At 41.1% G+C, this 144179-nt stretch overlaps 4 protein-coding genes and 1 long non-coding RNA gene across 5 annotated transcripts; 3 read left to right on the forward strand and 2 right to left on the reverse strand.

The window, feature by feature from the left end:
- Positions 1 to 16916: 16916 nt before the first annotated feature.
- On the reverse strand, positions 16917 to 30372 carry SRD5A1 (steroid 5 alpha-reductase 1). Its single transcript, XM_014872357.2, has 5 exons — positions 29997 to 30372; positions 27848 to 28014; positions 23895 to 23996; positions 21658 to 21808; positions 16917 to 19501 (listed from the first exon to the last, which is right to left on the reverse strand). The coding sequence occupies exons 1-5, from the start codon at positions 30320 to 30322 to the stop codon at positions 19435 to 19437; spliced, it is 813 nt and encodes a 270-aa protein (XP_014727843.1). The 5' UTR covers positions 30323 to 30372; the 3' UTR covers positions 16917 to 19434.
- A 77-nt stretch (positions 30373 to 30449) lies between these two features.
- NSUN2 (NOP2/Sun RNA methyltransferase 2) lies at positions 30450 to 50556 on the forward strand. Its single transcript, XM_014872308.2, has 19 exons — positions 30450 to 30698; positions 30780 to 30937; positions 31128 to 31232; positions 31343 to 31448; positions 32067 to 32138; positions 34686 to 34770; positions 35535 to 35727; positions 36115 to 36189; positions 37278 to 37408; positions 40418 to 40491; positions 43508 to 43638; positions 44208 to 44304; positions 45414 to 45589; positions 46112 to 46204; positions 46588 to 46723; positions 47937 to 48017; positions 48245 to 48383; positions 49314 to 49353; positions 49999 to 50556. The coding sequence occupies exons 1-19, from the start codon at positions 30603 to 30605 to the stop codon at positions 50402 to 50404; spliced, it is 2394 nt and encodes a 797-aa protein (XP_014727794.1). The 5' UTR covers positions 30450 to 30602; the 3' UTR covers positions 50405 to 50556.
- A 25002-nt stretch (positions 50557 to 75558) lies between these two features.
- On the reverse strand, positions 75559 to 93039 carry UBE2QL1 (ubiquitin conjugating enzyme E2 QL1). Its single transcript, XM_014872306.2, has 2 exons — positions 91913 to 93039; positions 75559 to 76886 (listed from the first exon to the last, which is right to left on the reverse strand). Exons 1-2 carry the CDS (start codon positions 92702 to 92704, stop codon positions 76755 to 76757), a joined length of 924 nt encoding a protein of 307 aa, XP_014727792.1. The 5' UTR covers positions 92705 to 93039; the 3' UTR covers positions 75559 to 76754.
- A 16639-nt stretch (positions 93040 to 109678) lies between these two features.
- MED10 (mediator complex subunit 10) lies at positions 109679 to 113558 on the forward strand. The gene is made up of 4 exons (XM_014872305.2): positions 109679 to 109839; positions 110022 to 110105; positions 111465 to 111567; positions 112632 to 113558. Exons 1-4 carry the CDS (start codon positions 109718 to 109720, stop codon positions 112725 to 112727), a joined length of 405 nt encoding a protein of 134 aa, XP_014727791.1. The 5' UTR covers positions 109679 to 109717; the 3' UTR covers positions 112728 to 113558.
- A 12684-nt stretch (positions 113559 to 126242) lies between these two features.
- On the forward strand, positions 126243 to 134960 carry LOC148225341 (uncharacterized). The gene is made up of 3 exons (XR_015805941.1): positions 126243 to 126405; positions 126552 to 127224; positions 133723 to 134960. It is a non-coding gene; the product is annotated as an uncharacterized LOC148225341 (long non-coding RNA).
- Positions 134961 to 144179: the final 9219 nt, after the last annotated feature.

Here is a 144179-nt window from a genome sequence, read left to right on the forward strand (position 1 = left end):
CCGCCCTGGCAACCGCACATGCGCGGGAAGCGGGAGGGAGACGGGAGCTGGGAATGCTCGCCCCCCCGGCGCTCCCTCGGCCGCCCGCGCCGGCGCGGAGCGGGGCGGCCGGGCCTCGGCCCCGGTGGCGGGCGGGGCGAGCGGGCAGCCGCGCCGGCAGCGCTCTGACTCCCAGAGACACGGAGTGGGTCAGGCTGGAAGGGACCACAGCGGTCCAGCCTCCCTGCTCAAGCAGACGCGTCCCAGAGCCCGTGGCACCGATTGCACCCAGACCATTGAATACCTCCAATGAGAGTACTCCACAACCTCTCTGGGCAGCCTGTTCCAGTGTGTAGTCACTCACACAGGAAGGAGGTTCTTCCTCATGTTTAGGTAGAACTTCTTTGCTTCAGTTGCTGCCCTTTGCTTCTTGTCCTATTGCTTGGCACCGCCAGGAAGAGCCTGGCTCCATCCTCTTGAGACCTTTCCTTCATATACTTACAGACATTCATGAGGTTCCCTCTCACTTGTCTTCCCTTCATCTCCATGAGAGGCTGGCACAGCCGCAAACCTGCCTCTGTGTTGGTTTCTCACAAATACTGCCTTGTCTGACCCCTCCATGCCACAGCTCATCCCTCTGGAGAAATGTAGCCCAGTTTCCACAAAAATAAAAGGGTGGATTTTGAGGACTAATTCAGAGCAGAAGCAAGTGCAGGCAAATCTGCTTTAGGGAGGCTGAGCAGCAGAGAGTGTAGGGCTAAGCAGGGCCACTCCACTCCCTGGGGGAAAGGGAGGCATGGGTGGTGTGTCCAGGCAGCATCATGCAGTTCATAACCAAAGGAAGGTTTTCCTTGGATTGCTAGTACCAAGACAGCACCACAAAGCACCACATTTCCACTGGGTACTTCAGCTTTTGTTGGACTTGAGTCCACGACTGTGGACAGGACAGGGAGACAGTGCCTATTCCAAGGGGTGTTTCTAATAGACGGGTTTCGTGTCCAGTGATCCCTCAGTAAAATGCATACTGCTGTTGGAATGGGATCAGACACAGATGCACCATGATCTGAAGATGGCTTAAACAGCCAGCCTCCCAGAATGATGTCCATAATGGTTCTCTTTCTAATCCAGTGATTTGCCAATTTCTTGAGCAACCTCAGCATGCATATGGATAAAGTGTTCTCTCCTGAGGTACCCCCAGAAACTCCAGTGATCTAGGACTCCCCAGACTGTTCAGTAGAGCCTTAACCTGACTGCAGAGCAGCACAGAGAAGAGTTGTACATGCATAAATCCAAATACTATCAGGGAATCCTAGCTGAAGCAGCCCTTCGCTGCAGTTGCATGGTACTTCTTGAATGAACTAGCTGCCGCAGAAGGAGAGGTCTCGCACTCCATAATCCTGCTAATTCCATTCTGCTTTGCACAATCCCTGATATTGATCAGTGAGCCAATTTAAGTTGTTAACTCAGAGAAGACCGCACTTGGAAGAAAAGTAATAGTTCTCAGCAGTTCATTTTGAATTAGCTTACTTTGTGATCAGAGCTGGCACTAAGGAGCAGTGGAGAGAGGATGAGAGAACAAGACTCATTTGTTAGGAAACGATAGCTGTGCTTGATCTAGTTGTATTCTCGAACTATACCCTTAGACTTCAGAGCAAGAGAAACTGATATGAGAGTGACAGCCTAATGTTTATTACCGGAAGTAATTTAGAAAAAGCGGGTCATTAACTTGTTACTGTTAAGAAATAGGCCAGTTTTCAGGACTAACAGCCAAAGTACACATAAAAGTACACAATAAACTAACCAAGCCCAAACCACATGAAAGAGCTATTAATTATGTCTCATGTATGTTCACCACAATTTCTTGCACAGTCAATGAAGTGTTCAGATCTTCAGCAGAGATTCCAGCTTGAGTTACTAATATCTGTCCTTGGTTTTATGGTTCATTTTCCAAAGGATTTTGGATTGTTTTGGTTTGGTTTTAATTGAACATGAAGGAAGATAAATAAGCAGGCCCCTCGACTCTATTCTTTCTCTACAACTGCTGTAAGAAATAAAGCAGAGAATTACACTGTCTCTTCTTTTAGCCCTGAGTATTCTGCATTGTTGCCTCTACGATGACCTGGCAAGGAGAGATGAGGATCCACAGTATTTCTGCAAGTGTAGCTGCTGTGGTATGCTAGTGTTTGGAAGAGTTACTTTGTAGATCGACTGTGAAATATTGAGAAGGCTAAGGCAGCTACAGAGCCCACATCTCAGCCTTTTTGTTTCCATGTTTTGACTTTTCATACATCCAGTAAAGAGCACATCTTCAACCTGCTGAGTTAAAACTCTTAACGGAATACTGATCAGTGTTGTCATAGGATCATAGAATCACAGAGTGGTTAGTATTGGAAGGAACCTTAAAGATCATCTAGTTCCAACCCTCTCGCCATAGGAAGGGACACCTTCCACTAGACCAGGTTGCTTGAAGACGTGGAGGGGGAAACCAAAAAGACACAATGACCAATCTTATGGAGACCTTTCCAAGCTCAGCAATTTCATGACCTATTTTATTTGTTTCCTTCCCTGCTCTGCTGCCATCTTTTTAAAGTCAGCACTTTCAAGAGGGCCTGCTTTCCCTCTCTGCTAAAATTATCTCCAACTTCATTTTCAGGTCTAAGTGGTAGAGACCACTGCTCTGTTAGAGGCAGTAACTCAGAAACAGCTTTTGAATGAGGAGAGATTCTCATGTATCCCAATACTGTCTTGGAAGAAGCTAGGCTGTTTCCTTAAGTAGCCGCAGAGAGAGTTGTCTCTCACTGGCTTAGGCTGTGTTAGACAGAATTTCTGAAGCTGCAATAGTGCCTTGTCAGTTCTTTGTATGGGTTCAAGGCAGCAGATACCATGTAAATGTAATAGAGAACATGGAATTGATGGGTAGGCACAATATGCTTGAAGGTCCACATTTTAAGTACTTGGAGAAGAAGGAAATCTCTGAAAAATCTATAAGCAATGGTTTGATAATACACCAATTCATTTATCTATCTCATGATGATTTGTCAGACTTGTGGCACATCACTGAAATACCTCTGCTAAAAAAAGGAGATATTACACGTTTCCTACAAAAATGTGTACAATATGGATAAATAATACCCGGTGGTCTGTTGTGGCACGACAAGAAAAATTATCATCTTCTAACATCAGCTTTTTCTATCCTCTGTTTCTAGCCTCTCCAGTGAGAAATCTAAATAAAGCATGTTTCTAATCTTGTCTCTTTAAAGTGAGAATTTCCCTCTAAAAGTAGCAAGTAAGAATTTCCTTTGCAACGATTAATTTCTTTAAAAGTCTGGATGATTTTAATTCAGCTGTCCTTTACTGAGTGAAACTTCACACTGAAGGTAAGATTCTCAGAATGTTTGAAAGTCAATTACAGTTTGGATCATAAGAAAAATATAATTTCTTTTCAATAAAGCTTCCTTCCCACTGTTGAATTCGTGAGGATGCAGGTAATGAAAAGTTTCCCTCTATACTTGGCACTGGTGAGGCTGCACCTTGAATCCCATGTCCAGCCCTGAGCCCCTCAATTCAGGAAGGACATTGAATACTGGAGTGAGTCCAGAAAAGGCCAGCAAAACTGGTGAAGAATCTAGAGCATTAATTCCATAAGGAAAGGCTGAAGGAGCACTTTTTGTTTAGCCTGGAGAAAAAGAGGTTCAGGGGTGACTTTATCACTTTCCTGCCTGAAAGGAGGGTGTAGCCAGGTAGGAGTTGGTGTCTTCTCCCAGCCAACCTGTGACAGAATAAGAGGACATAGCCTCAAGCTGTGCCAGAGGAGGTTTAGGTTGGATATTAGGAGGAATTACTTCACAGAAGGGGTGGTTAGACATTGGAATGGGCTGCCCAGGGAGGTGGTGGAGTTGCCATCCCTAGAGGCGTATAAAGAAAGACTGGACATGAAATTTGGATTTTGGCCACCCACAATCATATTGCAAGCCTCTAATGCATCACCTACTTCATGCTCACCAGCTCTGATCTACTTTGTAGCTTTTGTAGCCCACAGCCATTCACTTAAGAGCTGGACTCAATGATCCTTGAGGGTCCCTTCCAACTCAGAATATTCTGTGGTTCTGTGGTGGGATGGATGGAGAAGGCACAGAGACTAAGGTTCAGCAGTATATCTGACCACACTCGTACCTGATGAAGGTGGGAAGAGGAAAGAACTGAACAAATCAAGGTCTCAGGCTAGATGGGGATGTGGGAGAAAGGCTGTCTCGCCAAAGGAGGTGCATCTCTAACAAATGACCTTCAGAGTGTGCTAGTCACCAGGAGATAGTGTTGGGGAGGAGGTAACAGGGAGGCAGTTTCCTTAGCCACACTATCATCCCGCTTTTTTTCCTCGGTAAATACATTCCTGAATGGGAGAGTGGAGATACAATTTTCATGTCTCAAATGTAGCTGATCACAATAGGGAGACAAGTAGAAATCCAGAACACCAGCACTTACGAGGTATGATTTGGGGCATTATTTTAATCTGTTGTCTGGAAATTCGGGCTTTTACCTTCTTCGAAATGGCTTGTGTCGCCCATTAAAGAAGGCCAGGCATAAGTAACCTTGAACAAGGTTAAATCATGTTATATTTTCTCCCTTAAATCTTCTACTTGGCTCAGCTCTTTCTCCAAGTCTCTATGTCCTCTTCTGATGAATAGTAAGCATCAGCCAAATTTAGGTTGTTGAAGCATACTCGGAGCCTATGGAAGTACAGAGCCTGGAACAGCTGTCATCCACCAGCCATCTCCTCTTCCCACCCTGTCTTCCTTGCTCTTACAAGGGTTGCCAGCCCTGTGTTAGACAAGCTGAACACATGATAAATCAGCAGCTGAACAGCTGCAGCTTCCAGCCAGGCATGTTCATGCACATGAAAATCCTTTTCTAGCTGCCTACATAAAATAGCTGTGTGGTAAATGGAGAATGCGTGGGAGGAGGTTCACAAGCCGTTCCATTCCCTTTGCGTTCAGGGTGGCATCATAGTGGGAGAGGGTGCACGGACAGTGGGGTGTGATTCTTGCCTCACGCTGCTGGATCTGTGTCAATGCTTCTGGCATGAGCTCTGTCATGGAGACCTTTCATCACTCTGTGCATGTTATGGATGTGCAATACTACTACAGGAGCAAGGTAAAGGTGCCGCCTTGACATTCCCACAGTCTATTTCCATTCCTATATTTGGGACTCTGATAGAGATTACTTTCAAAAGTCTGCTTTATTATGAATGTTTATCTTAGCTTGTTACATAGTAATTAAATACTTAACACGGCATATTTTTACAGTATTCAATGGCATATTTAATTCTTCTGTATCAAGGATGTTCTATGAAAGTTTTAAAGTTGTTCTTGTGTTCTGTTTTGTTTCTTTTAATCATTTAGAGAAGGTTTGGGAGCATACAGGTTTTGGAAGGTTTGTTTTTTAACTCAGGGATTAGGAATTCTGCCTTTGAGACTTGTCACTTTTCATAAGAGAGGATGTTCTGCCAGCAGTAACACTTAATTGAAGACAAATCTCACAGACTTTCTTTCTTCAAAGCTTTATTTAGACATGAAATTAAATTGTGATAACAAGCACAAAGAGGGTTTTAAGAATAATTTAACTGTAGAAAATACTCTATGAGAGAGATCATAAACAAATGAAGTTTATGCTAAGTATTTTTAAAGCTTTTGAAAGTACTATTCCAAGTGGGATCTGAAGAGATGTATGAAATCAGATGCTCTGTCTTCCTGTCCTGGTTAACATAGAGCCCTGCAGAGATGATTTTGTCAGATGGGTTGCTTGCCTTTGAATGACATGTTGAGAGAATATATTAAGGAGACTCTCATGAAAACTCATAGTAATAAACTGGTCAGGATTCCTCCCTTACTTGTGTTTGCAACCTAAGTGATCCCAGGATCATCTTTAAGTTGTCACTCACCAGGCTGCTGTGGAGGACAGGTGAGGACATGCAGAACGTGTTGTGTGAATCCTGGCAGAGGGGAGGGATCCCAGCACACAATGTGGTTGTACATGCACTAATATGGAAGGAAAAAGTAGATCTGACTGGACTGTCTTTTAGGAGAAGGATCCATAAGTAACACATTATTCCTCCTAGGAACAATATTAGAAGAAAAATCCTTTCTTCATATCTGCTGGATGTAAGTTTTCTGCTGGGGAGAGCACGAGGGGGCAAGCTGTGAGAAAGCTGATGTAAAAGTCACTTAATGAGGATGTGCCCTGGAACCCTGATTGGCCATAATAACATGGCAGTCAGACAGGGCACCAGCTGCTTCTGTGCTAAACCTGAAAGGATCATTTATGCATAGCAGAACAACTGTGGTTAGAATTAAGGTTACATCAGGTGTCAGCAAAAACTATAATTGTGAAAGATGTAGCCCACTTTTATTAGATCAAAGCCATATTTGATCTTGTACAGATTTTGAGAAGATAACTTCTCTTGTGTGGTCAACTGCCTAAGTATTTATCATTGGTTCATCCTACCCATGGTTCCTCATCTACAGGCAGCACAGGCACATACCTACATGCATTTGCTCTTTAAATAGAAAGTGCTCTATTGCAATACACCTCCCTCTCCTTAAATACATCTATGTCCTGCATCTCCACCTTCAAAGCTATTATTTTTAACTGTTCTTGGGCCACAACTAAATCACTTGGACGTCTCAGGAAGGAGATTTCCAGAAGAGAAACAGATTTTGCCAATATAAAAGTGCTGACCTGAGCTGTATTTGCATTAGGGCATGGATAAGTTAGCAGAGAAATACAGAAGATCAAAGGAAAGCAAGATTTTTTGGCAGAGTTTTTAGCTGAAGTTGATGTGCAGCAGCTGTAGGATAGATAAGATAGGGACTGATAAGAAAGCATAATATGTTGTAGCTGGTCCTTTAGAATGGGGATAGGAACAAAGAGAGGAAAAGCACGTATTGGTAAGAGAATGTGGCTGGCAATTTTATTTGATGTAGAGAAATATATGGACTAGAAATAAGGGGAGCAAAAGAGGCGGAGTGTACAGATGCAGGTGTTGGCCAGGGGGCCAGGAAAACTATCAGAGTGAAGGATCATCAGTCAGCATACACGTGTCCATTTGCTCTTTGAAAGACCTAAAATCAAGGCCAGGAAGCAGAAGAGGATTCAGGCATCTCTCCCCTAGGCTTTCTACCTGCACTCCAGCTTTCTTGCACCAAATCCTCCTATGGGTGCTGTCCTGTAGCTCAATAGTGGAATCGTATAGCACTTTACAACTTTCTCTGCCTTCCCTGGGAAATAAAAATCAGCCTCACCATCAGTTCTTTCCACCTCATGGACAGACTGTGGACAGACATCAGCTGGAACTTCTCCTGGACTTCTTCAGTTTGTCAGCACCATTTCACCTTGGGACTTTACACACATGCAGTCCAACAGATATGCCTTTTGGATCCTGAAGGCTGTAGATGAACAGAACATGCCTGGGTATTTCAAACCCCCCCTTGTGATGGTAGTGCAGTATCTTCTCTCTGTGGGTATCAGCAATGAATCACAGAATTGTTTAGATTGGAGAAGTCCTGGTAGAACATTGAGTCCGACCTTTAACCCAGCACTGCCAGGTCCACCACTAAACTATGAACCTAAGTGTCACATCTATACATCTTTTAAATACTTACAGGATTCCTTCAGGGATTGAGCCCTTGGTGACTCTACCAGTTTCCCAGGCAGTCTGTGCCAATGCTTGACAACCCTTTCAGTGAAGAAATTTTTCCTAATAGCCAATCTAAACCTCCCCTGGTGCAGATCGAGGTCTCGATGTCCTGTAATTTATTACCTGGGAGGAGAGACCAACTCCCCACCTAGCTACACCCTCCTTTCAGGCAGTTGTAGAGAGTGATAAGGTTATCCCTGAGCCTCCTTTTCTCCAGGCTAAATAATTCCAGCTCCCTCAGATGCTTCTCATCAAAAGCGTGCTCCAAACCCTTCCGCAGTCCACTGCTCTTCTCTGGACTTGCTCCAGCATCTCAATGTCCTTCTTGTGGTGAGGGGCCCAGAACTGAACACCGATTTGAGTGCTCACCAGTGCCGAGCAGAGAGGAGGATCACTGCCCTAATGCTGCTGGCCACACTATGGCTGATACAGGCCAGGATGCCATTGGCCTTCTCGGCCACCTGGACACACTTTGGCTCCTGTTCAGCTGGTTGTTAACCAGCACCCCCAGGGCCTTTTCCAATGGACAGCTTTCCAACCACTCTTCCCCCAGCCTCTGTTGCTGCAGGGGATTGTTATGATCCAAGGGCAGAACCCAGCATAGAGAACAAGATAGTTACCTGCAATGGCAGTTTCCATTTCATAGCCATGCAAACTGAGTTAAGGAGTCTGTTCATTATATTGGTCTCTAATCTTAGCAAACATGGGCTTCACAGTAAGTCTGTGCCTCTGAGCTCCTGGGCTCATGAGCTCTATGGGCATGCATTAACACTGAAGAAACAACATTCATTTATTGCAGTGAGAACAGAAAAAGCATGAGGAAGGAAGAGGGAAATGTCAGCATTGAAACAGATTAGTATTTCTGATTGCCCGAGGTTACTGTGCTTAGTTTAAGATAGCAGAATATCTGTTGCTCCCTCCAGGCCGGAGCAAGGAGAGGCTGCCATTCCTGCTGCCAAGTGCCAAGCTGAAGCTCCCATGTAGCTTTGTGATGGGGCAGCTTTACTTTAACCCATGGCTCAAATTCACCACTGGCTCAAAGCATCCAGAAGCCTGGAAACTGCTCCAGATTCCTGCAGTGAGGCTTCACAGGCGGGTGATACACTGCTCTGAGTCCTGGTGTCCAGGCAGTTCATTGATGATTCTAGTAATTCTCAGCTGAGTGAGAGGTCTGACAGCCCTGCAGCCAGGAGTCTGCCTTGGAGAAGTATGACCTCCATCCAGTACTACTGCTCAAACTGAAGATCTTCGCCATAGTTGCTGACAGATGACACTTGCAATAGGATAGGCTTTACTTGCAGAGTCTCCTGCAGAGCTCGTGATGTGGTATTGACTGATGTATTCATTCTGCTCACAGAAACATAACAGTTCAGCTTTTTTCTTTCAATATAGTAGCAAGGATGCATGGACCTCCTTCTCATGAGAAACAAGTTAATTTGGACACAAGTGAGATGTACTGTGGTTCCACACCTGCCTGGTGGGACCTGGAAGGGCTCTTTTCATCACCAGGCTGTAGCTGTTTTCTCATTCAGGGCTGCCTGGTGATAGCTGTGAAGTTTATCCCAGCTGGTTCCTCATGAGACAGTGACAGACATGGTTCATGAGACTTATTTTTCTTGGATGGAAATAATCTCTTGATCATGTACTCAGAAGGTGACAGTAATTAACACAATGTAAACACCAGTCTTTTTAGAATTATCTCAGAATCTGGTGAAAGCACGTGGCTACCAGTGCAGGAACTTAAGATCAGTACTGCCAACAAGTCTTCCATGGTAGGAGAAACAAAATGCATTGAATGAATCTCTTTTGCAATTTCTGCATTTATTTTGCTCAGTTCACATACCATTAGTTAATCAGACTAGCCATATAGACAACTCCACAGCAGTGATTCTGAGCATAAAACCATGCTACTGCCCTTTCCAATGGCACGCTATATCACTTAGTTGTTGAAAAGTGCTTCTCTGACAGCTTTGTTGCCATTCTATTTTAAAGTCTTCTGTTGATTCCTTCCCTTGTTGATAGCGTAGCTCATACTGTGCAGAGGTGATCCTTTCTGAGAGTAGTGTTCTCATAGGGTGCTGTATCAGGGACTCAGCCAATTCTTACATGATACAGTCATCCTCCTTCAGCTTCTTCTTTGTGCAGACTGATCAGTCCCTCTGCCATCTAGTGGGGACCCTCTCTTGGTCCTTGTCTTCCATAACTTACCTTTTGGGGCCATACACAGTATCAGTCTGTACCTCACACGACCCAGTGAGATGCTTCAGGAGTTCCATCACATAAATCTGGCTGACTCTTGGCTGTGAAGTGCAGACTCCTTCAGAGTCTTCCCTTGGGCTGGATCTGTTATGAGTGGACAGGGGAACATATAAGGATCTGTCCTGAAGATGTGGAAGCTGCTTTTTTCACCTTTTGCCCTGTATTTTTTCCTGCTGTTTTCTACTTTCAATATCCTTGTGACAAGTGAAATCCTTTCCCTGCCCTGATTGTGGTATGTTTCTAGTTGAAGACATGTTATGGTTAACCACACACTACTTGGCTTTGCCAATAAGATTCTATTGCCTGGTGCTGGCCTGGAAAACATGTGTTACTACTAGCAATGGCTCTGGCATAGGGCTAGGAGACAGGGTGGGAGTGGTTTGACCTTGATTATACCATTTATAGGATAGACAGCTCTGCCTCAGCTTTCTGCATAGCTGCAAAGAACGTTTTCTTGACATTTTTACTGCATGGCATAATTCTTTGCTGGGCCTGATTCAAACTCTCTCATTTAGTTTGAACCCTCTCATTTGGGCCACATGGAAGCTAGCAAGAATTACAGACTCAAAATGTTTTGAACTCACAGGAATTACATCTGCAGTTACCCACAAGGAAGAAGAAATGGTCTGTGATGTCTCAGGGCAGATCTCATCTATCATCCGGGAAAGTTTCAAATTGGATCTGCTAGCACAAAATATTTACAGTATACATTAGGAAAGATAAAACCTTTTCTAGATCAAGTAGAGCTCTGGCTGAATGCCCAGCCTTGCTGCCAAACAGCTGGCCTTACTGTTGGACAAAGAGTAGGAAAAGGCAGTATGTTTCTCTGGAAGAATCTGTACAGAGGCTAACAAAAATAAGGGGCCTTGTCCCTGGAAAAAAAGATTACCTGTAGTCTTCATGAGTACCCATTCCAAATCCTTACTGGAGAGCCTTTCAGAAAACAGATTTGCTTAAAATGAAAGTCCATTCAAAGGCAGTTGTTTAAAATGCCTTTGGAGATGTATGTTCCTAGGCTGAAAAATACGGTGTTATGGAAGGCAATCTCTATAAACAATAGGGCTCTGCTTTATATTTTGTATTTTCCCCTACATTTTATGCTACAGTCATCTACTTTAGAATATATTTAAGTTGCAAATAACTAATAAATATAGAACCCAACTTTTCTGCTCAGTACCAGCATTTCCCTTCTGCTCCTCCTATAAACAGTGCTTTGCAAAAATTCACTAGCACAAACACAAACAATTCTATGATAAAGAGCTTCAATATTATTAAAAGAAAAACCAAAAAAACCAAACCAAAACCCAACCAACCAACCAAAAAAAAAAATCACAAAAACCCAACTCAAAAAACAAAAAACCCAAAACACAAATAAACCCACCCCAAAGTAAAATTTGCTCTGGGTAAGCAATCTTTTCTCCACAGGAAACTCTCCAAAGCCCCTCTTATTATCAGTTCATGAGAAAGCCCATAAATTCACTGTGTGTAAAACAATGTTACATCAATAAAACATTGAATGGATTATTTTTTTCCTGGGTGTTTTTTTTGTTTGTTTGTTTTAACTGAAGGTGTTTAGTAAAAATCTGAGACAAGAACAGACTAAATATACCAGCAGCCGGGATGGAGCTGCAGGCCTCTCAGAATTTTGCCTTTCCAAATGCTGTCTGCTGTGGAGGTTGAAGACCCAGGACCTCTTGCTGGATGCCTTCCATGTCTGAGCACAGATAATGGTGGGTTCAAACTGTGTCTCCATGCATGCATGGGCTGATGCATCCAAGTGCCAGTGACTGGGGGGACAGACCCAGGGGCAGCTACTGGGAAGACTGGATGCCTGAGCCCAGCTGCTGGCAGCATCCACTTTGTACATTTGTATTGACATACTTCCCAGAAATGGGAAAAAAAAAATTTCCAAGCCCAAACCAAAGCTGTAAGCCTCTGAAAGGCTGAACTTTGAAACTCTCTCTGTGGGTTTCTGTCTTTCCTGGCCTTTTTGTCTGGGTGCTGTGACACCAAATGAGGGTCTACGTGCTAGGTGCTGGCAAGGAACTGGTCTAGCTATCAATGACTTTGTAGAGGATGGTGCATCTTTCTGAGGGCTATGGTGTTGGGGGCTGGAGGAGAGAGAGGATCATGAGCAGGAAGGTTAGCACTCCTTGTTGTTCTTCATGCTGTGCAACACAGACACAGATGGCTGGTGCAGATGCAGACCTCTGCTGGTAATTTATTCATGCTTGTTTGGGGGTGCATTCTAGTCTGCTTCCAGGATCCCTGAGCTAGAGGAGAGGACTGTCTTTGAATTTGCTGCTGTGAATAACAATTTCTGCTCTAGGCAGTGCTTAGAGGGGACTGGAAACTATGATGCAATAGGTACCCAGTAAGCCCACATCTGTGCAGTGCCACAATAAGACAATTGAGAACAGTGTTAGACTGGATTTTATATGTAAGAAAATGTTAGATAATCACTTCATGTTTCTAATTAGCCAAGTGTTAATGAAGACACAAAGTGGCAGAAGATGACACTATTACTTGATGAAAAAATAAGGCATGGTTTGTCATCTGCAGTGTTACTTGCAATTTATCTTTTTTTGATCTGATAGAGAAGCAAGAATATTCAAGAAGATCTCTGAGGTTTAGCCACAGTAGCAGATGGGGTTGCATCTGCAAAGGAGATTGTTTTGTCTGCTTTAAATTTAAATTAAAAGCTGTTGCAATGACAATTCCTTTAGTGTGAAGAATTAGGAAACAAAGTGCAATTACTTTAGGGTTTTTTACTTTTAATAGTAGCCATTTAAAGAGTAGTAATTATAGCAGATTATTCATTGAAGCCTGGAATGTCTACATTGCATGGTAATTTCAGTTTAGGAAAACTACATAGAGCAGTTGAAAAAAGACATTTCCTACAAGTGCCTTGTTAGTGTTTTATTTTGAACTTTTATAAATTCAATCATTTTATTTGGCTTGTATGGCAAGGTTTTGTTAATAGGGGGCCTACAGGGGTGGATTTTGTCAGAAGCTGCCAGAAGCTTCTCCCAGGTCCAACAGAACCAATGCCAGCCAGCTCCAATACAGACCTACAGCTGGCCAAGGCTGAGCCCAGCAGTGATGGTGGTGGCATTGCTGGGATAACAGTTAAAAAGGGGCAGAAAATCCTGCAACTGCAAGTGGAGAGAGGAGTGAGAATATGTGAGAGGAGCAGCTGTGCAGACACCAAGTTGCACGAGGAAGGAGGGGTGAGGAGGTGTGCCAGGTGCCAGAGCTGAGATTCCCTTGCAGTCTGTGACAAAGGCCATGGTGAGGCATCTGTGCCTCTGCACCCCATGGAAGTCCTAATGGAGCAGAGATCCACCTGCAGCCCAAGGAGGACTCCACACTAGAGTAGTGTTCTCTTTTTGCTTATGAAAATAGCTCATTTTTCCTTGGTCATTTAGCTTTCTATTTATAAGACTATACTGCTTTATGCTGTCTGCATAGCTACTCATATTTTCTAAGCTACTCTTCCTAGTATTACTTTATTCTATCATTAATTATCATATACTGTACTGTTTCAGACTAAATATTATGCTTAATCTAATACTCTCTATTTCTGAGGCTTAGTAAAATCTGCAAGGATTATTTGAAGTGCAAAAAGGACTGTTTTCATCTTTGGTTACTGATTTCAGTATATCTCGATGACTCTCCTTTAACACTTGAACAGTTTCACAGTACTATGTGGGATTTTCCAGCCAGTTCTCCTGTTTCGATACCATCACCATTTTTCAAAGAGACAGGCAGAGAATGAAAGAGGGAACATACTTGCCTTTGCAAAACATTAAAATCCTACAAATCTACACTAGTGAACTGGGCTGCTTTGTCATAGGGCTTCCTTGCACATTAGCAGGACCCTGGCTCTTCACAGTGTGTGTCTCTTGGTCTTCTGCAGCAAAAACAACAAGTGGAGTGGGGGCACAACTGGAAGCCTCTTGGACTTTTCACCAACACACTGATATGGATTAAAAAGATTACATTCCAACCCCATGAAGGACAGCCAGCAGGACACAAAGATAGCAGGTACCTGAAGAAGGTTTTGCTTGCCTACATTGGACTGGCCTTTAGTCTGGGCAGTGCTGCTCAATGCCTGAGCCCCCATTCACAGGTCACACAGCTTTTTCTTTTCTAGAAGACGTTTATAACTAAGTTTGTGGTGGTTTTCCCTTTCAATAGCCCAAGAGAAATGGAGTGCCCCCTCCCAGAGCTGCTGGAACATGTGGCTTTGCTAGTGCTATCTCTTTGGATCCAGCCACCTATGTCCTCTCAGAACAGATATTTCCAAAACAAGAGGGAGCAGGAACAAACAACACCACTGAGACCCTCCTGCTAGCACATTGGTAAGGCAACATCTCCAGGGAAGCATCACACCAAAGGTTGTACCAAGTGTTAGGTTTTATTTAATCTCTGTCAGCACATAACCTATTACCTTCCACTATCCACTTGTACAAAACAATGCATCATGTATTGGCTTTGATTTTTAAGCAGACATGGTAAATCAAACAAGGGATGTAAAAAACGTGATTTTAAGAAGTTCAAGAGCAAGCTTCAATTGTGCAACTCTTTCAGATGCAAACCTTGGTTAAGGCTTTGCCCTTCAGTTGTCCTGCAATAGAAATTTAATTGCTTGCATACACGTTTTTGTGTAGGCACATGAGCACATAGATGGTGATAGATATGTTGCATCAGTGCAAAAAGTGGTGCAATTTTACCCTGAGGTCTGTATTCCTCACGAAATGGATGTGTGTATGAAAGGCTGCCCTGACAAATGCAACTGTTATTGGTAAAACTGAGGAGCATAGAACAGACTGGGACAGTCTCATACTAAAGTTATTAATATATTTCAGTCTCAAACAGGATATAAAAACTGTGGTAGGCACTCCAGATTTCCTGCCTGCTGGAAGAATTCAAGTTTATACAAGTCATTTGTACAGTATCTTCACTCCCCCAAAAGATAGTATAGTGCTGAAGCTCAATTAAAATTGTTGAAACAGTAGGTGCTACAGTTTTTTCAAGTGAAAAGTGACCTCGCAGCAGGAGAGGAACCCAACGAGCAGCCTCTGCTTCCATTAATCTTTGCTCTATCTGCAAGAGTAGAACATCTTAGCTACGTACTTTGTTTTACGTAACTAAGAATGTATTGCTAGACAAATTTACCTTGTGACTCTTAATAACTGCTTTGAATGCATCTCATCAAGTTCACACATGCATCTAGGTCATTCTAATACAATCTTGTTTTGATCCCCAAGATCTCAGCAGGGATAATGAAATTGACTGTACAAAAGCCTTGGTCAATCTCCACAAGTTAGAGCAGGGATTATTGACAGAAAAGAAAAAAGGTATTCAAGCAAACTACCACAAATAATGTTTTATTAGTAAGGGATTTGGGGGAAAGATGTATCAATCTGACTAGAAGCATCTCCATTAAAAATAGCTACAGACATTATACCAAATAGCAAGTATGCATGTTTTGTCCCTCTGGAATGGGCAGAACAGGATTCATCTTCACATTACATATTCTCAAGAAAAATGTTTCAGTATTAGACATTTTCCAACAGAAAAATCTGTCAGAGCTGCTGAAAAGGGAAGGGATCAGAAGTGAAGTATGACAAATCAGTGGGATACTGTTAAAACAAAAGACAATTCTAGCATTTGACCAAATTGATCATATGCTTTCACCAATGTACCTGGGTCTTGAAATGTAGGAATCATAGAGTCATTTAGGTTGGAAAAGACCTCTAAGTTCATTGAGTCCAACCTTTTATCCAGCACTACCAAGTCCACCACTATTTCCCTCCATGCTACGACTAGATGTCATTTAAATACCTCCAAGGATGGTGACTCCATCACTTCCCCAGGCAGCCTGTTCCAGGGCTTGACAACCCTTTCAGTGAATAAATTTTTCATAATAGCCAATCTGAACCTCCCCTAGCACAGCATAAGGCCATTTCCTCTCATTCTATCACTTGTTACCTAGGAGAAGAGATGAACTCCCACCCAGCTACAGATTCCTTTCAAGCAGTTGTAGAGAATAGTAAGATTCCCCCTGGAGTATTTTCTTCTCTAGGCTAAACAGTCCCAGCTCTTTCAGTTGCTCTTCATAAGACCTGTGTTCTAAGAACTGCCTCAAATAAAATCTGTGTCTTACTTAGGGAAGACTCTAGAAGTATAATGAGAATATAAAATATAATCACACAAAGAACAAAACCTTCTGGCTTGAGTTTGTTTTGGTTTTTTTATTAACACAATTAAATAAAATTTCTAAACATTTCATAGCCCATAGACCTTAGCTTTTCCTTTTATGTAACAAGAGAGAGAACAGGGATAAGCTGCCAGACCATCACACTTCAGATCCCATCCCACTGTAGGTTAACCATAAATTAACATTATGTGGGCAAAACAACGGAACTTTTAGGCAAGATAAATATTTATTAGCATAGTAGCAGAGAAAAACCGAGGTATCTGTTCAAATTTTCTGGAAACTATGATAAAAGACTACTGATTAGAGAGCTACAGCTCTTGAATATAGAGATGTAATAAACACTGATCTTTCTTTCACTGTTTAGTATGAAAAGAACATTTGCTTTTTCAAAAAAGGCAAAAAAGAAAAAAAGAAAAAAGTCTTAGATTAGAGTCTAAAGTGCTACAGAAAGATGATTTTTACTGGTAGGTTGTCCCATTAGTGATTTTTAAATTAATACCCCTGAAGATATAAAATATTTTGCTAGGTTGACCCTGACTGAATGCCAGGTGTCCACCAAAGCAACTCTATCACTCCCCTCCCCAACTGGACAGGAGGAAGAAAACAAAGCCTTAGTTTCATGGGTTGAGATAAGTAATTTGCAAGTAATTTGCAAGACTGTTTCTCCCACTCAAATGCACCTTGCAGACGATTGTCTTTCCCTCTTGATTTGATGAGAGATCACTCATCAGATATGACCACAGAAAAACCAGACTCAGATTGGGGATATTAACTGAATTTATTACTAATAAAATCAGAGCAGGATAATGAAAAGTAAAATACATGTTATAATCATCTCCTGTCCAACCTTTCTCTTCTTCCCAAGCTCTACCTGCTCCCCAGGGAGGTGCAGAGAGACAGAGAATGGGGGCTATGGTCAGTTCATTACCAGTGGTTTCTCCTGCTGTTCAATGAGAGGAGGCCTTCCCTTGCTCCAACATGGGGTGCCTCCCATGGGAGACAGCTCCCCATGAACTGCTCCAATCTGAATCCATCCCATGGGCAACAGTTCTCCATGAACTGCTCCAGTGTGGATTGCTCTTACACAGGGTGCAGCCATTCAGGCACAGCCTGCTCCAGTATAGGTCTGCCACAGGGTCACAAGTCCCACCACGAAACCTGCCCTAGCATGGGCTCCTCTCTCCAAATGTCTTTCTCACAACCCTGCTCCAGCACAGGCTTCCCATGGTTTCACAGCCTCATCTCAGGCAGCCACCTGCTTCAGCACGGGGATCCTCCACAGGCTGCAGGTTGATCTCTGCATCCTCATGGTCCTCCATGGGCTGGAGTGGCACAGCTCCACCAGGGGAATCTCAGCTCCAGCATCTGAAGCACCTCCTCCCACTCCTCCACTTGGTGTCTGCATCGATGTTACTCTGCCCAAGATCATATTTTTTCTTTTTTAAATACATTATTACAAAGACATAAGTGTCTTTTGTGATGGGTCAGGAGCAGGTTGGCCCTGCAACGAGCTGGCATTGGCTCTGCCAGACATGGGGGAAGCTTCTAGCAGCTCCTTACAGAAGCCACGCCTGGAGCCCCCACCACCAAAATCTGCCCACACAAACATAATAAAGATATTAATTCACTAAAAACTATGGAAGTGTTTAAACACCTTGGGGAGATGATTGTTTTTGAATCCTATATTTTTTTCCACTAAAAGTGATTTTGATAGGTGGATGATTTAGACAAGAAGACTGAAAAAAATGCTGCAGAGATGACAGGATTTAGAAAGATCCTGATATTTAAGACAGATTCTAAAATTAACTTCAGAATCCGCTTTAAGTGATCCTATTGAACTTTTATTATCCAATAACTCTATTTTAGAAAACTCTTCACCATCCTCTCTCTCCAGCAAGCATCATGACTGTTCATCAAAATGAATCTTACTGCAATACTCTACTGGAAAACTTAGCATCTGGCAAAACTGTGTTACTAATTTGTTTTGAAGAACATAACCCAACACAAAAGTACAAACAGCGCAGATGACACTCAGCAAAAGTTGAAATTCCATTTATTTTCAAATTATAGTAGCAGCAGAGTTTTGTGGAAAGTTTTTTTAATTACTGTTCATTCGGGTTTTAAAAAAATTTTTAAATTATTAGTATTTGGTTGTTCACTTGGGGGTTTTGTTGGATTTTTTTGGGATTGTTTTTATATTTCCCTTGAGTTATTTGGGGTTTTTTTTTTTTGGTATCAGCAATTCTAAAAGATTCTTTATTATTGCAATCATGCAGAAGACACAGATAACTTGAAAATCTGTATGCTTGGGATCCCATCATGTTCTTGAAACCATTCTGGAGTCCTTTGTGAGCAAAAGGTTGGGGTATGAGAACTGACACAAGGTTCCAGAATTTTAGAATATAAAATCATCTACAAGGTTAGCAACAGAAGGAAGACACTTGATTTTTTTAAAACAGCATAGTAAGAAATTTTTTTTTAAATCTAAAGGTTTTTTTATAAATTAAGTTAGAAAACATTACACAATTGTTAACAATGCTAGATTAGCCTAAGTATCCTAAGTAGGCTTCCAAAACCAGTTTAGAGTGAGAAGACACATATTGCATATTGAGACAGCTATCAATTTTAAGAGGTAGATGACAATATTAATCTATTAGCAGTACAACTTTTATGTAAATATCATTAAATATTGTCTATACAGTTTCCCTATTTTTGTAAGGGTACAAAGAGAAGGAAAAACACTGCCTCTCATCTAAAAGCAACCGTATTCATCTAATTCTTTGGTCTACATCACCACCTCTTCTGGAGATGCAGGTGGGGGAATTGAAAGGATTAGCAAGGCAAGGAAAAAAAAAATAAAATCAACCCTATTTGTGTATGTAAGCAGAACACACCATCCAGACTGCAGTGAGGATGGCTGAGCTCACAGCACAATCCTCAGGACAACTTGGCTACCTTGAGTGGAAACAGCAGAAGCTCTCACAGGCAGAAAAAGAAGCATCAGAAGTCGTGCACAGTACTTCCCACGATGCCAATTCAGACTCATTGCTTAATGTATTTATGAAGGTGCTTCATGGCTGGAAAAGCATGTCTGTTCCTATGCACCCTGTCCATCAGATTTCTGGGTTACCATTAAGAGGAAAAAGCAGTAAGTAATAGCAGCACTGATGGAAAGGCTTTGTCACAGTGATAATCCGAGTGTGTTGCTAACCTGCCAGCATCTGTAAAATGTTGGCTGTTACTAAAAGCATCCATCTCAAAGTGTTAAAAGCACAGCTCAGTACAAAAATGGGATGACAATTTTTCTGTCCTTTGGATAGTCTTCAAATTTCTCAAGGTACCATCTGAAAAACAAAGAAAAATCTGATGAGTGTTGAGTCTTCAAAGCACTGTTGAGGAAGTGAAATAATTGTACAATGTGTTTAATTTAATCCATACACATTTTTGTCTACAAAAATAAGCCTTTAGAACCTACTTAAGATAGAAAAGTGGCATTTACTGCGATCACCCTAATGACATCTAATCACCAAATATAACAAAACTAAGTTACAGCTGCCAGCAATGGGAAATCAAACCAACAGATGTGGTGAGATATGTCAGGGAAGGAATAACCCATTCTCTCAAAATGTATATTGTTACACATTCTGAGTATTTACACATTTTAGAATTAAAAAGAGAAAAAATTAAATCAAAAACATGTCATTGCATAATGACTTCACATGAAGGCAAGGGATACTTCACACACTGGAATGAGAGTCCCATTCTGCATAGAAACAACTGCAGTTACAGTTTGGGTCATCAAACTGAACATGACAAACATTGCACTTGCCTTATTGCTAGCATCCCTCAAAGACCAGCATTATTTTAAAATCCAGACAATAAAAAAAAAGGCAGACCACTATCAGATATTATTTTGTTTTCACCTTCCATAACAACCATGTTTACTCCCATTTTTGAATATTTATTCTTCTGCTTCTCTGAAATAAAAGAACTAAGTTCACCTGGACTCCTTGAAGGTGCAGATATTCATAATATCAGTAGCTAACTGCAAGATCAAGTAGCTATTATAAGCTGGAATAAATAGAACAAAACATGCAAAGCATGATAACCTGCATCCAGGGAATACAATTATTACTCTATTTACCCATTTCAGTCATTTATTCTAGGTTTCTTAAAAAAACTACACTAACCTATTTCTTCACTTACATGGATGTTCTATTTTTAGTTGCTTTGAGTTTCTTTCCTGTACCCCTCTTCCATTTTCATGCATTTTTCCTTTAGTGTGAAAAACTTCTTTTAACAACATTTTGCTTTTCTTGATGTTCTGAAAGAGTGCCATCAAGGCTTAAGATTGATGGAAACAAACCACGGAATTTGAGCCTGGAGAATGTAATATACAAGGAGAGCCAGGAGAACCTGTCCTTGCTTCATCTGGTAAGGAGGGGACAGAACTCAATTGGATGAGCCCTGGGTAACTGAGCACAGCCTTGTGGTTTGCCCTGGCCAGAGCAGCCACACCAGTCGACTGGACAACCTTCAAATGCTCCTCCCAACGCAAGATACTCTGCAACCCTGCTCACTAATAGCAGCTGATAGAACAGGAAGAGATGGTCATAGGCAACAGGTTTGGAAGGCTCAGGTTGGAGAGTGGAATAAATTTGTTCACTGGCAGGGTAACACAGACCAGGAACATCCTATAAACAAGGGGCAGGAAAACCTCTATTTCTGGAGGTTTTCAGGACTCCAATAGGCATAGACATGGCTGCCCTCACAGATGGTCAGCATTTTTTTTCAACCCATTTCCTCCTTAAATTCATGTTTATTTCCTCTTATGCCACTAAGTTTCAACATGAGAAGCAAAGCAGGAAGCTGAAAATAGCCAAAATAAAATCAACATGCTCAAATGCTTTTAAACATGCTATTCCTTAATGAGAATCCTTTCAGGAAACAAGTGTCTCAAAACTATGGTCCTTCTTGTTAGTAGGAAAGTCACATTATAAATACAGTACATGAGCAGTCAGAATGTTTAGATCAGAGACTTCATTAAACATCATCTACCAGAACTGTTTTCACAATGTCCTTGCAATTGATTATAAACAATATGATACAGACATGACTATAATGTGTCTCTTAAAGACAGCTTGAATGATTTTCAAAATTTTAATATTACAGAAACAAGTTTGAGAGGGCAAAGTAGAGTATTTGATTAATTAAGACAATATTGCTAAACCTGTCTATAATCTTTACAGATCCAGGATGAACTATCTTCATTTAAACATTTGGACCACCTTGTTGTACTGTGTTTATGCTCTGTACTATTCTGCTGAAATCCTCCAGTACTTAATCTTCTCAGAGTATTCTCTATCATATTCTGCCCTACAGCAGCAGTCTCTTTCACAAGACTTGCTCTGCAACATCCCTGTAGGATGAGGCATAATCTGTGAAATGGAAATGCAGTGTGGCATAGAGACAACAGAAATTACAAGGCAGGAACACTTACTTGTGGTGTTGTCTTGCCCTTGAACCCAGGATGAAGAGACTACACAATGCAAATGCAAAGCTTTCAATGGTGCAGCAGGCAAGGGCAAACCCAAACCATTCCAGGATCTCTCCAAAAAAGTTGGCTCCGCTGACATACTCAAACATTCCTCCTGAAAGCAGGACAGTTACTTCAAAATACCTTGACCAAGATGTCTGATATTATCTTTTCTGTACACCAAATAGGAGCTATAGAACCAATGTCTCTATTTAATCTTTAAAGGCAGTGGAGACAGTGTTCTTCAGTTCAAGCTGTACTATGAAGGATCACTTCAGACCTCATTCTAAGACAGACCTTTTGTAGCTCCATTTGTCCTCTTTAAATAAAAAAAAGCAGATTTACTAGCATCAGAAGCTAGTGCATGCCTTGGCAAATAATTACTTAAAGACACGGTTTTTGATCATACACTGAATCTTTTTAAAAATATGTAGAAATAGTAGACATACTCCCATTGAGTCCCAGAAGAAACTCATAAGGTCAGTTAGCCTACAATTTTTCATTTCTTTAGGTACTGTAGAAATTAGGTTAATTATGAACAATATTGTTATTATGAAGTAAAGTTCCAAATTTCTTCTCTAGCTTACAAAGTTGTTGCACTTTGCTCCCATTCCCCATCAGCTCTGCTGTTTCAACCCTTAAACTCAGTGAAAATTTGGCAGTCTGTGTTAAATCTATTGTATAAACAACTGGTACTTAGTGGCTGGGAATTTTATAAATTAAGAATTTCAACCTAATTCCAAAGTCGATCTACAAATTGATAATATCTCAGTATGTGCTTTACTAGTGGGATTAAACAAACAAGTATTTGGCAAACGTAATAAAGGACATGTTTTGACCTTACTCTAATTGCACAACTTTTGTGATAAAAGTGAAATTCTAGCACTTAAACTGGATAAGCAACATAAAAAAAAACCCAGCTCCTCCTTATCTTATAGCAAATAACACATTTCCTTCAGAACCTTTTTGTACATTGAACACAGTACAGTATGTTCATATTCATTTTTCACATGAACACTTCAATTTACATCTAGTAAAATTATAATTATTTTCATCTTCTTATGAAAAATAGTCTACCTTATATATCTTAGTTCTTACAGTTTTATTTTAAAAAATTAACAACCAAGAAAAAGCAACAAGTAAGAGAAAAAAAATGTAGTGAGACAACAGAACTCAGAGGTAGTATTATCTTTCTGCTCTCAGTGAGTGTAATGTACCTGGGAGACTGCCTGTTTCCAAGAGTGTCAATAAACCTTAACACTTCAATATAGGTTCCATAAGAAAGCCTTTCATACTCTCCATTTTCCCATGAAGGACAGAATTTATAATGCCAAGCTCATTTGGATTTCTGACCTCTTTGCCCTGGGTCTCCCTTCCCAAAAGTGTTGCTGCTCTCTGATTACTTTAGGTACCTCCCTGCTCATATATGGGACATGAGATGGGTCACATGCTAAGTACTTTCTTCATTCCCCTCCTGGCCCCAAACTGAGTTGATAATTTAGGTCTTTCTTCTCCACCCACCTGCTGATTCTCTGAAAAGTTAGACAATGCTGTTACATTTTTACCCCTTTTTAAAAATATAGCAAACATTGGTCAAGAAACCCAAAGATTTGCACAAGCCAAGTGGTATCATGAAACAGATTCCTTACAATACCTGGCTTAAGAGGAAAAAAATGTTTCTCAAATTATAAAATCACTTCCTGTTTTAGAAAAAAAAAATGCTATTTCCAGTTGCCTCTTATAAATTACTATCTCTTCTAAAATACATCAATAGAGAGTCATTTTCACACAGAATCATTTTCGATTGGAAAAGATCTCTTGAGATAATCAACCACCACTGTTGAAGCAGGATCAGTCAGAATGGATTGCCCAGGACTATGCCCAGTCTGGTTTTGAGTCTCTCTACAATCTCTGAGCAACCTGCTCCACATCTGTGTGTTTGACCACCCTCAGAGGAGGGAAAAAAAAAAATCAGTTATAATTTTATGTACTTGAATTTTCTGTCCACTGCCTCTGGTCCTGTCACCAGGCACCACTAAGGTGAGCCTGGTTGTCTCTTCTTCATTCTCTCCCATTAGATAAAGTCTGCTAAGATCTCCCTGAACTTTCTCTTCTCCAGTCTGAACAGTCCAAGCTCTCTCCACCTCTTCTAATATGAGAGATACTTCTTTTTGTTGTATTAATTTCTGCATTTTACTTACCTCTTGGTATCTTGTAACCAGTTTCCCCTGGCTTTCTCAGATTTCTGAGAATATGATCAGAATGAATATTGATGACCATGCCGATCAACCACCCTAAAAAACCTGAAGAGAAATATTCAAAATGCTACCTTTAGTGCAGTATGTTCAGAAAACAAACTACAGTCAGATATCACATTAGGCATATTGTCTTAAAGCAGTAGTAATGTAAACAGCATAAACTGTTCTGGTGGCATCCTGCACAGTCCCAGCCCCACACTGTGCTCTTCAGTCAGTGGAGCTCACAGTATCTTCAGCTCCCTAGATGGGAAACTGCACTGTAAAAATGAAGTTTATTCTTATGTTGCATAAACGTATGTATGTGCTTATATGCAGATATAATGTGTATGTTTTCCTACACTTCCACATAGAAAAACAAATATGCAAAAATTTTACACATTGAAAGAAACAGGCATTTTTAATCTTCCCAGAGGGACACATCTTAGGCTCCACTTTCCTTTTACTATTTTACTGATAGCATATCAGAATTTCTCCAACAGATTTCTGGGCAATAAAAGGAATACAACTGTAAAGGAAATAATGTACCATTCACTCATGCCATTCAGCAAAATGGTTTAGCCATTTATTACAGCACTTCACAGAAACTCAGATTGTTGTCACATTCTGCATCCTTATGTCACCATGACGATGGGATAAATCAAAAGGAATTTAGGATTAAAATTCATTATTTTTATCCCTTGGCAACATGTTACCTTCCCTTGAAGGCAGCATTCCCCGGTGATAAGGAACAGATAAGGTCTGTGTTTTGAGGTTAACCAGTACCTCATCTCAGATTTTGTGATCAGTTTTTCCAACAAGATACAATCATCTGGAGCATCCAGACACCAACTGATATTAGGAGATATACTGGTAACCCACATCCCTTGCCTACAAGATTATATCCAGATATTTCAGGTCTGATGTGTGAAGAGAGCAGAAGTGACACGTGTGATTAATTGCCTGATCACCAGATAAAACACTTCATGCAACAGTTGAGGTGCTGATGTTCTGTAACCTGCACCTTGTGAATTACAGGTGCTGTTCTGCTTTGCAGATCTGCTACTAAAAAAGTGTTTTGATGCACAAAAGAGTTAGACATCAATATTCGAAGAAAGTAGTTGAATAGGGTTTTAAAGCAGTAAGAAAAGACATGGCATACTGCAGAGTTTGAAGAAGCTAAAGCAAGCAAAGGAAGAAAGGAGTTTGCAACTAAAAGTGCAAATAGATTAGGAAAGGACACAAGGGTGAGAAACAGAGGTGTTGGTGTCCTGTTTGTAGCAGCCACCACTTCAGGGTATCACCAGCTCCCTTGGTAAATTCACAAGCTCTTTATTGGCATTCAGGTGTAAGGTTCATGCTGAGAGATTGTGACGTTGCTCTTGGTTTGCAAGCTCATGGTTCTGCATTTGAAGCAGAACATTCTCGTTTCCTCTGAAAACAGACAGGTTCACTGCTCTGAATTAAAAAAACACACAGTCCAGAGAAACTATGAAGAAATCACATCAAAACCATGTTCCTGCTCCAAATCAATTGCTGGTGTAAATATAAGTTACTCTGTTCCCCAAGACAGGCAAACTATATAATAAGGCTCCACAGTCAGAGAACACATCAGCTGTTTGAAACTTCTCACCATGATAGTTAATCAGCCTGACTTCTCCAAATTTCTGTCTTCACTGGAAGTTTCTCTCATTTCAACTCCCAGATATTGAACCTTGGTTGGTTGCTACTTGTAGACACTCTCATTTATCTTCCACATGTAACTTCATAAAGCTTAAGAAATACTGTATTAACTACCAGGAAATATGCTTTCTTGCTATTGTGATTGTCTAATACTCTAGAATTTATTTTTTTAGTTATTCTAAACACAAGCTTAAAGACACTGCCAGATAGTTTTGAAGTACTAGAACATAACAGCCAAGTTGTTCAGGGAATACCCAGTGTACAATACTTCATTTTGGCATTTGCTTTTGACCAAAGCCATAAGCATAAACTGCAGGTATTTGGAGGAGCTGGGATGAATACCAAGTAGCAATTATAAATTGCTAAGATTCAATTATATTGATATGCATCACAAAACAACAACAACAAAAAAATCCAAAAGAGATTCCAATTACAGGAATTAAAAAAAAAAAAAAAAAAAAAAAGCCTTCAGTTTAGCTGTTTAATGGGAATGCCAAATTTTACCTCAAGATTTGTTGAAATTACAGTCTCAAAAAATCAGAAATGGTCACACTATTAAAGTGGTTGATATGTACACCAGGAATCTTCACTTTCTTAGTTTTCAGGATAACTTTTTAAAGTACTATACTGACTAACAGTCACAAGAGCAACACTTCACTTATGTTTAGTGGTACTAGAAATATATATAAGCATATATTTCAAACTGGTATTTTCTGGGGAAAAAAGCAAACAAACAAAACCACAAATACAAAGCAAACTAATTCATATACAGAAGTATTCATAACTGAAGGCAGATGAATGTAACTATTGTCATTTATACATTTGCATCTTTCAGAAATCCTTGAAACTTAAAAAAAAAAGAAGAAAGCACCCCAAAGAACCCAAGGAAGATTGAGCAACAAGTCTTATTAACTTGATTTTTAAAAAGACACTTGAGTAAGAAGGGATTGATTTATGGCTCCTTAATCATGATTCATTCACAGCACTGTATTGAGACATCTTTCAACTAAGGTACTAAAAACAAAGCCCGCCTGGCTTCAGTCTTCAACAGTTTTGATCAACAAATCTTTTTTTTTTTTTTGGATTCTAATTTAAGGAGAGTGGAATTTGAAATTATCAAGAAAATTTCAGATATATTCTAGTGCTCTCTGAAATCATTCCCTTGTACCTCAATTTCTCTATTTTTACTGCACAAACAGAACTGCCTCCTAATCTTGGCAAGAGAATCTACTTAGACTGAAATTTCTTTAACCATATATTCATGACAGCATTTAGCACAGTTATCCTCTATTATCATCCACAACAACACTGTAATAAAGACAAAAAAATTTGAGGTTTTTTGTTGTAAAAGGCTTGAGAAATATAGGAGAAACACTAACTTGCTCTGGCTACAGAATAACAAAAAAGAAGGGTAGTGACTTAGATCAAGGATCTACACAGTCCAGTACTCTACCTTTGATCAATGAGGCAAAATATTCTTGTTTATCTTCAGATGAAAATGATCTTTCCTAAAGATTTCTTTAGGAAATTATACTATCGTTTTGACAGTAGGCTAAAATAGATGTCTAGGAAACAAAAAAGTAGAGTAAAGAAAATACTTTCTTGCTAAATACCTTAGGTTTTTAATCATATCCATGGCTTCAGTGTAACCTCACTTCCCAATTGGGAGGGAATTATCAACCCCTCCATCCCTTCCTTGTGGGGCCAATTTTGGCATTTGACAAAGCCACCCCACAATTACAAGGGCAGATAGATTGGTGCCTATGTGTGTATCCAACGTAGATATCCTGACACCAAGGACTTGTAGTAGTTGCCATGGTATGTTAGTAGTTAGCAGCTATCCTTGCTAGGTTTTTTTACTCCATGAAGTTGATTAGTTTAGTTTAATCTACATGTTACATAGAAAATCTTTGCTTCTTCTAAACCTGCATGCTACTGGTTCCATGTAGGGCTTCAAGTTTCTACATGAAAAAAAAAACCAAAAACCCATGACCTGGATTTACTCAGCTGTTAAGGAGTAAAGATGACAATCAGATCATCTAGCACAGCAGAAAGAAGTGTCAGTTCACAGATAAAAAGTAAAAAAGGTTAAAACGCCTCCAGCTACACCAATGAGAAAATTATGAGAAGACTTATAAGATGGCATTGAAGATACTATAAAATCACAATAAAAAATGAAGAGCTATGAAGACAGAGAGAAATTACACCTGATGTTCTCATAACATGATTTAACTCACCTGTAATGAAGCGTGAATCACCCAGCCAGCCTGGAGGGTAAGCTGCATAGGCGGTTAAGCTTCGGCCTTGCAAGTATCCGTTGAAAACACAGAACAGAAGTGCTAACACAAAAGTGAAAAACGGTGTTGGTTTTCCTGCACGGATCAGAAGAGGAAAGATGAGTGCCCTATAGCAAACAAAGAAAAGAAAATTTATTGTATTAACCACAAAAAAATATAGTTTTGAAGTCCAAACACTGTCCATACTACCATATTTTTCAAATTTTCAGAACTAGCTCTTGGTGCCTGTTTGAAAGGACAGCTGCACTAGTTTTAACATCTAAACCTTGGGTTTTTTTTGCTAAGGGGAATTACAAGATCAGTCCTCTCTCCCATATGGCAGAAATTTTGAACTTTATATCTAAAGCAATTACTTTGGTGAGAGGAATAACAACAACTGATAATTAGGCATAGTCTATTTTTGTTCTTAAATCTTCAGTCCTAGCTCATCTTAGAAAGCTTGATGGTACAACTGAAGATCCCTCCACTAAATTCCCCCAGCACTTCCAGGGGGAAAGTCAATCCCCTTGAAATTAACTTTATTGACCTCAGTTTCCTCCTACCCTGCAAGCCAAAACAATAATTGCTTCACCTCGACAATTTTGGTCTACTCTATGACACCTCTAAAGACATGACAAACCCACAATTGCTATCCCATTTGGGAAAGGAATCTTGATTGCTTTTCCTGGGGGATTATGCAAGTAAACAAACTAGCTCCAAACAAGAAGAACAGGTGAATATTCTTGTGCTCTTTCTTGTGGAACTAGCCAACTCCCAATTGTCTATTGATTTAATTATGATCTATAATGAGACAGAAGCAGGATCACTGATGCCTGAGCATTCTTCACGTGTTTTCCATCCACCCAAGGATGACTGGTTCAAAATAACCTTTCCAAAGGTTATTTTCAACAAGCCTAACAGCTTTCAAGAAAGAGAATAAATTCTTTACAGGATTATTTAAAGCATGCCATGCTACAACAAACAGAATTAGATAACAGAAGTCTCTTCCAATCTTATGTTCACCTATAGAATCCCTCAGCTTTGGCAATAGCAACAAGCAACTGGAAAAAAAGAAACTGCAGCACAGCTCAGCTTTTTGTACAAATCATTGCCTCACATTCCTAGCTATTCCCAGACATCAAGGATGAATGAAGATTCCATGTAAAAGCTAATACCTTTATGCTGAAGAATAGAAAAAGGGGGAGCAAAGACACAATTCCAGGTTTTCAAAGGCAGCCTCCAGGCCAGCCATATATCACATACCTCCCCACCACAAGGCTGCAGAATGCACTTGGTCAAAAGCAAGAGCTTTTCTCCATAAACATCAGAAAATAACATACCAGCCATACAAGTGGCTTAAAATAAACCTGACAAACCTATCCCTCCTGTCCTGGTGGCAAATTTACTTGTGGAGTATGAACAGTAGCTACTGTCCAAAACTTGAAGATTGCACCTGGGTTCCAGCTAAGCAGCTTTCTCCAATATTCTTAAAAAATGCCTGAATGCTGTCGGCTACCTGGCAACATAGGTCACTCAGCCTCAGTTTTGCCAGTATTTTAATGAATCATTGAATATGCCGAGCAAGAGGAAACACAAAGGCTCATCCAGTCCAACTCCTACAATGAACGTCACATTGAATGACAATGTTGAACAATATAAATCGGAAAATAGCTATTGTTTCACAACATCAAAATCGCATCGGTACACGGTGCTGAGCTTTCTTGTTGTAACACTATGACCTTAACACAGCCTGGTCAACCCACTGCTGAAGCGGGAGCCGCCACAAGGCACAGCGGCAGCGCAGGGCTCCGTTTGCCGGAGCATCGCAGCGCATGGCACAGCGAGCACCGCGCCGCCACGGCTCTTTACCCAGCCACCACAGCAACACAGAACATAGCTTAATGTAGCGAAGCAGAAGAGACGGCAGAGGCTATTACATCAAGTAACAAACGCTAACTAACAGAACCTCGACCCCTTCTGTCGGGAAGCAGCAGCCAGGTATCTCTGTACAGACCGATCCCTTCTCCTACTCCCAGCAGGGCAGGCAGCCCCCGCCATCCGCCCAGCGCCGCCGGTGCCCGCGGGCAGCGCCGCCCGCCCGACCCCACACCTGTGCGCGTAGTGCAGGACGAAGCAGCCCAGCAGGACGCGGTTGGGCCGGGCGGCCGCGACCGCCCCGCCACAGGCGGCGAGCCCGAGAGGGACGAGGAGGGAAGGCAGCTCCTGCAGCGCCCAGGCGGGGCGGGCAGGCAGCAGCCAGCCGAAGCGCCGCGAGGAGTACCGGCCGTAGGGCATGGGGATGAAGCGGAGCAGCAGGGCGGAGGCGGCGCCCAGCGCCATCAGCCCATAGGAGAAGAGCTCCAGCAGCCGCCGCTCCTCGGGGCCCTCGGCCCGGCGCAACAACGCGCACACGCCACCATCGCCGGCGAACCCCATCGCGCCCCGCCGCCTCGGTTCATCTGGCACCGCCAGTGGCCTGCGGGGGCGTGTCCGCCGCCGCTCCGCCCCTGCCCGCCCGCTGCGGGTGGAGTCGGGCCGGGCCGGGCCGGGCGCTCGGGAAGTTCCGCCGGGAAGCAGCGCCGGGAGAGGGCGGGTCCGCGCGTGCGCGCCGGGAGCACGCGGCAGCCTCGCGGTCCCTCCGGCCGAGCGGGAGCGGGAGCGGCCGCTGTTCCTCACGGCGGGGCTGGTGGTGCGGCTCGGCCGCCGCCTGGCTGCCATGGGCCGCAGGGCGCGGGACCGCCGGCGGCAGCAGCAGCAGCAGCAACGGCAGCAGGAGCGGCAGGAGCGGGGCGGCGGCGGCGGGGACCAGGCGGTGAGAGCCGGGCCGGGGGAGGTGAAGCGGGGCGGCGAGCGCCGGGACCGCCGGGCTAACAGCGTTGGCACTTCTCTTCAGGGCTGGGCCGGCGGCTACCCCGAGATCGTGAAGGAGAACGAGCTATTCGAGCGGTACTACCGGGAGCAGGGCATCGTGCCCGCCGGAGAGTGGGACGCGTTCATGGCGGCGCTGCGGGAGCCGCTGCCCGCCACGCTGCGCATCACCGGCTACCGCAGGTACGGGCCGGGGGTCCCGCGGGGCCGCGCCCCGGACAGCGGCTGCCAGAGACACCTGGCACAGGGGGAGGTGTCTCGCCCACGGCAGGGGGGTGGAACTACGCGGTCTCCAAGGCTCCTTCCAACCCGAACCGTCCTGTGATTCTGTGATTCTCCATCCGGTGTCCCTCCGGGTGTCTCTCACATGCAGCCACGCCAAAGAGATTCTCCACTGCTTGAAGGAAAAGTACTTCCGAGAGCTGCACGACCTGGAGGTGGACGGCCAAAAGGTCGAGATGCCGCAGTCGCTGAGCTGGTGAGTGGTCTGGAGGCGAGATAAGGCGTGTTCTGCATGTTCCTGGCAACCAGCCTGGCTCATCGGTCTCTTTCTTCTGCACCTGTTCTTTCCGCATCTCTTTCCACCAGGTATCCTGAAGAGTTAGCCTGGCACACTAACTTGAGTAGAAAAATCTTACGCAAGTCCCCACAACTGGAGAAGTTTCATCAGTTTCTGGTTAGCGAGACAGAATGTGTAAGTTTTGGATAGATCTTGATTTTTTTCTGGCATATCCTGTGCAATGCTTTATTGAAATACATTATGAAAGATGGAGACTTTATATTTTCTTTCAGAAGTTGAGTAGCTGAGAAGAATCTAGATTTTGTGTTACAGTTGCCAGTGATGCAGCCAATAATTTTAGTGTATAACTAAATAATATAATTTTAGTGCAGCTACAAATACTCGCCTAAACCATTTGTTTTTTGTTGTTGTTTGGGGATGTTAAAATGAGTCCCTGTAATCAGTTGCTGTTAGAAACCAAATGTTTAAATCTGGTAAAAACTGCATGCATGTTTATGACAGCACTTAAGTGGTAAATGTTTGTCACTTGATTTGAGCCAGTTTCTCCTTTCTTTTGAGCAGAAACTACAGAATTAATACAATTGGAGTAAATATGCAGTTATAGAAATTGCAGTTGGGTGAAATACTGTGAATTTTTTTGTTAAATTAAAACAGAATTTTATCCTAAATTTATAGTGGTGTGTTTCTGACTGCTTTTTCATTTTACTACATAGCAATTTAAAAGTTTTATTGCAAAAGAAATACATTCTTTCATTGAATAAAAGCAAATTTAATTTCTTTTCTCTTTTAAAGGGAAATATCAGTCGTCAGGAGGCTGTTAGTATGATCCCACCTCTGCTGCTTAATGTTAGCCCTCATCATAAGGTAAGTGTAGAATATAATGTGTACTAAAGTTTGTTCCCTGAAATTAGCTTAATTGAACTACAAATCACAAGAGCAGTATTAAGGCTGATACACAGTTCTGTTTTGTATTGGTACATTTTATGCTTTCTGCACATCAACAGTAGTGCTCAGTTAATGTTCAGATCACAAACACACTATCAGAGGAACATCTGCTTTTTCAGCTGTATGTAATACCCTGCAAAAAACACTTCAATTTTTGGCAGTTGCCTAGTTTATTTTCAAAGTGTAAATGTGTTTAGCTGCATCTGAGTTATGTATTCTTGTTACAAGGTGCTTTTAAAGTAAGGTGACTGTTTTTAACTTCCTCTCTCCATCACACTGTGAACAGATGTAGTTTTCAAGATGCAAGTGATAATATTCCCTACCTCGTAGATTTCACTCCTCTATGCCTTTTGAAGAAGCTGAGAAGTTCTACTCTATAAATAATCTGTTATATTAAATATTTTGGGTGAGCTGAAACATGATGTTGGTGGTGGCTAAATATTATAGGGTGCTAACTTCAACTGAAGTGTGTAAGGAATGCCCATGGTATTTTCTTATGACACACCATAGGAATGAGGTTATCTGATAGCAAACTTTCTGTTCTAACTGATGTTTTCATACTCTGTGCTTGTTTGCAGACCAAATCTGTCAGGCAGCTTTACTCTCTTAATCTGTTAAATTAATGAGCTAGTTGCCTTGCTGTCTCAAGCAGCCATGTTGTGTTCTTGTTTCTTAAATTTTCATGGTGTATCTTAAAATGTTATGTTTATTACTTCTGACATGTATTTTAAAGAGTAGTTTGTATACAGTTGTTTTTAGATTAACATGACTTAACATACATGACTTTTCACCTTTTTATCTCCTACTTTCACCCCAACCCAGTGTATGAGAGCTATGGCTGCTTTATGTGAGGCAACGTCTTCTAGGTCCTGATATGTCACAGGTGTATTTTGATTTTTGTCTGGAATTTGAACAGGTGGTGAACACATTCATCCTAATGTAAAACACAAATTGTGGGGATATTTTTGCACACACCTTACATTGTATATGCTAAGATAGCAGTATATAGCCTTTACATTGAATGTTTAATTTGGGTGAGTATTGCACTTTCCACAAATGCATGTAAGATTTCATAAACCAGACTAAGAATAGGTTCTTTATCCTCTCTTGTGCCAAACCAGCAAATGTTTAATGATGTAATGATGCCCTGACCTGTCATTTTAGGACCTTTTATGGTCCTTAGTGTCTTAGCTTAGGAGCTGCTTGTTAGGACCAGAATTTCAGGTTGCTTTTTTTTTTTAACCAGCATGTTCTGTATGTCATGTCTAACATGCTGATTCCATCTTCCACAAGGATAAAATTAATGATCGTGAAACCTCCCCATAGCTGTATTCATTTTTAATCTACTTTTCCCATTTAGTTTTCCCCCACCATCAGTTTGCTGGACAGTTTTAGAGTTGTGTGTTTAGCCTTGTATATTCTTCGTTATCTTTTGCATTATCTGCAAAAGTAGCAAACAGTAGCATCACATCTCTTAATTTAAACAGCAGATCTGATGCTGACCCTGTCTTGCAGGGTGTGTTTCGTGGTGCGTTATCACTGCTGTATGACAGCACTTATCACACCTTCTTTGGAGCTCTCTTTGTGTTTCTCTGGGGGCTGTCTTCTGGTTAGTGCCAGGGGCTTGCATGAGGATCTGAGCAGGCAGTTCCCGTCCTTTATCCTGTTGCACGATCTCAGCTGATTTTTACTGGAGCCAAAGGTCCAGGAGATAGATATATGTTTCTGAAAATCTGTAACTAGGCAAGAGGAAAGACTCTGAACGTCCTTGCTTAAGAGGACAGTGTGAGATGTCAGTTGGTTTGCTGTGGAAGTGATTCTACCAATGACTCCATCACAAACCGAGTTAGTGATTAATTAGGAGGGAGAAGTACACTAGAATTTAGGTGTTGGTATCTGTGCTGTTAGGTTCAGCTGCCTCAGGGCAGTTCAAACACTTCCCAAGTACTTCTTCCAAAATAAAGAAGCAGGAGACATACACTGCCCTGATTTTGTGCATTGAAATGTAAATGTATGTGGAGGGAAAACAATTTTTATAAAATCCATGTAATCTACTCTCTCTGATTAATTTACTAATAGTTTAAAGAAAAGTACTGCTTGCTCTTCAATGTAACTTTGTTTTTAATATGTGTGTATATATGTAAAGTTGCAGATAACTTCAGTTGGAATTGTTTGTGAAATGGTAAAAGGATCATATCACCAAATCTGTATTCAGGTTCCTCTGTCAAATTTTATTTTAGCTGAAGTTCTTGTTTTCTACAAGCTAAAGTCCTTTTTATATTTTCAACCTTCAAAGGTAAAGCATACAAAGAACAGGATTGTACTTCATTCTTTTTCAAATTGGTGTTCAGAACAACCATAATTCTGCATATTAAAAAATACTTAATTTAAACAAGAACATAGTAAATTTCTCAAATACTGAAAAAGTACAAGGCAGGACTTTTAAAAACTTTCTTATGTTTGTAGATTTTAGATATGTGTGCTGCTCCTGGATCTAAGACTGCTCAGCTCATTGAAATGTTGCATGCAGACATGAATGTTCCTTTTCCTAGTAAGTCTGGAAAACTAAAAACTTGTGACTTGGAATTTGTGCTTTTTCTTGTAGTAAATTGTTCTTAAAGTCACAGATGAGTAACTGCATTTAACTACATATTGAATTCCCCAAGGGGTTGTTAGGAGATTAAAGGTACCCACCTTTGAAACTGCATGGGCTTCCTTTGCTTGAAAAACAGACACGAATTATATGTATCATTACAGTTCAGATTACAGTACATGTGGTTAGATCTTTATTTCTGTATATAAATCGGATTTATTTAGTAGATGGTGGCCCATGAGCCTCTGTGCTTTCGTGGTATCCTGCAAACACTGGATTAAGCTGCTTTAGACCTGAAGCAATTGTGATAGTTATTGTTTTTGTAAGCTTCAGAATCTTTATTTTTTGTTAGATGATAACAGAAAATGCTGCACATTGACACTGTAAAGAGTGTGGATTCTTTCTGTGTTGTACTGAAAATTTGCTGATCACGGGGTTTTTTTCTGTTTTAGAGGTTTTCCTCTAACAAGTTGAAGAGCCCTTGGCTGTGTCATACTGCCACAGGATGGTAGCTAAAACTCTTGAGACTATGACACATCAGTTTAACCTTCAGCGTACTTTAATTTATTTTGTGCTCAATAAGGGCTCGCCTATTCATGAGCAGTCTAAGTAAAAATCTCTAGTGAAAAGTTTGCAGAACTTTTGAAGATAAGGGAATAAACTATATAAAATTATTTATCTGTTGAATAGTAAAGCATTTGCCCACTATTTTATGTTCCCAGACGGTTTTGTAATTGCCAATGATGTCGACAACAAGCGCTGCTATTTGCTGGTTCATCAGGCTAAGAGATTAAACAGTCCATGCATCATGGTGGTAAATCATGATGCCTCCAGCATTCCTAACCTGCAAATAGATGTTGATGGAAAAAAAGAGATCCTCTTCTATGACAGGATTTTATGTGATGTCCCCTGCAGGTACCTTGCATGTGAACTTGAATACGTGGATTTTACTGCTTTAAATACTGTGCTAAATTTTTTATGTTACTGAATTGTGCTTTTTGAGTAGGCTAGTGAGTTAGGATTTATAGTAAATTGCGAATGCCTTTTAAGTGTAGGGATACAGAATCCAAGTGAATTTTTTCATTCCAAATGGTCCTTAAATTTGATCAGTTGAAGGGCTTCAAATTTTGGCCTTATATTCAGGGCACTGAAATACAAAGACAGTGAGGAAACAAAACAGAAAAGTGTAGGAGAACTAGTTATAAGGGAGAAGAACTGGTATTTTTGTGCAGTTATAAATGACTTGGATATGGAATGAGTTTTGCACACAAATAATACAAATATGTTTGACCTCTGTTGCAGTGGAGATGGAACCATGAGGAAAAACATCGATGTGTGGAAGAAGTGGACAACACAAAACAGTTTGCAGCTCCACGGGTAAAAATATTTATTGCACATCTGCACTTCTTTCATTTTTCTCTTCTTTTTCTACATCTTTAACATCTGCATGCATTCACATGTTAATATATGACAAAGCGGAGACTAAGAAGAGTCATTTTTCTCTCAAATCAAGAGCTTAATGCTGTTGAGAGGAAGTGTAGGGTTTCAGATGTGAGGAGGGAAGCAAGTGAGTCTAAATTGCTTGTGTTGTTACGAATATCTGCCATGGCAATATTCATTGAATTGATTTAGACAGGATAGCTGATAAAATGGAACAAATCACTTGGTTGGGGCATTCAGGCAGGTAAAAAACTGTTGGAAAATACAGTAAGTTGTAAAATTTAATAGTGATATTTTAAAGTCTTTAGGATTCTAGAGATCATACACAAGTGGTTTCAGTTACACGAGATGGATTTGTTTTAAACTGATGGTGAATGAGTACTTAGCCTAGTGCAGCCACATGGCAAAATGTAGTGATTGAAACAGATGAAAATACTCAGAACATTTTATTGTCTATTTTTAATAAGCTGGGGATGCATTGGTTACTGTGACACAGCTGATCTATAACTTCTTGGCAACTCATTCATTTATTGCTGGTTTCATTTTAGTTGGAAGTATGCATGTAGGGTCTAAACTCATGGTCCAGCTCAGTGATACCTTTCTCAGAAGGCCACTGCTAGTTAAGCTATGTTGTCCATAATATTTGTAATAGTCAGCTTACTCCTCGTTTTAACTGGATTTCTGAGAAGAGTCATGTTTTCGTGTGTTACTTTTCTGGTGTTGAGTACTTGATAATAAAGTTGATGGGGCACTAGAAAGAGCAAAATAGAGAATGTTATGTTCAAGTTATGCTGTGTCAGTGTTAATGTTTGACCTAATTGCTGCTTTAATTTAATAGGTGTCATTGTGAGTGTGCCTGCAGTATAGACTGCACTATGCTGACTTAGTTTGACTATAATTTGTGTGCTGCTGACACTGTAGAACTCCCTAGGTGCTGGCTTAGTCCATTGAGAGTTGTGTGTCTGCAGTAAAGCTTTTTTTGGGTTCCTGAATGATAGCTGGCTACACCAAGAGTGTTCTGTTAGATTGCAGTTGAGAATTGCAACCCGTGGTGTTGAGCAGCTGGCAGAAGGCGGGAGAATGGTGTATTCCACGTGTTCCTTGAATCCCATTGAAAATGAAGCTGTGATCGCATCTCTGCTGGAAAAGAGTCAAGGTGAGAATGTGAGCTTGAACGGAGTGTGGAACTTTTTCTATTTTTTTTCCTTCAGCCCAAAAAAGGATGTGTGTATGATGGTACTAGTGATAAGCTTAATACAGGTAATATGCTGCTAGTTTGCAAAACTATGGAAGATTTTTAGTACCAGTAGGATTTCATTAATATTTCTATGAGCAGTCTTCTTAAATGGGTGCGAATCAGCTTCAAATACAAAACCTGAAGAGTTGCGTTAATGATACAGAAGAGACTTGTACAGATAAGTGGCATTCAGTCTGTGTTATCTGGCTCCCACTAACTGCTTCCACTGTTTGGAGTCCATGTCTGACATCCTTTGGAAAACTCAGTGTGGAACACTGCTGCCGTGTACTCTAGGAGTAAAAAGCCCAGAGCGTAGTTAAGCAGTTAGAGCAAAGTAATTGTACACCAGTAGGTAGGAGTCACTGATACCTTTAGTATCCTTTGACCCACATTTTGATGTGCTTGTAATTTTAATGTGTTTAAACTCATGGGTTTTTTTTGCATTTTTGACTTGCATGTGAAGGCTGAGGTTACGAGAGGTAGAAAAATTGAGATAAGCTGGGAAGCTGCACTGCATCACTTTGTGTTAATAGGGTTCAGTAGCCCATTTAGTAGCTGGTGTATACTGTTTTGTCTGAATCAATAACCTGAAATTTGGAGATATCTAATTGAATTTGGCATGAAAAGTTCCACAGGCTTTTAAAGTTGAGCCTTTTACAGAGCAGAAACAGCTCTATTGCTCCTGGAGCTGCACTTACTCTGGAATTTGGTAGCCTGTTTTGTATACTGTTTACTTTGTGCCAGTAACTATTCTAGCCCCAAATAATGCATGAAATTTCAGTGTCTTAGAAACAGCACTTTAGCTGAAGTGCTTGCAGGTTAATTAGGAATTGACTATGTAATTTCTACTCCCACTCTTCTGTGCACTGGGGCAGCCTCATCTTACATCTGTGTGCAGTTTTGATCACTGCAGTATAAGAAAGTCATTAAACAATTAGAGAGCATGCAAAGGAGGACAACAAAGATGATAAAAGGTCTACAGGAAAAGTGTGATGATGAGTGGCTGAGGAAACTTGTTCTGTTCAGCCTGGAGGAGACTGAGGGGAGACCTCATTGCAGTCTGAAGCTTCCTCGTGAAGGGAAGAGGAAGGGCAAGTGACCAGTGACAGGACCCATGGACCAGTGACAGGACCCTCTGAAGTTGTGTCAGAGGAAGTTTAGGTTGGATATCAGGCAAAGGTTCTTCACCCAGAGGGTGGTTGGGCACTGCAACAGGCTCCCCAGGGCAGTGGTCACAGCACCAATCTGACAGAGTTCAGGAAGCTTTTGGACAATGCTGTCAGGCACATGGTGTGACTCTTGGGATGTCCTGCACAGGGCCAGAGTTGGACCCGATGATCTTGGTGGGTCCTTTCCAACTCAGCTTATTCTGTGATTCTGAAAGCATACTTTTATTTAGAAGTAGTTTCTTTGGTTATCATAGACACGTTTCCAGTAAATTACAGTATGCCTGGCTTATTGAAGGCCATAGTAAGACAGCATTAATTTTAACAGTAATAAGATTGGAAGGCATTAAGAACTAGTTGGGAGAGGAACACAAAAGCAGTAGGATGTGGAGGCCGGCAATTGCAGCACCCGGGGGAAATTCAACACTGTGAAGGAAGGACTGGCTATGATGTTCAGGTCTAGTTTCTGCCCAGTGGAGGTGTTTTGAGGTATAATTGGAGGCTGTGATGTGTCCCAGCAAGTGAATGTTATCCTTGGAACTTGAACACAGTTGTAACTTAAAAAGGTAGTAGTAAAGAGGTAGTGCAGTCATCTGCAAGGAGCATTGTACGTCAAAAATTAGTTTAGGTCAGTTCAGAAGGTTTGTTGGTAGTTTCTAGCACAGTGTTACCTTGCTGCTTGTGAAGCAGGTGAGAGATTGCCTTCCCCTTGGGGATGAAGGAGTAGGGAGAATGCCTTTTTTGTACCATGTAACAACTGTTGGAAATTGTAGCACTTCTGACCTACTCTTTAGTGCCTGATTAGTCTGATGTAGTGTTGGGGTATCAGCTGAAGTCATGATGTAGGGAGGCAGGGGTATTCAAAGGATGGATGCAAAACCTCAAATGCAAGCACATTTGAGATGTCATTTTTGAATTTTTCTATGAATTCATGTATCTCCTTTTCATTTATTTAAACAACTTGCTTAAGCTGTCACTGTAAGAGTAAATGGTCATGTAGAACAGGTTGATAAATTGTGTACAACATGAAGAAAAGCCTACCAGACTGTTAAATAATTGAAGTATTCAGAATCACAGAAAGGCAGTGTTAAAAGTTATTCTTTTCTAGGGAGGTTACGTATTTAAACAGTACATTTTTATATCATTCCTTTTGGACTTTGGGCAGCTTGAAGCTTTTATTCAGTAGATTAAGCTAGGCCCTATTGATGTTTCTTGTAGTAATTTGACATATTTAGGTACATAGTCTTTTGTCATGTTAGTGTTAAACAGTTTGGAATTTTCCTTTCTGTTTTAAAAATAAATAAATAAATTCTCTTTCCTCTCTCACTGGAATATATTGAGATTGTAAGTCCTTAAAATTAGAATATCGTAGGCATTTCAGAAGACTTAGTTATACCAAAAGTTATTCCCTGAAAAATACTTAATCAGTGTAGTAAATCCAAATACTGAGTAAATGAGAATAAGAGCTTCAATGATTCTGTTGCTTAGAACACTGATGTTTAGTGATACAGGTTGTAGAGTATTACTCTGCAGCTGCTACAAATATATTTAACCATTATGTTTTGGGTAATTTATGGGTTGCATCTTATGTAGTTATTATTAACGGTTCTTCTCACCTTCTTTGTTAATGTAAGTGGTAGAAGTTGTATAGACTATTCCTAAAATGGCTTAAAACTTTAAGGAAAACTATTTTTGTAGAAGTTAATTGGCAATGTAACTCTTAAATTCTGTTTTTAAAACGTTTATATTCTTGGGATTTCAGGTGCCTTAGAACTTGCTGATGTCTCTTCTGAGTTACCAGGTTTGAAGAGGATGCCAGGACTTACAAAATGGAAGGTACTTAACCTGATATTTTTGTGAAGTTCTTGGTCTGTGGTACAGTGTTAAATTAGGGAAATTCTAAGGTTAACACTTCACAACATTAGGTTGAGCTGCATTAATGGCAGTGATTTGATGCTTAGGGGAGAGAGCTAAGCTGAAAGTCTTTGTGAGGGTAGGTTCTTTTCTCCTCATCTGCTCTCCCTTTCTGTTCTCTGTCTCCTGTACTTTCTTGCTACAAGTCCCTATTCTGGTGTGCATATATGGCCTGTAGATGGCAACATAATTCCAGCCACTTCTAACGTTAGTCATCCATCTCTGTCTTTAGGGTCTGTGAATGTTAGATTCTGCCGTTCTTCAGCTGATCCATTTTACTTCATTTGGAAGTAAAAGCTGTGAAACTCTTTCTGCAAATAAGCTATAAAGCCTGCAGTGATGTGACTAATCCTAGAATATTAATAGAATCTTGTATTTTGTTCCATTTAAATGATTTGCTCCATTTAAATGATTTCAGTTCTGGAAACAAACTAATAGGGAGGAGCAAAAAAAACCAAAGCTGCTTCAGCTTCTTGTCAAGACTATAGTCAGGAAAAGTAGAAAGCCATCCTGGTAAAGTGAGGGAAAAAACGGATTAAATTTTAATTAAGAGTGTGTGCCTTTGCAATGCCATTGGGTTTTCTGTCCATTTCACTAGTCTCTTGCAATGGCAGACAGGTTTGTGCCTGTGTACAGGCTAAATGAACAAGATGCAGGGAATTTTTTATTTGTTTATGTTATGGATTTGTTTATGTTCTGACACTGGAAATCCAGCTTAGAAACTAGCTGATTGCTGTCTTCTTACATTTCCTAAAGTTTACACTGTATGCTTGTACCTGAGGAATAAATGTAAAATGCATAACTGTGGCTTTGTGATCTTAATTTTACCTTTTTTTGGTACTCCGTAAAGCCCCTATGTATATTTATATAATGATCACTAAGGGTATATTCTGTTCCCTGTAGCATCTATTTCATCTTGAAATATAAATCTCTTGAAATATAAATCTCCCTAACAGCTTTTAAAAACTAGCCTGATAAAATGTGTTGCAAGTTTGCCAGACTTTCTTCAGACCTGATTTGCTGCTACTGTATGTTTTCATGCCTCACTGGCTAGCATGTCACTGTGGATGTATTTGCTTAATTTGGTGCTGTTTTTACTTGGTGTAGTCTTTTGTTCCCTGGTGCAGCATTTGTTTTCTGGGAGTTCTGTGACTGATTACATGGAATATTCCTGAACATCAGTTGACCGTAAATCTCTGGAAACAGCAAAAACAGAAATAAGGTTTTAATCAAGGGACATTTGGGTGCTTGGAAATAGCATTTAGTACTCCCTCCTTAAGCCAGACAATGAGTGAACTCTAGTCAATTATTTTGGGCTTGAAGCAAGACACCTTTTTAACTCCAGGTTTGGTCATGTGTTCCTGCAGCACTTTTACTCTTCCTTCTGCTCTAACAGGTGGTCATTAAAACGTGCAATAGAGAGGAGTTCAGCGTGTTCTTTGGTGCTTTGTCATTCTACCACTCACACCAACTTACCAGTTAGGCTGGTAAACCAAAACTGAACAGCACAGAACTGCTAGGCAGTTTTTTCTGGTAAAACCTAGGTAGTTCTAGATTATTTTAGACTTCGGTTATTTATCACTCCTATTGCTGGATTTTCTCAAGCTCGAGTCGTGACTTGCAAAGAAGAGCAGTACAGAAGTACAGTCTGTCTTGTCTCTGTCTAGCTCTATGAAATGTAGCAAATTTTGACTTGAAATACTAATTCTGTAAGTACAGTAATTTCTATTTCAGGAAACGTGGAAAGGCACAAGGTGTGATCTGATCAGTGGCTGAGAGGTGCCAGACTTCATGATGCTGAAATCTGCATTCCAAAGTTCTTAGTAGTCTAGATAAATGTTACATTTCAATTTCCACTAGAGCACTTGATTAAACTTTCAAGACAAATCACAGTGAGATGCATGAAACCACTTCGTTATACTTACCAGTTCTGAAGTCACCAACACTACAACTGCTTTACTTCGTTGCCTTAACAACAAAAATGGGCCTTCATTTCAGTGATTAATTTTATGCATTTGCCATGTGCATCCCCAGTTGGGACCCTTCTTACAGCTTTAGCATCCAGTACAAAACCAGGCATCTAGAGCTCTGAGGTCAAATTTTGCCTGGCTTATTTTTTCACTTTGGTATTCTTGCTTGAAGAGCTTTCAGAATGCCTTCCTATAAGAGTTCTAGCTCTAGCCTTCTGCTTATATCTTAAGAGCCCATCAAAAGCTTTGACTCTTAGCCAGACTGAGGTGATGTTATGTCTACACAGTGTCTTAGTGCGTATCTGTAGGTATGTTCTGAGTTCTAAGTAAAGGTACAGATGCTAGAAAATTGATGAGGACATGGTTCTTCAGCAGCTCTCCACAAAAGCATCTCTGTCAGTGACTTGTATATGCCCGTGTCATGCAGCTTTCTGCCTACTGAGCTGTTGTATTGCACTCTTGCATATTTCTTATGTAATGAAATTGGAATTTTTCAGTTCTGATCTTTACTAGACTGCAGTAGCTCTTTTCCTTTGTATACTGCTTGGAAGCTGCCTCTAACACAATATTTCACTGCCAGTCTCATGGAAAAGAAAGGACTAGTATATATTAAATCTGATCTTACATATTTCACCACTGTCCTTCCGCTGGATTTTGGTGGTTCACATGTTTTAGCAGGTTAACAGATCTTTGTAGTTGATACAGCACCAATCTGCACTTTGACTATGCTTTTTTTTTTTTTTGGAAGCATATGAAGTGGAGCAAAGAGCTGCAGCTGGCAAGAATCTCCTACTCTGAAGTGCACACGTACAATGCACAATGAAACAATACACTTTAAAGAACTTAATTTTCTATACTAGAAAATAACTTCTATTTGGTGTCTGAACCTTGGTTTGCAAGTATTTTAATTAAAACTTGTAAAATGGTGACCTATATTCCTCACTGAATTTGTATTTACCCCTTGGAAGGTGATGCTGAAAGATGGACAGTGGTTTGAGGAATGGAAAGATGTGCCTTCAAACAGACAAACACAGATACGTCCTACTATGTTTCCAGTGAAAGATGAAGAGAAGCTAAAGGCAATGAATCTGGAGCGCTGGTAAGTTTTCACAAAGTAGATCTCATGAGGATTTGATGTAACGTGTATGGTTGTGGGCAAATTATAATTAGGCCCGATTAAGAATGGGTAGGTCTGATTGCTTCATATGTAATGCATAATATTGCTTCATATGCAGTGCACAATATTTAAACTCCAGTGAATCAGGAGAAATTACTGCAAGTTGCGTAAGAGGAATGAGTACTCACACGAAAAGGTCAAATTCTTTGCATCCAATAGAGATAAACAGTCAAAATTACTGAAAAAGTATGTAAAATGTTACCATGTTAACAATGTGACTTACTTGCTTTTAAAGGCTTTCCATAGCTATTCTAAAAATATTGTTTAGAAATGAGTCATTAAAGCTCAAATGTGAATGGTGAATGAATGTGTTGCGTTGATTGAAGTGATTTTGCCAGAATGCTCTATTTAGATCCTGTTTCGAGTTTGATAAATTTGCACCATCCAACTAGGAATACTTACCTTATCCTGAAAGTAAATATAAATGTATTTTGTGATTCTGAATGCAGCTATGAATGTGCTGCAACATTTTTTTTTTCCTTTCTCTCTAGTCTTAGGATATTGCCACATCACCAGAATACAGGTGGCTTCTTTGTGGCTGTCTTAATAAAAAAGTCTCCAATGCCATGGAATAAACGTCAGCCTAAGGTAACTTCTTTTAAATTATCTAAAATGTTAATTGCTAATAATGTTTCAGGATTTTTTTTTTAAAGTTTGCACATAATAGAAGACATAATATAACTGTTCTGTATCTGCCCTTCAGTTATATAGTTCAGTGTGTCAAATAAAAATAACTTTCTAAATCCATGAAGTACTTAAGAGAAAAAACATGACAACTTTTAAAATACAAAAAAACAAAAGAAAGGGGATTTTGAAATGGTAGTAAAATAACAAGATAAATCTTGACCCTAAAATTAAGGCTTTGAAAGAATTACAGAAGCAGATTATATTGGATGGCTAAAGCTGTCACTTCCTTCAGCTGTGTGTGGTCCCCTGCTAAAAGGCTTTTTTCTGCTGTGTTGTAAGCTAATTCTGATGTCAGTTTATCTTACCTCCGTAGCTGGTTGCTCAGGAGTGATTCACTGGCAGATTAGCAGATCAGCAGCACGGGGAATGGATGTAAAACTGTTTGGAGCAGCAGCTTCAGCCGTGTGACTTTAATCCATTTGTTGTCAATTGTCTTTAAAATCCTGTCAACAGGATTTTAAGTTGATGTGATTTATTTGATCTCTTAGATTGTCATGTCTGTGAGAACTTCTTGTGCGAATCCTTTTAGGTGTTTATTTGATTTGCTTAATTAGAACAACTTATGAGTAAAATGTATGTGGCAATAGGGAAGAAGCATATATTCAGAAGCAAGCACCCTCCAAGTAGTTTATGCTGTTCTAAGTTAAACGTTGTAGCACTCTTACAGAAGGTGTGCAGCAGCATGATGCATGTGTTACTTGGAGTGTTAGGAAGAAAACAGCAGATCCTGTTTTAAAATAGTCTTCTCTGAGTGCTTGAACATGATTTTGTAGATGGTACAAAAATAGCTTTCTTGGACAGTTGGTATGAAACTGTCCAGATCAGTACTAGAGGTAAATGCAATTTATAGTGGTATCTTAATCTAGTAATTAGATTAACTCTCTGAATGGATTAACCACTTGCATACAAATTGACAAGAATTAAGCACATGCAAAGAGAGAACATAGGTGCCTTCTGTTACAAGTTGGATACTATCTGTGCTTTTTTGAAAATACTGTAATTTGAAATAGGTTCATCAGAAATTACCACAAAGAACAGGAGATACTGAAGTGACAGCAGCTAATTCGGGTAATGGTTCTGACTGTATTATTGAAGAACCAACACTTGATGAAAATGAAGAGTCTAAGAAAATGCAAGAGTTGCAGAATTTGGACACTGAGCAGAGTAAAAAGGAAGGAGTATGCGGGTAAGGACCACATCTAAGTATTTGTCCTGTGACAGCTCTGCAAATGCTGAGTATTCAGTAGTTCTTTTGTAATTTAGAAGTAGATCAAGAAAAATGAATGAATGAATTCATTCTGTTGTCTTGCATTTCTATGTTTTCTGTCTTGTCTGTATTTCATTCAGCAAGTTTGGAAAATAACCAGTTTTCTTATTAGCATTTATGAAGTCTATTTCTTACTTAACTTTCTACTCTGTTAAAGAAAAAAATGCTTTCAGAAGTTGGAATATCTGTGTTGTCTTCACAATCATTCCATTAGAAATCTCTGTTTACTTGTTTTTGTGAACTGTTTCAAAGCACTGCTTCACTTCCTTATTGTAACAAGTTAAATTGTGTGTAGTGTTAGTGAAGCACAAGAAAATCCCAGTATTCTCTCTGGCATACTGTTGTTACAGTAAGCCAAGTGTTGACTAAATTAACGGAATACACTGATTTTAAGCAGGTACTTTTAGTGAAATTGACAGTGCAATGTTGCTTCCTTTTTAGACCACCACCATCTAAAAAAATGAAGCTGTTTGGATTTAAAGAAGACCCTTTTGTGTTTCTCCCTGAAGATGATCCACTGTTCCTTCCTATCCAGTAAGAAAAAAAGTTTTGGGAGTCAGATTTCTATTAGTTCAGGGATGTTAGTAGTTCAAGTTTAGTTGATTACAAAAGACAGGTCTTGTTGGTCTTGCATAATGGCTTTTCCTGACTTTGCACCAGGGCCCCCTCTCCTCAACACTTAAATGCTTAAATGAAAATAGCCAACTAGAGTTTGCACTGGAAATTTTCCAGTGTGTCTCAGTGTCTATAACAGCTTGTCTTTTCTGATGCCATGGAGCTTAGAAAGTCTAATCTTTGTGTTCCGAAGCCAAAGTGCTAAGTGTTTGCAGAGATAGCTGGAGGAAATGGGCTAAACCATGCATTTTGAGTATGTGATTTTATTGCTCAGTTAATCAAAACAAGTATTATGGTCACAGGAAGTTTTACGCATTGGACCCATCATTTCCCAAGATGAATTTACTGACTCGAACTCAAGAAGGAAAAAAGAGGCAGCTGTACATGGTTTCTAAGGAGTTAAGGAATGTGCTTCTGAACAATAGTGAGAAGATGAAGGTATGGTTCATAAGCATCAGTGTATACCTCGTTGAACTTGCCAAGTGTACTGTTTACATAGAGGATTAGCCCTCTGACAGGCTATCTTTTTTTTAAAGTCTAAAGGATTAATGTTTTCCTCTCTGTCCCTCCTGTGTTCGAGATGAAAAGTTGACTCTGAGAGGTAAATAACAGTTTCTGAGATGAAAATCAGTACATTTTTGGTCGATGAAAGAGAACTTAAAAGTAGGGAGAGGAAATATATAACTGCTCTGTGTGTGCCAGCATTTTTATGTAGTCTTCAGGTAACTTTGCAAGTTTACATTGATGATGTTGTATTTATCACCCCCTTAATTATAAAAGTATTAAGGGCTTTGAAAGCCAACCAGAAAGATAAGCTCATCTAAATTATTTACCGGCTGTGTTACATAGGGACATTGTTTCAAAGTAATATTAACAATTAAGCATTTTGAAAGTTCATTAAGTTGAGTGATAATGGGATAATAAGTAGATTTTGTGAATTAGAGGAATTTTTTTTTATGATTCCCCTTGGAAAATGTCTTGCAAATGCTAAAGATTTGTCTCAAAAGTCATTGTGTAGTTTAGGTTGGAATGATGTCATCTAGTCCAGCTTCCTTCCTACATCAAACAGAGCTGACTTCAAAGCTAGATCAGATACATTCTGAGGCCTCGTCCAGTCAAACCTTGAAAATTTTTGAGGATATTCAGTACATCTTTGCCACAGATCCTTGAGATGGATAAACAATTATTCTTTTATCCCCTATGCAGGAAATGGCTACATAATTGACAAAATTTTAAGAAACTGGTGCATTATATTACGTAGTGAAGCTTTGAGTACCACAGAGATAATGTCCAAATAGTAATCACTTGTACATTTTTGAAATCCTGTCCTTGATCAACTTTCCCAGAATCACACAGAAAATTCGTACTCAAACTGAAATTAAAATTAGATATTAGTAGTTTGTTCCCCTCTTTTTAAAACTCCCTCAGACTGTTCAGTTTTCCACGTGGAAAGGAGTAAAAGGCATTTTATGTTGAAGAATTGTCACATTTTTATAGCAGGAGTTCCTTTTTCTCTTGAATGAATGTTCACATTAATTCAGTGTCTGGTGCAAATGAGCTTTTAGTCAAAGAGTTGAGGAATAAACAAGTTCAGAGTGGTAATTTAGAATTTATACTCCCTGCTGATGCTTCTTGGCTTTGCTGTTTGCAGGTTATCAACACAGGGATAAAAGTCTGGTCTCGCAACAGTGATGGTGAACAGTTTGGATGTGCATTCAGATTAGCACAAGAGGTAATTGCATAGCATTGTGTTTTCAAAGGAGATACTTTGGTTTCCTCGAGAGCCTATAAGACAGCTGGTGTTAAGTGTGTCAGATTAATGGTAATTTACATATTCAGTATGGTTTAAAATGTGAAAATTATTTTCTGGTATTAGGTAAAGCGCATACTGTTTCTAACATTTTTCCTTCAGAAATCAGTGGTTAAATTTTGAAATAATTGTCTTTATTTATTTAATAGGGAATTTATACTCTGTACCCGTTCATTCATGCAAGGATTATAAGTGTCTGCATAGAAGATGTCAAAATTCTGCTAACCCAAGAAAATCCATTCTTAAGTAAATTTAGCAGTGAAACACAGAAGAAAGTCAAAGATATGGGTAAGCTTGCTAATTTTGCTGTCACAAAACTATATTTTATACTTTGCATGGAAGGCTATGAAAATCCTGTAACATGCACTGTGTTTGCTAAAAATTTTGACTAATTTATCTTCAATATACTTGTTAGGGAAGTAATCATTACTGAAAGCCAGTGTGCTGCTAGAAATTGTAGTCCTTTCTGATGGCAACCTCTAAGGTTTTTGAGCTTTAGAGAACAGAAGAGTTGCCAAACTTACGACTTCTGCAAAGTAGTGCTGTGAGGCAGCATTTTAAATGTCTGATGAGCGATGAGCAAAGATTTTACATACACTTCTGGTTTTTCTTCCTATGAGTGCTCCAGCTGAAACTGTTTGTCATCTGCAATTGCTTGTCATGACCTTATGTATCAAATATAGTTACTCAGATTTGATTTTCTTAAATATGGGCAGTGATGTCTACTCGTATTAAACTTCTATTTCCTCTGCACTGGATGGTTCAAGATACGAAAATTGGTTTTCAGCCTTTTGTTATTGTTTTATTTCCAATTCATTGCTGACCCATGTACTTCTATGTTTGATGAAACAAAATGGGAAGAAAAAATGTTCTGAAGTTTGGTCTGGCATGCGCTTGCATTCATTTTAATCAAGTAAAGTTCCTTGCTAGATTCACTGAGTAAGTTAATCCACTGTGTGGATTTTGTATTTTAATTTGTTTGTTCGTGAGTTTGGAGGAGGCAATGTTGGCAATTGCTTCTGTAACTATATAAATATTTTGGTTTGAAAAAAGAGGGAATAAAATCTGGTATTGTCTCTAGTCCAGTGTATTGATGTAGATAACTGCTAACCATGTCATGCTCTGTGTTTGTCAAAAAACTTTTCTTGAACATTTTCAGATTACTATCATTGTACCAAATAACACATCTGTTCTGTTTTTGTTCCCCCTTCCCTGTAGCGATGGGAAGTATAGTTCTGAAGTATGACCCAGACCCTGAGTAAGTAGATGTGTTGCTTTTCATTTATGCACTTCTAAGACCTGGACAGTAATTTCTTTTCAGTCAGCAAAAAAAGTAGAGGCATAGAGATGCATTGAGGGAAACAGTAAAGCCACATAGGATACAGAGAATAAGACAGGGAAAGAAGCTGTCTTGTCTGTGAATTCTTAAAACAAGTCTAGAATTTAGCTTCATAAAGGAGAGTTGGTAGCTGTGCCAGAGATCAGCAGATCACTGCATGTGGTTTATGTGTTTGTTTCCCTGTAGAGCATTTGGAATAGAAAAAGTTAATTTTTATTGTTTCTTTTTTTGGACAAAGTAACTTTTGTGGACAAATCTCTTGAGAACTTTCTAAATGTAAACTCTCATTTTGCTGTTCCTTGTATTAGTGTTGAAACTAGAGCCAGAAAATTATTCTGCTTGTTGCAGAAACATAATAGTATTGCGTTTTGGGGTTTTTGGCTTGCTTGCTTGTAGACAAGCAGGTGCCTGTGTAGGTGTTGAAGTTAAGAACAATGCGCTTTCATCTTCTGTGAATAGTTACAAAATGCATTCAGTGTTAAGACTGAATTGGTGTATGGCTATAAAATAAAGTTTTGAAGATGCACTTTCTCTAATCGACTGAACTTAACTGCTTATTTGTAGAAAACCTCATGATCTTCAGTGCCCAATAGTGCTGTGTGGTTGGCAAGGGAAGACGTCACTGCGTGCCTTTGTGCCCAAGAATGAGAGACTTCATTACCTGAGGATGATGGGAGTCGAAGTGTTTAAAGCAAAGAAAAAAGAGGAGGAATTGGAAAACAAACCTGTCGAAGAAGTTCAACACAGACTGGTGCAAGCAGAGGAAGGAATGGATGTGGAAGATAAAGAACGTGATTTAGTCAGAAAAATGGGAGCAGAAATAGGTGAAGAGTCTTCCCAGAGTCCTGTGGAAAGTAGTGCTATGGAAATAGAAAATAAAATTGAGGATTTAGATCAATCTAGTAAAAATGCCAACACTCATGTAAGCCAGGAAAGCAAAGACACGGATGCAAGTAATGTGAAAGATTAGGTTTCTTTCTGTATTGCTTGGCAGCTTCCATGAGGCTCGCATCCAGACTTTTGCTTTTAGCATGAAACTGTATTTTAAAATTTGGTCAGAATGGGATGTTCCTCTTTTAAAGTTTCACCTATTTTATATTTTAAATGAAAGCTATAAAGAGATTTCTCTTCAAGTGTGTCTTCTTTTCACCATTTTAAACTCCTTTTTATTGGTGGGTTTGTATGTCTGTTGCTGGCAACAGCCCAGGCACCAGTGAAATCTAAAGCCTGTATTTTTTAATGGAACCTTGGTATGCACAAATGCACTGCACGTATGTAACTGGTCAAAAATTCCTAAAGAAGAAAAACTTGGGATTCCATTCACAGCACATAGGTTCCAAAAACATTTTTTGGCCTACGATTTTTTACCCCACCTACCACCCAATCTGGTTACTATTGATAACTGCAGATTCTTTAAAGGGTAGGAGAATCAGTGTGAGTATCTATACAAATTACATACAGGATATCTGACTGGCATCCTGGTGAATGGTTATTCAAAAGAAAGCCATGTCCAGCATCTTGGGGAGGAAAAAGGTAGAATGCACTTTACCAGAGACTGATGTCTGAGGTTCTTCAGAATGATTAATTGCTTTACAGGCCAAGCTAGTTAACTAGATCTGTTAAATACTGTTAGCTAGATCTTCAGGTATCCTGAGTGTGCCTCAGACTCCTGTCTTGAAATGTGCCTGGGAAGAGTCTGTGACCCTCAATCAAATCTGCTGTGGTCATCTGTTCCTCTATCAGTTCTTCAAGTGGGAGCCATCTCTAATTTTTGTTAGATAACTTGTCTATGGCTGAAATAACAGTTACAAAAATTATGGAGGTATATATGTTGTTGTATAGTAGATGTTTAAAAGGTTTTTTAGGTCTAGAAGAGTAATTTATTTGATCTGATTTTAAAAAACGTTGGCTACCTCAGAAACTTGGAATATAAATTCTGTCCTTTATGGCTTAGTTTCAGCAGTACTGTGTCCTTTTGTCAGGTTGGTCTGAAAGGAGAGTGACCAGCAGTATTGTCCTCCTCTAGGACCACAGTGATGCAAAATTTGTTATGCTTGTCAAGCGGAATTTTACCATGTGTATTTTTATTGATGAAGTCTTATGAGGCTTATATCCATTTGCTGTACCTTGCTACAACAGAGTTTTTGATGTCTGCCCTTGAACTGCTTCATCAAAGGGAGAATTCTTGAGGGACAGACATAAAAGTGAAATAATGCCATGTCCTCTGATGAGATATTAGTTTCATGCAGTGAGCAACCACTGACAGGACTCATTTTCCTCTTGAGAGTCCATAAAATAGGTTAATAAAAAATCAGTTCTTGCCCTTGTATTTTGCTAAGGTTTGAGTTTGTTCTTTTGAGTCAAGAGCTATGATGGGACAGCTTCTGTTCTGGCAGGTCCTTAGGCTGTAGAACAGCATAGCAGAATTGTCTTTTGAGCAGAGATGTGTGCAAAATATAACTTTTAATTCTTAAAGTATAAGAGGAAAAAGATTTTGCAACTTGAAACTTCAAGCATCTTTTCATATCTGCATTTTTTCTGGCATATTGGGCATTTGAAATGAAAGAAGGGTGGAAAGACCAGTGTCACTTATAAGTCATTATTGTAGTCTGCAGTACTCAGCCCTGAGGATGATTTGAATCCATCTAATCTTTATGGTCTGATGATCTCCATAAATTATAAGAAGTTCAAGTGTTAAAACCTATGTGAAGAAGCGAAAATTTATTTTTGATTACGCCTGCTCTTACTGTATCTACTGATGTTCCTGAGCAGCAGCTTCAGCTTCTCTTCAGTCAGTGACTCTGCTAAGCACACAAGTTTGACAGGTTAAGCTGAGAAGAATACTTGTTGATACAGACAATCCAGCAGAAAGCAAACTATAGAAAATGAACTGTCCTGATTAGGTTTTTTTGACTGAGCTTATGACTGGCAGACTAAAATGAGAGCAGGAAGCTTTCATCTGGAAGCTAAAGAAAATTAGGTTCTTGGATCATAAACATGACAGAAACTGGGTATAAGTTAGACTTGTAATAGAATAAGAGTTAATAATTTTAAGTCCTCTCAGTAGTCCCATTTTCCTGTGTTATCTGTGAAATTTTGCTTTGCTCCTGGCCTTTTGGAGGTGCATTTTTTTGCTGTCAAGTGCAAGTGGGAGATTTCTTCTAAGAAACTAGGGGTCTAATTTTCCTGTGCAGTTCAGCAGTTTCACTCTATATCTCCAAGCAAATCCAGAGACTGCAGCTTCATTGTATTTTTTTTAACACCGTGAGGTTCCTTACACCAATTGCTCTGTCCCAGTTGAACTTGCCTTGATAGCCAGAAAGGAAAATGCACAAAATTGTGTAGGTAGTGGCTAAAAGCACCGTCCCAGTTTCCCAGGCTGGGAGCTCGATGAAATGGGTGTGTTCTGTTTGTCTCTCTGCTGAGCTCTCTGCTACGCAGCTCTGATGCTCAGGTGGCCAAACCTCTGCCCGGGTGGTTGCTGCAAATAATTCGAAAGGAAGACCAAAGAAAAGTGATAAGCAATCACCTTAAGCTTGAACACAAATCATGAAGTCGATCCTCATAAGTAGTTCCTAATAAATTTTGTGAGATTTCTCTAGTTAGCATTGCTGTTTTTTAAAAGCACAGGACTGTAGCTGTTTGCACTAATGGCAGGGGGTTTTATATGTGATAGAGGGGAAAACAGAAAAAAAATCATGCATCTAAGTGCTTAGTCTGATGATGTGCTGCTCAGAGAAGTCCTCAGTAGTAACTGCCGGATCCTTAAGAAAATCTATTGACTGAAAAGCCTAGAAAGCTAAGGAGAGAACAAAGGGAGCTCACCACATGGGATGCTTTTCTTCAGCATTTACCTGATGTTAGTCTTTGATACTTTCGGAAATTTTTTAGAATTTTCTTACTTTATTTTGCTGAAAAATTAATGTACCATAGATTAAACAGTTAAAGAAAGCAATTTAGCTGGCGTAACAACCCCTTTTTGAATCTGCGGCGGAGGAAAATCAGAGCGTTTCTTTGAAAACTCCGTCCCGGGAAACAATCGGCGGCGGGTTCCCGCTGCGCTGCTGCCGGAGCTGGACTCAGCACGCTCTCTGTGCCCTGTAAACAACAACCCCCAGCAAAGCGCCGCGGACACAACAGCAGTTCTGTTATTCCCAACAAAAGTCCCGATGAGGTTGGCCGGCGTGCCCACATCCATGCCTCTGCCGCTGGGCTTTGCAGCTGGAGCGCGGCGCGGTCGCTCCGCACGTGTGGTGCCGTGCCGGAGGGACCGCAGCGCCCGCAGCATCGCTCACCCGCCGGGCTACGTGCCCTGCCCGCGCCTTTCTCCCTCCTGGGGCATCTGCCACACCCGTGACTCGCCCTCCTGCCAAATACATGGTTGTGTTTAACTGCCATTTCGTTTCTTGCTCCGCGTTTCTTAAACAAACCCGAGCGTTGCTTTTTGATTAAAAGCTGGTTTTCTTCCTAGGGTGTGGCTGCCAAATTTAAGTTTCTTCGGCACTCGCTATTTCTATTCGGTTAACATTTAAGCAAGCTGTTGGCTACGTAAGTGCTTGCCCAGGTGGCCAAATTATTTAAATTTTATATCCATGCATGGTTTTGGCAGGATGGGTAACTCCAAACCATCACTTGGGAACATGCCTGTCTCACTTGAATACTCCCTTGTATTTCTGATGTTTTGTCTCTCTCTTCCCATTTTCTGTTTGTCATCCCTTGAAATTATGGATTTCTCCCTAGTTTCTCTTTTTCATGTCGCTCATATGCTTTCAAGTGTGTTAATAATGGACTTTTGCCTGTTCTCAAAGGGAAAACCAATATGAGTGGTGGCCAAAACAATTCTTACAATTTATGTAAGAATGGGGTAATTATACAATGATCCATGCCCAGAATATTCTTCCAGACTCTTCCAGTATTCTTCCTGAAACTCACAGGAGTTTGTTGGACCAAAGATAATGTCGTTGGGTTTAAGGGCCCTTTATGTATTTGTCCTCCAAAAATTTGCTCCCTGAGACCATGTGGATTTTAGCCCTCGAGACATCCTGTAGCAGGGAGCCCCAAAATCCTACCTCCTGTTGTGTGAAGTATTATTTTAGCACCTAATAGTTTTTTTTTCAATGATCCCCACTTCTTGCATTGAAAGCCACAACAAGCAACTGATTGCTGAGTAGTTTGTACAGGGCACTTGTGATTTTATTGTCTTCTGTCATATCCCTGATCAGTCATCTTTTTTTCCAAGCTGAAGGGTCCTAGCTAACGTATTTATTCCCTCTGTGGAGACTACTGCAGATCTTTTGTGATCTTTATTAAATGTTTCTGAACTTTTCTCAGGTTTTATGTCCTTTTTCAGGGGGAGTAACTGCACATGGTGCTTAGGATGTGGCGGGTGTGGAAGTGTGTGCTCACTGTTCTGTCCTCCAGTACACTGCTTGGTGATTCTTCATGCTACTAAATGCCAAGCTGAGTTTTCACTGGAATTGTTTGTCATAATCTCATCATTATGATCTGGGTGGCAATCGAGAACCTGGGTTTTTTTACATGTGCTGATAGCATTATTTTTCCCCACATAAATAACTTTTGTCTGCACTAAGATTTGTTTGCTGTTTCATCACTCAGTTGCCTTGGTCTTGTCAGGTCCGTCTGAAATTCTTTGAAGCTGTAAACCAGTAAACCAGTAGTTGCTGACTGAATTGTATCCTGCCCAGAATAGTTTTCTGAGAGTCTGCAGGTCCTTAGTAACTCCGAAGGGATCCTAAGCTGGTTGTTTATTATGACTAGGTCACAGAAGAGGAATTTCATATCAAAATGCTGATGAGCAGGATGACCGAGCCCAAAGAGACAATAGTATTTTTCTTTCTAATATTTAAGTAATTAAATATGCATTCACAAAATACTCTTATAGAATGCCTGTTGTCTGGAAAAAACTTACTGAAGGCCAAGAAGGGTCCTTAGGAGTGGAGCAAAATTTCTGATAGTTTCCCCTGAATCTTTTCCAGGGCTCATCAACCTAGAAAACTATGAAGGTGAATCTTGAGAACCACCTCCTAAACTCCTCTATGACTTCTCAAGCTTCAAATTCCCCAACTAACTTGTTGTGCAACAAGGTGATATCCTCTACTTTGTGCTACCAGGATTTCTTGCCCTTGTAGGTCTGGATATCTCCCTGGCCAGCTGTTAGTCTGGTGGAGTGTGGAACTGTGTGTCCATATTTTCAGCTGATAATTCAGGGCAGTGAAGAAGGAGTTGGAAACACACTGAAATACTAAAAATGTCTGTGTCATTTGTCCCAAGTGACTTTTAAAGCCATTTTACCCCATAGAAAACTTTGCATTTTCTCTTATAATTTCTTAACTTTGAATATGAGTATAGAGACAAGTGACTCAGCTGATATACTGAGTGCAGCACTCAGTGAAATGCTTTTCACCTTAGAACTATTTTTCTTCTACACCTTAGTAATATATTTTATGGTGTTGTTTAAATTCATTGCTGCAAAATCAGCTTAGGTTATCTGGATTTATATTTTTTGTTGGTGAAAATACTGTAGAGCTTGTGGCAGATTGACAGCCTTCAAGTTAAGCTGATTGTTCCATTATTTCCCGGCATCTCTCAGCTTTTTAAAGACATCTGCTTTTTTCTAATCTCTCATACTCAGTTTTTCAGATGACTAAGTCTTTTGAGTTAGTGAAAGCTACTTCTCTAGGTATCCTTGGATTATGTTTTATCAGGTTCGTCTAATTTGTGAAGTTGTCTAATTTAGTTTGGTGTAACTTATTTCATTACTCTCTATCTTGTTCTTCCTCTGGTCCCTAAGAGGAAAGATATTCATTGATATTATGTGCATGAACAGCCTCGTATTGTTAAAGGACTAGGTCATCATTTTAGATACATTAATTACTGTCTAGAGAACGCAGGTTCAAAAGAGATAATAGGCAGCTCAGTTTGAAATCATCTGCTGATCCTTTTTTCTTGAATATATTTATCAGCATTTTCTTTAGGCCATTCATCAAAGTAAGACTAAACTGCAGAGAATGGTATCTTGTTATCCTGAAATTCTCTTGCTAAGTTGAATCTCATTTTGCAAAGGTGCTTCTCAGGGCAGTGATGTGACTCACAGCAAAGGATACAAAGACTGCAGCAAGGGAGGCTTCAGTGGGACATGAGGACAAAATTGCTTCCAATAAAAGGAGCTGAGCACTGGGGCAGGTGGCCCAGAGAGATACAGATCTCCTTCCTTGGAGATCTTCAAAACTTGTCTGAGGGAGGCCCTGAACAAGGTGACCTAGCCAGGAAGCAGCTCTGCTTTGAGAAGGGGGTTGGACCAGCTCTCTTCCAGACCTGATTCAAGCCTCAGTCTTTTTCTGATTCCAGGATCACTTCCCAGGTGAATGCCTTCAACCAAACACAGGCAGCCACAGGCCTCTGAGACTTTTTGCTGAGTACACCTTCACCCACACTCTGGCTCTTGGGAAGAATTGCATTTAGTGACTTGGGAGGCACCTGTGCCTGTCTAACTCGAGTTAAACCAGCCTGCAATGGTCTAACAAAACATTTACTGGATCCCCTACTGACTACCTACAGTAGGTTGGTATTGCCAGTGCTTTTCATTTTCTGTAACTCAGGCTGATTCAGTGGAATCTCTCAAAATGCAGGAGAAATATCTTCATGTTTCTTTCAACTATATCATTAATCAGAGGATAAAAGAGTTGAAACGCTCATGAAATTGTTGATTGCTGTGGTAGAAATGAATCTCCAGGGTGGCATTTTGTACCACTACCACTATTTTGTTACTTCAGGAACACTGCAGAGGTACTAGGCTGGGGAATTGTGCCCTATGTTCCAAAATGCTGCATTGCTGGCTGAGGAGAGCTGCAGCACATGAATAATGTGAGGCATCTACAGATCTGAATTGTTCCCATTTTCATTAAGTCATATGTTCAGCTGTAAATGTTACATTGTCTCTAGAGGCAGAGGATGAGTTGTACATAATGACTGTGAATTTCAGGTAGAAAGGACAGATCTGAGCAGTTTCAGAACTTTTTTATTCCCTCAAAAAAAAAAAAAAAAAAAAAAGAGCATGGTTGTCTGGTTACTAGACAGCACAGGAAAACCCATGCCCCCTGCCCCCTTCAATTTGGTCAAGAGATTGCCACCCAGCCCAGGCCTGAGCTTTGACCAGGGAGGATGTAAGACACTGCTCATGGGTGTGTAGTAAAATCAGTACAGGAGATTCAGTTTGTGCTTTATCTCAAAAAGGAAGTGACAGTACAAAAGGAATGACAGCTGTGAGGCACTTGTCCTGGTGGGACTACAGGATGTTCCAAGGAAGTTTGGAAATGCCTCTCTAGGGAAGAAATACTGGTGGAAGGTGTTGATAGCAGGGAAGTGGTTTGACTGTCTTAAAAAGAAATGTTCTGTAGAGAGAAGTAACACATGTGTGTGCTGATGGTCTCTTGGAAGTCGTACAGGATGTCAGCCAGTCCCATGGAGATATTTCTGGTGCTCTGGAACATCTTAAAGACAGTCAGACATTAAGGCAACTGAGCCTTACTTCCCTGTGGGTGGACTTCAGTGTTTAACTGAATTGCTTCTGATATTAGCCAATCTGGGTTTTCTTTCTGGTAAAACAGGTTGTTTGTGAGGTGGTTTTTGTTGTTTCGTTTTGTATTGTTTTGTTTTCTAATCAAAGCATTCTCAAGCAATACTGGCAAAAAAAGGGGAGAGACATAGTAACCTAGAAAATGTGTGTCAAATAACAAAAGCAGTCATCATGACTGATGAGCAATTTATTTGATTCCTATGGAGAATCCAGTTATTCTGCTTTTCACATCCAAACAGGATTTGAATTTATACCCAGTGTTCGGAAAACTCGCATAATACCTTACTCAAAAGCCTCAAAAAAAGAACTAATTCTTTAATGTTTTCCTTCCTGTGACAAATTACAACAGGTCATGGACGTGACACTTTGTTAAGATTTGATGTCATACAAAAGGGTTTACAGGGTTAAAATAATATGAAGTCCCTGATCATGCTATTATTGAGACTGTGCTGTTCCCTTGGAGAAGAAATAGGAGGGATAATGTAATACAAATGGTGCGTCTGAACAGAGGGAAGAACATTAACATTTTGTACTCCAGGCTGCCTTGGTACAGGGCTGTGATAACAGGGTGATGCTGTTGACCTCCATGAACTACACTGAAAGGAAAGTCGAACTCTGCCTGATTCTTTCCTGAAGTTTATAGAAAAACATATTACATTAGATTTAATCTGAAAAGGTAACATCATGAAGCAGGGTATTTCCCTGCTATATCCTTTGTAGCATGCCAGCCATCTACAAGAAACTGATGTCATTTTCCATCTCTCTAGATTAATTTCCGGGCTCTGTTCTGGAAGCAAACGAGACTGTGTTTCCAATCAACCCTGACCACTAACCCGAGCGTGTAGGACCGTGCAAACAGAACAGGCTGGGTTGGAAGGGCTTTGGGGAGATGGGCCTCCTGCACCACTAAGGGCCAACTTCCCTGGTTGTTCAGGGTCAAGGTGAGCCTTGGGAATGTGCCAGGGTGGACTGTCTTGCTGGGCAGCTGCTCCAGTGCTTAACTGCTCCCATAGGGAGGCCATTGAGTAAAATATGGCAAAAAACCTCAGGCAGCTGACCCCTTCATAGAAGCATGGAATAATTCAGGTTGGAAAAGACCTCTATGATCATGAGTCCAACTATCAACCCAGCAGCACCATGATCACCACTAAACCATGTCCCAAAGTGCCACATCTACATACCTTTTGAACACTTCTAAGGAGAGTGACCCGACCACTTCTCTGGGCAGACCATTCCAATGCTTGGCAAGTCCTTCAGTGAAGACATTTTTTTCTAATATCCAATCTAAACCTTCCTTAGAACAGCTTGAGGCCATTTCTTCTTGTCCTATCACTTGCTATTTTGGGAGAAGGGGCTGACCCTCACCTCACTACAACCTCCTTTCAGGCAGTTGTAGGGAGTGATTATGTCCCCCCCAAGCTTCCTTTTCTCCTGGCTAAATAACCCTAGTTCCCTCAGCTACTCCTCCTAGGACTTGTGCTCCAGACTCTTCACCAGCTTCCTTGCCTTTTTCTGGACGTGCTCCAGCACCTTCTTGTAGTGAGAGGCCCAGAACTGGATGCAGTACTTGAGGTGTGGCCTCACCAGCACTGAACACAGGGTGACAATCAGTACCCTGGTCCTGCTGGCCACAGTGTTTCTGATACAAGCCACCTGGGCATGTGCTGGCTCATGTTCCTTTGGCTGTGAACCAGCACCACCAGGTTCTTTTCCAATGGGCAGCTTTCCAGCTGCTCTGCCCCAGTCCTGGAGAGTTGTGTGCAGTAATACTTTATACAGCTGTACTGAAAATACTGTGTTCTCCTGAAATACTGTAGATGTGTTTTAACAAAAAAAAAAGCACAGTACATAGGATGATAGAGAGGTCTCAGTAGGAGACGACTGATTACTGACAAATTACCATTGATTTAGAGAGGGAATATACAGATGATAATTTTTGTCAGGCTCACTGCTGAAACTACCAATACGGGAGCCCTACTGTGGAAGAATGAACAGATAGTTATAAGATAAATACAAAAAGTCTGAAACAGCTGGTAAGGACAACACTTATGGCTGGCTGCACCAAGAAGAAGAATCTAACAAATGCACTGTGGTTACTGGAAATCACTGTATTTGCCTCCAGACCCCTGACTGAGATTGAAGGTCTCTGATAGAGACTAGCTCTGGCTCTAGAGATGCTCACCCCCTTCCACCTGGAAAATGTGTGCTACCAGCACCAAACTGCTCTCATGTATGGCACAGGTAAGGGATGCCCAGAAACAGCATCCCAAAAGAAGCCAAATCAAAGGCAGCCTCTGAGAGCAGCTTCACAAGCTCTCTTTGTGTCAGTGTTCTTCAGAGGGGCATGACCTTGTTCAAGAAACTGTTCAAAACCTCTGCCTCCCTGCATCCCTGGAGGATGTAGGATGTGTCCGGAGGAGCCCAGGGTGCTGAAGAAGCCCTGAGGAGAGCAATGTGCCTGAGCAATGCTTCCTCAGAGGTAGGTGAGTGGAATCATTGCAAATGCCAAGTTAAAGCTTCTTGCTTCCATAAGCACTGTGCCCCCACAACACTTTCCTGGCACAGGGGAGAAGCGTGTGTGGCCTGGCTGTGGATATGCTCTTAAATGCTGTGTGCATGCTTCTTCCCAGAAGGATGCATCCATTCACAAAGGGCTTCCCAGGGAGGCTGTGAGGCAGGGGAAGCTTCAGGGAGAAGGGATGAACAGGATAGGAAGTGGGAGGGCAGAGGATAAGCACTAGAAGAAACCTGGGAATCTGGGAAAGATTGCTGGGAGCCAAATGAATCCTGCAACATTAGGAATAACAAGCAATTTAAAGTATTGCAGCTGGCTGCGGGTGAGAGGAATGTGGAAGGATTTTGAAGGTCAAACATCTGATGTTAAAAGGAAAAGACGCCCCTGGGGAATTGTGTGTATGCACAGCACTGGAACTGCTGCTTTCCAGGACCGAGCAACGTGACGAAGCACTGGTGCACTTAGTGGTTCCAGCTCCTGAGGGAGATGTGTCCATGCAAGAGCCGCTCTCTCTGGTGCTTGGAGGGAGCAATTAGGGCCACTGCTAGGCAAGCAACGTGACATCCTAACAGCAACCACTTCTGCAGGCAATATTGAAGAGATGCCAGTTCTGGGCTCAGGAATGATGGTGAAGTCTTCTGAGATGGGAAGTACCAGAACAAACTGGTGAAAAAAATAGGAGGCACCAAACCAATATGGCATGTAAAAGAGAAGCCTGTTCCAAGAGGCCCAGCTGACTTCTGCTCGAGAGTTTGGAAGGGGCATAAACTGGACACTAAAGGGGTGCAAATGAAATTATGTGATAGGATATAACACATGGTAAACCTCAGTGCATACCCTATAGTCAGTGTTTATTAAATATGAATATACTCAGATTACCTTAATTGATCTACTTTGTGCTAAATTTTTGTACTTATTTATACTTTAAATCTATTATTTTAAAATTTTACTGATTATTGGTAAACTATATCAATATGTATTTTATATTATAAACTATATTACATACACTGTATATTCTATATGTATGTTGTTATAGGTTTATATAACGGAGAGTGTATGATATATGCACATGTTACTATAATGATATAATATACTATGTGCTATCAGATTACATAATAGCATATCACATATTATTTCACAGAATTATGGAATGGCCTTGGCTGGAAGGGACCCTGAAAAACCATGTTGCCATGTGAAAAAAAAAAACCCTGCCATGTGCTTGGACACCTTCCAGTAGACCAGATTCCTCAAAGCTCCATCCAACCCTGACTTTGAACACTTCCAGGGATGGGGTATCCACAGCTTCTCCGGGCAATCTGTTCCAGTGCCTCATCATCCTCACAGTAAAGAGTTTCTTCCTGGTATCTAATCTAAACCTACACTCTTTCAGTCTGAAGCCATGTTGCCCTGTCCTGCTCTTATAAATAGCTCGTCTCAATGTTCCTTATAGCCTCCCTTCAGGTACTGGAAGCCTGAAATTGGGCCACCCTGAAGCCTTTTTGATTTATTATGATTTATTATATAACACAATGTAAGCAGTTCTATTTACATGTTAGAATGTATAAAATATATGTATCGTGTTGCATTATATAGTCTACCTATATAAATAATATTACATATTTCATAAAATAGTATCTATTACATATTAGACATGAATTTCTCACTGAATCCTGATTTTATGCTAGAAGGTTAAGGAGACACAAAATGCTGAGTGTCTGTCTTGTTCTGGTTTTTTTGTTGTTTTGTTTTGTTTTGTTTTGGGGGTTTTTTTGTTTGTTTGTTTGTTTGTTTTTCCCAGATAAAACACCAAGATAAGATTTCTAGGTGATCTTCAGAATTAAGAGCTGGTAAAACTTATGGCTGCAGCTGGCAAATAAGTTTAACTGATCATTTAAAAGAATAATAATAACAGATATGAAGGACAACATAATGCAATTAATCATTCAAAAACCTTTCAGGAAGTCCTTTCTTAGCAGCTACAAAAATGCAGAATTTTCTTATGGCTACAAATCTGGCCATGATACAAAAAGAAGAGTAGAACCAACAAATCAAGTTTCAGGGTGGCAAAAGATTAGAAATATCAAAATGTTTAAAAACATTAAGCTTCAACAGGTAATCTGCATAACATATTAAATATATGGACCTTTGAAAAGGGGATGTGAACAGTGCGTCAGCAAAATTTGTGGAGACTACAAGGCTATTTGTTTTAGTTAAAGCCTGAGACAATTACAAGGCAAGTTGAATGAAGAACATAATGAAGAACAAGAAAATGGAGGATTCCATGACAAATGGCCCTCCATAGTCAAGTCAAAGAAAAGAGAAGTGGAAGGAGAAGATAAAACTCTTCAAACACTTGGATTGTAGATGGAGAATACCAACATGGTGGTGAGATTTGGGCACTGCTGTAAGCAACTCATGGGAGACCTCTGCTTGGTGGGAGATTCTATGAGGATAAAACACTGAAATGTCACCTTGAGACACAAACTAGGGAAATGTAACCATTCTTCTATTTCTTTTTGAACTGATTTTATTAACTTCTCAGCAATGCAGGCCTCTTTCAGAGGTTGTCATAAAGAAGACAGGAGCCAGCAGCCATGCTACTAATTGGACATAAGGAAAAAGGGAAACTCCTAGAGGGTAAATAAGCACTGGAACGGGCTGCTCAGAGGGGTGGAGAAGTGTCTACCTTTTGAGATATTTGGAATTCAGGAGGACAATGCCCTAAGGAATCTGATCTAATGTCTTAGATGATCTTTTTTTCGAGCAAAGGGTTGAATGAGATCATCTCCATTCCAACCTGAATCATTTGATCCCCAGGACAAGAGATTCTGACTCTCCCCTCTGATCCATGAGGACACAGAATTAGATGACTTTCTCATCCAGCTGGACAATTAATTTGTACGGATCTCAACTTTTCTATATTACATCAAAAATACAAACCAGATGCCTCTTTCAAATCTTGCCTAGCACAACATAAAGCAGTTGTTTTTACTGCACATGAACATCATGAGGCTGGAATTTGCAAGTAATATTGAAAGATTTAAAGATGCAATATATAAATATCATTAAGCATTCTTTAGGAAAAGCCTGTATGTTTGCAGAGTATGTTCTGAGCCTTCAAATATCCTGGCAATAAAGTTACCAAATAGCCAAAGCTGCCCTGCATGTAACAATGTGAAAACTAAAATTCCTTTTTTATCAGCTTTAAGCAGAGGGATCAGGTGCAATAATAGTCAAAATCAAAGCCCTAACTGCAAACTGAGAAGCTTTGATGAATGTAAAGATGGACATGACCTGGCAATGTGCATTCACAGCCCAGAAAGCAAACTACATCCAAAGTGTGTCCTGGGCTATATCTAAAGCAGCGTGGGCAGCAGGGGAGGGGGTGGATTCTGCCCCTCTGCTCTGGTGAGACCCCACCTGCAGTGCTGCATCAGCTCTGGGGTCCCAGCACAGGGAGGACAGGGAACTGTTGGAGTGAGTCCAGAGGAGGGAGACAAAGATGATCAAAGGAATGGAGAACCTTTCCTGTGAGGAAAGGCTGAGAGGTTTGTGATTCAGCCTGGAGAAGACTCCAGGGAGACCTTATAGAAGTTTTCCAGTACCTGAAGTGGGCCAACAAGAAAGCTGGAGAGGGATTTTTCACAGGAGCATGAGTGATAGGACAAGGGGGAATGGCTTCCAACTGAGAGTCAATCCAGACTAAAGAAGAAATTTTTTATTATGGGGGTAGTGAAATAATGACACATGCTGCCCAGAGAAACTGTGGATGCCTCATCCCTGGAAAAGCTCAAGGTCAGGCTGGACTTTGACCAATGTGATCAAGTTGAAGATGACCCTGATTATTGCCAGGGGCTTGGGCTAGCTGACCTTTAAAGGTCCCTTCCAAAGCACCCCATTATGTGATTCTCCTCCTTTTCAGTTGCTCCCTAAGGTTATGCACAGCTCAGAGGCAGTGCTGGTGCCTTCTGGCATTCTTCAATGCAATACTCAGTGCTGAGTCATTTGGAGCAATCTGGAGAAGCCATCAAATCTTGAGAATGACACATGGATCATGCTGAAGTTGACACCAGCTCTTACTGATTTCCATAAGGTCACCTTCCACTTTCTGAAATAGCTGGGTCCCTTTACACTAAGTTAAAAGCTTTTTTAATTTGAATAAAAAGCATGCTTGTGACTAGAGCTGATAAAATGGATGGGTTTTGTTGTCTTCTTTGGGGGTGGGGATGATAACTACTTTTGTCTCTGAAAAGGTGAAGCTTCCTTTTAAGTGATTTCTCAGGTTCAATGCAAAGCGTTATGTTTCTCAAGAAGGAAGGAATGGATGCATGAAGGGAGGGTATTTCCTTGCAACTGAGATTTAATCATCCCTTTTATGGATGTTTGCCTTTACTGATAGAGAGTGACAAAAAGAGAGAGGAGTGACATGAGGGTGGTTGTCTGTCTCAGCTCAATTAATTTTCTTGTATCTGATTCTCTGTATTTGCTCCCTTTGGCTAGATCAGTAACATCTTTGCTGGTTGGTCTGTGTTAACTTTGCTTTCCTTTCTTTTCCCTTACCCTGCCCTACCCTTCTCCCTCTATTTCTACCCTAGCACAAGGAATCTGATAGGTTTATCCTTAGGAACAGCAGATGATTCATTCAGAGAAGTAAAAAAATGGGAAGGGAAAAAAAAATCTATCTTTTCCATAAGTAGCCTGTAGACAAAGAGATGTCTCTGGTCAAGGAGCTGTGAAATAAGGAGCAATCTCCTATAACATATTTCCTTCTTAGATGGAGAAGTTAAGACTTCACATTTTCTTACAAGGGGGTGAATCCCACCAAAGATACCTAAATGCTTCTCTTCCAGATTGAATAATTTAATCTAGTTGAAATAATTTACTACAAATTTTGACTAGTTGTTTGAGTCACAGAGGATAATCTGTTTACATTACAGATGTTGACTAAACGCTGCCAGTGCCGTCATATTCCTGGTTTGGCAGTCTATCAGGGAACCAGGGGCAGGACACATTTCTGGAGCTGGAAGCAATGCACAGTGGCAGGGCTGTCTGTTTATAAGAGATTTTTTTGCTTTTAGTGTAAAACTAGGCTCTGTAAAAAAGTTAAGGACATTCTTAAGGGTCCTTTGAAGATATTTTTTATTGGAAACAGAGAGATCCTATCCTTTTACTAGTTTCTGCTTATGCAGAGGAAAAAAAATTGGCCAAATGTTTAAAAAACCTTCTGTGTTTTGCCCACATCAGTTTAAGCTGGATATGCCAGCTGTTTACTTTCATGAGTTAATGAGTATTCTTAAGCTTTCCTCATTTGTTTAAGAGCATCAGCATTAGAGGACAAAGGGATGTCGGTACTGGGAAATCAAATGCTACTTTAATTTCTCCATTGTATTAGAGCTTTCGTTACATGTCATGTGGCAAAATTTCAGATCATTTGACAAAGTGTCCTGAAGAGACAATCTATTTCTTGAAATTAATTTCAGTGACAGAGATGACATGACCTTGTTATAAACCAGGGCTCTCTATTCTCAGATTCATACATTCAGCTCTAAGAGGACATGGCTGCCAGAATTGCTCTGATCCAGAAAATCAAAACGTGAAGCCACACAAGGGCTGCAGCGTGTTTCTTTGTGGCCATTAAGCTAAACACACACTTCAATTTACTTTTTAAGGACAAGTTTCCTCTCTCATTCCAGCTGGCACATTGCACAAAACTCCCCTAAAAACATATCAAATCAAGTATAGCTCTGCAGTTACAACCTCTGCTTGCCAGCTGAGGATGCAGGGAATACACTAACATCTCTGAGTGCTCTCCCTCCTACTAGCAAGCAATTTTACATTTGAAAGGAGTCTGTACTGGCTTTGATGGTGTCACTGACAGGACCCCTCGAGTACAATCCACATGCATTTCAAATCACTTGGGAAAACACTGGGAAGGTGGAAAGGCATACTTAACAGAATAGCTGCTCAAGGCATGTGAAGTAATGTAGGACAAAGAGCTATAAAGAATTTTCTGGTCATCTTTCAAATATCTAGGAAACCCCTGACTTCTCATACATCCCTCTTTGGCTTTGTTTTCTGGCAGGAATTTATGTTCTTCTCTGTTAAAAAAAGATTTCAAGAGAAAGCAACACTTCATAAACTGAAGCTTCTCCCTAAGGAGGCTGCAATAACTTCTGGTTCTTTTTCTTCCAAAGAACCTGTAAGCTCTTCCAGGAACACAGTCAGTAGGTGCACTGGTGAAGGATGTTTCTGCCTCCTCCTTTGCCACCTTCACCATGGTGGATCCTCACCACTCGTACTCTGGTTTGTCTGTTTACATTCATGCTTCTTCCATAAAGAATTACCATGGGTATTATGGGCAGCATCCAGTTCTGACTTTTTGAGGGCTGATGCATGAATTGTAGATAGCAATAGATGGATCACCTCATCTGTCCATGAAATTCATGTCACAAAATACTTGGACCTTTCACTTCCAGTGGGCAGAAACCTTTAAATTTATTACTGCCAAAACAGAAAAAAGAGCAGAAATGGCCCTAGATAAAGTTGTTATTTCTACCCCAAGTCCTGCAGAAGATGTTTATGTAGTTATGTGTCAGGTCTGAAAACCTCGTGGGTGTTATGGTCAAAAGAATACCAAAACAGAGTATCTTTCACATGTGGTCTTGATTTGGTGTGTATGTGTATATGTATATAAGTGAATACCAAATAAAAATACATATAAAAATTAAAAGTAAATCAGGAATAATTGACTGCCCATAGAGTAACTGCTTAGAAGGTCAGGACGAGGGTCATATTTTTTTCTGCTTAATGATGGAGGAGAGGGGAGAAGCAACTGAGCACTGATGCACCTTGTTTTCAAGAGCCCTGTAAGGGCTGGGCACCGCTTGTGTTCGCCGAGAGCAGCAAAAGTGCTCTTGCAGTGCCTAACATTCAGACTGACGGCACTTCCAGTATGACTCCATTTTGCGGGATGCAGAGGATAAGGGAGCTGAATCACAGCACTATTCACGCTGGCAACGTTACCAGCTGTGCTCTAGGGCGACTCACTTGGAATACATGAGCCCTTTGTTCCATCCCTTTGTTTTTCCAAGTGCTCTGACTGCCCTTGTGAGGGAGGGGTACTTGACAACACAACTTTATCTCACAAATGGGGTCAAAATAAGTGAGATCAGAGAAGGCTTTCATATTCAGGTGCAGTGATGTAAAGCATATAAGGGAGCAGAGAAGGAAAGGTAAATCCAGATCCTCACATTGCCTGTAGAGCCTTTGACCCTATGAGGTGGACAGAGGAAGCCACGTGTATTGGCCACATTGGGATCTGTTGTGCAGCAGAATGTGGACATCAAATGCAAAGCAGAAGAACTGTACTGTGACATGGCCTGGATGCAGGACTTGAAGAAATACTAAGAAAGTTTTCAAATGACAGTGAACTGGGAGGAACTCCCTCAAGGGCACCTCAAGGGCAGAGAGGCCCTGCAGAGAGACCTTGAAAAATTAGAGATGGGCAACCATCAACTATATGAATTTTAACAAGGTCAAGTGTTGGATTCTGCACCTGGGATGGGGCAATCCTGGATGGGTGGACAGGCTGGGGAATGAGATGCTGGAAAGCAGTGTTACAGAAAAGTGCCTGGAGGACTGTAAACTGGTCCATGGCAAGCTGACCATGAGCCAGCAGTGCCCTGGCAGCCAGGAGAGCCAACCCTGTCCTGGGGGCATCAGGCACAGCATCACCAGCCAGGCAAGGGAGGGGATTGTCCTGCTCTGCTCTGAGCTGGGGCAGCCTCACCTCCAGTGCTGGGGGCAGTGCCACAATATAAAAAACCACATTAAACTATCAGAGAGTGTCTGAAGGAGGGCAACAAAGATGGTGAAGGGTCTGGAGGGGAAGTCGTGCAAGGAGCAGCTGAGGTCACTTGGTCTGTTCAGCCTGGAGGAGACTGAGGGGAGCCCTCACTGCAATCACAGCTTCCTCATGAGGGGAAGAGGAGGGGCAGACACGGATCTCTGCTCTGTGCTGACCAGGGACAGGACCCGAGGGAATGGGCTGAAGCTGTGTCAGGGGAAGTTTAGGTTGGATGATAGAAAAATGTTCTTCACCCAGACGTGGTTGTGCACTGAAATAGGCTCCCAAGGGAAGTAGTAGCAACACCAAGCCTGAAAGAATTCAAGCAGCCTTTGGACAACACTCTCAGGCACATGGTGTGTCTCTTGGGGTGTCCTGTGCAGGGTCAGGAGTTGGACTTGATGATCCTGGTGGGTCCCTTCCAAATCAGCACATTCTATGATTCTATGATATGACATATTACAGGAGAAAGTCCCTGTCAGAAATATCACAAAAATCCTTTTCTCCTCAAATGTTAATTTGTAGAATGTTTAGAGGAGGTAAAACTGGGGCGTTATTGAGCACAGAGGCTCTGGCCCTAAGACCTCAAGGATAGCTCACCTTAGCAATCAAGAAAAACTTGCACTGTGGCACAACTTCAACTGGAGTAGCTTGCTTTCTGTAATTTAAATATCTTTCTTACAGAAGATCCCCCCTGTAAGCTCCAGGCTTGCTTTCCATGACTTCTACTGAGAGAAGTATTTTTCAATCTTGTATTGCAGGAAAAGAGGCAACAAACCTAACATGACAAACCTGTTAAGCTTGAAGTTCTTCAGGGAAAGCAGAATTGAAAATTCTCACAAGACACCCATTTACATGGAAAATATTTTTAACAGTGGCATCATAACTGGTGTAGGTATGCAAGAGTTTTAGTGTTGAATTAGTGACACCTTGAGCAGGTGTTTGTACAACTTCATACTCCAACATCCATGTAGTGAAGTTGGAGCACAGAGTGCTAAGAAAGGGATATTTTACACTTTCTGGAGGCCAGCAGCTCTATGAATCAGGCATATTCTTGGCTATAAATTTTATTTTCCCAATATCTCTGAAGAGAAGAATTTTATAATACATATAACAAAATAATGGAAGTATTTCATTTGGAAAAGACCTATGGAGATCTCTAGTCAAAATGCCTGCTTCAAACATGGATCAAGTTACTCAGGGCATTATGCAGCTGAGTCCCAAAAATCTCCCACAGTGGAGATTCCATTACTTCTGGGCAACCTACTCTAGTGCTTGCCTGCTTGCATAGTTGGAAAACGTCCTTCCCTTCATCCAGCTGAGACTTGCAATTTGCATCTACTACTTCTTGCTCTTTGTTCACCTCAGAGAAGTGGCTCCATGCATCTTGTCTGAAATCCCTTTCTAGGTAGTGCAAGACTGCTGTCAGTCCCCTCTCAGCCTTCTCTTCCCAGTCTAAGCAGAAGCTGCTCTCTCAGCCTCTTCCTGCACATCACAGGCTCCAGACCCTGAACCCTCTTGGTGTCCCTACAATTTGTCAAAATGTGCCATGTTCTGGGGGGCCAAAACTGGATGTAGTGGTCTGGATGTCAACTCACAAGTGAGGAAAAGAATCACAATCCCTGAGCAGCTGGCAATGCCTTTGCCAGTGCAGCCCAGTGTGTGGCTGATCTTCCTTGAGACCTTGAGGCAGGGGTGCAGTGCTGATTCCTTGTAACTCCGGTGTTCCCAGGACTCCAGGTTCTTTCCTGCAGTGCTGCCAGACAGCCCCAGCCTGTCCTGGTCAGTTGGGTGGCTCCATTTGAATACAGGGTCTAATCCCTGTCACGGTCAAACTTCATTAAGTTCCTGTTGTCCCTTTCCTTCACCTTCTCTGGGTCCCTCTGAATGTGAGCCCTGACTTCCAGGATATCAATCAGTCCTCCCAAGTTTGTGGAGATTATCATAAATTCTGTTAACGCATTGCACAAGTATATTTATATAATAATCAAATAATTAAAACCTGATCCAGTATAAGGCATTACCTGTGTTGTATTGTTGCCATGCATTTTCAGAACTAAATGATCCTGGCATAAATGGTATAAATTTCTTGTAAGTATGGTCTGCTTTCATTCCCAAGACACATGCTAATCCAAGTCAGCATGAATTTTGTGCTGAAATTGAAGTCCTGGTTTTGTGGAGGAATATTTAGCAAAAGTCTGCAGATCTTGCTAATGCAAATGGCAAGTGAAGTACGCTTCTAAATCACCCAGGCAACTAGAATTGGTTCAGTTACATTTCACTGATTTTTGCCAAGAGGACCTGCAACACGCTTCACATATTTCTGTTAATGAACCACAAATAATTTAAAACACAGGAGGTCACCGAATAAGAAAATACAAGAATATTTGACAGGAAAAGATAATGAATGCTATGTGTGGTGGCAAACACTGAGTATAAAATGCAAAGTTTTCAGAATGAGAGGAGTTATCTCTGAATTCCCGTTTGGTGAAGCACAACTGCAATGAATATTTATTGCCACCTTATTTAGCAGCATGAACAAAAGGAACTGTTATAAATAAACAAACGCTATGACAGTTCCACTGCTGTTAGCCTGACGTTCTAGTCTGTAGTCAGTCAAACTGAAAGACAAAGCAATCAGCGAAAAGACTGAAGTCAAACATCCAAATTACAGAGGTTCTATTTTTGTGTTAACTACCGTCATCACTGATTTGTCCATGACTTGTTCGAGGAAGCTGCTGGTGAAATTTGACAGGCGTCAGCATGGCATTTGCGTGCTTCCAGATTGAAACGAAGGCTTTTAATGTAAATTTACACGACTTGCTTAATGTTTCCTTAGCATATGAGTAAAACTTTGAAGGGGCTAAAATTTACAAAGCAGAGCAATGTACAGTTAAGAGGATGCAATTGAGTAGTCAGTAATGTGGGATACACACATGACAGAGGAAGGCTGTCTTTTTAACATCTTGCAATGTCCTACTGGTGACTCTCCCTCAGTACCTCACCTCCACCCTTTGATGTAAGGATGAAACCACCTCTAGAGTGCAACTGTTCTGATAATAGCAGGTGACTCACTTCCAACCTATTTGTGCTCAGACCTAGTTTGACAGCCACTTTATTCTTTAGAGCCAGCAAAGCAAAACTTGAACTGTGTTGCTACCTCACACGAAAACCCACAGTGTGTATTTAGTAACCCATCTGCTCTGCAAGCAGGAACTTGGGTCAGAGGCATACTGAACCCTGCAATTCAATCCAACTAATATGGATGTTTTGTGAAATGCTTGCAAGGTCAGTGTTTGACAAGACAGGATGCACATTGTCTAGGTAAGCTCAGAGGCTTGCTGCCCCCCTCATCCCACGGCTGGCACTCTGTAGGGCAGTGCATGGTCTCAGTGCATGTGCACAGCCCTCTCTGTCTCTCTTGTTCACTTAGACCAGAGCTACATCTTCCCTTCAGGAATGCTCTGGGAAGGCTGGAGGAGATAATATTCAGGAGTTTTACTTCAACATTGCTACTAATTGTCATCTTTTGAAACGTGTTGTCTGTAGCAGATTATTTGAGTTGGTGCTTGTCAAGGAGGGAAAACATAACTGGAAAATTACATTGTGCCAGCAGGCTGGCCTACTTAACTCTATTGTATAGATCATAGCACAGTTTCAGAGGAACTCCTTTGCCAGAAGTTACTTCCTGCGTGGAAGAGACAAACTTTTCACACCGACTCTATGCAAATGCCTCCCCATGATTTCAGCTAAGCTTTGGGATGCCTGTACATGCATCACATCTGCCTACGTAACATTGACAAGTAAATCCTCAGTGCGTCTGCCAAGCTCCACACCCAGGCATTCAGCTGGAAGTCAGTTATCCTCTAAAAACTTCTGCAAGAAAAAGTGTGTTCATAATCAACCACCTCACTGGAGTCATGTAAATTACCACGCTGATCATACTGCCAGTGAGGCTCCATGTGGGTGCCTGAAAATCTTGAAAGAAAAATAAATTAAAAAGTGGAGAAGAAAACCCATTTAATTTAAATTAATGATTTAAATCCCAAAGCCAGTTAACTCTACACTATTTTTCTCTGTACAGTCAGCCTATCAAGAAGCTATTTTTCTCTACTGCAGGTTCCTGTGGAATGGAAAGTGTGTGCACATCAGAGCACTGGCCATCACAACCATTACTGCTTGGCAGTTGTGACTCTCCATGTCTTTCTAAATGAGTTTTCTTAAAGTGTATATATATATATCTGTTATATTGTTATATCATGTGTATTTGTCATACTAGAAAGACTTTGTTCCTTTGTTCCTGAACAACAACCCTGCTGTTCACTAAAGAAGCTCCATTTTGGGATCTTATGCACTGCTGTCGACAAGGATAATGAAATGAGTCTCTTTTTTAAACATAAAACGGCATCACAGCACCAAATAAACAGACCATATCTATGATCTTTCTCTGGGCTCAGGACCGAAGCTTAGGCTAGAATGAAGGAGACATGTCATGTTTGGGACAGAAAACAACATAAGTTCAAGAGGTCTTTGATTGCTAAGGTTTTGATTGCTGAATTTTTAGGATCAATTTCTAATGACACAGAAATACATTCCCATATAAACCATCAATTCTGTTCTTTGTGGAAATCTTTCAACATTTAGGTATCCAGGGATAGCTTTCTTTCTTTATCATCGGCTTGCTTTTCTCAATGCCTGTATTCATTCAAATAGCTTTTTCAGACTCAAAGAAGATCCTCCAAAAGGATATATTCTAAAGAAGCCAGGAAGTATCTTCCCAATACAGCTTCACACCTCCCCAGATGATAGTTTCAAATTAATCATCTGTTCTGGGGACAGCAGATGGAAAATAATGTTCCTGATAAAATAGGTCTAATGAGAGCTGAAGGACCTGTGCTGACTGCTAATTTTACAAGAAATCCTAAGGAGATTTTTGATTGGATAAATGGGGAATATTGAAGTTTGCTGTCTGCAAAAGAAATCCTCTCACTTCGCTGATTTTGAGGAACTTTGACCAAGCAGATGACTGTCCAATCTGTTTTCATTTTGACCTCCTGGAATTTAGAATCTGGGAATGACACTTGGGTTTATTTCTCAGTCACAGAAGAGACGTGACAGCCTGATTTGAGTTCCATAACACAGCTCCAAGTCCTAACATCCTTCTTCTCCACTGCCAGAAGGATAGAACATGGAAGAAGCTCTCACTTTCTGGGACACAAACAAAAAGGACATTATTGGATTTTAGGTACCTGGGGCAGCTCTGCAACAAGTTCCTGCAGTATGTCCTACCTAAACTGATGTTGTGCTGCCTCCCTCGTTCTATGCCCTTCCATTATCAGTCTTTTATTTTTTGTCCTGTGTTTCACTTGCCCAGTTACATTTGCTCCAGACCATACTTTCTCTCTCTCTCTCTCTTCTCAGGTCTTCCTCTTTTCCTTCCCTTCATACATCTTTCCCGATTTCTCCGTCACTTTTCTTTTAGGCTTGTCTGTTGCAGAGAAAGTAGAACCTGTTTAGCATACAGCTAGACAAAAACCATGGACTAATTTTCCCTAAAACATATAAACTCTCTTTATAGATCTCTTAATTAACCACTCTCCTAGCCATCTCCCTTCCTGCTCAGAAGCACAAAGCTTCTGCACTCCCTGCTGTCCCCTTTTTCCTGCATGCCCTCAGCACAGGCTGCTCCTGCCATAAGCCATCGTCTCTTTAATAGCAGCAGTATTATTTTTGGTGCAGCAGGAACTTCATCCTGCCCTAGTTCATGCAGTGTACTTTGCCTTCTTTCCTCCTCGCACGAGTTGCTGCTGCAGCTTATCATCACACGCACTCTGCTCCCCTTCTGCTACAGCTTCAAAGCACTCCAGATTTTTTGATTTGCTTCTCCTACTGCTCCAAGACACTGAGTGATGCAGAGAACCTCCTACAGCCAGAAACTAACTGTGATTTTTAGCGATGATGTTTGCTCTAACTATTTAAAGCACACTTAAGAAGACACATAATAAGTAGGTTTGAGGGAAGTGGTAGCAATCCACCCACTACGTTCCTTTTAGCAAACCCTTTAATTAAATATTAAAGATATGGTTCTCAGGAAGATTTAAAATAACCCACTGACAGAAAAAAAAGAGACAGGTTAAAAAACAGCAGAAAATGAAATAATCCCCCCCCCAAAGACTTACCACACCTTCATGCTGTTTTTAACATAATTTTACTGTGCAGATGAGGGAAGAGCTTTTCTGAAGGGAAATAACAAACCTTATGCTTTCCAGTGCTAGATCACTCTCTATGTTCTCAAGGAGGCCTGCTAGGGATTACAAATTATTTGATGCTTAACTAAACATACCAGTTTCCTCTTCCATAAGGGAGAGCAAAGAGTTTATAAAAATTGAGTAAGTGAATTACTTGAAATGTTATTCCTCACTCAAAAGACACACTCTGCTGCTGGATGCACAGAACTGATATGCAGTTTGAGGGGAAAAGTACATATATACACTGCTTTATAGCCTTGTCTCCAAGTATAAAGCAGAGTGAGATAAATGACAGCAAGATCTGGGCAGATTTATGGTATGAAGCATTCTCTTTGTAACTGAGTTAAGGCACAGCACAAATGATCAGAGGAGAAAGAGAAGTGACTACTGATGGGGATCAGAAGTGCAAGAAACCAGGTATGTCCCCAAAACCGAATGGCTCTGACCTGCATATTCCTTTTGGTGAAGACTTTGATTATTTTTCTCTGTATCTAGCTGACAAAGCTCCACGGCCTCACTGAGGTGTTTTTGCACCAGTACTGCAAGAATACCCGTTCTGCTGCTTCTTCTCTTGTGTTTGAACTCCATTGTACTGCTTTTGCTCTTCTATGCTGCGTGTAGTTTTAAATCAATCTCCAGACCCCCAAGCTCTCTGTATAGTCTCCAATGTTGCTGTAATACAAACAGAAACTGGTCAACCATTTCGATTTGTTCTCACGTTAGCCATATAATGGAAAGTGCTTCCAAACACACACTGCGTTCCCCCTCCAAATCAGTCTTACAATCAATACTGTCCTACTTTCAATTAAAATACCACCACCACAGATACATCTGTACGGTGCTTAGAATCTCACAACAGAAAACCCATTACTTTGAATACAAAAGCTGGCCAAAATGATTGAATTCCTGAGGCAACAGAAACGATACTGGTGATTTTATTCAGCACGTGTCCAATACGATTTTCCATTCGGAATCCACATTTTAAAATGCTTTTCTATACCATTCTTAACATTACCTTCAGCTTTTATGGAGTCCCTTAGAAAATTGTTTTTTTCAATTTGTTTACCAGAAAACTTAAATTTTAATGATTAAATAATAGGACATTTATATACATCAGTGGGTTTTCTCAGATACTGGGCTCTAAGTACATACAATGTCTATTGAGTGAAAATAAAAAAATTCCAGTCATGCAAATCATCTTACAAACCATGTTCCATTTGACTTGAAAATTTTTACTCTTTTTACTGGCATATCATTTCAAAATTAAACAGATAAAATTTAAAGGTTGCTTTGTCCATTTCCACTCATTTGTTTTGCTGTTTTGAAGGACTGACAGGCCACATGCTACTGCAGAAGGTACCAGCAGGGTAATCATTGTTCTGCTACCACCAACCAACCCCTTTGAGCCCTGGTGTCGATGTGTTTTAAAAAGCCACCTAACCTTCAGCTAACTGCACTGGTTTATTTCTGAACAGCACATCACAATATCAGCACAGAGAGCACATTGTAACCGGTTGGGTGATTCCACTTAATAATTTTTCAACACTAGGACCTTTCAGCATTTTAATTCTGGTTTCATTTATGAATTAAAGGTCATATATAGAGCACAAATGAGGTCTAAATTTAGTCACAGCAGACCACAGTTCCACATAAAGACAAATCTTCAAGTTATGTTGACCTGCTAGGAGACAAAGATAAACAGCACAGCAAACATGTACCTGCAATGCACTGCTTCCCTATTAAATATTAACTGTTTCATTTACATTTAAATGAACTGAGCAGTAATGGATAGACTTTCCAGTACTGCTGTTTGGTGCTGCTGTCATGGAAAGAAGCTGAAGACAATGTGGGCTGTATGGGGGCAAATGACGCAATCTCAGCATCCGCTCAAGTGACTTCAATGATGACCATTCTCCAGTCTTGAAATATAATCCTACACAGCATTTTTTTTTCTCTCCCTCTGTAAACACATCTGTTCATAAATAACTTAGATGTCTCCTTGACATTCATGGTATGTAACTGAAGCTGAAGTAGAAAAGGATGGGCGGTGTACAGCACTGAGGAGATGTCACAGTACTTTTGTTCAGCATTTTTGTCAAGTGCAGGTTGCTAACATCAGCCATCAGAGACGGGTGGGGTGACCCACCCATATTTTTCATGGGTCTTCACCAAACTCTTAAATGTTGCTTCAGCTTCCTTTCGACTGAATGACTTTTTTGATTTGCCAGCTTTTCTGCAGATACGGCCCTGCGCCAAACACAAAAAGAAAACCTTCATTAAAGATGTGAACACACATCTGGAAACCACAGATTTAATTTAACTTTTCAACTCATCAGCATGAGAGGCATTCACTTACGGGTTTCAGCAAGCACAGTTCCCCAACTCGAGCAGACAAATGCATTATTAGAGATGATTTAAAATGATATTCAGTGAACGGGTAAAAATAAAAAAAGAAAAAAATTTTAAAAAAAGCATCTGCTGGGCTGCTCCTTCCCTCCTGCCCCTCCTGCCCAGCCAGGGGCAGCCCTGGAAGACAGTGACTGCCCAGGCATGACATCCATCCTATGGAACGCTCCATCCTTCTTCCTGCAGGCTACCCGTGAGAGATTAACAGCTCTGCCCTTTCTAAAAGGAGTGCCTTAAACCAACTTGCTTCCATCTTAAATCAGACGTTCTAATTTGTTTATTACTCCTTCATGCCAAGTTCGATATTGAATGAAAATATACCCATTTATTCAAATCCTTGTTTGGCAAAAGAGACTTTTACTGAGTTATCAATAGCTTACCTTATTTTTCACTTTCGTCTCTGTCAATTACCAACCAACAGAGACAAAAGAAAGAATTATAGCTGCAGGTTAATATCACTCTACAACAATTAATACCTTTAAACAAAATAATTAAAATAAAATAAATACCTTTAAAATATTTATGCCCACTGAATTTGTTACAAAATTGAAGTTTATCAAAGTCACTAGTCTAGTAATTTTAGTAATTGTTTGATAGATTGCACTGAAGGCAATAAATTTGACAATAAATTGTATTTGATGAATGAATACCATATTACAGTGTTACAATTATTAAGAACTAAGTTAGTATGTTCTCGTTTTTTCCTGTAGCTTAGCTCAAAAATCATCTTTTGCTGTCAATTTGGAATTGAAATAAAAAATTGGCATTTGCAATAGTGTGCAACAAATACTGAGAAAATAGTCAGGTATACAAATGAAAGGGGAAAATGGGAAAAAGGAAAACAAAATCTGTCCTCGGAGTATCAAATTTACTTTTAGACTAAAATGAGTAAGTTTAGTCTGCAGTGTGGACAAACAATTTCCTTATAGAAACTGTCACAATACTGCAGAGGCTCTTTTGCATTCAGCACTGCTCCTGTTACAGCAAAACTATGGACACAAGAAAGAAAAAAGCCGTTTCCTACTCCTGTTTTAACAAATAATTTTTCCGTGCAGTTTGTCTCTCAGAGAATACCTTAACCAAAAATTATGAACACCCTCCAATTCCCACCTCGATTTATTCACAGTCAATTTATACCCATTCGTTTGTCCCAAAACAGCTGTTTTACCTGTCGATGCTTTTCTCGCCTTTCTCACTAGCTGCCATTTGCAGACTAGAAATCTACTTCCTCTTTAAACCCCCCTGATAGACCAAACAGCAAGGCACCTTCTACAACTCCACACAAATTTGGCAATTAATATGTCCCAAATACAGATGATCTGAATGGTTCTCAATTGAGTCCTGATCATAAATTTTCTTAGAAAATGCTCATTTTTAGTTGTGACATATGGGATAATTAAATAAAGCTGGGTAACATATTTTTAAAATCTTATTGAATAATCATACATAATTATATAATCTATAATTATCAATCATAATTATTCTACAGAGTTTTTTTGTTGTTACAAAACATTTTGCATTTTCTTAATAATCTGAGGTTTTGTTGGAATTACACTTAGAGAAACATAGGAAAAGATAAAATAAAGTGCAACAGAAGATTAAATCAGCACAGAAAATGCTGTCCTCAAAATCTCATGGATGAAATACTTTTGAAAGTAATTATAAACTTACTCTGCTGCTTAATTTCTGGATTAGATCCATTTGCCACCTCCTGTGTTTTGCGTATTATTTTTTATCCTTTAAGTCTTTGGTACCTTTCTGAATTATGCATAGCACCTAGGACAGTATGATTCACATCTTCCCCAGATTTTACAAAGCATTAATACTAAGTTGTACCTAGAAATAGAATCTTTGCATTGTGAACAGCTCATGTTTGGTGTTGACTATGTAAAGCTTTCAAAGCAGGAACATAAGAATTCACTGGTGTCATAATGATGTGATAAACATCGTCACATAATGTAAAATTTACTGGAGCTATATCAGATGAAAGGAGCATCAATTCATGACTTTATTCTGAAACCTTTCTGTTGCTAATGCAACAGATCATTAAATCTATTTCCACTCCAGTCCCATATGCAGGTTGTATGTGAACAGCTCCATTAAAGACCAGCTAATTCTACCCTGCTGCAGTCCATGTATTTCTATGCTTATACAGAAACTACGGGTGGCATGGTCAGCATTGTCTCTTATTAACCAATATCCTGTCAGCTGTTTATAATTTGGATAAAATTTAACCTCCTAGACTGAAAGTTTCCCTACTTGGTGCCTCAAGTAAACCTGAGGTAAAAACAAAGAAGGCTGGAATTTCAGCTGACCAACTGCAGACGCTTTCAAACCTATACTTGGGTGGTATCTGCTCTCTGACTTTTAGTTTTTTGCCATTCCCAGAAAATTCTTCTGAAGTTTAAGTAAAAAATGTCATTTTGGATGCAATTATAAAGTGTCAAATGTTTTACCAGGCACTGCTACCAGCCCTGACTACAGTTTATTTTCAGCCTGCTATTTAAACATGCAGAGCCTGTGAGCTGCTGCATTCTGTAAACATGGAAGTGATGGTAAATACAATATGTAAATATGTGCTGTCCACAGCTCTGTTGGGCACAGCTGCATTTTTACCAATCCCCAAACTACATGTGTCACTACTGCCAGGGTAAGCAATACAGATCATTTGCATGGCCAATGTTTTGATGTGTCCAGCACCACATCAAGGGAAGATATCAAACTGGTATCTGAACAAGATCAAAACATTCCACAAGAGGTTAAAAACAACAGCAAAAACCCAAGAAAGCCTTTCATAAAGATATCACTGTCAACTTCAGCTCCGAGAAGTCGCACCAGGAGCTTATTTAAATACTTGCAATACTTTCAGACACTCGCAGAGCGCCTTTCATAAAGGGATAACTGAAAACCTAATTAAAGAGTTGGAGAGAACGTTTCAGATTTTGCCATCTGCTGTGACTTCATGTACTTATCAAGATATAATTTTAACAAGCTAGAAACATATGAAAGGTGAAAGCAATGCCACAGCACCCAACTGGTTTTTATGCAGCCGTGCTGGAGCGCAGGGGGACGTGTGCTGTGCTCAGCCTCCTCCCTCGCACGCGCTCCTGCTGTGGCCAGCCTGCGTGGCACAGAGAGCAATCCCATGCCACTCATCCAGGCTTTGCCCAAACTAATGAGCTTGCACAAACAGCTGATAAGCATCCAGCCTGTAGCCCTCATAATGGTGGGCAGAAAGACCTCCTTGAACACGATCTGCTGCGGGCAGCCTTCTCAGGGCCCTGGCCCTACCAAGGGACCAATCACTCCCTCCTGCCATGTTCAGCAAAAGACCCAAGGTGAATCTCACTTATGATCTGTCCCCCTGTCCTGGTTTCAGTTGCAATAGAGCTCATTTTCTTTCCAGTAGAAGTGGTGGTTTTGATTTAGCATGAGAATAATGTTGATAACACCCTGATGTTTTAGCTGACGCTGAGCAATGCTCACGCTAAGTCAAGGATTTTTTACAGTGCCTTGTGCTCTATCAGTGAGAAGGTGTACAAGAAGCCAAGGGGGAATATGGCCAGGACTGTGAGCTGAACTGGCCAAAAGGATGTTCCATATCATAGACCATCATGCCCAGTATATTAACTGGGGAGTGTCGACTGGGAGGGGTCAATCACTGCTTGGGGACGGGGCATCTGTCAGTGGCTAGTGAGTAATGGTATTGTGCATCACTTTCTTGTGGTTTTTTTTTGTCTCTCTGTATTTAATTACAATTAGGTTTTTTGTTGTTATTATTATAATTATTAGTATTATAATTATTAGTATTATATTTTACTTAGCTTCAATTATCAAACTCCTTATCTCAACCGAAAAGTTTTTACTTTTTTTTTTTCTGAGTCTCCTCCCCTGCCAGTCAGGGATGAGATGAGGGAGTGATTGTGTAGCATTTGGTTGCAGCTGAGGTTAAAACATGACAAATTCGCATCTATGGAACTCTGTGGGCAAATCTGGGAGCTTTTCTACTTCCAAGTGATGCCACAGTAGTCTCCGTGAATGCGTCTCCCCTTCATAATGCTCTGTGACACTGAAACATATCTTCAAAAACATTCAACTCAACAACTATTAGCTCTTTAAAATATGTCAGTACCACTATCAGCAGTGTGCCATGTCAACTCTTACCCAACATCATCAGATCACAAAGTAGTCCAAAGACAGAATTAAGTCCTGTACAAAGACCAAATATGAAGCCTGAAACTCTTGAGCTCACCATGACCTTATATTTACCCACATCAGGCCTATGGTGCCATGAAAAGCAGTCTTGATATTTCTTCTGGTCCTTCCAGCGTCAGGAGAGCCTCAAGAGGATTTCTCTGGACAAAGGGAGTTCCCTCTCTTCTCTCAAATAAATTATAGTAGCTCCCAGATCCAAACCAAATAATTTTAGCACAGTATCAAGTGTGCTCCCATATATGTCCTGTTGGCACTCCCTAGAAGGACAGGATGGTTTAACAGAGATCAGTCTTCAGCAGGATCATACAGTCACCAAAAGTATTGGCTGGAAGAAACCTGTGGTGATCTCCAAGTCCAGCTTAGACACTTGGAGCTGAGCTGCCAATACAGGTCAGCTGTGGCACTGTGCAGTCAGGTCCTGAGCCCTTCAAGGTTGTGTTCAGTCTACTCCTGATGCCACTGCCTGGCATTATTAGGTCCCAAATTTTTAGAGATTTAGTGTACACAGCCATGAGCCCTTACAGGGCTGATGTTATTGTGGAAACAATGTAAGCTCCTGTGTTGTGGATCTCTGAGGTGTCACAGCTAACCTTCAGTCACATCGACATTTTACCTGGACAGCTAACAAGAAGCTGTGTACGTTTCCAGTAGTGCACAGCTAAGAGACTCAAAGGCAGAAAATCCTTTGTTGTTAGTACAGCTCTTAAGCTCTTAACACAATCTCCTCAGCCCTGTGTACTTTCATTAGTCCTGGCAATGCAAATAACTGCAGGTTGGTCTCCCAAGGGCAAATCATGCAAGCCTTCTGCACATGGGGCTAAATTTAGCCCATCATGTATGTCAGCATAAGGACACATGGATGGCTACAATTTCCTTTTCTGCCTCCATCTCTTAACAGATCTCTATAGCAGGTTCTGCTGACCCAACCCTAGGTAAACGTCAAGAGATGGAATTCAAGCAGAGAGAGAGAAGCACACACAAGACTGCAGGAAGTCACTATGCCAGACACGGCATCTGTGGTGATTCCTCCATGGACAAGAAGGTGATCTACAAGGATATGCCCATTTTCCAAGTCTGTTGTGCCAGGCTTCTCCATGGGTGACAAAAAATCTATGTATTTCCTAAATATTGAAGCATGCTATGAGTTTCCAGTATGTAGCTTGTTCCATAATGTGGCAGTGACTAATGGCTTTGGGCCCCAACTATTCTATGAAAACATACTCAAACATTTTCTGATAAGGAATAGAGGCACTCAGTGCTTAAGCCGGAACCAGCCTTATCCTAGAATATTTAAACAAGCTTTCAGAGGAAAATATTTCCACTGGCTTTAGAGACGCATTCAAAAGCACAGCGATGCTGAAGTGAGTACTGTCATGCTCTCAGTGCAGTGATTGCAATGTGTCACAACATCGCTGTTAGAGCGCAATATACACAGTCTCTCCCCCCAATTACATGGTTTATAATTTTTTTTCTTCATGTACTGATGAGGCACAGTTAATCATGTCTCAAAAACTGCACACAATTTATATTGCACTGTATATGATTATTAGCTATCACTAAAATAAAATGGTATAGAAAGTGATACAGACAAATACTTATAATGTTGGAGCATAAGTGAATTAAAATAACAAGGTTTTCCTGAAAATGTGTAATTTCCAAAGCAGTACTTCCCTGTCTTTTTTGGTCTCCTTTTAAAGAATAATCCATAAAAGAAGTGAAAACATAGCAAGTTCTGGCTTTAAAGCATCCTATAAATTGTGCCTTCTGGGAGCATAACTGTTCTTTGTCCAGGAAAAACGAAATCTGAGTTGCAGCTGAGTAATTATTTATGCTCATTTGTCTGTGCCAGTAGTCCGGTGCCAGTAGCTCTTAATCGATACAAATGCTTACAGCCCCAATCTCTGTCTGACAGCTACAGAGCACTGTGCTGCTCTTCCTCACTTTTCCCTAAACCAGCACCAAGCTGGCAGCATGATTTCGGCACAGATGAGGGTTAAGAAACTCCCCTACTGCATTTTATGGGTAGGACAAACTCTGTGCTGGCAAAACAGTAAGAAAATTTGGGTGGCTGGCTACATTACTGGTGACTCAAGCATCTCCAGGGCTGATGGCATGACAACTGGTTGGGCTTCTGTCAAAAGATCAGTCCCTGTTCCCTGCCACCAGAAGGACACTTGCTAGTCTGGGTGACAGAGGGATGTTTTCTCTGCTATGTATTCTGTCTTTTGCTGAGCTCCCTGGACTACCTCTCTGCGGAATCAGGCACTGGCAGAGTTCCTGGGGGCCAGTCCAGGTGAGAAGCTGGGAACATGACAGCAAATCTTTGCATAAGCCCACAGGAACCTGAAGCTACCCAAGTCAAACAGTCATGGGTGTGAACCCAAGCAAAGCAAACCCAACCCAACCATCTTTTGTGACAGGCTGTAAGGACAAAGGCACAACAATGCCCATCTTTACGTTCCCCTAAGTTTTACAATGCTAAAACAAAAGAAAAAGAAAACATCCAAAAACAGTAGTAAAAAGCAGGTTGTCTGTGGGAACATCTAAGCCAGTTAAACCCAAATTTAGTAAGATCAGAGTCACAAGTGGATGTGCTTTTCTCTTGCTATTTATATGAATGTGCCAATCTCTTGACTGCAGTATGTTTCATACTGATGCACATGGACATCTACTCAGAGAGCCCTCACTTCTGAGTGCTTTAAGCACATATCCTCAAATGCCCTTTGGGTCATTTATAAATTTGTACTTTACATGTGAGAAAGAAGAATATAGTGAAGTTATATGACTTGCCCATGGACTGCACCTGAAGTCAGTGACAAAACCTGGAAGCTAAACTCAGATCACCTTTTCTCAGGCTAAGTTCTCAAACCGTGAAACAACCTCCGCCTGTAAATAATTATAGAACACTTAAATGCCAGGTATATTTTAATGGAAATAATATTGTCAAATTCACAGAAAATTTAATATTCATAGAAACTCATAGAAAAATTGAGAAACTAATAACATCAATTTCTTCTATTTCACGATGCTTTGGTTTTTCCATGGACATGTATTACGGAAACCAGCCCTTCTTACTGCAGCTGGGGGCTTGTTACCATTTGTAGCACAAGCTTAGAAACATGAGAAATACCAAGTCATTCCACAGCTCATAAAGCCTGCCTATGACAAGCATCTGAGCTCCAGGCCATTTCATAACACAAGCTTATGTCTTCCTTCCTCGGCTTTATTTTCACTCGTTTTTGAATGCAGGTTCAGGATTATAACTGACTTGTAACTCTATCAAGGAGTCACTGCAGAAGTTCCATGGGTTTTGGAGATCCTGTGCAGCAAAAGATTAAATCAATGGGGATCATTGATTTTAACAAAGAAAACGAACAAGATCGTGAAGTAGATAAAAATACATTTTCCAAGGACAAACTCAGCATGTGCATGAGGCAGGCATGAACCTGCCACGTGTGGCTGAGGATGGATACGCCTGATGTATCCTTCCTCAGTGTGACTTTTAATGGGAATGGGGCAATCAGACTGGCACCTTGATCCTGTTTCAAAGAGGGATCACTTGAACCTCTGAAGCGTGGTGCCCACTTACCTGTTCTGTGCACACGGGTAGGGACTACAAATTCACTTTCACGCTTCTTCCTAGCTCAGGCACTTTCAATTCCCAGTGCAGTGTTCATTTCACTGCAAGCCAGGTTAGGTAACAGTATCATGCCCTTCCTGTAAAGCTTGTCCTGAGACTTCCAGGATCTACCCAGTTACTGCTGTTTCCAGATGGAGCTAAAGGCCAACACCATGTAATGCTCAGCAGCCTCCAGAAATGACCTGTGGAGTACAGCTCAGACCAGACCCCGCACTTTCAAAAAATACAATGATACCTAAGAGAAACCTGCTATTCCATTTACAAGTGCAACAACTGGATCTTGTGCACCTTACAATTAAGACACATTTTGAGCCATTCAGCCAGCATAACTACCGCAGCATATGAAGTTCTCCCTGTTTAACTGCAGAGGAATTGCACCCAGCAATCTTTCCACCGCCCGTCTCCCTTTGCACCGAATGCCAGCATTACCTTTTTTGGAATTTACAGGAGAAAACTAGAAACCTCGTGTGAAGGACTGAATACATCAAGGAAAAGAAGAGCCCTTCACCGACTCTTGCCAGCCCAAAGGAGCTTAGACAGGAAAAAGAAATGCAGTAAATATTATGTTACTTAACCACTGTCCCACTTTGTGAGAGCAGATGCCCACAGGGGGACATGCCACAGATCATGGCTGGCAATCAGACTCCCAGGATATGAGGAGCTGAATTACTGTGGAGTTACAAATCTTCAATCTGGAAGCATCCGGTCATGCATGGAAATCTCTGGGCATTGTGTGGATGCTAGGAAAGCTGCATATTTTCAAGGCTAGCCTGTAAAAGGAAGAGTAAATCTTCCTCACAATAGAAAGTGGGTTATTTAGGTTACTCCTTCAGGACATCACCCTTCGTGACTAGGCTTTCTGCATTTGAAAAAATACAATTTTCAATGACGTATCTGACAAAGCACCCCAATGCTTCATGGTTCTCTCTGCCTGAACACTCACACTGAAGAAAATGAGCACTTCTTATATAATTCAGGGAAGAAGAATCTTGCACTTTTCAGCAAATTCAATTTTCTCACAAAATCCAAAGCCACAATTCTTACAAATTCTTATTTAGGAGATCAGCTAAGTATTGCCAAGAAGAATAAAAGCATGTTTTAAAATTAGTAATTTGGCTCAATTTAGGGATTTTGTTTATTTGATGACTATTTTACAGTAATAAGGATCGTTGAAAGTATTTTAAAATTTTCATTTTTATGCTTTGAAGGAGAAAAATGGAGATTAAATTCCCTTTGCTTTTCAAAAGAATTAAACCAACCTCCTATTTCAATGAGTTGGAATCCCTGTGTCTTCATTCCTCTCAGCAGAATATATTTGCATAATAATAGTGGATGGTCAGAACACCACTATATCAGAGTACACATGAACAATTATTTTTTCCAGCCTGTTTATCAGGCCCAGCATCTCAATACACATGCTCCCACTTAAACTTCAGCTTCCAATCCTACGTCTCTCAAGTGAAACGAAACAGCCATCTTAGAAGGCCAATAGATCTGATTTTCCTCTGTAGACAAACAATATTCTGTTATCTCTTTGGCCCAGCATTTATACCTTTACATGGGAAACAAGTCCCCTAACACAGACTTGGTCTCCTCTGTCATCTTTGTATACAAGTCGATGTTTTTTCACCCATGGACCTAATGCAACATTTCCTCCTGGTGAGGATAACCATCATCATTTGCTCAGGCAACTAATCAAAAGCAAAAAGTAAAACAATTCCATTTTTTAAGACCCTAATAGGATATAATGGCTTCAAATAATTCAGAGACTACTGTGCTTCCTGCACATTTCTGCAGCCTTTGAGATTAGCTGATTTATTCATGGCTGCACTCCTCAAACCCAGCATCTGGAGTATGAAAACCCATGGATCTGCAATTAATTTCTGCTATACATATTTGAAAGACCTGGACTCTGCTGACCTCCTGGACACTGTGCAAGTCCCATCTGCTATCTGCTTGCTCACACTTTTGTTTGAAATGATGAAGAGGGAATAATTTAGACTATGATTAACAGCTACCTTCTGTAGCTGTTTGTCATAAAGCAAGCCCATTTCTGCCGTTTCAATCTGGTAAAACTCAGCTGGGATATTAGAATTTTTAAAATGGAAAGATAAATCCGTTCAACAGTCATACAAGGCACACAGCATTTGAAACATATGAACAGGTTCCACTGAGGTATTTCTAATGTTATAATGTGAGGGATTAAAGTACTAGACACTAACAAATTTATTCAAATTCAGAAACTTTTCCAGTACAAAATTAAAGCTTAACCATAAGCTGTCTTTTGATTTTTATTTAAATCATTACATAGAAGGCCACAACAGCAAGAATACTCAGAATTAGGGATACCCTGCTCCTTTTGTAATATGTCCTGGCAAATTTTCTATGTTTCTTCTGTTCCCTGCAAGAATCCTGGAAAAAGTTTTATGGTCCTCCTATTCACTGGAAGAATAAGGGAGTACTTCCCTCAAAACGAAGACCTTTTTTCCATGACAACCTGCAGAGCTGACAGCTACCTGACGGCTGCCTTTGTCTGTCAGCCTGGTCCCCAGCCTCTATGGAGAGAACAAGGGACTCGTAAAAAAGAAGACAAGGCATCTACTGGTCAGCACTACCACAAGCTTACATCTAAAGAGCCCAAAGCATCAGATGCTTTGCAGCTCTGTTTGTTGCTCTCAAAAGAGAAAAAAACCAAAACTCTGGTGCATTTCTTGGACATTGATACATGTAGCTTCATCCTCTTAAATGTCCACCAAACAATTCTGTCCAGTGAGAAACAACACATTTATTAGAAGACACAAAACCCCCTCTTTACTCTTGGACAACGTCCACTCCTTTTCCTTTGGAACCACATCAACTACCATGTTTTCAAAGGAGAGAGACGACTCCTCCATGAAACATGGGCATTGGTCTCATCTGTGTGCATTGTCATTCAAGGGGAGCCATGATTAACTTCCTGCTGTGACACCCCTCTCCAAGAACCAGTGCCCTCCCTCCCTCCTTCCTATTATTGTGACAATGACACCATTATCTGGAAGAGGAGAGCAACTGACTAATTTTTAAGCCTCTCTCTGAAATAATCAAGAAATCATTTTAAAGGAGTAGCACTCCATGGGCCACTTCCACAGCCTGGACACACACAGAGAGACAGACATGGGAAGCTCTGCCTAGACAGACGTGTCGAACAGTTGCCTCCAGGACGATAAACAACTGGTATTTAAATCATGTCATTAGCATCACCCCACCTCCTGGCTGGCACCCCAGCTCTGCAGCGGCTCACGGCGACTGTTTCGCCGGTTCAGCAGGGCCAAGCTCTTGCCTGTGATGACAGGAGCCAGCAGCAGCTGACTGTGCAGGAAGCAAGTACAAAGTCATCCCTTTAAAAGCAAGGCTACAGTTGAGTTAAGGACAACACCAAATTGTTTAAAATAGGATTCTGGATCCCAGACAGATAAACAGTCTTCAGCCTTTGATGTACTGAGAATTCCCCTCAAGATACTGACTAGAGCTGTGTGAATAATTGATTTTCTCAGCTGAATAGCTGAAGCAACCAACCAAACAAACCCCAACTTGTTTGTTAATTAACATTTTTTCCTTGAAAACTGAGGGGGGAAGAAAAGTTAAATTTAGGATTGTTGAATTGTTACATTCAAACAAAAGTAATTTCTCTTCCATTTTAAACACTTTTATTTACAGACAAAACCCCCTAAAAATACAATGCTAGATTCATGATAGGAAGCTAGGGTGTGCATCCCATAAGGTAGGGCATCTCTCAAGCAAGGCCACCTGAGGCATATGGTTCCTGCTTGGTGAAATCTAGAGAAAAAGTCACTCTGCTTTAAAATCCAAGCCTGGGAGATATGCTGAGGTCTAGGAACTTGGACGCAGGTTTTGCCACTTACAAGCACAATGCAGAAAAGTAACAGAAAAGTGCAACTCTTAATTTCTCTGTTGCACATTTTAGTCTCTGTATAGACACAACTCCTGAGTGACATCCCATGAGATGTCAGAATGACTTATCTCAATTTCTCTTCTACTCTGCCAAAAGGTCTGCGAAATCCATAAAAAAAAAATCTGAGTTTGTCACGGATCTTAACTGCCTGAAAATGTATTTTTAATGTTAATTTTATCTGCTTTTGGATCACTTTGTCAGAAAACAGGTGGTCATCCATGCTTACAATTATGACTAGATCTACCAGTAGACCAAGAAGTGCTGTTTCTCTTTGAAGAACCAGCAGAGAATGACAGTGCCACAGCTGGCTCAGAGAAATGGGACTGACAATAAATGTCTCACGAAATGAGCCACCTTGGTTCCATCCCCTGAATCACCCCAAGGAGGAAGGTGTGCCAATGGAACGCTCAGCCCTGCCCACTCACACTGGTGCCTGTGCCAGCCAGGCGCACTCTTGGATGCGTCACCAGCTCTAGCTCGTATTCATGGTGATTTCATGCTAAATCATGGCGCTGGGAAACAGTGACATTTCTCTGGAAGGTGCCTTTGACTCACTGGTGGTGACAGGGCCCCATCTCCCCCTCAGCCCGATGGCTGCTGCCATTTGCTCAGGCAGGTTCATTCTGAAGCGATGGAGAATGGCCCTCACCCTTCCAGCCTTGCTGATCAACAGCATCTTGAATATTTCATGCTATTATGGGTTGCAGGCTGCTCACAGAAATTGACAATTAACCTGGTGACAGCCATGGCTATTTGTTCAGGCTGGCTCCTTGCATACACCAAGGCTGCCGTGCCCCAAACCTGGCCACACAGCTGGGGAATGCAGCACCTCAGCCCTCGATGCTCCATCGGCTCCATTTTTATTTTTAAAAACTAACTGGCCAAAAGTAGATCACCTGTAAAATGAAACAGGGATAGGGGAGCGCCAGGCGTATTTTGAGCCCTATTATGCAATGGAGTGGGGATTACATAACGAGGGGAGTGCAATTACAGAAACGTGGTTCCCATGACACAGAGCCCAGCTACGGTGACAGGTCGGCAAACCCACCACAGGCAACATCTCTCTAACCCAGAAAATAAATGTATTGACTGTACTGCCTAATAACCTTTCCACTTGGATTGAACAATCTGAGAGGTTGACACGTGCCATGTTACATCAATTTAACTACTAAGTTACTGTCAGCAGTTTTTTTCTGTCTTTTCTTTTATTTTAATCCCAGTTCTCTTTTTGTCATAATTGACTTTGTAAACTTTTGGAAGAATGTTATTGAAACTCTTGCTTTTTAAATGAGTTTATTAATGACGCACACTTAAACATCTTCTGGTAATCAGAAATTGCTACCACTTTCTGGAAATCTCTTAAGTGGTTTAGGGTAGAATATTGTCATATTATATAGCTGAGAATGTATTATTGATGAAACAATTCAGTGCTTCTCTTCACTGAACCATTTTATGATCCCAGTAAATATTCATGTAACCCCTTTAACATGCAACACCGCAGCAAGAGGCTGAATTGTTACAAAATGAGAGAATTTGGCATTGTCCTTCTAAATTCTTGTAACAAATAACAAGAACTATGACCTCTCTAAAAAGAGACAGGTTAACAAACAGTGAGATGCACTAAGAGCAGCTACAGAACTTCACTGTACCTCAGGCTCCGTGTTAATTAAAACTCTTTTTATTTTCCTTCCTTGGAGGATGTTTTTTTATATCCCAAGGTGACCTAGGAAACTTGACCTCTTGAAATGAAGTGCAGAGAAAAATACTATCTGATTAAAAAAAGAAGTAGGCCCAAACCAAATAGGTTAAAGGGAGGACAAGCCACTTACAAAAGAGCCTGTTGAAAAATCAAAATTAATTTCAGTCTTAAGAAGAAACAAGCCTTTACTTCTGCTCAGGCAAGCAGTTCCATAGAAGCAACAGGAGTAACCTCATTTTTAAGCAAATAAAAAGTATGTTATTATTTACGCTTTTCCCATCTCCTCGCCAAGAGAGAAATTTAAGAAGTTACTTAGTATCATTTACTGACAGACAGGGAGCTGTGCATGTCCCCCGAGTTCAAGGGCATTCACGAACAGGAAAACCACCCTGTCACAGCCATGTGTGCACTGCCCACTATAATATCAAGTGTAATAAAAGGCATAAAGAGCTACTGCCTACCAGCAATATTTGCCCATTTATTAAAAATGGCTTATAAAATATTCCTCTTCTACGGATATTCTGCAGGAGAAAAAGGAAAAAAAAGAAAAAGAAAACAAAACCAAAAACCCAGCATAAAATGCAGCGATTCAGGTCAGACGAGATCCTCTGCCGGGAGAACCGATCACCTCCTTTGAAGAGGCGAGCTGGCAGGAACCGTCTGGCTGCTGCAGCTGCAGTACCTAGCCCAAATTACTTGTTCCTTTCGGGCCGGAGGATTTGAAACCGGTACAAGTTTGCCAGCAGCCCGGGCAGCGACTGCCGGCGTGACCCCGCGACACATCTCAGCGCAGTGTGCCGAGCCCCAGAGCCGGGGTCGCCCCTTGTCCCCAGGGGATGCTGTGCGGGACGGCACAGACAAAGACCTGGGGGCAGCAGCTCCAGCGTCGCGCCCTCCGCCAGCGGCAGCACTGCACGCAAAAGACCAGAGAGTACGGCCGACTGCTCGGTGAAGGGCAAGAGGCCCCAATCCCAAACCCCACTGGAGCCCGGAAAGCCCCCTTTTGCTGTGGTGCGAAGGAGATGCCCGTCAGGGGTAGCGAGCACGGTATCTTGGTGTGCCACAGGCGGCAGAGCCAAGCACAGGGACAAAAGCCGGGAGGGAGGACACGATGGATGCATATGTTCCTCGTCCCTCCAAGCTGCCCCGCACCTCTGCCGCATCTGCCCGAGAAGGGACCCCGGAGCCAAACACGTGTGTCCCTGCCTTCGCCCCACCGGTGACTCCAGGTCGCCGGGGAGACCGGGCCTGGTGGCGGACAGCGGCGGGCTGGCCGCCTTTGAGGTTCCCACCCGAACACCGCTCAGATCCGCACCCCGGGCCATGGATGCCTGTGCTCCGCCCCGAGCACGGAGCCCTACCTGCCCCTTGACCAGGCTGGCGGCGAACTGCCTCATGACTGCCTCCACGGTGTAGGCGCTGGACCAGCCGCGGGGGGTGAGCAGCTCCATGCAGATGGCCCCGCCGTCCAGGACGTAGCCGTTCTCCAGGCGGGGGCTAAGCACCCTCATGAAGGGCGGCGAGAAGGGGAAGTTGTCGGGGAAGGTGAGGTTGAGCAGGATGTACTCCGTGTTGGTCTCCTTCATGTCCTGCCACAGCACCGAGTCCTTGTCCACTTGGTGCAGCTTCACGTTCCAGTCGAAGAGGCTCTCGTCCACCAGCTCCACCGAGATGAAGCGGTCGCTGAGCCGCGCGATGTCCTGCAGCTCCTTCATCAGCCGCCGGGTCCGCACCTGCGTGCAGTGCTGCTGCCGGCCCGCGGGTACCAGCGCCGCCGGCCCCGACCCGCACCCGGGACCGGAGCCGGGGCCGGGCCGCGGCGCTGCCTCCTTGCCGGCGCCGGGCTCCCTGCCCACCTCCCGCGGCTTCTCCCGGCCGACTCCCGAGCGCGCCTGCTGCGGGGGCTGCTTGGCCGGCTCCGGCGCCTTCTTGTTCTTGTGGCCCCCGGGGCTGCCCTCGCTGCTGCTGCTGCTGCAGCCGCCCCCGGGGGGGCCCTGCGGCTGCGGCTTGTTGCTGCTGTTCTTCTGGTTGCCCCTGCCGCGGAGTGAGGAGCCCTGCTGGCTGCTGCTGCGGTGGTGGTGGTGGTGCTTGGGGTCCTCCGTGTCCCGGCTGTGCAGCCGGATCAGCCCGATTTTCCGCAGCAGAGTGGCCATGTTGTGCGCGGCTCTGCGATCCCTCCCGCCTCTGAGCACCGGTGGGGCTCTAGCGCGGTTATTATCAATTTAGAGCTCGGCTCGGCGGCTTTGCTGTTAGCGGGCGAGCGGCGAAGCGCCTCTCCGCCGGTCCGGGGCGCGGAGAGGCGGCGGCGGCGGTGCCGCCGCGGTGCCGGAGGATGTGCGGCCGCCGCTCAAACGCCTCCCCTGCCTAGAGCTGCGGCGGGGAGCATTGCCGCAGCGGGGCTGCTCCCGCGGACATCACGGCCCCGCCGCCGTGGCCATGATCCCGTGAAAAGGAAGGAGGAGGAGGATGAGGGGGGGGAAAAAAAGGTAGGAAGAGGAAAAAAAATCCCCCAGCCGCCCGCACGGGAGAGCCCCCTCCCTCCCCCCGCACAGCGGCGGCGAAACCGCCTGCGCTGCAGATGGCTTCCCCGGCACCTTCGGATCGCGCTCGGCCGAGCCAATCCCCGGCGGCTCCCGGCGGGCCGGGCCTCGCTCCGCTCCGGGCACCTCCCCCCGAGGCGGGCGGGGGGTGAGATCCCGCCCGCGCAGCCCCCGCTGTGCCCGCGGCGCGCTCGGCCCTTTGTTCGGGAGAGCGGCCGCCCGCCCGGGCAGCGCCGCCGCAGCCCCGCCGCGCCCCCCGCGCCGCCTGCGCGCCTGGCGGCACCGCCGCTGCGGGGCTCGGCGGGGCGGCGGCCGGCGGGCAGCGCGGGGACCGTCCCGTTCCGCTCCGCCCTGCGGCAGCGGCCCCGCCGGCCGGGCGGGCCGGGGGCGGTGACGGTGGGGAGGGGCGCCGGGACAGACCCGCGGGTGCGTGGGCAGGTGTTGCACACGTACGTGTGTGTGTGTGTTTTGTGTGTTTGTGTCGGTGCCCACACGGCCGGGAAACGACACCGCGGCAGCTCCGCGCACGTGTGTGCACACGGACAGAGCCCGCACCTAACGCGGGGACAGAACAGCTCTGTGGTCATCTGTGAGGACACGATGGCATTGAAGTGCATGTGCGTATATGTATTTACACCTACCTGCCTAAACACGTATATCACATACATAATGCCTGTAAAAATCAATATATAAACATGGTTAAAAAGTAGTTATAGGTGCATAACTTGTGTATATGTGTGTGTGTGTGCATACATGTTGGTATTGATGGGGCAATCTTGCTTTCTTCGGTACAGCAGATAGACATATTCCATCCCTCTCACACCTGCTCCCCTCCAAACCAAGCAGGTTCGTCCTCCTGGGACTCTAGCACAGGAAGGAGCTGCCGATTCCCAAAGTCTCTGTCCCCATCATCTTCTTTACCTTCAGAGACTGGAAAAGAAAAAAAAACTACAAGAAATGTTTTGAATTGGGGAATAGTGAAGGCAGGGCCCAAAATGTTATTACATCTGTTGTGCAGATGATGTAAAGTAATGAGCAATGTGTGTACATAGCAGCATTATATTCCATAACACATTTCCCAATGGAAGATCTGGAGGTGGATCTCCTCTTGCTCCCTGAAGACTCTGTAGAGCAATGTCAGGAGATACTGGCAGAATTGTCCTGTGTGTGATAGCCAGTGCTTCTCCATCAGCCTGCTTTGAACAGGGAGAAGATGAAGGGCTGTGAGCAAACTGTGAGTGATGGCCTGAGAGGCCCAGGTGCCACAACAGTCTCCTTGTTTGCTCCTGCCTTCTGTCCTGTTGACCTTGCCAATCCAACAGTGTGATAACCCTTGGAGTTGCTCTGATCCTTTCCTGTGTGCCGATACCCAGCTGTGTCTGTTGCAGGAGAGGTGGTTGCTAAATCCCCTACCCCTGAGAAGATCTGCATTGTGAAGTACTGTTGACAAAGTGTTTCCCTGGAGGTCAGACATCCAGGCGAATGTGAAGTGGGTGGAGGCTTAAGTGTCAAAGATTGTTCTGTTCATCCCATATTCATCTCCTACCTCCTACATTTGCCTGAGCAGTTGAAGAACCTCCGGTTTATAGGTTATTGGAAGCTGTTTCCAAACCTTTCCTTAGTAGTCTTCTGGTGCGGCAGTAATGCTACTCCCCTGAACTATCCATGGAGCTGGGAAATTTCTGAAATGCAAACAAACTGCACCCAGACATCTCGTGGTGTATGATGCTTCCAGGAAAGAAGTAATCTGTGCTTCATCTGGAAAATGACTGCAGCAGGACGTGCAGGGGGAGAAGCTACAGAAGACATGGAAAACTCTCATCAGCATATGGAGCAGGGCACTGAGAAACCTGATAGGACAGGTCAGAAGACTGTTCCTGCTCTGGTGCAAAAGCTGGCAGTCACAGAATCTTCACCTGCAGCTTCAATCCCCACGGGCAGTCCCCAGTGTCACCTCTGGATGAATACCTAGGGTAAGGCAGGGTGGTGTGGCAGATGCAGAACTGAACCACTCTGCCAACCAGCAATGCGAGCCTTTGTGTCGGCCACATTAATGTTTTAAACTGAAAGGTCTCTGCATGGTGCTGCTGTGGCAGGTGGCAGCAGGAGCCGTGATCATTAATTTAACATTATGGAAGTTATTTACCTGTCTCACATAACTGAGGTAGCTGCCCAGTGGTGAAGCCAAAGGAAAAGAGCAAGGTCTCTGCAAAGGAAGGCCAGAGCCAAGCATCCCCTCTGGCCTTCCACCACTGCTCTCTGAAATGGTACAAGATTAATGAAGGCAGTGATGAGAAAGTTGTTTCAGAGATGAGGAAGGTGTAATAGGTGTCCCTGGCCAAACAGGGTTCTCCTGTCACAGGTTGCTGCTCTGGTGGTGCTGAAAGTAGTGAAATTTGTTATAGTCTGTGCCCATACCGTCTGCAGGATCAAAATGCTGAAGTGATGGAGCAAACTCTTTTTCATGCCCAGGCTTCCTCAGCAAGCAAGTTACTTGGTTAGTCCAGTATGGACTCTGGATGGCTTGAAGTCGAGTCTTGAGGGAAAACAGGTAGTAAAACATCTTGCAGGGGGGACTTTCCCTGTATCTAGACTGTCCTTATCACATATTCCCTGACTGACCAAAAAATATCAAATTTGGTCCATGGTCTCTCTTTATACATTCCTAACAAATTTCTGTTCCTTCATATCTTAAATAGTAGAAACATATCTATTAAATTTGTTCATTATTATACTTTCTCACCAGTCTGCCAAGTGCAAACTGAATTCACCTGCCATCTCCCAGACAAGGCTCTCCTGTCCTTGGAGCAGGACTGGTTGATCCACTTACATTCTAGACTGATGCCATGACTTTCAAATCAGGGAGGCATCTGGGTATGAAAATCAGACTGACCTCTGGCAGATATTTCTCCTATGTATTCAGCTGGAGAGCTGCTTTCAGGCTCAGCTATTTAGTAGTGACACAGGACAGCATTCAAAGCTCAGGTCTGGCAGAAGCCCTCAGCTCCATGTGGAGCAGGGTGCAGCTGATGAAGGGCATCTCAGACTATTGTGGAAGGGAAGCATCTGCCACTAGCCGGAGATTGAACTCCCATTGCTGTACCAATTTGATATTGGGGCTGGCAGGAAGGTGGTGGGGTTTTTTTTTGTGTGTGTGTTTTTGTGGGGGTTTTTTTGTTTGTTTGTTTGGTTTTTTTGTGTGTTTTGGTTTTCTGTTTGTTGGTTTGGTTTGGTTTATGGTGGGTTTTTTTGTTTGTTTTTTTTTTTTCTGGTAGGATAATACTGGCCAGTGGTCATCTTATTTTAACTGAGTTTGCAAAGAAAGGAATTACCTGTAGTTCAGCAAAAAGTTAATATGTGCATTGTTTACTTCCATTTAAATGCAGCAGAATTTTAATGCCAAGTGATAGAAAAATGTTACTTAAATTGAACAAGTGCACAGAAGCATTTCTAGGATGTTTAGGGGAACAAAATTTACATCTTTATAGGAGAATTATAATTTTTTTTTCTTGTTTAGTATAGTTCAGCAAAGACTGAAGAAGGCCGTGATAACACTTTATAAATATATTTGAGAAGTAAATGTCAGAGAGGAATATTGACTTCATCACATGATCAAATGGCAGTACAGTGAGTAATCCTGAATACATCTGCACTGGAAATCTAAAGGCTTCCAGATATGTGATGAAGCAAGCATTTGAATACTCTCCTGAGCACTGGAAGGAGTGTCGTGCACTCTGGCAGCAAGGAGCCTGAGAAGTTTATAGGCATAATTGTACAACACAATAGAATAGGAAAATGCCTGAAGAGAGAAAATTAAGCTTATATTATGAGTCCCTGGGCATCTGGTGTGTCAGTATCCCCAAGTGTGTGAGAAAATAGATTAGATCACTGTCAATTTGCATTATAATAATTCCATGCCTCAGGGCTTCCACTGTAGTTGGGAAAGATTTTATTTTATTTTTCCTGATACATGATTTGTCCTCTACTGCTCTTTTTTTGCTTTCCTCTGCAGGTCTGAAGATAAATTGTTATAGTTGGCATTAGAAGCTTAGGGTTCATGTGTCCTGCTGATATATTCAGGATTAGGCCAGCCTCTAGGCCTGGAATTGTTTTGAAGGAGTTATTTACCTATGTCGGCTTGGTAGACTCCATTGATTTCATTTATGGCATGGGACACAGCCTCCTTCCTAGAATCAAATGAAGTAATATTTAGCTAATTCTTTGTAAACTTGCAAACACACACTTTTTCACTGGACAAGCTATTTATTAATCTCTCCCTCTTTTGCCTGAGTTATCCTGTTGGTTACTAGTATCTCACTGGGCACCTTTGACTGTTCATTTTCTGTTTGCCTCCTTTCATCCTCGAAAGTGACAACATCATTTATTTTTAGAAGGATATTCAGAAGAAAGGCATTTTCGGCAACAAACAGCAAGAATGAAGAAGGACACAAAATTGTTCACTCCTGGAATATTAAAACTTATAGAGGTATATGTGTGATTCCTACGTTCCTGTTGACACATCCTTTGAAATTACCTTCTTGGTGTTGGAAGTCCACCTGGCAATGCTAATCTCTTTTACTGACTTAGCTAAACAACATTCTTGAGGTGACTTCCACTCAACAAACATGATAAGCTCAGTAAATGCAAAGGATACCTGGGTAAATGAATAGCCATTGTATCACAGTGATAGCTTTTGAGAATGAGTGAGGCAAACAATATCCATGGAGAATATGGTTGGTTGTCTGATTTTTAAGTCTGCACAGCATTGGAAATGCTCAAGAGAAGATTTTTATGTTCAGGGTGTTCGCATCCATGTATTACTTCTTACTTACTAAAAGACATTTGGATTCGGCAATTCTGAATTACAGAACTGTGTCAGAGGTGACCTCCCCACATACACACACAAGTATTTTAAAATTCTTGCACTCATACACAAATTCAAGATGTGGCCATTACCATAAAGAGCAGAAGTCAGTCACAAATTTCTCCCCAAATAAAGGTAGAATGCATGCTTTACCTTGTTACACCTTCAGTCTTGATATCTGGCCATATTTTTGTCCTACAGTATCATCTTTGAAGTGATTCTGTAGCTGCTCAGTCAGGAAGCTGTATTCCCTGGGATGGCTGGGGGAATGGCAACTATTTGATGGTCCCTCCACTTTGGATACAAAAATTTTTGTTTGTGTGACTCTGTCAGTTATGACTAGAATTTTTAAAGGCCTGAGATCATGAACTTTTCTAAGCTCCTACATATAACCAGAGAGCCAGGGCCATTGGTGAAGCCTTGCAACAATCCTGCTTTTAACTGGGGGCAAATAATATGAATCTGAGCCCTAGGTAGCCCCTTTTTTGCAGAGCATCCTGTTCATGGATGGTTCTTTATCCCAAGAAGAGTCTCAGGAGTCTCCTGGCTCAGCTGCAGTCCATTCCACATGAAGCTGAGAGCTGGTGCCAGACCTGCCCCACTTGTCAGTGCCCAGCACTTGAGCCTAAAGCAGCACACCAGGTGTTCCAGTACTCTGGTTCATTGCACCAAAAGGACACAAAGGTGTCTCTTATTACCTGCTCAGAGCACCAGATTAACCTTTGGCTCAGCAAAAGCACTGTAGGTCATCTAAGTAACAGATGGATGTTAGTGGAAACCACACAAAATGAACACAGAGACACCAACTTTAGTTAAACTTCAAAGGCAGAACGCTGGAATTTCAGTAACTTAGTCTCAAAGACCTTATGGTGCCATGAAGTAATTTTTGGATCCTGAAGTTTTAAACGGCATCACAGGCCTTTTGCTCTCCTGAAGTGACAGGAACACAATAAACTTCTGTAGTAAAATGTACAAAGTGCTGAGGGGCCAGTGATAAGGAGTTTTTACATAAAGCCAGAGAAGCAGACAAAGAAGGAAGAGAGAAAAAAAGAAGGATGTGTTGGTAGAAGGGATTAAAAAGATGTGTTGCCAGAGTGATGCAGCTTTAAAAGAACAGGTTGATGTGATTGAAGATGGCACTCAGTGAGGTATTTAAAGTAAAGATGGGGAAGTATTAGAACATTTGTATAAGATGATATAAGGTCACATTTGGATCCTAGAACAACATACACTCCTCTTTGATGCCAGCTCAACACCTTTTCTTTGACCCCAGTCAATCCTTTTCCTTCATATTCCCTTAAATCTCACTATATTACCTCATTTTCCTCTTTATAGCACACAGCCATAAGAAAGGTCACTTGCAATGCATTTATGGGTAATGGACTCCTCCTCCTTTATCCTAAGATTTTAACATGAGCCTGCTCATTACAAGAGTGAGAGATATGTTTTAGCTTCTTGTTTCTCCGTGCCAATTACAAACCCCAAAATACTATGCAAAAAATTCAAAAGATGTCAAAGTATTAGAGAAGCTAAGTTATTCTTAAAACAGTTAGATTAGTTGCAAGACTACTGATAATGGCTCAGTTTCTTTAAAATGAGGAGTGTGTATTTGCTTACTTTCATACAGTGTTGCCAGGATCTGAGATCAAGTCCTCACATCCTGATCTTGGAGAAGCTGCTGCTGCCACCACCTGGTAGTTCCCTGGTCCTTGGCTAGAGAAATAAATATATAGCTTACACAAAGAACTCCCAGAGAGACAGGTGGACCTTGAAGGAGGTCACATCTACAGAATGTTATAGAAACATTGATGCAATCTGAAGTACATTTTGGAATATGACAAAAGATCTGCATTATGTGTAGATGCGGCACTTAGGGACATAGTTTTGTGGTGGACTTGGCAGTGCTGAGTTAATGGTTGAACTCAATTATCTTAGAGATTTTTTCCAACCTAACTGATTCTATGGTTCTACATTAACAGGGCCAACCGATGATGACGTTCCCAGTCAGCAGTTATCCACAGGCATGGCTACAGCAGCAAGCCTACTGAATTCACAGCATCAAGCATGCAGCACTGGTTCTTTCTATGATTAGATGACACCATGTGCTTCACCACTTAGGTTCAAGAAACAAATTTTTTGGGTGGCAGCACCATTTGAAGTAGAAATGACAGTTCCTTGCATGATTCACCACTGCTTCTACAAAACCAATAAAAGGAGGAATCTAATGAGCACTGAGTTGTATACCATGTGAAGAACAAATGGTTTGTCACCCTGTGGCTGCAATCATAGATGTAAAAGAAGGGGTTTTGCCACACGTGTGGGATAAGTGCAGGTCAGTGGTCCTTTGTACATGTGAAGAGGCACATAGAGATGGTGGATTATCAGAATCTGCACACAGTTGTAGATCAGCTGCTGGGGTTATCATTAGCAAACCAAAAAGATGGAGTCTTTTTTTCTGTTAGATTTATGAACAACAGGGATTTCCTCCTGCAATATCATCTACAAGAGAATGGTAAAAGCAAACCTGTGCTTGAGTCCTGGAAGCATAGGAAGGTACTCCCGCTGCTGGCTTGCTGTGCACTTTAGAGGGGGTTTGTCAGGGCTGGGATGGTTGTGTTGTAGAGAAAACCTCAGCTTGCTGCTTCATATCTGGTTATTCCTATGAAAACTAATTTGTTGCAATTAACTGAATTATAAGAAATCAGTAACTTCTTTTGTTTCTAAAGAATACTGCTATATCTGGATTTAGATATAGATGAAGATGTACATCAACAGAAGATGACCCTGGACATCCTTGTTTCTAGTCTGAAATATGGGAATTAGAAACAAAAAATCTTCTTGGGTTTAAGACATACATTCATAGGGTTTAAGACATACATTTATAGTAAGTTACATTCGGTCTATTGTACACCTAGACCACAACTATAGCAGTGGTGATGGGTAGTACTAAACACAACCTCTCAGCCATAGCTGACTATTGCAGCAGAATCCCATGCAACAAGATTCATACATATTCCTGAACTCTTAGCTAGTAGTGGCATTTGCACATGAAATGCAAAAGCAGAAAATATGTGAAAACTGGAAAAGGAGGATCTATCCAGGCTTCTAAGTAGGGTGTGTTTATTTTCAGAAGTGTCTCATGAGGCTTGCCCAAGGACTCATCCCTCTACCTGTGGTACTCATCCAAGGAGGCTGTAACCAGGTCTGACATTGTGGTTTTGGTGGCAGAGGAAAGAGAGAGAGTGAAAGGGCTGATGTCAACCCAGTAGCATCAAGGCCTTGAGCAGGCAGGGGACCAAACACCTCCTGAATCAGTTTAACTTACTTGATTTCCTCCTGAGAACACATGGTCCCTTCCTCTTCCAGCAGCCTTTCTCTGGCATCAGGGCAGGCTGTTCCCTACCTAATGCGTGATCAGTCTTCCCTGCCATGGTCCCTAGGACACACAGCGTCTTCTGTTACTTCAGTACATGCCTGCTGAGGTGAAAATCAGGGAAGATACATGAGGCCCCAGCCACAACACCATGGTGAACTGCGCTCATGTGGATTTTTTACCTCCATCTCTAGTCACATTTTGTCCCATTGCAGAAGAAATTCCAGGGTAGGAGAGCCAAACTATGGGGTCTGTGAGGTGATCATTGTGAGAATAAACTTTTTCTGCTCTAGCTTTTCATCCTTCATAGTACAGAAAGCAGTCTAACAGCCTGTGCTACTAACTGTTTTGGAAAGTCAGGGACATTGAAGCACCATGAAAACAGTGGTTTTATCATATGATGATAAGGCTGTACATGGTACAGCCTGAGCCAGGGCTTGCAGAGAAATGCAGGGACATGACACCTGTTGGAATAGCATTGGACTAGTGGTCTGAGCAAGGCAAATCTGAGAAAACTCATCCATACAGTTTGCAAAAAGAGGAACTTGGGGCAGTCCCTTATGCCAGACTTAACCTGGAATTTGCCTCACATCAGGCTGGTCTAATCATTCCAAATTTAGTTTTGCGAGCAATATGACAGACCAGGTGATCGTTTAACAAGTGAGACTTTATCTGGCAATATTGCCAGCAGAATTCCCAGGGTACTGTACTGCCATAATTTAATAGTTGTATTGATGGTCTGGAGGCAAATAAAAACTTTCAAATAAAAGAAGAGCATACAGAAAGGCCAGCAAAGTGATAGAGGGTGGAGGCAGACTGAATTGAATAGCTGTGTTTGTCAAATTAATGTGTTTTAATAAAAAACATTTGTGAAGTCATCTTATTAGGAGCAAATCATGCAAGTTTATGTAACTGCAGACCATATTCTATGTAAAAAGAAACATTAAAGGAAATTAGGGGTCACTATGTATCAGATCATCACAATCCGGTGGCATAATCTCATTGAATAGAGGAATTCTGCAGCCCTGAAGTGCATAAATAGGAAGGGTTACAGAAGAAGCACAAGGCATGGGGGAACAGAGACCAACACCATCACAGGGACCATTACTAGATTGCAATGTGCAGGTCACCTTCGCTATTCTGCTGATATTGAAAAAAATAGAAACACTGAAAAAGCTGAAATTCATTAAATAAAAATATGTAAAGAATTCAGTGTTTAATTTATCATATAGAAGTTTGAGAGATGATTCAATTATTTGATTAAAGCACAGAATAGATACGTATACTATCTACATCTAAACTAACTGTGCAATAAAGCATTTCTTCATCAGTTAGACAGAGGTGTGGAAAGAATCAATAGCTATAAATTAGAGTTTTCCTCAGGCAACTTCTTTAAATAAAACATATTTGAAGACTGGATGCTGGGTATGAATAGTAAAGTGTCTTTCACAGTGATGCAGGCAGATTGTGGAGACAGTGGGATATCAACATGCAAGAGTATGAAGAACGAGTTTAAAATTGAAAAGTCACTAGAAGACCCCTCCTAAATAATAGCGGAGTCTTTGGTGCACTGCCTGCCTGTCTCCTAGTGCCTTCCAGGAAGGAATTCCTCCTGACATGATAAAGTATACCATAGAGCCAATAGGCTAGGACTGTGTCCCAAGAGTCCACAGGACAGGATGGACTGGAGGAGCCATCTATTCAAGTCTTTTGCCTCACCACATTCTGAACTCCTCCAGAGCCTACCATCATTCACACATTCGTACACCATTATTAGTTTAAACATGTGCACTTTAGAAATAGCTTGGAAGAACTGCTAGTCTCAGTTTGAACTGGAGGCAGCTTGTGGGGATTTCTGTGAACATGAGACACTTTGTATTAATCAGACTGAACCCTGTACTGTTCACTGATTCCAGCGTCTACTACAGGACATCCCCATAAGGCCCAGGATTATAAAAAAGAGGGAGAGCAACTTTTTTACCCAGGCAGATAATGATAGGATGAGGGGAAATTGTTTTAAAACTAAAGTGGAGAGATTTAGATTAGATGTTAGGAAGAAATTCTTCACTGTGAGGGTGCTGAGATACTGGAACAGGTTGCTCAGAGAAATTGTGAGTGCCCCATCCCTGGAAATGTTCAAAGCCAGGTTGGATGGGGCTTTGAGAAACCTGGTCTAGTAAAAGGTGTCATGCTCATAGAAGGGAAGTTGGAACTAGATGATCTTTAAGATCCGTTCCAAACCATTCTATCCTTTTATATTCTATCCTTCTATGATATTCTAGCCCCAAGTCAGTGGTGCCAGTAGCTCCATACCAGCTGTGACCATGGCTGTGCTCAACTTGCTTATCTAAACCTCTTTCAGGGGCAAAACCTTGAATGCTAAGTATTTGTTCTGATTTGCTGATTTGTCCCCTGGTTTGAACCCATGTGGCCATTACTTCCTTTTTCCTGTACACTGTGACTAACAGATCTACCTTAGAAAAATGAGAAGTGACAGGGAAGGACACAAACACAGGAGCATAGGCACCCACGCTGTAGAACAGCAACAAAGGTACACAGGCAACTTTTTCATCTGGACCATCCACATTCTTCCAGAACTACTTTCAGGTACATTTCAGGATTTGGAATACAAATAAGGGCTGCTCCATGCCAGCTGGACTCAGTGCTGGAAAATGGTCCCTGGTCTTTTTCATTTGCTAGCACACATGTTGTCTGGGTGTCTTAGAAATTCTTCCTGCCCAGGATATTCCTATGCCTTCTTTCCTGTATCATTGGTAATGACAAAGGTATCAGTTTTAAATACAAGATGCTACTTATTCTGAGGTACAGGGGAAAAAATAAAAAGTACCAATAGGCAAATCAACCTTACTTGTTAGTATTGAATAATCAGAGGAGCTTTTTCTAGGAGTATGATCACATATACATATACATATACATATACATATACATATACATATACATATACATATACATATACATATACATATACATACATATACATATACATATACATATACATGTCTGTCTCACAAATGTGGTAATAAAAGCTACTTGATAACTATTGAAAGCAACTCTGCATTTCAGAAGAGCAGACATTAATTTTGCTTTAAATGACAAGGCAGCAATATGAATGTAACGTAAACTGAGTCTAATGAATAAGTTTAATATTCCAGGAGGAAAAAACACATAATTCCACTGATTTCTCAGCATATTTTAAAAAACAAAATTAAGAATTAATTATTTATGGGATATTAAAGGTACCGTGAAATAAAAGGTTTCAGTATTGCAGATCTAGATGAGTTATCACTGCACTATGAAAATAATATTCCTGTCCTGAAACATATATGGAAGTCCTTTGCTGCATTTTGCTGACCTCTTTGGAGGCAGTGTTGTGAGAACAGTCTGTCATCCAATGTCCTTTACCATCAATAGAAAGAACCTCATGGGTCTCAGTTATCTTTGGATCTTTGGATCAGGTCCCAGAACATTCCCAGATCTGCAGGACTTGGAAGACCATTAAATTATCTTATGAACAAAATCCTGATCCTGCTGCTTCTTAGATAAATAAATTTAGATGATCTCAGTCCAGCCATGATGCATAAGTGCATCATCCTGCTAATTTGTGGTAAGACATGTATTATTTCAATACATTTGATATAATGTATTTCAAGTCATTAAGGTACACGTTACTAAGCACAAAATCTGTATGGAAATTATAATTGCAGCTCTTATTCAGCTGCATAATTGATTTATAAAAATTGTTTATTTTATTTTATTGTATCACATTATTTTTATGCAGTAAAATGTGACAGTACCACATGCTTCTGAGTCAGCTGAAAAACATCCTAAACAAAATTGCCATCGGCCTGACACATCAAGAGCAGGTAAATGGTATCCTCTGTTCTGTTCACATCTATCTCTCCTGCCTCTCTTCTGCTTATTACCAGCTGTAATTAAAACAATGAAGGGTAGATGGCTCACGGAATGGAATTCGTAGCAGGTGATGCTCCCAGTTAATGGCCTGAAATGTCAAGCTCCATTTCTTTGTCTGCAGAATGAAGAAGTGATTTAATCATGCAGAAGGAAAGAGTGAAAGACAGGAGAGAAAACACAATGTGTTTTACTTTATTAATTTTCCTCCACTTTACTGGCCAACAGCAGAAAACATGAGGAGGAGAGTCATAGTTCTAGAGATGGACAAACAGATGAATTATTTGTTGCTTTTTGTATTCACGAGAAGTTGACAGTCTCAGCACTTTCAATAATGAATCTTAAACACCATGTTGTGTCATATTATATTGGACGAGTCATTTATCTGGAGTATATGTAAGACTAAATAGGAAAAGAATGAGCTGAGCTTTTTCCAGACCCAAAGGCTATATAAACAGTCTCAAATCAATCTTTTTATGGTCTGCTTGGTAAGAAACCATAATCTGTCTGCATCCTTCACAGTACAGGTCATCATTTGACATTCCAAGCAGGAAGGACCTCATAGCAGTAACCCCCCACATTCAGATGAAGGCTCCATCTGGGTCAGTATCCTGTGCTCAGCACTAACCAGAAGCAAATGCTGAAGAGCAAAGACGAGAAAAGCAACTATGAGACCTTTCCTGACTACCCTCCTGGCCTTGGGCTACCTTCAGTTCATGTGATTTCCTGAGCCAGGAATGGTTTACCTACATCTCCCTGATTGTCTACCAAGCATTTGTCCCATTTTCCTTCAACACCGCTAAGCATTTTCTGTTTGTAACATCCATTGGCAAATAGTCCCACAGGGCTTGTGAACTATGCATGACAAAAATCACTGCTTTTTCCATATTTTGAAGTTGTCACTTCTTGGCTTTACTTTCATGGCCCCTAGTTTTTGTTCCAAAAGATGGTCTAGGCTCCAGACCACTCATGGCTCTGTAAATAGAGTGAAGTATTGGCCATAAGTCTCATTAGTGGGCTCTCTCAAGCTGAAGAGTCCCTGTCTGCTCATGTTTTCCTATTACAGAAGGCATTTAATATCTACAGTTATCTTGGCAGCCCTGCTCTGACTCCTTTCCAGGTCCACTCCAGGGAATGAGAACTGCACACAGTGTTCAAGGTTGGGGCAAACTGTGGATTTATGCAGTAGCACGACATTTTCTGGTTTGTTCTCACATTTCTTTCCTTACAATTCCTAACTCTCTGCATGACTTCTGATAACTGCTGAGCTCTGAGCTGATGTTTTCAAAGAACTTTCTATTCTGATCCTCAGGTCTTGCTCCTGTATGGTAGTGGTCAAGAGGTCAAGAATCTTCATGTGAAACTAGGGTTGTTTTTGCTTGTTATGCTCATCGCTTTACATGATCCATCTTAAAATCTTTTCAGGTCCTTCTACAGTTTCCTACAAACTGCATTCATCTTTAGTCTGCCAAATAATTTTCTCATAAGCCAATTTTCTCATTGTACCATCTGATCCCTTTCTGGGTCATCTATGAACATACTAAATGGCACAATTTTCAGCCTAGTTCCCTGTTGAACTCTTCTAGGATCACCCCCTTACAAGAATCAAATGTTTGCCCCTGTCCTGCATTTCCTATCTGGAATTCTAGGATTTCTCCCGTTATTCCATTCCTTTATTTCCTTAATAAATTTTGTTTAAGGATTTCTCTAAGAGCTAATGGGAAATCAAGTAGATTGTATAATTTAGATCACTCTTATCTACATGCTTGCTGACCTCTTGAAAAACTCATTAGAGGTCTGCAAAACAGGATTTTCTTTCACGTAATCTGTGCTACTCTTCTCAAATGGGTCATATTGATCCATATGGCCTCTCATTCCATCCTTTATTACAAGCCCTACTTAACTGCCAGTGCAGATGTCCAGCTTAGAAGTCTATAATTGCCCATTCCCTGTATGAAAATCAGGGTACAAGTGCAATATGGTTACTTACATCATGAGCCATGTGACATTTTCTTTCTCAGTCTTTCTATCTCTACATACCTATTGATCAATTCAGACTGACTTTCTTTCTTTTCCCCTCTCTTTCACTGGAACATAAATTTCTCATCTTTACATTTTACCTCTGAACATGAAAATGATGCTGGTGATCATGATAAAAATTTAACAACTGGTAATATATTTATAGCCATTTTTAACTTTAAAAGCACTGTATACATTTATCTAACATAATTCATTAATCTAACCTAACTAGGCCAGTAATAACAGATTTACAGTGAGCTGGATATCTCTATATTTGATGTTAAACTTCTGTGATTTTCTTCTGTTGAATACATTCCCTGAATTAGATGTGATCATGGATATCTATAGGATTTATCCCAAGCAAGCCAGAAGTCATATTTGCTCAGATCCAAGAACTAAAGGCTTTTACCCAAACAGGAAGGAGGGGAAGTTTTAACAGTACCTCAAAACCCTTGTTTGTTACTGAATTTAAAGCAAGTGGTTCTGCTCTGTACTTCCACAGGATATGTTTGCCCATATTCAAAGATGGACATAAAGTGACTCTTCTGTTTGAATCCCAGTCTCTTGTGTCTGCAGAGCCACATCTGACACAATTGTTTGCATTTACACTCTTCTTTCAAAACTTGACATCCCTGTTCATCATGTTCTTATCTAACTTGTTAAGTGCACCCTACTTTACATTCTTCTTTCCAAATATTAGAAGTTATTCTTTTCCTCAGACCAAGATCTCACATGTGTGAAGCATGTGAAGTCTTAAAATCTTGTAATCCTGGGACTTCTGCTGTCCAAACAACATTCTGCCAACGATGACAGGATGAACAGCGACTGCTGATCAATAGACAGTGGGATTACTTTATCATAGGATGACAATACTTGTCAAGGCCTAGAACTGATCCTTTTCTGCATCCTAGGATTATTTTTTAATTTTGCATCTGCACAGTCCTATATCTACCTTAATATTCAGTACTTTTTACAGTTGCTTGCTTTTTAATTTTAGGTTAGCATACTTAATCCTATGAATTCCCAAACAGTTCTTTATATTTTGCAAAATCCCAACTTCCTACTACTGGTCTAGCATGGTAACCCAGAATAGAAACTGACCATTTGATGATGTTATTGTCATGAATAGAAAATGGAAAAATAAGGTACATCCAAGAAACTAAGAGTTGGAGATTTTGATGGTTCTCATTGTGGAGCAGAAATCGCTGCAAGTTATAGCTACAAAATGCATACAATTCATTAAATCCCAGTTTGGGATGGAAGGTATTATCCAGTGTCATGGGACACTTACCAGGCTGCTCAGAGCCCCCTCCAGCCTGGTCTTGAACACTTCCAGGGATAGGACATCCACAGCTTCTCTGGGCAACCTCTTCCAGTGTCTCACCATGCCCACAGTCAAGAATTTATTTCTAATATCTAATCTAATCTTATCACTGTCTTTCAGTTTGAAGCCATTCCCCCTCCTCCTGTCACTGCATGCTCTTGTAAAAAGTCCCTCTCTATCTTTTTTGTAGGCTCCCAACAAGTACTGGAAGGCTGCAATTAGGTTGCCCCTTCTCTTTTCCGGGCTGAACAATGCCAGGTCTCTCAGCCTTTCCTCACAGAAGAGGTGCTCCATCCCTCTGACCAGGGTGGTGGTGGCTTCCTCTGGACTCTCTCCAAGGGTCCATGTCCTTCCTGTGCTGGGGACCCCAGAGATGGATGAGTTATCTCCTGGCATTTCTGGACTGATCTGCTCAGATCCAACCCAAAACAGACACGCTGGAAACAAGCTATTTGTAAAACAGTTATTGTGATGTGCCGTGGGGGTCTAAGCATGTCAGACAACCTTCCCACAGGGATGAGTGATAGCTGGATTATTTAATATAGACCGATTCATGGTAGAACAAGAGGTAATGGGCTCAAACTGAGAGGGGGTGCCTTTAGATTGGATGCTAGGAATAAATTCTTTAGAATTCTTTGAGGGTGGTGAGGCACTGGAACAGAGAAGCTGTGGATGTCCCATCTCTGGAGATGTTCAAGGGCAGGTTGGAAGGGGCTTTGAGCCACCTGGTGTAGTGGGAGGTTTAGAACTAAAACTAGATGATCCCTTCCATCCCAAACCACTCTGCGATTCCACGTTTTGCCGTTCCCCAGATGATTCCAGTGTGGGGTTTATTACGAAGCAGCACCTCTGCCTGTCACCGCTTCCATTTCTTGCACAGGCCCGAAGGCGGCTCAGAGCTGGCAGACACCAGACACGTTGGAACACTCAATGTCGCGGTCTCGTTACCGGCGCTATCCCGCTTTCCCCACATGCGGCGGCAGCGGCGGGAACGGGACGGCGCCGCCCGTGAGGGGAGGGGGCGTGGCTTGGGCCGGGGGCGTGGTCGCCCCACCCCTCCCTCCCGCGCATGCGCCCGTGAGCGGAAGTGGCCCCGGCGCGGGGGAGGCGGCGGCCATGGCGGAGAAGTTCGACTCCCTGGAGGAGCACCTGGAGAAGTTCGTGGAGAACATCCGGCAGCTCGGCATCATCGTCAGCGACTTCCAGCCCAGCAGCCAGACGGGGCTCAATCAGAAATTGTGAGGAGCCGTTGTCGGGGGCGGGCCGGGCTGTGCTGCGGGGCCTTTTCCCCCTCCAGGCCCAGGATGGTGCCTCAGGGTTCTCTCTCCCTGTCTGGGTATCGCTGGCCTCGCACACACCTTCAGGGGCAGCGCAATGACCCCGAAATCGGCTGAACCCGACTTGTTTTTCTTCCCGACAGGAATTTCATGGTGACGGGCTTGCAGGATATTGACAAATGCCGGCAGCAGCTTCACGATATCAGCGTGCCCTTGGAAGTTTTTGAGTAAGTCTTTGTGAGCCTGGAAGGGAACGTGCTGCAGTCGGGGACTCGAGGTAGCCTGGCTTCGCAGCATGGGTGTTTTGACTGTGGGCTGCTTGTCTCAAATCCGGTCCTTCTGAATGTCTCATGAGAACGTGAGCAGTCAGAAAGAGGTCAGAAGTATCTGCCTGTGAGAAGGCAGAAAGGTAGGAGAAGTGATAAAATATTCACCTGTCTTGATGTAACCGCTGGACGCTTTGATTTGGAAAGGACCTTAAAGCTCATCTAGTTCCAACTACCCCACCGTGGGCAGGGATGCCACCTACTAGATAAGTTGCTCAGAGCCCTGTCCAGCTCGCCTTTCAGATTTTTTTTTTATACTTTTGCATTTGTAGGCAGTAACACGAATTCTGCCGAATTTAGTGATTTCATGACATCACAGAATGGGCTAGGTTAGAAGGGCCCTTCAAGAACATTTGGTTCTAACACCTCTGCCATGGGCACAGACACCCATTTAATAAGTCAGCTTTCATTTTTAAAAGTAGACTTTTACACTAGATTAGAATCAGGATTTAAAGTTGCAAGTCAAAAATAAAGTGAGCCAATACTCAGGTTTTTAGTTTCAGGAGTGGCAGTCTGGCAGAGAATGGGAATATTAAAAGAAAATGAACATAGAGGATGAGCTATACTAGAGAGCTTTTGTGATATAGCTGACAAGTTAATTTATTGGTGTTTCTTCTAAGTCCAGATGTTACTGGTCTGTACTCCAGTGTGTTACTGGCTGTACACAGCTTTTTTCACTTGGGGTTTTACTCCAGTTATAAGTCTGTGATGACTCTTAAATGTTATTTCTAGCAAGTTTCTGTTTGTCAGGAATTGTATTGCAAAACAAAATTGCACGTAGGTTTGCTGGTACAGTAGTGTTATTTTTTTACTCTTTACTGTGGCATGTGCAGCTCCTCTTCATCCTTGATTTGCTGGGTGCCATATTCCTGTGTGTTTAATGCTCACCATACCCTAACTAGGCCACTTCCTGGTTAGTCCCCTTCCCCTTTTCCTTGGAGAAGGATCATCTTCCTTTGATCACCTGTGCTTATTGCCTGTGAGAAGCTGGTAGATATATATATTTTTTTTTTCTCTGTGTGTGTGTGCTTTTAATACTTCGTTCAAAGCTCTGCAGGCTTTCTGGAAACAGAGGTTTGCTGGCCATGGCCTTGTCCTTGAGCTGCCTTTTGGAAACGGCTAAGTTTCACTGTGGTGGTTTTTAAAATGCACATTTCAGAAAATAGTAGGAAGAAAAAGACAGCAGGATGAGTAATTTTGTACCTTGGAGAGCATCCTAGTAGGAATATGTTCATTTAGTAGTGTCTTTTCTATTTTCAGATACATAGATCAAGGCCGCAACCCTCAGCTTTACACTAAAGAGTGTCTGGAGCGAGCTTTGGCTAAAAATGAGCAAGTGAAAGGAAAAATTGACACTATGAAGGTAAGCCAGAATTAATGGAAGTATAATTCAATAATGTATTTGATAAGTTTTTACTTTTTTGTAAATATGTGGGTATTTTTTACTTGTGCAGTTATTAACTTCTGTTATTATGTGATTTGTCTTAGAAATTGCTCTGTATCCCCGTATCTTTATTGATGCTGATACAGGCTGTTCAGGAAAGGAAACCTGTAGTTCATCCCACAGTTAGGGATGCAGCTTTCAGAGTGATTTTATATTGGTTAACGCTGTATGTAGCAGTAGAGAGATTTTACTTGGTTTGTTTTGCAGATGTGTAATTTTGCTATGTGCAAATTAGAAACAAAAGAGGTATTTTCCCGGTCTTGAATTGATAGTAGAGGGTTAAAATGTCAAATATGTTCTATAATCATCAGTTAATCTTCATAAAATTAGTGAAAATGCATGCCAGTATTTAGGGGTTTCTGAACTTGTACTTCAGTTTGGGATGAACTGAAGCATTCTGTGATACTGTTTAGCTCTTGGAACTACTGCAGAAAAACAGAATCAGAAAAGGAAGTTTAGTGAGTTCTGAGAATCTTCTTTGGCTGAACTTAGTGTGGAGGATGACATGTTGTACTGCAGAATGTAGACATACAGGGATAAGTCCTAAGCTTCTCTTTCTTTTCTCTGTGCTTGTGAAATTGTGTACTTCCAAGGCAGATGTGAGTTGCTTTTTAAAGGTGGAGTGGATTCCATATCAAATCAAGAGGACGTGTCCTTAATAAGGTTAGGCAGATACTGGTGCACCAGAGTTTACTAGAGAGGTCCAACTGCTTTGTATTTCATAGGAGAAAATGCAAGTGAATTTCTGGGAAATCACAGACATTTTAGTTTGCCTGGTGCATTCCTCGTGGATTTCACTTGGCCATTTTCTGCAGATTTTGTAAATACAACTTTCTTTGTTCTGTAGTTTTGGGGGTTTTTGGGTACTTCAGTTCACTGAGAGGTGTATTGGGTACAAACATTTCTGTTCATCAGGTAACATTGCTTGATGAAATCTAAATAAATTGTCCAGATGATGTATATACATTTTTTTCTCTTTACAGAAATTTAAAAGCCTGTTAATTCAAGAATTGACAAAGGTGTTCCCAGAAGATATGGCAAAGTACAAAGCTATTAGAGGAGAAGATCCTCCTCCATAAGTTGGCCTTTGATAGCTCTAAAACTGTCCCATGAACTGACACCACCTTATAAAAACATTGATTGGAGAGAGAGGGAATCCAAGCCCTCCTAACAGCTGTACTAAAAATGGCAGTGGTGACTGTAAAGGAGCTTGATGGTTGTTCATGGTTCTGGTCTGAAGCTACTGAATGTTTCTGAAGACTTCTACTCAGTGATTGTGGTTGAAACTTCTATAGTAATCTGCTTTTCTTTCCTGAAGGGTTTGAGAAATGTAATTGCCTACAGGTCATCAGTGCAGAGCACTTCTCACAAAGTGCATTTCCATAGCAGAAAAACATGAGTTTTTTGTCTTCTGAAAAGTGTGCCTCAGGATTGTGGGCTCATCTGTTTTTTAAGAGAAGTGCATTTATTACACTTGATTATTTCTCATTTGTAAACTTCAGGGTTTTTTTACTGCAGTACGAACAACTGACTGCTTTTGTCTTGCCGAATTCTAGTGAGCAGGAGCCTGTCAAGGGCTGGAGTTCTCATGTGTCATAATTAGTTGCAGCCAGGAAAAGCTTCAGATCTTGTTTTGTTCTGGGAGCTGCAGTGCAGATGGCTGAGGATATAAAAAGTGAGCACACCTGGGGACTAGCTCCTCTACAACTTTAATATTTTGTACAGTATTTAATGTAAGCTTTTGTTTATTCATTTTCTGCAAGCAGGTTTTTGAATAAAAATTTGAAAAAATTTAAATCCTGATGTTTTTCTTTTGTATGCTTCTCTCTGGAATGTGATCTGAAAGCTGTGAAAAAATAGTGTATTCCTCAGTTCCATACTGATAGAAATAAAATGTGTATCAAAACTTGGCTCTTGGAATCTTACGTCTGAAGGTGGTGTCAGCTTAGTATTTTGGTTTTTTGATGAAAACTTCCATTTTAGTTCCTGAAATAGAGTTTGGGGATCAGCAACTTTCACCTGAAGTCCTGTGAGCTCGTGTGTGGGTTCTCTAACTGTACATACATAAGGGAACCCCAGTAATGGAGCAGGATGGTGGCTCCTCACCCAGAGGTCGGACGTTTGTGGGACAGCTTGAGTTTGTAAGTGGGAGCAAGAGGAGCCCTTTACATCTTGGGTATTTGTGAAGCTGGAGCCCTTTGTGCTTATGTTTGCTCTCCCACATCTATCTTGACTTTTTGCATCAGCAAATTATTTTATTACTTTAACTTTCTTCTGGTTGCTAAATGGAGTGGTTTTGGGCAGGCGCTCCAAATAGCACTATATGCATGTGCTCCATAGCAGGCCTGCCTAGTCTGCTAAAGACTTAACGGGGATTTAGGCATTTTTTAGGGTTTGGAGTTACCGGTGGCATAGTTTGCACACCTGAAGCACTTTCTGTGTTCAGGTACCTGCCTGAAGCAGAGCCCATCCATGATGCCAAGTTCCACCAAACTTGGACAGCAAGAGGAAAAACAAAAGCAGAAAACTAGGTGTTACTTTTAAAGTTTGTTACCTACCAGTCTAAGTTAATTGCTGCCTGATATTACCCTGCCTGCACAGTTGCTTTTTCTTGTATTTGTTCCACCTGTGTAATTCACCTTCACAATTTTACTGTATGAACTTGGAAGAGAGAGTGACAAGGAAAAGGTTCTCTATGTGTTTGGCTTGGCCTGGATTGTCCTGGGTCCCTAGGAGCTGTTGGAGCTGTGACTCCCAAGTGGATATATATAGGACACAAGTAAAGAGGGTAAAGAGGATTTTTTGTGTGTGTATAATGTAGTTGGAAAAGGAGCTTAAGAGCAAAATTGTTGACTGCAGGCAGGAGAAACTGTATTTAAATGATAGTTGAGAGAACATTTAGGAGCCACGAGGCATCCAGATACTTGTCTGGATACTGGAGTATTCTGTCACGTAGCACTGACACCAGCTTGTGTGTCAGATCTGGTGGAGTAGGACTCTTTAAAACTGATGCTTCCAAGAAGTCTTATTTATATCTCATGGATTCATAGAATCACAGAATAGTTTGCATCAGAAAGGAGCTTAAAGATTATCTAGTTTCAACTCCTCTGCCATGGGGGAGTTGCTCAAAGCCCTCTCCAGCCTGGCCTTGAGCACGTCCAGACATGGGCAGTCACAGCTTCTTAAGATAGCCCATTCCAGTGTTTCACCACCCTCACAGTGAGGAATTTCTTCCTAATACCTCACCTAAACCTGCCCACTTTCAGTTTGAAGCCATCACCCTTTGTCCTGGGATTAGCTTGGAGTTAGAGAGTCATGAGAGATAAGCAGCTCCATAGCCCCGAGGCCCTGAAAATGTGTGAAATATCTGCTCTCTAAATCACGTGTATTGATTTATTATGTCATTAGTTAATGAATTAAGTACCCAAGGCTGGCCACAGTGAAGATGGCTACCCATGCCTGCTGATGAGCAGAAGGCTTTAGGCTTCTCCAGCTTTCCCTGGATATCCCTGGACATGTCTGGGATAGTTAGTGGAGATGGAGGATCAGGGAGTAACATTAGGTCACATCATCACGCAATCTTAGCTGCCTGTGTTTTGTGAGGAATCTGTCTAGGAAAACAATTTTTTGGGTGGTGGATATATACATTAGGAATAAAAATTAAAAAAAAAAAAGTGAACCAAAAAAAAGCCTCTCTGTTAAATCACCAGGTTTTATATTCTGCTCAGCTTCTATTCCAACTTTTTGATATTATTCTATTATTTTATCCTTACTTCACTGGGCTAGCAATGCAAAATATTGCTATTGCTGCAACTGTCCATATTTAGCATAATATTGAAGAGAGGTTACTGTTGTAAATTATGTTTGTCTCAGAGAAGAAAAGGTGGCCTGAATGAGTGCATATTAATTTATAATGTAGAATGAGAATTGCTAGAAACAATAGTGTTTTCCATGTCCAATTGCACATGGAACAGAAAAATCCAACCTAATTTTTCCCATTTGTTAATTGGTTTTCTGAGAAGGAGCACATGTCTGAATTATCCTGATGTCTGCTTTGTTTTATCTGATGATAACCTTCAAGGCACTGAGTAAAGGAGACTGCTAGATCTTTCCTCTTTCTTACTTTCTTAACTGGATTGCATGGTTGGAGGTGAGATGGAATTTTATTTAAAGGTAGAATTAAAACAACATCAGCCAGGCAGAAAGGCTTCTAAAATAGATTTTTGTTGCCCTTTAATTATCTCAAAGGGAAGTTTGAAGCCATTCAGGTTTCAAGTGCATCCTTGAATTTTTAGTAAGATTAATGAGATTTTGGGTATAATAGAGAATATTTAATTGCAGGTAATTATTTTTTTTAACAATTATCTTTATTAAATACATTGTGAGATGAGAAGATGCTAGATAATGCTGCTCAGTATACACAGTTCTTTAAAATGGAGTGCGTGCTCCTACACTCCATTTAGGATAAACAAAGGCAATGTAAAATTCTTTTGCTCAGGCACAGAAAGAAACAGATCAAGAAGGTGCTAAGGATTTTGCTGCAACCTGTTAAGGCTCGGCATCCTCTCTGTCCCGTTTTTTACTGTAAGGAGAAGCAGTTTGGTGCCCAGCCTTCCCCTGTCCTTGAAACAGTTTTTGTTTAAACCTCCTTGTGAAGAACAAGTAATGCAGAGCTGTGCAGTCTGACAGGGACAGACATAGCTGCTACAGGAGTTGGATGCTGCTCAGCTGTTGGTTTATCCAACCTATAGCTCTTGTTAATTTGTTTTTTTTTCATGCAGATCAAGGCACTGTCATTTTTAGCCAGTTCTCAGCATAAGATGAATCACCAGTGTGCCTGAGACAATCTGTTTCTCATACCACTCAGAAGAGAGTCTCTTGATGGTAAAAAAATCATCCTGGGCAGAGCAGTTTGGGTTTCAGCGACTGACCTTTCTAATTTAGTTGGATGAACTGCTAAGTGGTGGGAATGGTTTGACAATTTCCCGAATATTTAATATTGTGATGTTTTTATAAATTGCTTTCTTCGATGAGTGCAGTTCCCAACTGATTGAAAGTGCTTATTGTGTGATTCTAGCAGTTACCCCAGGTACTCTATAATCTCATCTCTGACTCTCCTCTGATCACAGAAATGGAGCACATAAACTCTGCAATCCACTTCTTTTTGCCCTAAGTGATCTTTGAGATTTTAACTAGATCAGTTAGACACTACTCACTGAACTTGTAGTTTTACTGAAACCTTGCTAAATAAATTTATTTAAAAGGTGAATTCTGTAAAAAAATACTTAAAAATGTGTAAGAAGTGTTCCAAACACTCAGCTTAACTGCAAGTTCATAATAGAGAAGTATCCCTGCCGAGAATATTTCTGGATACTCATGTTTCAACACAAAGTAATTTCTTACTCTACTATGATTAATAGCTGCAGCATTTCTGGGCAGGTGCCAGATGTCCTTCCAGCTCTGCAGAGCAGAGAGCCAAGGTGACACGAATATCTGCCCTGCTCTGAGAAAACTGTGCTTGCTGCATGTATTTCAATTACTTCCATATGCTTGAAATCCTTCTGTATATTTTCTTAATTAAAATAATGGAGAAGCGAGCACACAATAAAGGATACTTCTGTAACAGCTCTTGTAATGCTCTTGAATTAGGAATCTGTATTTTCTGTATTGTGACATATTTCATACTGAGAACTAGATCGTATTTAGTCTCAATAAGATGTAATGCAGACAGTTAAAAAGAAACATCTTTCTGCACAGTATGAAAATTTCCAAACCAGTTATTATTCCTCCCGTGGAAGAAAATACTGTTCATGTGCTAAGGAATGGCACTTAAAATGTCTTTTTCTACAGACCTGACCTGAATCTACTTCTCTTGCTGTTTGCAATTTCATTACATTAAACAAATTTATCCACACATTCCTCAAAGGAAGACAAAGCTACTTTTATATATAATCTGGGAAAAGATAATTCAAATTAGGTCATGCTGCATTATTTAATAAGTTACTTGGGTCATATTGATATCATTTTTGCAGCAAAAAATAGCATGTTAATTGTTGAAATTTGTAAACTTTTGTTTGAAGTGTTACTAGGGATTCAAAATTCCTGTGTCTATATAAAAGTAATGGTATATACCAAGCCACTTCTGTACCGTCGTGGAGATTTTCAGTCCTTGTATGTAAACAAATAAGAGCTTGTAATTTTTTCTGAAATCACTGCTAGGTCCCATTTTTGTAGAGAAAATATTTTATCTTTACTCACCTTAAAAATACACTGCTAAAATAAGAGATTTTCATTTAAATATATGAGAAAATCCCTCTTCAAGTTTATTATTTGTTTTAAAGTATTACTACATTTTCAATAATAGACTATTACCTCCTATTTTATTACATTTGACCTATACTTTTTTGAGACATTCTCTGATTTGGTCAAAGTATAAGACCCAAGAAGTTCTGGCAGATAAAAATGGCTTTGAATAGGTCTCTAATCAAACACCAGATGTCACTCGGGCTAAGATTATTTAATATAATTTCCGGTCATCACTTATTAGGTTACAATACTTAAATAAATAGTTGAATAGGCATCTGCTACTCAATAAAACAAACGATGGATTCAGTGATAGATCAAATCCAATTTAAGAGAAGTATGTTAAAGAAACCCAACAACCTTTCTTTCAGAGACTTTAGGCATAAACTATGTGACACTGCTTTTTGCTCAGCCTGGGAATTTCTCTGCTTATGCAGCACACTGCAGAAGACACGTAACTTCACAGATACGCTGTTTCCTTGGACAGACTTTCTGCTTTTATATAAATGGACTTACTAAAGTTGCTCTGCATAACGCATAACGTCTGTCATCTCTAGAGGTTTATACTCATGGTTGGCAGAGCATTATGATTCCAAGGAAAATCTAACTTGCTGCTAAGCTTAGATGCTCTTCTTAGATTGAGTGGAGGGGAAAGAGCCCTTAGGTGTACATGTTGGAACTCACTGAGATCATGGTGAAAGCAAAAGAAAGGCAGTCATTACTAAACCTCTTTTTTACTCTCATCTTTTTGGCTCCAAAATTGATCATAGAATCAGTTACAAAGCTTGCCATGCAAATATTGCTATTGCTGTTACCTTTTATCATTATTTAAGGAACATAAACAGGCTAAGGATAGATCACAGGCACATGAAGAGAGGATTTGCAGGCAGAGAAAATTGTGCCACAGAATAATGTAGCAGTACACAGCTGACTGACTGGCTATTCTTCCCCAGTCTCCACTGATTCAGGATGTGTAGATGTGGCATTTGGGGATGTGGTTTAGTGGTGAACTTGTCAATGCTGGCTTAATGGTTGGGATCAATGATCTTGAGGGTCTTTTCCTTAACAATTTTCCTTCAACCTTAACAATTCTATGATTCTGTGACATCATCATCTTGATGTATATTACCTTTGGGCTGTGTAAGTCTCAATTTTTTCCTCCATGAATTTTTTGGGCTGCCCTCTGAATGCCTTTAAATTGCAGCATCTACAAAATCTCAGAACAAGGAGTTCCATGGTTCATATTTGCATTATATGAAGAAGTCTGCTTTCATTTGTTTTGATTCAGTCATCCACTAATTTAATTCTTTGTGCTTGCATTGTAAGATGTATGGAGAACACATTTCCTTCTCTCCTCTTCACTTGTGGTTGTATAGAATACTGCAAGACTCCCTTCCCAATCATATTTTTACCAGGATTCAAGGGCTTCAAGCTACTCTGTTGAGCTGTTCCTCATACAGAAGACTCTGTGTGCTTCAGATCATAATTGCCACTCTTCTCTGAACTGTTTCTAATATTCACTTCAGTCTTTTTAAAACCTGAGATGCTCTAAGATTCTTTATAAGGTATATTGTTGAAGGCCATCAGGAATCCAAACAGAGTCTGTCTATGCATCTTTGAGGTCCAACAGTCTTACACACTTTTTATGGAGCTCCAACAGCACTCCCTGTATCTATATAAAGCCTTCCCTGCACCAAAAGCTGTGCTAGCTTATTTCTAATACATACTTTCCTGAATATACAGTCTTGCTTTTGCTGTTCCTGAATGATTGTTGTTCCTTATCATTTCAGGATTACGAATGTAGCTGGCAAGTCAGACTCCTGACCTACAAAGATATCTGCACACACTGTATTTATGCAGAACCATGTAATTTAAGGCAAGGAGAATGTACACAGCTTTTACACAAACATTTGCATAAAGTATATGTCAATTTCGGTTCACCTATAAAACCCTCCAGTATCTTTTCAGAGGATTTGTCAACATTGATAGAATGTTTAGAAATCCTCTTTTCCAAGTGATGGCAAAGGGAAAGGACCTTAGCCACACGTGCATTTGCTGGATTAGGTACATGTGCTTTTTGAGAGTTAATATTAAACTGGGAGTTATAGAGACATCCTCCTTTGCACAAAGATCCTCCAGCATAAAACCATATTGCTGTGCCTAAGACCTCTTGCCACTGATATAACATTAAGTTTCATTTCAAAACAGCTTAATAGACTGAGTTTTAATATTGTAACATGTTAACTCACCCCTATAAACCATCTGGGAACTACATGAGATGCATTTTGAAAAGTACAGAAAAAAAGAATTTCTGTCTCACAGCTTTGGCATTTCCTTTTCTTATCTTCTTATCTGCACTCTGGGGCTGGTCAAGTAAACACAGACATATAAATGAATATGTAAAAGTTCGAATTATCATAGCCTCCGGTTGTACAATCATTTAAACAGCCCCAGACACATGTTAGCAATTATGTGTAAACAGATATAAAAATGGTATTTAAATGTACAGGTATGCAGTCATCCAGCCCTACACAACAAGGAATTGTGCATCTGTCAGGTTCTAATGGTTCCACACCCCACTATGCATATCATACAATATTGACATTTTCTCAGGTAAGAATCTGGGAGTCCTTTTTTAAACTATAATTCTCTACTAACTTGTATTTTTATAAGTGACTATATGTACTTTGTGTAGTAGTATTGAACATTCTCCAGGAAGCTGTGGCCATATTGTAGCTCCATGAGCTGTAACAGCTGCTTTATTTACTCAGTGCTCTAGCAATTTCATACAGATTAAAGCCACAGCACAAGAGAGCTATTAAAAATTGAAAGGAATTATAGCAATTTTGCTGGTCTGTTTTCTCTAAGTGATCTGGTAAACTGCAGAGCTAGAAAACTGCAGAACAATTTCCACACAATTTTTGTCCAGTTGTGAGTAGAATAAGAGGGGGTTGAAGTGGCTCCTAATAATCAAATACATGGCTAATGGGATGTGTATTCCCTTCAAAGAAGGCAACCTGAAGACTCATCAATAATTATAAATTGCTGCAAATTATTGAAGCTGGTTTATCTCCTGGGAATAGCAACAGAAAAAAAAGTATTGCAGAGGCAGCAGTATTTGGGGAGATGCAATGATGAGGCAAAAAGGCAGTTCTGATCCATTTTTATAGTATTGTCTTTGCAGCAGTCCTGAGGCAGCCCCAGTAAGAGCAGGATGAAAGATTTAGATTCGCCTGAAGAATTGACAATATTCTCCCATTCTTCCATTGGTCTGAATTGATTCTGTTTACTAGAATAAAAATCTTGTTTAATTTTGCATCTGTTGCAATAACTGTGAAACCGAGGCACCTGAGGCAGGAATCAATTTACTGCCTCTTTAGTTATTTAGGTGCACTGACCAACAAATTGCTTGCTAATTTCAAAGGACTGACGTATTTTAAAGGAAGATGCTGCTTTATTGTTGCAGAGAGAATATGCAAAATTGACTGGATTTTTTCATACAGTTGAAGCTCTTATACAATAGCAATCTTTAGTATTACTGCAACTAAGATTAAAAAAATGCAAAACTAGAGAGACTGTAAATATTAAACCCTGAGAATTCAAAATAAGATAAAGAACTTAGTAAAATGCTTATATATAAGGCTAGAAGAGACAAGATCATCTTACCAGCCCTATTACATTCCTGAGAAATTCTTAATATTGGAGAACATAAGGTTTCACTCAGGCATTCTTTGACTTAGTTAAAAAAGTTGAGCTAGGCTAAAATATTTCACTAAAAAACAGGCAGAGTCCAAAAGCAGATCTTAGACATGATGGCTCTGATGTAAACTAAACCTTGTGACCCCCAAATTTATGAGCAAGCTCTAGCAGTTACGTGCCTGATCTGAGCTATCAAGGTGATGACTCATTGTATCCCTTGTTTTTCTCTCTGTAAGTGACTTATCCATGTTGCTCAAGGCAGACAGGAACAAAGCCAAAACTGTAAGAAAGTAAGACTTGTTAATGGTGTGCTGGGAATAGTGAGGTCCATGCTGATATCCTCATCAACACCTCAGGTAAACACTATCATAGAATTGCTCACATTGGAAAAGGCCTTTAAGACCATTGAGTCCCACCATTAACCGAGCACTACCAAGTCCAACACAAAACCGTATCCCAAATGCCATATCTACATAGCTGTTAGATAGCCCCAGGGCTGCAAATATTCAGCAGCAAAGTCCTCTCCATGCGGAGCTGCACAGGTAAAGTTGAGGTGCAGTGTGCAGGTGTGTTAGGCTACAATTACCTGAGGGACCCCCAAAGTGCTCTTACAGTCCTGTCTGCAATTTTATGTCCCCACAACATCCATACCCTATATCAAGCATCAGCCCTGGTGTGGTGTAACACACCCTGTATGATTTTTTAAGAGTAAAAGTGTCCTTGGTGCTCATATATGTGAAGCAGTGTTTGAAAACAGAACCCTACTGTGCAAATAAGCAACCAGCCCACTGTCATCCAGAAAACAGCAGGAGTGAGGGTGAGGCATCCCCAAAGAGCAGTGCAAATACTAATTTTCAAAATATTCCTTTGGTAAGTATGGTCCAAGTTGCAGAATTATAAGGTGAATGAACAACATAAGCATAGGCCACAGGCAGAGGAGATGTAGGAACCAGGCTGCAGCTGCCTTCAGATCTGTTCCTCAGATAGCCTAGAAATGTTTTACATGTGCAGTACAGATAATCAGAAATCATGCCAGCCTTAAACTGAAGGAGTGCTAAACTGATCAATATGACAAAATGTTTTGAAGCAGCATTAGCTTGCAAAGCTGCTCAAATCTGTTTCATTGAGGATGTGTTAAAATTAATTTTAATGCATTTTAGCAAGTGTGTCAAAAGAATTCTGAGGGGAGAAGTCTATTGATACAATCACTCACCAGACCCAGAGTGAACGGTTTTACAGCCTGGCATATAAAAACAAATTTTGTCTATTTAGCAAGATGCCCTAGGAACCAATTTTCTAGAGCCATTGTAATTGCTCACCATGAAAATTGCAGGTTGTGTTCAAGAAAGGCTAAACACCAGCAGAACCTTTGTGCGTTTGCTCCACTTTCTGCCGAGCAGCTTTGGCTGCAGCTTTCTGAGCATCGAATCTCATTTACAAGGTGACCCAGAACACAAAACCTTGTAATTAGCCTCAAAACCCAACCTGCTTTCTCTCCCTGCCTGCCAGCCTTCTGCTGCCCTTGGTTGCGATGGCAGCGTTTTCCCAACAAAGGGGGGTCTCATGCAGAAAGAGAGCAGTGGAGCCAAGATATTCAGAGCTTTTGCATGCAGCCAGATAAATATTCATGATTCAACTGTGTGCTTAAGAGCCGCTTTTTGAATTAAGTTCTGAGGCTATTGTTCACCCTCAAATAACACCAAGAAGAAACTTTTCCTTACTTAAAAATAAACAAATTCCTAGATAGACTGCAAATGTGAAATTACCTTCCTTCCCCAAACAGCAATAAGGAGGTTCGAGAGAGGAGGAAGAAGGATGAATCAGGTGCTTGACCAGTGTAAATTGGCCTGTTGAGATCTGTAAAACCTCCCCAGCTTTCACTAGGTGACAATTTTGAATTTTTTTCTTTACCTTGAGATGGTATAACAACCAAAATATCTGAATGTGCTTTGGCACCAAAAAAAAAAAAAAAAAAAACCAACAAAAAAGGTAAAAAATTTTAAAAGTACTCTGGGATGATTTTGACAGCATTTTTTGAAATAGTTAACATATATGCTGACCAGGGCTCATTGTAGCTCATAAATCTTATAATCATCAAAAAAGATGCTGTACCTTCCGCAGAACACTGATTACTATAATACATCTTTCTGCCATAAACTGACTGAGGTGCAGATACAAAAAAATAGAAGGACTTGAGTGGTAGAGATCAACTTCAGGTTCGGTGACATTAAAACATCTAAAGGAAAAGGGAAAAACTGAGGAAGGAAGACTGCTTCTATCTGGGTATCCACATTTGGATTAAGAATTTGATATTTTTTAACCAGTGTATGAATGTTATATCTTAGTGGCACGCTGCTGTAAGGTGAAAGACTGAGAAGTACTCTATCACTACAAAGTACATTTTGGTTTCTTCTGAATAATACAAAGCAGACTGTAATTCATTATTGAAATAACAGAATTTACTTAATGTTGAAATTAATAACTTATGTAGTTGCTTAGCAACTCAGACATTACTAACATCCTTAGCTAGGTATTGAGTTCCTTTTCTGAATTTCTGAGAGTATCTTTCTTTTCATTTAAAGTTTTGGAATAGCTTCCCTGCCTCTTCTCCTCTAAACCCAAGGCCCTCCCCTTCTTTTTCTCTCTGTACAAAAGGTAGCCTTGATTTAGGGGAAGTGATTCCACAGAATTAAAATCTGATCTATTTGATACATCTCTATGGCCTTTGAACCGTTTATGAGGAAAGACAGCTGTCTTTTGTTTTCATTAAGTAATTCGGTTAATTTTAATTTATTTTTTTAACCTCTTCTTTGTCCTGAACCACACATGTTGCTGATGTGACTGGGATAAGCAGAAAAATGGACTTCATAGGATATGGGAACAAACTTACCTTTCATGCTGTAAAAGAGAACTTTGCACCACACTTGCATCAGATGTGCGCAGTGAAATGACAAGAGAAAAAATTTCCAGCAACAAGGCAGAGCAATAGAAATGTCAGTGAATGTAAGGAAGGAATTCTTCCATGGTGAGAGTAGTTAACTACTGAAACAGGCTGACCAAAGAGGTGGTGAATTTCCTTCCTTGGCAATTCTCATGACTCACCTGGATGACTTCCAGAAATCCTTTCCAATCATGTTTTCTGTGATTTCATCTAGGGGACAAGTTATTTGTATTTTTTCTGTGATTTCTGCACCAGGAACACATTATGGATTACTTTCCCCACTGAAATACATTATGAAGATGACTAGGCCCCATGGTGAGGCTTAGGTAATGGAACAGAGAAAGTAGGGAACATAACAAGAGAAACTGCCAAACATAACAAACTGCAGAGTGAGCAGCTGGCAAATATTACACTGTAACACCATGAAAAACAGCTGTACTTCACAGCTGATTATGGGGAACTGTGTGAGAGGACAACCTCCCCAGCTAATTTTAGGAGAACTGAAGGGCGATATTGGAGTCTTTTTGGGGAGTGGAATCTTGGGGAAAAAACCCACAGTGTGCAGGTTACCATATCACTAAACCTTGTAGAGGTTTGAGAAAACTTTTCAAGGAAAGGGTTGTCAAGCATTGGAACAGGCTGCCCAGGGAAGTGGTAGAGTTGCTATCCATGAAGGAATTTAAAAAATGTGTAAATGTGGCACCTGGGGCAGTGCTGGGTTAACAGTTGGACTGGGTGATCTTACAGGTCTTTTCCAACCTTAATCGTTCTGTATCATGTAAGGCTGAGATGTAATAGCTAAAGGTATCAGAAATGCCAAATATGGTTATGGATGTAGCAAAACTGGAACCAATGGAGAAAAGCTAACTACAGTGTTTTATTTGGGAGGAGACAAGGGTGGGAAAAGAGATGGATCAAGGTGAGGGGCAGGAATTACAAGTATGGGAAAATGGAGAAAAGTGTGGAGAGATGAGGACAGCCATGTAAAAGCAAGCTGCTGGTTGATAAGGCTGTCTGATCAAGTCCTGCAGTTTCTCTTACCTTCTTCCTATATCCTATTCTTTACTATATTTTTTCCTGTGCAGTCTCAGTCTCTAGCCTCTGTTTTTGTGGAGAAGTCCAAGTGTCAGAAGCCAGAGAAGAGGCCTTGGGTCACAAGGGTTCACAGTGCCAACAACAGGACAGCACAGGATGTAGACATCCCTCTGTGATGAGGGACAGGAGATTAGGGTTGGAGCCTATGAGTTGCCAATGTAAAATGGAAGACTTGGCAGAGATGCTTCTGGGAAGAGCTGATAGCTGATACCCAGCCATTACAGCACTCATTCCTTAGTCCCTCCTTGTTTCAGGTGGGACAGGATCAGGCTGAATACCTTCAGCAGGAGCAGAACTTGAAAAGCTAGGTATAAAATGTTTTGCCCTGTTCAGTAACATGACATTTTTAACCTTGACATTTCTGATCCAAACATACATAATGCTGGCAAACAACAGAAAAATCAGGAGGAGGGCTGAGGGAAAGAAGTATGCAGCAGTAGATGTTTGCTTATTCTTAATTGCTTGGCTGCCATGGAGATAAGCATAGTGGATAGTTCCAGCAGGATCTACTGTTATTTTTGCACATGCAATTCTATAGCTCTGTGTGTCTATCAAGCCTTACAAATGAAGTATTTCAGGAGAGATTTGCTTTAAGAATTCTGAACCTCACATCTACAAACTGTATTGTCTTTCAATGGTCTCTCAAAGACTTGAGATAAAGGACTGTCTCTCCATAGCTGAGATTTTGAAATGAATTTTGAAGAACAAGAATTTTGTCTGTGAGTTTTTATAAATTCTTTAACTCTATGACTTAGTTCTGTGTTTATTTCTTGTATTTCAGTAAGGCTTAGGAAGCTGAGCAAAAAGGGGAAGATGGTGGCAAACTATTTACATTTTATTTGAGATTTGATTCCTCTTTCCATAGGGAGCTCTTCCAGAAGGAGGATTTCTACACTTGACATCTCTGGTCTGGTTCCACAGCTGGGAGGAGTATATCTGCACATATAGACCACCATTCTTGTTTAAATTAGTGCCTCTGGAAGGCTTAATAGGAATATACTCATTGCCTCCATATATTCTGATGCCTACAGAGAAGAGAGAAGAAAGTCCAGCACCTTGAGAGCCTCTCCAGCTCATAAGAAAGGTTGAGGCATGGCACAAGCTTTAAGGCTTGCTCTCAAAGTCTGTCATGCCTTCACTCGGACTGGAGGAAAGCATCTAACCCACAGTTAAAGAGCAGAAATACACAGACTGAGATGACAGCATGAACAGAAACTGATTTACATGAAAGCACCCTGAGACAGACCAGAGCACAGGTTGGAAGAATGGCCAGCATCCATGGCCAATGATGTATGTGACAGAAATAAAATCAGTAGCAACCAAGAAGGTGCTGCTTGCAGCTAGGCAGCAGGACAACTGCCTCAGCAGAAGAAGACCAGCACTCTGACAAGAGAATGGCTGCACGGTTATAACATGTGAGCTGTGCCCCTCTCATCCTGGAATTCCAACAAGAAGACAGACTGCAGCCACAAGACACCCAAAATGAGGAAATAATAGAAAATGGGCAGCCGCCTTGTCTAGCATTTTTGGAGGCTGTTGTAAGTGAATTCCTGAGGTAAAAGATTATGTTTCAGTAACTGGGGACTCTTGAGAGGTTCAAAATAATTGGCCCAAAACAGCTACCACCAAAGAGATTTCAGAATACACAGCAAGGATTCAGCAGCTGGCACATCTCATTCTTCATGTTAAGCAGAAGTGATCCATCCCATAGTACCAGTGTACCAGGTTTATATGAAGAAGAATGATAGAATGGGTGTAGAATAAGTTTTGTTTAAAATTAATATCACCTTTCCTTCTCATAGGGTTTTGCATTGCTTTTCATTACTTTAATTAGAAAGGGTTACAGTCCTTGTTTATTGAATATATCATGGAAATATTGGGTAGGCAGCAGCTTCTAGGCAAGTGTTCTAAAACTTGAGCTATAGTTGCCATAAATCTCTGATTCAATAATCAGTAATTATTCCATACAAAGTAGGACAGATTGGGATGCTGAGGGCTTTTAATCTCAGACTTCCTGGTATCAAGAATGTTCCACCCTTTTATTTGTGGGGGTAAGGTCTGACAAATTAAAGGAAGGTTAATATGCACATGCAAAGGATTGGATTGAGGGAGCAGGATTGAGCAGTGGTACTCCAGTTCTACTTACTCTAGTCTTACTGCAAAAGCCTAAAAGTGATCTCTGGCCCTTCTCTCATTCACACACATTTATCATATCCTATGAAGTTTGGTGCAAGAAAGACTCCTGCTATCAGCAGGATACTTGTTGGTTTCTTGCAGTTCAAATTAGCCTGTGAGGTGCCACTTGGGAAACTGCAATGTAGTTTCGTGGAGGGAGTGTTCAAAAAGAGCCTTAGATCCTGAGGCAGGATCCACAGGCAGGGAAACACCGTCTCTGCAGCATTGTCTCTGATGTCAACCTCAGGGCTCTTTTATAAAAGATGACAGCACTGCTTTCTCTACTCACTGTGTTCTCTTTTCTCCTTAGCTGCTGTCTGGGTACTAGGTTAGACCATCCTGTACAGGACTTTAAAGAATGTGGATTGTTAGCATACAAACACTGGCACTTCTAGCCAGATTTTTTAGGGCTTAGGCATCAAGCAAAATGGAACTTTTGAGAGTCTAAAATTGGAGTCTAGGCTCCAGGAGGGATAACTGGACAACACTTGAGTACATAACTCCTTGCCTTGCTAGCTTTATTAATACCACTTCTTCCTTCCTGTACTTTGACCTTCTCAGAAGATCATCTGGTTTTTCCCAGACCAGCACCACTTTTGAAACAAGAAGAGAAGGTGATATGTTCATGCTTGACACAAATGCAGTGCAACTAACCCTGTAAATCAGAATACAGGTGGAAATGATTTGATTTGATTCCCTTCTTCTAATTGAATAACTCATTCTTACTTTTACTTGAACACAAAGAGGCTTAAACAGCACTGTGGCTGCAATGGTCACCTATTTAATTACACTTTCACTATGTAAGTCAGCATGCAAAGGGGACACCATAGGCTGTAGCTGTAGAAACTACTGAATGGAACACAGTAACTTATTCTACTACTAAATATTTATAACTTTATGAATTCTTAGCTCACCTTTGTGACACTCATCAGTTTTGTTGTAAATAATAATTTGTTGGGAGCATGTCTCTGCTTTGTGATAGAAGCCAAATGTGGATTATAATCGTAAGCATTTTAATTAAATGTGTATAGAAACAGTCAAACAATCCAAGCAAGGAATATTATGTACAGACAGGCAAATACACAAGCAAAAATATAAACATGTAACAAGCAACACATGGACAAATACCAATGATTCTACTGGAAACTGGGTAAAGATCCCAGATCAAATCTATCAGTGGAGGCTCTCAATACAGACAGATTCAAACCCATTCATGTGATGCTGCATTCAAGTCTATGTGCAAAGAAGAAGCACACCTTGTGTATAAAGGCCAAGAAGTTATTGTTAGCAAAGGTAAAATCTTAAGTCTAATTCAGAAATCATTATTGGCCTAAATGTAATTATTACAGACAAAAACCTGCAGGTAGAATATTTATGTACAGATAAAAAGCCATAGTAATAGCAGTAATACAACTGTAATTGTAAAGCACACAGCTTTTAGTTTCTGACGTTTTCTTAGTGTTATCCTCACTCTTCTATCATTCTTCTGTGTTTGAAGGTCAGCAGTTTCATGCTGGTGGTAGCAGGGGAGGGAATATTAAGGCAAGTGGACAACACGTGGAATCCTTTACCAGGAGAAATATGATGTTCATTTTGACAGTATGATATGTATAATACTGTGCACACACAAATTGTGTGTTTGCTAACATGCCTGTACACTTTTCTCTTTTGTCCTTGGTCTGCAGCTCCAGGTTACATAGCACCATTTATATTAAATTTGTATATTTAATTATGTATGTTATATACTATTTCTTTGCTCTGCTTCCGGGCCCTAACCCCAGTTTTGTCCAGGTCTGCAGATTAATTGATCATGACTGATCTTTTTATAGCATGGGGTCTCCAGTGCCAATCCTGTGCCCCATCTCTTCTCATTCTGTAGCTGTAATCCTGTCTGCCACATCTTGTGGTTGTCATTGCAGACATGTATTTATTTACTCAATAACATTTTATTTGAGTTGTAAAATTCTCGGTCTACCTGGAACAACTGCTTGTTACTGTCACCTATAGCAAACAATGCTTCCATCACACAAAACAGATCTGGTATAGATACAGCAGTTAGAAAAGTTGCTGCCACATCCAAACCACATGAAATAAAGCTGCTGGCAGGTCACAAGAGACTAAGAGCAGACAATCCTCAGTCCTGAGCCCTTGCAGACTCAATACCAGGCTTATGGCACTTCACTAGCAGTGACAATATCACATTACAGGGCTACAGTTACACTGGCATGGTGCCAAGGGAAAAAGTGACTAGGCAAAAGCAACACAAAGGCACTACCTGAACTCCTGTCACAGTTATGAAGCTTCGTGCCTGTGGCAGGAGGATGGCCTTGTGCCACAGGGAGCAATAAGTGTGAGGGAGCAGCAAGGACAAGGCTTCTCCACAATAGGTGACTCAGGAGCTGAGGATGACCACATCACAGGCAGGAACAGTTCCCTTTTCGATCAGAACAGATTTCAGCACCCAGGTCCAGCAAGTGGTAGTTTTCCTTCCTACCAATAACATCTCCTTCTCAGGTCTTTCATTTCTACTTCTTTGAAGCCATTCTTGATCCTGGTTTAATGACACTCTTGTGTGTCTTTGTGAGAAATGACTGTCTGGTGTGCTTAGATTCCGAGAAGAATTTATCATTTTTCTTAGGTTTGTGGAGGGTGTTTCTAAGGGCAGAAATTCGACTTACGATGTGTTGCAAAGGACACTTTGCTCTTCTTCAAAAATGGATGGAAGTAGTGATGGAGAACATCATCACAGAAAGATGATAGAGAAATAGGTCAGCATCAACATGTGCAGAGGTGGTAGAGTTAAAAGGGAAAGGTATGGATGGGCTGCTAGCATGGGGAGAGGGCTGTTCTATGATTGTGTTCTTCCTGTTGTTTTCAGGAGCTGAACAGCTGGGGAGCTTTTGCTCCATATGCTGATGACAGCATAGATCTTGCCACGCAGAAAGCAAGTACCTGTGCCCTATTCCTACATCCAGTGTCTCATTGCTGTCAAAAAACCACCCTGATGTTGGGGGCTGTTTCTGGAAGAAACTATTTCACAGAAACAGGAATGGTCTGTTCAGGCCCATGTGACTGTGCCTGTGGGCATAGTGGAGTGGCTTTGGTGCTCTTCAGGGATGAGCATGTTGCATCATCTATAGAGATCTGCAGCAGAAGGCTTTGGATAAGTTTGCCTAGAAAGGGAAGACCTTAAAAGCAATGGTGAATGCCAAGAACGGTAAGCGTTGATGGCATGGGACAGAGAAGGTTCTCAAGATCTCCCTGCAATGCCTTTACTTGCCCAGATGGGAAAAGTGCAGGAAAGACAAAGGGAAGGTGAACCTGCTGTCAGCCAAAGAGCAAGGAAAGAGTGCAGTCTCCAGACAAATGCTTTAAACCTGCAGGTACAATGTTGCTGGCGATTCCAGAAATGTGACTGGTTATTGTCAGGGTGAACAGAAGCTCAGAAAGTTTCTTCTATGAGTACTGCTCTGATATCTTCAGTTTCATGTCCTGTTGTTGACACTTTAGTTGTTTTTCCTCTCTTCATTTGTGACATTACCCCAGGTGCTCTGCCAGCCCATATCCATTCAGCTGGACTGCAGACCTCCACCAAGAGATCTGGGTATGCACCACTGCTTATATGTGGGAGAAAAATCTGTCAATACAATGGAAATCCGTATTGGGTTTTTTTCATGAAATAAATATGAGAATAGCTTCCCTATATCTGCAGCATGACAAAGCCATAAGTTGACTCACATAACTATTTGTGTGAGTTCTTCTGTGCCAAATCACTGTGGTCAGAAGCTGCTAAGGGCCCATGTATTAACTGGTAGAGATACTACAGAACTTTATTGGCTGGAATTTTTATTTTTTAAGTCAAGAGAAGGAAGAGTGTTTTAAAAAGGGCTGAAAAGTGCTAAAGACAAGGCCAAAATCATCCACTGCTCTCCCTTTGTTCACAAGTCCAGTCATTTTATCATAGAGAGCAATCAGATTGCTCAGGTGTGACTGATGCTTGGTAAACCCATGATGATTCTTCCTAATTACTTTCTTCTGCATGGGCCCAGCAATGTGCTCCAAGGAGCCTTGGTCCAGGATTTTTGCAGGCTGGCCAGCCTGTAATTCCTGTTCCTTGCTCTCAGATGCTTGTAGGCACTCTTGACCCCACTGATCTCCTCTGGCAGTGTTATTGGCGCCCATGTGGATGAGCAGCAGGGAGAGATAGCCCAAGTTCCTTGGTAGTTCCTCTGCTACATCTTGGATCTGAGCCCCTGGCAAGCCATGAATTGATCTAGAGATCAAGCCAAGGAGGCAGATGGGGGCTTCTGTCCACCACAAATGGAAACCTACCACTACTGTCCCCTGCCATTGCCTCCTGTCAATAATATGCGGTTTATGCATGGACAACTTGGATGCTTCCATAAGTGCAACATTCTGCTTCTCTCCTGCTAACAAGTCACCAATCCTGTTCTAAAACTGTCCTGCAAGTGGAGAAGGAGCCACCTTCCAAGTGCCAGAAGTCAGGTTAGGCAAATCAATTGTATTTAATTCAATAAAATTTTTTTCTTAATTATCTTTCCCTTTGATGTTTCATATTACAAAGACTAAGTTCATGCATTAATGCCTCACTGCTACTTGTGGCCAGTCTTGAATCCTTGGTTAAATAACAGGGAAGTCAGTCTACAGTTTCCAAAAATGCATGCAAATCCTTGAATAACTGAATGTTTTACTGAGGCAGAAGGTTATTCCAGATAACACAGGGTCTAATCCTGATGGTTTGTTCTCTCCTTCAGTAAGAAGGCTCTGAATACTTGTCAGAATGCATGGTTAGTAAACAGAATATGCTGAGGATACTGCAGAGCATGTTTCAAATTTGGACACTCTTGCAATTGTACTTTTCCATTAAAATGAGTTTGTGAAGTTTGGAAATTATTTTTGTTGCTTACCTGCTTCTAATTTAGTTGCTATATGCTAACTGCATAATATTCTCTACATTGAGATATTTGTGGATTACTGCATTCATTTTCTATGTTATTAACCTGTTTTTAGGGGCTTTTCACACATTTATGTTCTTCACTAAATGAATAAAACAGGAAGAATTTAATTTGGATCCCAAGATGTGGGACTGACCATGAATAAATTTTGCAAGAAAATCTTTTGAAACTGTGAAAAGAAGAGAGAAAGTTACAGCAAATAGATTTGCTATTGAAATTTCCTGGCTTGTTACACAAGTCTTATCTTCGCATTTTGTAAAACCACTTGAACAAAAAACCTAACCCCATGCTGCATAGCTTTATAAAACCACAAGACCAGATTCATGAACCTTAAATATAATTAATTCCTGATTGTGAAAACAAAGCATGTGACACTCCAAACACTCCTCCCCATTGGAGCAGGCAGGCTTTTTTATGAAGGGACTGGGGCTGGTGCAATCATGCCTCGTGCACAGCAGCCACATCCAGTTCTGTTCCTGGCAGCCTACAGATGCAGCAGCTAGCATTTTAATTACTTTTTTTTCCAAGAGACCTGAGATAGCAAACAAAGGTTTTGTGAGAAAGCTGTGACTGGTACTTCACCAGTGCAGTCCATCCTGTCTTCCCCCGAAATTCCATTTCTCTTTTCCTGGTTGTGGGGCTCTCTGTTCCACGTGTGTTTGTGGGGTTCTGTGTGCAGCAGCTGGGGAACAGCCGTGGGTCACAGGGGCCCCTGCGTGCTAGAGGCAGCATCCAGAGCAAGTGAGAGCATGTGTCGGCGTTCTCCCTTCTGGCTGCCTTCCAGGCAGTCTGCAATTCCATTTCAAGCAGCTCATGGTGCTAAAAGGTAAAGAGAGGATGTGGCACTTCTAATCCAAACCTTTTCTCTTTGTCCCCATCTCCCAGCTGCTATGTCCCAAAAAGCCCGTGGCCTAATGACTAGGAAACTTTTTGAGGAAGCAAGAAGATACAGTCCCCATTCTTGCACCATACGGCAGCAGAAAGAATGAGCCTGAGTGCTGAATTTTGAGGGAAATTTTCTACCCACTGTTACAGAAGAATGATGGAACACTTTTCAGCAGGTGAAGATCTGCCCTGGAAGCCTCCAGAGAAGACTCAGACTTAAGAGGCATATGTGTACTGAATATTCTCCATCAGCTTACTTTAGGCAGACTGTAGCTATTCCAGGTAACATTCATTTGACTAAAAGAAAAAGTTTATGATTTACATACTTACATCCAAGCCAATCACATCAGGCTCCTTGTGTAACCAGCAGAGAGAAGGGGTCACGTTAGCTTGAAGAAAATATTCACAACAGGTCATTTGTCTGAGCTGACTCTTTAGAGTCACATTTGGATGCACCTTTACTCTCCTCATGTTCTCCAGAGGGAACTCATGCAGCTCGAAACATGCTCCTCAGCTCTACTCTGGAAATTAGATAGTTTTACTTGACTTACTCAACTACTTTGGAGAATTTACCCATGCTTTTGTGTTCTGAAATCAGGCTGGTGTCACTTGTGCTCTCTTTGGGAAGATGGAATGTGTGAAAATATTCAATGTTGTGAGGAACTCAAATGTTACAGTTGTGTTTTAAATAGCAGACTAGAGAATCACTCCGTGGCCTGTAAAATTTAAGTAATTCTTGTCTAACAACTAGAAAAATGTAACAACATGCTGCTGTAATAATTTCTCTTCCATCTCCTCTTTCCCTATTGCCTCCTCCCCCTGCTCACCCCAAGATAATTCAGCTTCTAACTGCAAATGCTTTTCAGTATTGAAGGAGGCAAATAGATCAAATCTATATATGTCTGTGTTGTTTTCTGATATATATATATATATATATATATATATGTAGATGTGGAAGATGCTGTTCTGCTGCTACTTCAGAAATGTCCTTGTCTTTACTATTTATCTGCTTCTACACTGGAAGGCAAGAAAACAATTCTTTTTTTTTAAATTAAGGTTTCAAAATATTATGCCATAAGATTGTTTGCAATAGGGTGTAATTGGACTATGAGACCCTGTATCTTTAACCTTGTGTTTCAAGAGAATGTAATGATCCAGAAGTATGAAGAAAATGTAAATACAAAGATTATAAGTAACTTCAAGTTTTTAATAACAGATGTGGAACAAAGGCAGTGGCTGAGAAGGTTATATCTGAAATTACAATGAAGAATAAAATTGGCTTCTTTCCATACAGTTCAGGTTCCTGTCTTCTTGCATCTATCTCCATCTCTGTACTGTGGTTGCACATTGCTGTAACTTTCACACTCTACAAAATTCTATATGCTCTTCCAAGAAGACGTCACCCCCAATTGCTTGAGCAATAAAAGTGCTTAAATAATGTTGCTCTGCTGAAGCAGATTTGCATTTCTGGAGAAAGCTAATTCTGCAGTGGATTAATTCTTTTTTGAATTGCTGCTGAGAGGAAATGAACCTGCCTAGAGACAGCTGAGTTGTAAATTTCTTGTCTAAGGTTACCTAAGGTCTCAATGTTCATTCCATACAACTTGCTTGTATTGCACAGATCAATATTTACTTAACTGAGAATACACTAAGCTAAGTTACTATGATTTAACTAAACTGGCAATGCATTAATAAGCACAATAATTAAATTCAGGTTAAAATTTAAATTTAATCCATAAATCAGCAGTTTCAGTTAATAGAACACCATACAAATGCAGCAAACTCAACCTCTGAACCACAGAGATTGCAGTGTGCAGACTTGTCTTGGGTAATTGTAGATAGATTTCTTTCAGTACCTAGACACAAGGTCTTGGTTGATTTATGTCTGTGAATAGCTGTGCTACTGTCAGAAGTGTGTGGCTCACCTCTGAAATAATGCTGTGTACTATTTCATAGAGCAGCATCACAGAATGGTTTAGGTTGTGAAGGGACCTCTTGAGCCCATCTAGTTCAACACTCCTGCAATGAGCAGGGATACCTTCCACTACAACAGCTTTCTCAAAGCTCCATCCAGCCTGGCCTTGGCTGTTTTCAGGGATGGAGTATCTGCCATCTCTCTGTTCCATTGCCTCACTATCCTGATTGTAAAGAATGTCACCCTTACAGCTAGTCTAAATCTCCCCTCTTCTAGTTTAAAGTCATTGACCCTTTTCCTATTGCTGCATGTGCTTGTAAAATATCTGTCTTGCCTTACAGGTCCCCTGTAAGTACTGAAAAGCTGCTCTAAGGTCTCCCTGGAGCCTTCTCTTCTACAGACTGAACAATCCCAGCTCTCTTAGCCTGTCCTCGTAGCAGAGTGCTCCAGTCCTCTCATCTTCCAATCTATCTTCTGATAAATGTCTTTATCATCATGACCATGCACTTTTAGCACTAACCTTCAAGAAATGTTAGTTTCTGCACACATAACCTGGGTACAATCTACTGAAACAGCTTTCAAATAGAACTGCTTTTGAATCAATGGCTACACTGACTTTTTAAACACCTTGAGATTAATCTTTAGAAAATTGCTAAATTCTGTGCCTTTCCTCTACTTTTAATTCATTACCTTCAGCAAGTAGAAAGTGCTTCACCACAGCCTGTAAGGGTATCAGGGTGCTGTGCCCTCTTGAGCTTCTGTCTGTTGAAGTGGGTCTCTCCAATAAATTGAGTCTTTCATCTCATCTTTCTTCTCCAGACTTTCATAGGCATGGAAAGATTTGGGGCTTCATAGGTCTGTGCAGAAGAGGAAGCAAGCTACTTCTGGTCTGCAAGACCTTCGTTTCTTCTTTAAGGGCCAATGTTTATTTTCATAAAGGAGTGACACCTCTGTGCAAATGGTATTAGAAATGTAACTTTTTATTTCAATGCTGCAAAAAAACTTTCTTAACTTTAACAAAAAGTGCTTAGAGTACTCTTACCTCTCATCACATCTTTTTAGCTTGAGTTCGGTTTGTCTCAGATTACCTTTTCTCAGAGTTTTAATTTGTTTTCCATTCTCTCTCTCTCTCTCTCTAGATGCCTTTGCAAGCAATCTCTATGAATCCTTGACTTCAGTTTTAAGGCAGCCTTTTAGCTTGTGTGTTGCTGATAATGGCCTCAGTCTTCCCATCTGCTTTCAGACTGCTTACAACTAGATTGTGTGGGGCAGGTTGGATAAGAAAACCATCTGTGCTGGTTTGGGCTGGGGTTGAGTTGATTTTCTTCACAGTGTCTGGTATGGGCCCGTGTTTTGGATTTGTGCTGAACACAAGGTTGATGATATGGAGATGTTTTTGTTATTGCTGAGCAGGGCTCACACAGAGACAAGGCCTTTTCTTATACTGGCACGATGGTGAGATGGGTGCGGGTGTGTGGGAAGATGGAGGGAGACATAACCAGGACAGCTGACCACAGCTGATGGAAGAGATATTGCAGACCATGTGACATCATGCTCAGTATATATAAATCTGGGGGAAGAAGAAAGAATAGAGAGATATTTGGAGTGATGGCATTTGTCTTCCCAAATCACTGTATAAGCATCCCTTGCTTTTGTGGGGATGGCTGAACACCTGGCTGGCCACAGGAGGGGATGAATTAATTCCTTGTTTTGCTTTTCTTGTGTGTGTCTGTGGCTTTTGTTTTACCTTTTAAACAGTCTTTACCTCATGAGTTTTCTCACTTTTGCCCTTCCAGTTCTCTCTGATCTTGCTGGGGAAGTGAACAAGTGGCTGTAGTACTTTATTGCTAGCTGGTTTTAAACCCTGAGACCATCCTAGAACTGTAAAAAAATGTTGTTTGGCAGGGAATTCTTGGGGTCTCTACTCCAACCTTCTGGTTGAAATAGGGCTGTTGCTGCAGCAGATTAGGTAAATCATGCTTATGTTTAAGAAGTCTTGGAAACCTTCAAAATCATAGATTCTGGCTGCCCCATGAATAGCCTGTTTCAGTGCTGCACAACCTTCCTGGTGAATGTATATTTTCCTAACATCCATCTTAAGCCTCCCAAACTGCCACTCAAGTCCATCTCGAGCTTCTGCAAAGATGGGTGACTCCATCAGCTTTTAGCTGCCATTTGCACAGACTTAGGTTGATCACCCCTCTGAAAACCCAACTCCTCTGATCACCTCTTCACAAGACCAAAGTCCAGCTCCTTACATAGGTTCTGTGTCCCAAACCATCTTAGCTTTTATCTGCTGGACCCTCTCCAGTTTCTCCGTGGTTCTATTTAACTTAAGGACTGCTATCTGCACATACATGGGGATTCATCAATAATACTGAGAGAAGGAAGCTAAGAACTTCTCTCAGTCTGCTTGCCATGATCCTAACATGGCACAGTCCATAACCTGCCCTATTTACAGTAGTACCACACTGTCAGCTTGTAGTCAGCCTGCATTCCCTGTTCTCTCCGAGTTCTCCTCAGCAGGACTGCTATTCATGAAGTCAGTTTCAATGCTGATTCAGTATTTTGCCCTTCTTATTGAACTTCCTGTCTCTGTTCTCCCTAATGATTAGTTCAGCATTGGAGTGCTAGACATTTGTCACAGTCAGCAAAAGTCTGCTTTTATAAAAATATCTAATGACTTGCTGAACACATTCACTTTATTATGCCCTCTTTCATAACATGCATGCAAACATTGCTCAGCTTTCTGGACTTCTAGCAATACAGTTTTTGGGATGCTAATAGAAATTCATGATTTGTCCCATTGGCTTGTACCTAAAAGACCTTGGACAATCCTACTTTTATATTCTGTCAGAATAAATCCTATGTACAATAACATCCCTGTTTGTCTCAATCTACATCAAATCTGTGTTCCTGACTGAACACAGTCTTCTCTGCTTTACTTTATTCTTATGAAACACAGTGTTTCTGTTCTTCTCAAACACCAGTGGACTGCACAGAAAAAACTGTGATGTACTGTACCTGTACTGATACACTTCCAAAGAACCAAGTAAATTGCTCCCTATTGACCCCTGTAGACTGCAGCAGTTTTCTGAGGGTTACCAAAGACTTTCTGTCCTCGGCTCCAAGTGTGTCTTCGTGACACAACTGCATTTCAAACACATTAAGTTTATTTTGAGCCCCATCTGCTGCTTGGCTAGATGTGTCTGTAGGGACTGCAGAAGTGTCTCCCTGTGACAGTGCAGGAATATCCCTGTTCTCTTTAGCAGATGGTCGTGTGAGTGTCAAAAGTTTTATTAAAGTGATGTCATATAAACTACTCACTTCATCATAGCAAACTGGTATGAAAGTTTTCATTTAGCAGAGATGAACAAAACCTGCTCTTCAGAAGTCCAGCAATTATGCAAGAATTCTGGTTTGTAAAAGCAGTTGTGAATGTAAATACATTATCAAACTCTGATTGTGACTCTATAATGAATTGCAAATATTTAGCGATGGCATAAACAGAACACAGGTGTTCTTTGCTGCCAAGACTTCATTTCCCACTTTCCTGAATCCTGTTTTATTTGCTTTATGGTTGTTATAATGGCTGCCACCAAGTGCTGCCACTTCAGTGTGCTAACTGTGACTCACAGAAGTGCCTCATAAATTACATCAATGGGGAAGCAGATGAGCACATGAAGAGGAGGTGCAAAACTCATTAGTCATGCAGTCTCCTTTTCTGGGGACTGAATTGCCTGACAGAAAAGCATTGTGAGCTCCTCGTGCATCTGTCAAGTCCACCAGATGCCAATCTTACTCTTGCAGTTTTTTTGAAAGCTATGAATCGATATGCATTATTCAGTATTGTAAAACAGGACCTCAATTAAGCGGCCAACTAAAGCAGAAGGAAAAAGGTAATCACCCAATACATAGTGAGTTTCTTCAGACAAAGGGAATAACATAGATTTTGCCACTTGAAGCAATATCTGGATCACAGTCCATTTATTTCTTTTTCGTATATTATCTTGCATAGTGATTCAGTTGAGGGCAGGTATTCTGGAACAACAGAATTAAATGAAGAATCTGTGAGGTAGACATTGATTTTGATCAATCTGCATGAAATGAAGTGCATCAGTGTACTAGATCAAAATCAGAAAAGGACACAGTATCACACTCTGTATTTTTGTGGATGAACCAATATCTTCATTATAACCTGTGTGATTGGATTTATAGCATACCTATAATACTTCACCTAAGGCTGAAACTGTGTAAGACCTTCAAAAGCTTTCCAGGATTTTTTTCTTGGTTTATTTTCACAGAAGGATCCTAGTACATTTACACAGGAGCATAATACATCTGGAAAAAAAAGTTACTTTTTTTTTGTTTTATATTAGCCGCTTCAAAGGTTTTTTTCTTTGTGGAAGAGTCTCACTAAGCTCGACAGCAGAAAGGACTGCAATCTACTACAGCCATTCTCTTAAACAGATCTGTCAGTCAGATCAAGCCCCCATTTAGTGATCAAGTTAAAAATGAAACTTGAAGGCTTTACCAACAGTAGTAAATGTCAAAATGAATCCACACTATCCCTTAGCCTGAAAAAAAGAACTTAAGAGACCACTTATGACAACTGGAAGAAATAAAATAATGACCATGAAGGCTTTAAAGGAGCAGTAGATAGAATATAGAAAAAACCTCACAAACAGAGTTGAGCCCCCATGAGGAAGCACAACACAGAGGTTTGTCTGTCCTGAAAATATTTGTCTGTCTGAACAAAGTGCAATGCAGGATTTTAATCCCAGAAAAAGACTTAAAAATATGACCTTTTTTTAAATATGAGGATGCATTGAGTCAGAACTGTGCTTAATATGTCCAAATAATCTTATATTATAACCGAATAGAAAATTGCGTCTCCTCCCAGTTCTTCTCTGCATTCAGAATAAACATAAACATAAACATGCTGAATCTGGTACCTGCAGCAAGTCCTTGAATCAGGTCCCTGCAGAAGCACCAGGACTTCTCTGGTACCAATTGATCCAGTTATCTGACTCTGGTTATGTGGCTGGCGAGTTTGTCTTGTTTACAGCTAACAGGGATATGTCAGTATTTCTTGGCAGTAGGGCAGATGTATCTGAAAGGACAAAGCCATTTGAGTTTACTTTTTTTTAAGTACTCATTGTTCAGGTGAAACTCTAACGAGCTTAAACGGACTGCAGCACTTAGGCAGAGCAAGAAAAGAATGAAATAATCAGTAAGTGGTTTTTGCTTCTGGCACTTTTTGATTCTCCCCAGTTTTCACTTTACTTTGTTTTTGCCTCTTATGCACTAATATACGCTTAAATTTGTTTCTGTAACTCAAGAACAGAATGTGCACAAAAACTTTTGCAGGTCAATATGTCTCTGTGTAAACCAGCCTATTCTTGCATTCATTCTACTTTTTTTTTTTTTCCAATGAGGATAGCAATTAATCTCCAAAAATTTGCTATGATTCTACTCCTCATTGCAAGAAAAGTTATATTAAAAAAATCACCAGCTGACCTGCACACATTTGATTGTACCATTAAGAGTGCTCAAGAGAACACACCAGTAAAATAGAGCATTGATCAAGGTAATTTTATTATCACAGTAATAATGATATTAAGAAAGATCCTGTTCACCAGCAGGGGACTTCCTTATTAATAGTCCACATGCTATATGCATATTCTGCATACTTTATGAGACTGCTTTTGACAAATTGTTATGTTGACTGCTTTATATGCCACAACAATTAATAATACACAGATTTATGCCCTGCCATCTTTAGGACTAAAAATGTAGAAGTAACAGCATTTAGCTGCCAGCTAAAATGCTGTCTTGGGAGGTGGGATGTGTTGCTGTGAAAATGTTCACATTATATGCTGTTTACAGCCCTTTTACGAAAAATACTCCTCCTCATGGTAACTGGAACTTGTAAGGAATTTTCAGTGACTAAAGCAATCTGCAGAAGGAACATTGCTGTGAATGGATAAATTTCTGCTTTCAAAGCATTAAACAATGTGAAAACTTGAAAAACTTTTAGGAGAGCTCAAATCTAGGGGAGCTGGGAGAGAAGTGAGGAGCTGGGGCCTGCCAAGTCCAAAAGTATCTTGGACTGCTTTAGGAGCAGCAGTTGAGAGATGACCTTTCACCTCTGCTTGGCACTGGTGAGACATATCTACACTGCTATGTTCAGCTCCAGGCTCCTGAGGACAAAAAAAGATGTGAACTTTTTGGAGAAAGTCCAGCACGAGGTCACAGAGATGATGAAGCATCTTCAGCATGAGGGAAGGCAGAGAGAGCTGGGGCTGTTCATCCTGGAGAAGAGAAGGCTCTGGGGAGTCCTTATAGCAGCCTCCCAGTAGCTGTAATGTTTAAATGGCTTAGTGTTTACTGCTTAAACCCATGACATTGTCCTTCACGCGTGCTTCTAATGCCCATTCATTTCCCCTTGCTGCCCAGCCTGGCTTGGGGAAGTGGAACTGAGCGAGGCTGGCTCCATGCAGCTGAGAGCAAGAGGAATGGCTGCTTGAACCACACAGGCTTTGTTGAGCAAAGGAGGCTCGAGCCTCAGGGCAAGCCCATGGCCCCAGGACACAGCTATTAGGTGTTGAGGGTTTTTCATTGAAAGATTTTGGGACACTGTGAAGGACTCTGTCACAGCCCACCAGGAGGGGTGTTTCTGTAGCATTGGTATAATGTGTGCCCATGCACTCTGTGCCATAGGTCCTCGTGTCAAGATGGTTGAGTCTGGGAGAAAGACCCAGTTCTGCTGTGCACTTACCCATATTTCCTGTTTCAAGTAGTGATAGGAACTGCATTTGCATTTTTTGCAGAGAAAACTAATTGGGCTTACTCTGAGATGGTGCTCAGGAACAAATAAAACTACATGTGTGTGTGTACTTTGAACAACCAAGGAACTGGCATGGGGAAAACCCTTAAATTACTTGATAGGACAGATGTTCCCAGAGAATATTTTGGATTATTCTACTTCCCTAATTTGACACATACTGGATCAAATATTTGGATTCAGGTAGAAAAGAAGTTCCTGAAACACCATGGAAATGGGTGAAAATGTTGCTGATAGATGCAAATCTATTTAGCGCATATTTAGTGTATTTGAACAATGGGTAGCACATTTACCTCAGTGAAGTCGTCATTTCTGACAAACAATGGCTGATGTATAGAGAGAAGCAGCAAAATAAATGTTTAAATGCACATGAGAAGTCAGCCACTTTTTATAGCAAATGTGAAAGAAAACCTCAGACTATGCCGTGCATGCAAGTCAGGAGAAGGTTCCCTCAGATCTATTAAGAAAAGCACAAAGATGTTCAGATTTCTCTTTGGCTGTAGACTTCTGCCTCCATGCTGTCCTTTATTTCTCCTGAATGCCACACCATAAGCACACCCAGTTCTTCCCTAGGGAAGGAACAATCTCCAGTTCCTACCAGGACATCCTTGAACTTGTTTTTATAAGATGATAGTCAAAAACCAAGGTCACACAAAAAATCTAGATATTGTTGTCGTATCTTCTCCAAAAGGACAATCTGGGTATGCATGCAGTTCATTTCATGCATTACAAAATGTATCTGAATCTTGTGCAGAGTAATTTCTCTTTCTCAGGGCTTTGGACTATTTTTGCTTAGAATCAGAAAAATACTTTTTGAAGATGGATATGGGTTTATTTTGTTTTGGGTAGGTTTTGGTTTGGTTTTCTTTTTTTTTTCTTGGTTGTTTTCCTGAAGAAAGGAGCAGTAAGTACTGCACTAGTCTTTGCACACATTTCCAGTGAGGTATCTGCTATAACTGTAATATCCGACATAACTTTGCCTGGACAATCACCACAGATAAAGTTGTTTACAACAGTTGCTTATGGCTGTTCTGAATTATCTATGAATTATCTCATGAATTTTTATTATTAGCAAAATAAAACCCAGTTTGTGTTCTCATGAGATCTAACTCTAGATTTAGAAAGATCTTTGGATATTTTTGGTAGGGTTTATTTTAAAAAAATTACAACAGATCTGCCCCAAGGTTCTGACCAATGTGGTACCCCATCACTAAAAGAAATTTCTCGTAACAGGAGCTCAGAGACCAGGGCATGCAAAGAAAACCAGACTAGATCTGCATCCAGGGGGTGGTGAATGAGTTCTAAAAGGAAGGATATGAGCACTTTAGAAAGAATGACATGCAGAGAGGGACTGGGAAAATAAATTAGGCCATGAATAAAAGGAAAAATAACCATTATTTATCCATTGTAAAAGAAAAGCAGTGATTACTGCAATAGATCAAAGCAATAGAAAGGTGGACTAAAATTGCTTGGTTTTCTGTGTTAGAAAGGAAGAAGTAGAAGAGCTTGGCAAGATAAAATGTAAGACCTGTACATGCCATCCATGACAATAACAATTACAGTAAACAACTGTATTCCATGGATATGTTTATAAAATAATTCTGGATACCTATAGTGGTCTGAAAATACCTATTTTTTTGTCTAAGTATTAGCTCTCCATCAGCAAATCTATGGAAGGGAGAAGAAAACTTGGGT

The sequence above is a fragment of the Sturnus vulgaris genome, chromosome 1 (assembly GCF_052056855.1).
Source record: "Sturnus vulgaris isolate bStuVul1 chromosome 1, bStuVul1.hap1, whole genome shotgun sequence".
NCBI lineage: Eukaryota > Metazoa > Chordata > Aves > Passeriformes > Sturnidae > Sturnus > Sturnus vulgaris.

Excerpts from the sequence above, each read along its gene's own strand:
- MED10 (XM_014872305.2), top strand. The coding sequence starts at position 109,718 with ATGGCGGAGAAGTTCGACTCCCTGGAGGAGCACCTGGAGAAGTTCGTG. Across the intron at positions 109,840-110,021 it reads ACGGGGCTCAATCAGAAATT|GAATTTCATGGTGACGGGCT; the intron begins GTGAGGAGCCGT and ends TCTTCCCGACAG. Across the intron at positions 110,106-111,464 it reads GTGCCCTTGGAAGTTTTTGA|ATACATAGATCAAGGCCGCA; the intron begins GTAAGTCTTTGT and ends TTCTATTTTCAG.
- UBE2QL1 (XM_014872306.2), bottom strand. The coding sequence starts at position 92,704 with ATGGCCACTCTGCTGCGGAAAATCGGGCTGATCCGGCTGCACAGCCGG. Across the intron at positions 76,887-91,912 it reads CCAGCCTGGTCAAGGGGCAG|GGCCGTATCTGCAGAAAAGC; the intron begins GTAGGGCTCCGT and ends TGTTTGGCGCAG.
- NSUN2 (XM_014872308.2), top strand. The coding sequence starts at position 30,603 with ATGGGCCGCAGGGCGCGGGACCGCCGGCGGCAGCAGCAGCAGCAGCAA. Across the intron at positions 35,728-36,114 it reads TTATGTGATGTCCCCTGCAG|TGGAGATGGAACCATGAGGA; the intron begins GTACCTTGCATG and ends CCTCTGTTGCAG. Across the intron at positions 46,205-46,587 it reads CCACTGTTCCTTCCTATCCA|GAAGTTTTACGCATTGGACC; the intron begins GTAAGAAAAAAA and ends TTATGGTCACAG.
- SRD5A1 (XM_014872357.2), bottom strand. The coding sequence starts at position 30,322 with ATGGGGTTCGCCGGCGATGGTGGCGTGTGCGCGTTGTTGCGCCGGGCC. Across the intron at positions 28,015-29,996 it reads GTCCTGCACTACGCGCACAG|GGCACTCATCTTTCCTCTTC; the intron begins GTGTGGGGTCGG and ends TGTTTGCTATAG. Across the intron at positions 23,997-27,847 it reads TGATTCACGCTTCATTACAG|GTTTTTTAGGGTGGTTGATC; the intron begins GTGAGTTAAATC and ends ATTTCTCTTCAG.